Below are 144179 nucleotides of genomic sequence, written 5' to 3' on the forward strand. Positions count from 1 at the left end.
ATGAAAATGAAGTATGGAAATTGTACTTCAACGGAGCAAAATCGAAAGAGGGAAATGGAGCTGGAATATTGTTGGTATCTCTGGAGGGCAGCCTGATACCCCTCTCATGCAAGCTATAATTTGAGGCAACCAAAAACGTAGTGGAGTATGAAGCATTTATCCTTGGGTTAAAAATGACAACAAATATAAATATTGAATGCCTAATGGTCTATGGAGACTTTGAGATGGTCGTAAGGCAGATTAGAAATCAATGCCAAGCCAAACACCCTAGACTGAGGACGTACCAGAATGAAGTTTGGGATCTAATTGATAACTTATTCATGGCCTTTAATATCCAATTTATGCCCAAGGAAGGAAACAAGACGATTGAATCCCTTGCTGTAGCAGCAAGAAGTTTTAGCCCCCCTCAAAATCCGTTCCTCAGACATGAGGTAGAAGTCAGATACAAACCCTCAATACCTGATAATGTCAAGCACTGGTAGGTATTCGAGGATGATGAGAAAGTGAAAAGACTCATAGGAGTCATTGGGGAGTTCGCCGACTCTACCATTGATCAAGAAGAAGAAGAAGCAGATCAAAAAGCCACTTTATGGAAAGACACAGTGGTTGGGCACAAAATTTTGCAACTGAAAAAGAATACCATCCCTCGTGGATTGGTCCCATTGGAAAGGCTTTTTAATAAGGACAACGTAGTCTCCATACCAATGGCCCTGAAGATAGACGATCAAGTAGAAGACTGCAACATCGGCTTGGATGAGGCACCCTAGATGATTAGGCTATCAAACAGAATCCCCTTGCAATAAAGACAAAGGTATTTAAATCTATTCAAAATCTACAAGGATGTATTTTCTTGGTCTTATTAGAATTTGAAAGCATTTGATACTAACATCATTCAGCATAAGATTCATTTGAAGAGTGGAACAAAGCCATGTAAATAGAAACTCAGGCAGATAAATGCACTTTTACTCCCCTTCATAGAAAAAGAGGCGAGAAAGTTGCTACAAGAATAGATCATAGTGCCTTTAAGGTACTCTGTGTGGGTAGCCAACATAGTCCCTGTCCAAAAAAAGAGCGGAGAAATAAGGCTATGCATAGATTTTTGGAATCTAAACAGGGCGTCGTTGAAAGACAACTACCTATTGCCTAAGATGGATCATATAGTGAAGAAGGTGGTTGGCTCAGCCAGAATTTCCATGATGGATGGGTTCTTTGGTTACAACCAGGTGGCAGTCCACCCCGAGGATCAAAAGAAAACTGCTTTCACCACCTCGCGGGGAACATTCATGTACGATCGCTTGCCCTTCGGTCTCATTAATGATGGGGTCACATTTCAGAGAGCCATGGACCTAGTTTTCATAAGGGATCAAGAAAAATTTGTGATGGTTTACTTAGATGATATCACAGTCTTTTCTAAGACTGATGAAGAGCACCTCCTGCACTTAAAGCTCACCTTTGAGAAATACAGGAGGTATGGTCTTTCTCTAAACCCTAAGAAGTCTCAGTTTTCCCTGAGTGAGGGGAAGCTACTAGGACTTATAATAGCAAAGGAAGGTGTGAAGATTGATTTGAAATGATTTGAATCCATCAACCATATTCCTCTGCCCATGAATAAGAAATAGGTTCATCCTTTCTGGGGAGAATAAATTTCTTGAGGAGGTTCATACCCAACTACACAGAAATTGTCAAGGGTATTACAAACATGCTCAAGAAGGAAAATGAAGTCATATGGAGCCCTTCCCCCATAGATTATTTCATTAGAATTAAAGAAGCTTTGGCTGAAGCCCCGATACTAGTCAGCCCCAACTATTTAGTGCCTTTCTACATCTTTTCTTTCACCTCTCCACATACTATTGTTGCAGTGCTGCTACAGAAAAATAAATATGGTTATGAAAAACCCTTCGCTTTCTTCAGCCAAGTCTTGAGGGATGCTGAGCTGAAACATAACATCTTGGAGAAAGAAGCCTATGCACTAGTCAAGGCTTTGAAGGCATTTCATATGTATGTGCTACAATCGTAAATCACATCATTTGTCCCAACGACAGTAGTCAAGGAAATCCTGGTGCAAGGAAACAACGAATGAAAAAGGGGTAGGTGGATAGCTAAGATACAAGAATATGAGCTAGAAATAAATCCTAGCAAGCTCATAAAAAGCCAGGGGTTGGCTACGGTTTTATCTGAATCCAATTGCCAAGATTTAGGGATAAACCCGGTCACAAAGGAATGCAGACTAGAGGATCATCAAATTAGGATTAAAACATCTGAGTAGAAAATCTATGCCAAATATGAGTGATCACCCTGGTATAAGAACATCATTCATTATCTCTTATTCCTGAGGTGCCCGCTAGGGTTGGATAAATCCAAATACTGAGCTCTGAGATTGAAAGAACATAAGTATATCATATCCAATGGCCTACTCTACTGGAAGGACCCGGTGGGGGTATTGTTGTTATGTTTGGTGGAGGGTGAAACCCAGAAGGTGATTGAGGATTTTCATGGAGGAGTTTGTGGAGGTCACTACAGATGGAAGACCACAACACATAAAATCCTCAAGGCGGGATTCTATTGGCCTACACTGTTTGGGAATGTTGATTCCCAGGTCAAGTCGTGCCAGAACTGCCAAGTGTTTGCTGAGAGGCAAAAGCTTTCTCCTCTCCCCCTAATTCCAGTACATGTGGAAGAACCTTTCAGATAGTGGGGACTAGATTTCATAGGAGAAATAAACCCACCATCCAGTGGCCAACACAAATGGATATTGACAACCACATATTATTTCACCAAGTGGGTAGAGGCCATCCCAACCAGAAATGCTACAGACTCAGTGGTAATCAAATTCATGGAGGAGAACACACTATATCACTTGGTTTTTCCTTCAAAATTATCACTGATAATGCTTAGGTCTTCAAATCTGCCAAGTTCACCAGCTTCTGCCATAAATTCAACATCATCATCGGGCACTCCACTACCTACTATCCTCAAGGTAATGGCTTGGTTGAGTCCTCAAACAAAACTGTGGTGAGGGTGCTGAAGAAGACCATCGCTGAGAATCAGAGGAACTGGGACTCCCAACTGAAGTTTTCCCTATGGGCCAACTGGGTAACACCTAAACGATCCACAAGAAAATCACCTTTTGAGCTAATCTATGGTAAGGCTGTAGCCTTCTCGATCTAATTAGCAATGTCGGTGGCGAGGTTACTACAAGAAGCAGAGGAAGATCCAAGTGCCTTAACACGAAGGATAAATCAATTGGTCGAGCTTCATGAGAATAGAGAACAGGTGGGGACCAAATTGTCAAATTACCAACAAAAGATGCAATCCTTGTTTAACAAAAATGCTAAGGATCAACCACTTCAATCAAGAGATTTAGTTCTCCACTGGGACATCCAATGGGTAGACAAAGGAAAACATGGAAAATTCAACCCGCTATGGTTCAGCCCTTTCAAGATGGAAAAAGAAAGAGGAAATAATACATACATGCTTGTGAATCTTTGGAACTGTCGATAAATGGTTAGTTCCTTAAACTCTATTTTCAAAACTAAAGGTGCCTGTCTTACACCCATTGTAAATATTAGTGTGTGTATTGTAATTGTTATATGTAATTTTCAGTTTATGTTGAAAAGTCCATTGGCAAAGAATTATAGTTTGTTTAAAAATGATTCCATGCCCAATGGAAGGAGGCTACTGGTCTGCAAGTTCTTAGCACCTTGCCAATAAGGCATTATCCCCATTCGGAGCCAATGTTGTCACTCACTACATTAAGAGTCTCCAGTCGGTCAAAGTTGCTAAAGAGAAGTGACATTTGAAGCCATCTTATAGGCCACAAAATCACTCAAAGCCTAATTGGACCCCTTCTGTTGCATCGTTCAGAACGAGCTTTCCAATGGTATATGGAAGATTGAAAAGAAAATCCTGGATTAGAAGTTAGATAAGATTGAAGATACCCTTTCAAAGCTAGAAAACAAAGAAAAATGGCTAAGGGGCAGGCTCATCACAAATCGTAGATCAAGGCTTATCGAAGCAGCTACAAAGAGGAAGACACCTGAAGTTGTGATCGAACGACCGCCGATATCACAAATCGCATATTGGTGGGTCTGGTCTATCAGCGTATTGGGTATACTGTAGGCTCATCGCACATAGCGCATCAGCGAGTCACAATGTAGAGTACCAATATTGCATATCGGTGATCACAGGTGCAAAGGGGTGGCACACAAGCACTTGGCCATGGAAATCACTGATCACCGATATCGCAAATCGCAAGAGGACAAGACATCAAAAATCGCAAGACGATGAGCCATCACAAATAGCAAGATGGAAGGCCATCGCAAATCGTAGATCGGAAGGTCTAAGGCATGCGCATCAGTAAATCAGTGATTGGCGGGGCCCACACATATCGCAATTGACAGTCAACATCTACAATGGATCACCCTTAAGGGAATCTTGGGAAGAATACATCGATAGCACTAAACTATCATAAATTCAGGCCTGTAGTGTTAAATCACCGGGGAAGGCCAAAAGCATTTGACAAAGAAAATCAGTTGCAAAACCAGAGGCAGGGCCTTTTCTCTCTCATCCAGGGGGCCATGCGGGAGAACACCATTGGCCCAGATGAATCCACATGGCAGTTGACGTCTGCATGACATGGCAGTACGAAGGACATGTGGCAAACATATTTGCTAGTTTCAGGGGTCATAAGGGGGAATTTTCGGGTGACACATGTCACCACTCACGGGGTGACACGTGGTAGTGATGACATCACCCATCGCAAATCGACAATCAGTGATTGCACAAAGAAAAGGTTCCTTCGCAGAAGCCTCTCCCGGATGCTATATTTTATACAATTGATTTAACTGACTGTTGGGTCCGTCCTTTTTTCAAATGCCACATATCTATTAGATGTCCCCCATCTCTAGACAACCTAGATTGCCTCCACCGAGATCAACAGCTCCCAGGCCTTTTTAGTCCCCCCTGCCATTTTTCTGTTTATCAGCGAGGGGGGGTCCGAAAAGTGGTTTCCCCACCAGGCCCCCTCCACTACGGGTCCCTCTCATATAATTTTTCACCCCCCCTCACTTACCACTTACTGCTCATGTCCCCTCCGAAAATCACTCGTCCTTAACACTCCCTCCTGTAGTGTGATTGCGATATCTTGGGTGGGCCCAATCCCACAAATCAACGATCACAAGTATCAAGGGGAAATTCCAAAGGTAAAGTGTACAAATCACTGGTATGTGGGATTCCCAGTAACAAAGGAAAAATGCTGATGGACAAGAGTCTAAAGGCCCTAACACCCGAGGGGTAAGTGCTTGGTCATAGCCCCGATCACATGGAGAAAAAGGGGCTAAATCATAAGGGGAAAAAGGGGACTGGAACTCTCCTGTTTCATAATATTTTAGTGATAAGGGCCAGCGCTAGAAAGTCCTCCATATCACGACATAAGTGCATCACCAGGTATATCAGGATGTCGATAGTGCTTTGTAGGACTTTAAAGGCGTGATGGGTCGGCAGCTGTGGCTTTTAAGAAAACAGGCGGTGCATTCAAACCGAGCATGGGCTGATCTAGAAAGACCCATTATGACATAGAACTAGGGTCGACACTGACAGGAGTAAAAAAGGACTTAGTAGCTCAGGAAGATTTAATTATCCAACATGGTCTCCCATATAGTGGGGAAACAAGGTACCACCTAGGGGTATTTCACTTAAGTACCACAACACGAAACCAATAGTGCCCATTCCCATCTTTAAATATTGAATGGTTCAAGCATTAAAGGCATAAGCGTCGGGAGTAGGCTAAGCAACATAGGAGGCCATACCAAGAGCGAACTAAAACCTGAAGCAGAGGCTATCACAGGGATTGGAACGAAGATATTTCATTTACATTTCTGTCTGATTGTCTACTTATTTTTTGTCCTGTAATGTACCTCCCTTCAATGAGGCAATAATTTTGTAAGGTTTTTGGGCCACAAAACCATTTTTGGCCAAGACAGCTAGTCAACCTAACAGTTGAGACTTAGCCAAATCTATTTCGATGTAATGAATATTCAATGCTCCTTCTCTCCAGATAAATAGGAGGAAGAAACACTTAACAAAGGTTAAAAAATTCTAAAGAAAACACTACATGTTCTTTTCAGATAGTACAGGTCTTTCAGAATATCAAGGAAATGGTGGTGATTCCCCCTTCAAGTATTAAAATATGTTATTCCTTTGTTAAAACCCATTATGTTCTTGTTTCTTCTCTGAATTCATGTAATCATAATTGCTAGAAATATTTCAAACTCCCTTACAGATTCATTTTTATTGACATATTAATGCATATGCCTATAACTTCCTCATAGATTCATTTGTATTGACATTGTTAATGCATGTGCCTGTATGGATTATTGAAATTATATCTTTAAATCTGTGGTACATGAATCATAACATTCAGCCCCTCTTACACCCATCGTATCTACCTGTAACTCAAATAAGTATAGAAATTATTAATGCCTCAAGCTCTATGTGTTAAGTGTAGAATTCTTGAATCTTTATGCTCTATGTGATGAGGTTCTCTTTCTCCTTATCCTCCTTCATTCGCTCTACAAAAGCTTATTAAAATGTAAGTCCTTGAACTACTCGGCCTCCACTATTTGATGCATATTTCTGAGATTTGTACATGTGAATAAGTACCATAAATTTATGTCTCGCTCCTTTAGATGAATGAACCAACTCATTCTCTTTTATATATACCTATAAAATATATGTGAGGTATCCATTTTACTGAGAATCGTTTGAGACACTCAAAATCTAGATGTACCCAAGCACTGGCCTTGTAAGCAATCCAAGGTTGTCTTTGGGAGCTATAACACCTACACTCTCCTACAACAAGTTCATGACTAGATGGGATTCCTTGTGAAGAAGAACCAACTAGTATACCCCCTCCGCAGTTGGGTCAATCAAATCCTCAATGATGCTAGGAACACTAAAGGAAAATACTAATTGTAGACGATCATGCCAAAGATAGACACTCTCGACACCCAAATTTAGATTATAGAATATGAGTTGGCAAAGACAGAAGATACTCTAATACCTCCGTTCACTGACTCAAATGCACCTATAGACACTGCAACAACTAAGTGATGACATCGATGCATAGTGAACTTCTTTGTTGATGACACAACCAACCAACAGATGTTTGATTCTACATCTCAGTTCCTCAGACATGCAACTGAAATCATAGGAATATGGCAGGTTGTTAGGTCCCTATAATACCAGTGATTCCCCCATTACTATTTTCATTGTAACCCTTATTGTTATTGTTGTGCCCCTTTTATCCCCATATTCTTATTATTGTGCCCCATAGAAGAACACTATTGTTATTGTTGCACCCTTATATTATTATTGTTATATCAGCTTTGATTATATTGTGGCCCCTTAAACTCCTATAGATAGAAAGAAGGTTTTTTCATTTACATCATCCAAGAATTGTTCATTTGTGTAAAGTAAAGGAGGTTTCCCCCTCGAAGAGGCTGATTTTGAAGTCATTGATCTATCTTTTATTTTATTTTGTGAGTTAGTTGCATAACACAGGCAACGCTCAATGAGTACACCCAATTCTGCCAAGTATCCATTGCTTTTGTCCCTGAATTGGGGCCTTCGTTTAATGATACCAACCAAGAGGAAGCATCAACAAGAACACCAACAACAGAAGCATCATTAGCACCGACAACGCCAAAGGAAGATTGACTCAGGGAATATTGTGGTCGGGGCCTGTTGGGGCCTTCGTTTTTGGAAGAATTAAGAAGTTTTATAGAGGAGTCAAAATGCTGGCAACTAGTGGCAGAAATGGCTATTGGAGAGTTGCGGGAATAAAATTTGCTAAAAAGGAAGGAACTCATGAAAGACTAGCAGTTTCATAGGGATGGTGGAAAGGAGCAGATACAACCAAGCGGGAAAAGAGAAAGGAAAACTGAGCAAGGGATAAGGCAAAGAGCATGAGAAGGAACTGGTAGTCCAAGTTGGTGCACAAAGAGAAGGAAGAACAAGTCAAAAGGCAAAAAGGAGAACCAGAAATGGTTTTTGTTATTGTTGCGAATCTAGGAGAACCACTTTGTATCTCTTGTCCCACATGCTTATGTATTGTTCTGTCTAGAGTTTTGTATGTTGGAAAAGAGGCCTTGAGCTTGATGTAATGCATTCACTACTCGGATTAATAATGAAGACTACTATTGGGGACCATCATGTGTTAGTTGCATGTTAATCTGGTTCTTTAAATTTTTTATGTATGCGTATATTTAAGTAATATCTCTTTTACAACATGTATGGATTGTTGCAATCAGAATTCCTTATAGAATGATTCAGTTCTCTCTGCTTCTTAATTCTTTGATATGATTCTTCTTGATACTAGATTTCAACCCCCGTCTAACTAAAGTCGTGACTCCTTAACCATTATGGGTAAGGTGAAAATGATGGCGTTGTGCTAGAATAAAATGGAGCCTTGTTGGCCCCTGTGCCTGAACCCGGGTCTCAAACCTGTTGTTATTTTTGCACCAACATGATGTCTAATCTGTCGATATAAAAGTATGAAGTACATCACCACAACCAAAGCTGCTCTACCAATGCATCCTAACAATATAGGCACTAGTTTCAATGACCATTTCTTCGATGATAGTGTTAAATTAGGTAATGTTGCATTTAGAATTAAAACAAAGTGATCAACATACATGCTATATCAGAATCAAACAACAAATAGATGCAACAGATCTAGAAAAATCATATGGGAGGTGAGGTTGTCTGTGAAAAATGAGTATGTTGAGTAGCACATAGAGAAACCTGCCTTGAGATCTCGAGCTTCACAATTGGGAAGACAAGTGAGTAATTGGTACTAAGCTTCTACCATGCATCCTTGGAAACTACTATTCGTAAGGGTGGGTCAACACTGAGCGAGAGCATATAAGGAGCCATTCGCATAACTGTTATTTGCAAAAGCATTTTCTATGAGTTGCCTAGATAAGGTAGTGGCTCTCTAAGAGAACGTCTATGGATTGTTGTCATTTGTTGAGCCACAAACATGGGAAGCCCCACGGTCTACATCCTGACTGTAAACACTAGTATTCTCATAGCGGATGAAACAATTATCCAAATGAACTCGACCACCATTAGATTGGGGAAATATTCCTTTACTTGAGTCTCTGCTTCCATGACGAATTCTAAGCACTCATGGGCACTTAAGCACTTCCAACACATTACGAGACCATACATAAGATATGTTTTGCCAAATTTGTTTTCCATTGAAGTAGTGAATTGCATGTGTGTGGAAGAAAGTTTGCATTCCTTGGTCCACACACGCATTCCTTTGCACGTATTTTCTCCCACACATATGCCCTTTTTGCACATACTTTATTCGGCACACATCCTTGATTCCACACACTTGTTGTTCCGCATAATCGTAGAAATGGGAGGTGTCACCACATATAAAAAGTCATTTTCAAATAAGGACAAAACACAAATCTGCACTACATTAATCACACCAACATACATATAGCCACCAAAAGAGGTAGGGACTATGTTGCAATGCAATTATCCCTCTTGTTTATATAACTTTAAACGCTACTTTTCTTTCGTTGCATCACTATTTTTACGAAATTCTTAGTACCTTCACATTGTTGTCTCTTGTTCTCTCATTTCATCATTTTTAATTGAAGTAGTGATTTATTATTATTATTGTTATTATTATTATATATATTAAAAAATAAAAGTTGAATAATAAATTGCTTTTAGCTCTGGTCAAAACCCACACTTCTATCTCAAGGGAAACTGGAATAAGGATGACCAATCTTGGCTAAACCATTGGGGGTAAAGGAGGAGATCATATTGAAGAATAAAGATGATATTACAAATATTATTACTTTGAAATTGAAGGATAAGTTGCTTCAAAGTGAAACCATGCATTGGTTTATTCTATAGAAAATCTGATGTAGGTTAACCTGATAATGCAATATAAATGAAAGCAGAATACTATAACCTACTTCTCCTATCAATTTATGGAAGCTTAAAGATCGAGCTGAAAAATATAACTAGAAGAAGAAGAATCAATAGCACAATACACATTAAAATACTTTGGGGAAAGCCTCAACTAAAAACCACACTATCTGTATTATCATACAAGGTGGAAATACATAGGAATTATACAAAGCCTTAGCTCTCACAGCTAGCCAGCTCTCAGTACAATCCTCACAGATGCTCACAGGAAATCTTCGCTTCTCCTAATCCTTCCTCTCTGCCCTCCAAGCTCCTATTTCCTTGTGTTGTTCCTTTGGGATGATTCTCCTTCAACCAAGTGGAACACTATCTCACACACTGTCAGAACTGCGCAATCCTCAAGGACTGATTCCTTGACTGCATGCATGAGTTTTCTTTATAAGAAAACACATGCAATTGATAGTACAATGTCGTTGACTTTAATATCAATTGGGGCTTTCTCAGAATATACATGCATGAGTTTTTGATGAGGGAATCTTCAATTAACTGGAGTAGTACTAGTTGGATGCATGCATGCATCAACTGACTGTTAACTCTCTATTAGTTCCTCAAACAGTTGGAACTAATTTAACTGGAGTTAACACAGTAAATGAAGTTAACTAATTAAAACTCAAATATAACTCAATCTTATCTCCTTAATTTAATGGATAATTGTTGCATGACTTCAGAAAGACTTCTAACTTGAATTTCCCCAACTAATTAATTCAAAATGAATTAATTAATTATTTCCAAGTAGTTGTTAAGACTAAATTCGATTTTAACTCACAATTTAATTCAAGGACAAATTAAATTGGAATATTCTTGTTGCCACATTTCAAAACCCCCTTTCAACAAGAAAGGTATTATCTCCCACCCCGATCCCATCTCTATGGAATTCAAATTTACACTTTGACAATGCCCTTGTCAAAATGTCAGCATCATGCTCCTTTGTCGAAATATACTGCAGCAACTAATCCTCCTCGACCTGTGAAAAAGCACGGGCAACAAATCTTTCCTTATGCTTCTCCACACTACCATCAGCAGTTTGCTTTACCTTGTAAAGCCAATGGGAACTCATAACTGACTTGTTCTCCGGTCTCGGAACCACGTCCCAAACACTGTTACAAACTATGGAGTCATACTCCTCCACCATAGCATCAACCCAAATCAGCTACTGCACTACTTCCTCAAAGGAAGATGGCTTTATCTCAACACATTCCCCAGCAAGGGCCATGTATCCAATGTACCCCTCAAGTGACCTCCTCTATCTGCGCTGAGAAGATTGTGCTCCCACATTCTCTCTCACATCCTCCAACAATCTGTTAGCTTCTCTTTTGCGCTTCTGTCCATCTCTGGAATACTCTGCTTGAGTGGATGTCTCCACTCCTGGAACCTCTGCATGTGGCTGATCCGCGTCAGTCTAAGGTTCCTCCTCCATAGGAACCAACAATTCCTCCACAGCCTATAGTTGGAGCTCCCTCTCAAGGGAAACCCGCATGGCCTTCTACTCATCAACTTGAGATCTCTGTGAACCACTATCCTCCAACTAGTAGGCAAGTACACTCGATAGTTGTGAGGTGTATCAGTGTACCCCACAAATATCCCCAACTCTGTTGTCGGCTCAAGCTTCTTCCGTGCATCCTTTTTCACATGGTAATATACCAACGAGCCAATGATCCTGAAGTGACCCACATCTGGTCTCTTACTAGAGAAAGCTTCCTCTGGTGTCTTCATCCCAAGTATGTGATGCAAGCTTCTATTCTGCAAATATACTGTTGTGTTGCATGCCTCATCCCACAAGTGAAGTGGTAGGCCTTGGTCATGCAACATTACCTGTGCTACCCCTACAATAGTTTTGTTCTTCCTCTCGGCCGCCCCATTCTGTTGTGGGTTATGAGGTGCCATCAACTCTCGTTTAATTCCTTCCGTTGCATAGAAGTCCTTAAATTCATGAGAGACATATTATCCACTATTGTCACTTCTCAAGGCCTTGATCTTCTTCCCTGACTCTTTCTCGACCAAAGCTTTGAACTCACAAAACTTTGTGAAAGTTTGGTCCTTCTTCTGCATGAAATAAATCCAGTATTTACGAAAATAGTCATTAATGAAAATCACAAAATACCTTTGCTTCACTGTGGATGCCATCAAGAATGGTCCACACACATCAGTATCAGCTCACTCTAAAATAACGTTTGTTCAACTGTCTCGATGATGAAAGGAAGACTTGGTGTACTTTCCCAAGGTACAACCTTTGCATGTGTCAACTTGCTCAAGTTTACCTTTGGGAGGTCTTGTATATATCTGCTGCATTATCTTCAAAGCCCCATGATGCAAATGGCCCAACCACCTGTGCCAGAACTCACCAATGTCTTGGCTTTGCACCAATTTTGCTTTTGTACTCAATGCTACACAATCATCTACCTCTAATTTATAGAGATTCTTCACCTGAATCCCTATACTCTAGGTCTGACCCGTGGCTATGTGTCTTAGGAACGCCTTTCCTTTACTGAAGACAACATCGTAGCCTTTGTCCTCCAACAACATTATCGATACCAAGTTCTTCTTCAGTCTAGGCACATACTTCACATCTGTCAAGGTGATAGGAGCTCCATGCTCCCTCTGAAAAGTAACCGTGCCCACTCCTGAAACACTATACTTTCCATCGTCACCCATCTCTATGCGCATCTGAGGTCTTTCTCCTCCAAGGCACTGAATAAATTTTTATCACCGGTCATGTGGACTGAGCCTCCATTGTCAAGATACCAGACACAACCCATCATCGATGACACCATGCATGCAATGAGGGTAAAGTCCATTTCGAGCTGAGAGGCTAATGCCTCACCTTCGGATCCTTCCGAGGATCCCTTCTTGGACTTATTCGATGGGTAATTAGTCACATAATGTCCCATCTTCTGACAATTAAAGTAGCTTACTTTAGACATGTCACCCTTCTTCCCTCCATGAGAAGAATTTGATTTGAAATGGGAAGCCTTCCCCTTCCCTTTCCTTGCCTTACTTGTTAAGGCCAGATTTTCTTCATCATCATCCTTGGATGAAGAACCATCTCGTGTGCTCCTCCTAATCTCCTCCTGCATAAGATCCGACCACAGTCGTTCCCAATCTGGTAGTTTCTCCCTTCCATTCACAGAGTCCTGGTAGCTATTCCAACTCTTTGGAAGGCCAAGGAGAGCGAGGCTCACCATATCATCATTGATAGTAGTTATTCCCACACTGCCAAGCTCATCTATGCAGGTGGTAAGCTTGTTCAGATATGTGGAAATAGTATCGCCCTTCTCCATCTTGATTCTTGGAAGCTTATCCTTGAGTGCCAATTTCTTCTGGTCGCTACTATTCTAGTAGAGGTTCTTCAATATCTTCCACATTGAAAATGGAGTATTCTTCCCATGGAGACTTGAGACAATATGGTCTCGAACTTCCTCAAGGATGATCTGTCTCGCCTTCGCCACACACTTCTTCCATTCATCCAACTGTTGTGCATTAGTTGAATTTGGCTTTGGGATTTCTGGATCAATGAATTCCTTCAAGCCATTGTCTTCTAATACAACCTCCATTCTATCTTTCCATGCTATGTAATTCGAGCTACCTTCCAAGGCATACTCGAGTCTCAAGCCATAGAATGCCATTGGCTAACCTTGAAGTATGATATGAATTCGATTTGCACCTGCAACCCCGAACTTCAAACTTCGAATTCTCTTCCCAGTATACTATTCACAACTCTGATACCATGTAGAAAATTTCTACAAATCCAACTCTGATACCATGTACAAAATTTGATGTAGGTTAACCCGATAATGTAATATAAATCAAAGCAGAATACTATAACCTACTTCTACTATCAACTTCTAGAAGCTTTAAGATCGATCTGAATAATATAACTAGAAGAAGAATCAATCACACAATACACATGAAATTACTTTCGAGAAAGCCTAAGCTAAAAACCCCACTATCTGTATTATCATATAAGGTGGAAATACATAGGAATTATACAAAGCCTTAGCTCTCACAGCTAGCCAGCTCTTAGTACAATCCTCACAGATGCTCACAGGGAATCATGGCTTCTCTCAAGCCTTCCTATCTACTCTCCAAGATCTTATTTCCTTGCGCTATTCCTCTGGGATGATTCTCCTTCAACCAAGTGGAACACTATCTCACACACTGTCAGAACTATGCAATCCTCAAGGAATGATTCCTTGACTGCATGCATGAGTTTTCTTTATAGGAAAACACATGCAACTGATAGTACATTGTCCTTGACTTTAATCTCAACTTGGTCTTTCTCAGAATAGACATGCATGAGTTTTTGATGAGGGAATCTTTAGTTAACTGGAGTAGCACTAGTTAGATCCATGCATGCATCAACTGACTATTAACTCTCTATTAGTTCCTCAAATAGTTTGGAACTAATTTAATTGGAATTAACTCAGTAAATTGAGTTAACTAATTACAACTCAAATATAACTCAATCTTATCTCCTTAATTTAAGGGATAATTGTTGCATGACTTCAGAAAGACTTCTAACTTGAATTTCTCCAACTAATTAATTCAAAATGAATTAATTAATTATTTCCAAGTAGCTGGTAAGACTAAATTCAATTTTAATTCACAATTTAATTCAAAGACAAATTAAATTGTAATATTCTTGTTGCCTGATGCAGGAGCATCTGGTTGACAGGATAAAGATAAAATGAAGGCGGTATGGTCTCTGAAGGGGACGAAGGAGTTAATTCGCTTAATGGATACGTACTTGTGTTTTTCTTTTATTAAGTTGCCTAAGTTAATTTAGTGAATTATAGGAATTAGTTAATGTCATTGCTTCCAGACAGTTAATTTATTTTTGTAAAAACATAAAAAAAAAATATGCCAACAGACAATGAACAGTTCTATACGATAAATAACTGATGTAACCAATTGAACATAACTAACAGCAGTTAGTAACAGTTTCAGAACCCTGTTCTTAAAAGAGGGACAGAACACAATGTAAAGGGTTCGACTGTCAGAGAAATAAAAAAAAAAAGAGAAAAGGGTAGTAGTTTACTGTGCATATATTCACCTCTTCAGTGTCCCTAATACTGTGTATATGATTTGTTGAAATTACGTTTGTGGAGATTTTGGGTAAAACCCTTACAGGTCACAACGCCATTGGAGCGATAACAACAAGCAGAGGAGGAGCGTGACCGCGCAGATTGCAGGCGGAATTTAAACAAACAAACAGGCTTGAAATCAATTGTGTAAACAAAGTCACGAAAACTGGAGTTAACGAAACCAGCCAACCAATTAAATTCTACAGTCACCAGGTATGTGAATAAATAGCCACACAGTTTCATAACTGAATCAATATAAACGCAAGATAGCATTCTATTTCTTTATGCATATACATTATGTTCGAAGTGAAAAGAAGGAAACCACTCCATAAAAAATATGACTCATGCTTAAGACAAGCGGGAACCAGACCCAGTAACCCTCAGTCCATTACAGCAACCAAACAACAGTGACAACCTACAGAGGAACCGAGCACCGAAGGTGACTCGAAAACCAAAAATCCACTGACCCTACAGTCATAGTATGAAGCCGAATAGAAACAACTAACAAATAGAGAACGAAACTACTCGTGCTCAGTGGGAGGAGTCAAGTGTCCATGCGCCGAAACCCTCGGGCGACCATACCTGCAACGACAAACAAAAAGAACGGAATGAATATTGGTAATATCAAAGGAGGAGGACTTCAAAACTGAACAGAATAAATAAAAAAATACAGTTGGTTTGCTTACTTGACGAAGGCAAGCCGCGACTGCCATAACTCCACCAGGTTTGCCCTGCTCACAAGCAGCCGAAACGTTAGGTGACTGAATAAAAAGAAACAAACATTGCTAGCATAGAACAAGCGAACTTACCCTGAGAGAGTGGTGGAGGAACTGAAGGAGCTCGTCACCATAGTTCTGTCAAACCCTGTGGAGAAGTCGAACTTGGAACCAGAGAACCCTACCAGAATTGACATATCCAGCAAACGACTGTAACGACCAGGAAAAGAACAAGTACCGAAACTGTAGAACAAGTAAGAAGGAGCGCAAAGGCATAAAAATTGAGTACCAGCTCACAACAACAGTCGACGCTTGAAAAGGAACCAAGAAGGAGCTGAATCTTACCAGGCTTATGTAACCCTTGCCAGACCAGTGAAAGAGACTGCCAAGACGAAGCAAAGCAGGGGAATGCAACCACAAAACCCACATTGAAGCCGCAAAGAACCGTCGAGAGCACACATCATACAGGACCGAGAGAAATGATCGAATGAATAGTCTGGGCGCGAGATTGTGAACACCTATACCAAGGCGGGCTCTGGGAATCCCAAGGAGGGACAATTGTCAAGCAAACAAGGACCATCGTACTAATCACCAGACCCATCATTTAATTCAACACCATTTACAATCGTCTGTATAGGTAAAGGAAATCCCCATTTAATTATTACTTGCCTACACACCCGTTGTGGAATACATTGGCGGCGAATCACGTGGGCTGGCCCCATCAAGTGGTATCAGAGCAGGTTGAAGAAATCAGGGTATGGAGGTTCAAAGATGAGGACGTGGAAGAGGTGTGCGCAGGGCAGCAGATGAGGGCTTGAGGGGAGAATTAAGGGCCCTTACTACTCGCTTAGAAGCAGTGGAGGCAGGTAGGAGGAGAGATCCAGAACTTGGAGATGACAGTGACGAGGAGGCAGTAACTGCCACAGACGGATCAGATGAAGAAACCCCAGAATTAAAACTGTTAAGATCGGTATTGCTAGCCAGCAGCAAACCCAAACCTGAGATTCCTAACTATGATGGCAGTCTGTCCGCAGATGTTTTGCTGGATTGGGTAAGTGAGTTAGATAAGTATTTTGAAAACGAAGAGATCAGTGAGGACAAAAGAGTCAGATTTGCTGCAACCAAGTTAAAAGGGCACGCCGCTTTATGGTGGGATAGTGTCCAGGCGGACAGGAGGAGAATGAACAAGCTGCCGATAAGGAAGTGGCCAAGGATGGTGGAAAAACTGAAAGGCAGATTTCTGCCTAAAGATTATCAGGTTGAGCTTTACCGACGGGTGCAGAATTTAAGACAGAAGGGTATGACCGTAAAAGAATACACGAAGGAGTTTTATCGTGTAAACTTGCGGGCCGGTTATACTGATGATACTCCAGAGAAGACAGCGAGATACGTGAACGGTTTGAGGCTGGAAATACTGGATGAGATCAGTATTCTCTCTCCACGGAATATAGAAGAAGCCTTTCAGAGTGCTGTAAAGGCTGAGGAAAAAATTAATAGGAAACAGAATAACAGGAGGGGACGAGGAAATGGCAGAGGACGAGGACAGTCCTATGGTAGAGGGAGAACTGCCACTAACAGCGAGGAAAGCAGCAGCTCCAGAGCTTCAGGAACAACAGAGAAAGGGGATAGCACGAGAGGAGGACGACCATATCAGCGAGGAAGAGGAAATGGTCGAGGAAGGGGCGCTAATGTCCAGTGCTACAGGTGCCACAAGTGGGGGCACAGATCCTACGAATGCCCGGAAGCTGAGCATGCTGGCCAGAGGGGAACATTTGTTGCACAGCCTGAGGAAGCTGAAGCACCACCCCAGGAGGTTGAAAATGTGGCAGAAATAGGAGAGGCGTTAGTTTTAAATAAAGTATTGTTGAAGCCAGCCAAGGAGACGGCTGAGCAAACCCAACGAAAGGCACTGTTCCGAACAGTTTGCAAATCACATGGAAAATGCTGTAAACTGATCATAGACAGTGGGAGTACAGATAATTTAGTTGCCACTGAGATGGTGGAGAAGCTGGGTTTGAAGCGATTTAAGCATCCCACACCTTACAAGGTGTCGTGGCTGCAGAAAGGCCACCAGCTATTAGTAGATGAACAGTGCGAGGTTGAATTTCACATTGGCAAATACCAGGACAAGGTTGTCTGTGATATTATGCCAATGGATGTGTGTCATATACTGCTAGGGAGACCGTGGCAGTTTGATAGGAAAGTGATGCATGATGGGAAGACGAATTGTTACAAATTTGTGAAAGATGGAGTCAAGCATACGCTTGTACCCATCAAAGAGGAGGATACAGCAGAAGCCAGTGGAACAAAAGTATTACTGATAGGAGGAAAATAGTTTATTAAACAGATTGAGGAAAACGAGGTGAATTACGTGGTCGTGAGGAGAACTAAGACTATGTTGCTGAACACAGAAATGTCAGAATTGCCTACAGAGATTCAGGGGATGTTAGAAGAATTTAAGGACATTGTAGTTGATGACTTACCGAACAAGCTATCTCCCAAGAGGAGCATCAGCCATCATATCAATTTCAAACCCGGATTAAGTCTACCAAATAAAGCAGCATATCGAATGAGCCCGAAAGATAATGAAGAGATTAGTAAACAGGTGCAAGAGCTGCTGGATAAGGGGCTGATCAGAGAAAGATTGAGCCCTTGTGCGATACCAACAGTACTCGCGCCTAAGAAGGGCGGAGATGGCGAATGTATACGGATTCGCGAGCTATTAATAAAATCACTATTCGGTACAGATTTCCCTTACCCAGAATGGATGATATGATGGATTGTCTTAGCGGGGCAACTTATTTCATGAAGATTGATATGAAGAGTGGATATCATTAGATCAGGATCAAAGAAGGAGACGAGTGGAAGACAGCCTTCAAGACCAATGAAGGGTTGTACGAATGGCTAGTCATGCCGTTCGGTTTGAGCAACGCTCCTAGTACTTTTATGAGATTGATGAATGAGATGTTAAAAGAATTTATTGGCAAGTTTGTGATAGTCTATCTTGACGATATTTTGATTTTCAGCAGAACGAAGGGAGAACATCTTCAGCATGTTCGAAGAGTACTAGAGAAGTTACAACAGAACAAACTGCTGATAAACTTAAAAAAATGTACTTTCCTGCAGAAGGAACTGGTTTATTTGGGGTTTGTAATCGCGGAAAATGAATTGAAGATGGATCCAGAAAAGATCGCAGCAATCATCAATTGGCCGTCACCAAAGAGCTTGTTTGAGGTACGTAGCTTTCACGGATTGGCGAGTTTTTATCGAAAGTTTATTAGAAATTTCAGTGAAATCTGCGCACCAATGCTAGACACCATCAAAAAGGCTAGTCAACCTTTTTGTTGGACCAGAGCAGCGGAGGACAGCTTTCAGCTTTTGAAGCGGAAGATTACAGAGAGACCAATTTTAAGGTTGCCCGACTTTAACAAGCTTTTTCAGGTTCGATGTGATGCAAGTGGAACAGCTATTGGCGCAGTGCTCAGTCAGGAAGATAGACCGGTGGCGTTCTTTAGTGAAAAATTGAACGAAAGTAGGCAGAAATATTCCTCGTATGACAAGGAATTTTATGCCGTAGTCCAAGCTTTAAAGCATTGGAGACACTACCTATTGGGCAACGAGTTTGTATTATTTTCTGATAATTCAGCGCTGCAATATGTAATGCAACAGCACAAATTAAACCATAAGCACGCCAAATGGGTGGAATATCTGCAAAGTTTTACTTTCGTGCTAAAACACATCAGTGGGCAAGCCAATAAAGTGGTTGATGCTTTGAGTAGAAGAGCTTTGCTCTTGCAAGAAAGTACAATACAGGTGATGGGATTCGAACATCTAAAGGATTTGTACCAAACCGACACGGATTTCAAGGAAGCCTTTGAAGCCTGTCAAAATTTCGTGCTGAGAAATACAAGTCCATGGTTGGATTACAATTTGCAGGAAGGACTATTATTCAGAGGTGGACAGTTGTGTATCCTGGACTGTTCGATGAGGGAAAATATTATACGGGAGAAACATAGTGGAGGTCTAGCCGGTCATTTCGGCATAGACAAAACTTTGGAGCAACTCGGACATTTTTATTACTGGCCTAGAATGCGCAGGGATGTGCAACGATATGTGAACCGGTGTAAAGTCTGTCAACTGGTGAAAGGACATAGCCAGAATACTGGACTTTACACACCACTACCTATTCCGAGCAGGCCATGGGACTCCGTCAGCATTGACTTTGTCTTGGGACTGCCTAGAACGCAGCGGGGGTATGACTCAGTGATGGTGGTGGTAGACAGGTTTTCAAAAATGGCGCATTTTATCCCTTGTCAAAAAACTAGTCATGCCACGTATATAGCTCACCTGTTTTTGACGGAGATTGTTAGATTACACAGCCTACCCAGATCTATTGTTTCTGACAGGGACGTAAAATTCACAGGACATTTTTGGCACACCCTGTGGAAAAAGTTGGGCACACAATTGAATTTCAGCTCTGCATATCATCCGCAGACTGATGGACAAACGGAAGTAGTGAACAGGAGTTTGGGAAATTTGTTACGGAGTTTGACTGGGGAAAATTCACGGCTGTGGGATCGTGCTCTCGCTCAGGCGGAATTCGCTTATAACGATTCACCAAATCGTAGCACCGGACACAGCCCATTCCAAATCTTGTATGGCATGCATCCTCGGGGAATACATGAACTGCGAGATTTGGGAAAGTTGGAGCGGAGAAGCGCGGATGGCGAAGACTTTGCCGAAGCAATGAATGAACTACACGAACGGGTAAAGTTAAAGTTGCAGGACAACGTGCAGAAATATAAGCTGAAAGCAGATTCAAGACGGAGAGAAGTCCAATTTAATGTTGGAGATGAGGTCCTTGCACACTTACGCAAAGAACGATTTCCTAAGGGCACATATAATAAGTTAAAATTTAAAAAGATTGGTCCCTGCAAGATTTTGCGTAAGTTCTCAGCCAATGCCTATGAAATTCAGCTGCCACCTGATATAGGCATATCACCTATTTTCAATGTGGCAGACCTGTTCCCATATACTACCCACACAGAGGAAGACAGTGCGGTACGGCCAGAACGGGACACCCAAATTGAAGACAGTTCTTGGATGAGGCATATGCCTTCGGCTCAGACCCATGAAATTGAAGGAATCCTCGATACCCAGGTAGCCAAGAAGACACGCAGGAAGGAGTATCTACGATACCTCGTCAAATGGAAAAACCGTCCAATTGAGGACAGTTCGTGGCTCGACGCGGCGCAGATACAGAAGGCAGGTTATTCTGTGGAGGAGCTCATGGAACGGAGCCATGATTTTTTTTCTTTACCCCGGGAGCCTGATGCAGGAGCATCTGGCTGACAGGATAAAGATAAAATGAAGGCGGTATGGTCTCTGAAGGGGATGAAGGAGTTAATTCGCTGAATGGATACGTACTTGTGTTTTTCTTTTATTAAGTTGCCTAAGTTAATTTAGTGAATTGTAATTAGGAACAGTAGGAATTAGTTAATGTCATTGCTTCCAGACAGTTAATTTATTTTTGTAAAAACATAAAAAAAACATATATGCCAACAGACAATGAACAGTTCTATACGATAAATAACTGATGTAACCAATTGAACATAACTAACAGCAGTTAGTAACAGTTTCAGAACCCTGTTCTTAAAAGAGGGACAGAACACAATGTAAAGGGTTCGACTGTCAGAGAAATAAAAAAAAAAAGAGAAAAGGGTAGTAGTTTACTGTGCATATATTCACCTCTTCAGTGTCCCTAATACTGTGTATATGATTTGTTGAAATTACGTTTGTGGAGATTTTGGGTAAAACCTTACAGGTCACAACGCCATTGGAGCAATAACAACAAGCAGAGGAGGAGTGTGACTGCGTAGATTGCAGGTGGAATTTAAACAAACAAACAGGCTTGAAATCAATTATGTAAACAAAGGCACGAAAACTGGAGTTAACGAAACCAGCCAAGCAATTAAATTCTACAGTCACCAGATATGTGAATAAATAGCCACACAGTTTCATAATTGAATCAATATAAACGCAAGATAGCATTCTATTTCTTTATGCATATACATTCTGTTCGAAGCGAAAAGAAGGAAACCACTCCATAAAAAATATGACTCATGCTTAAGACAAGTGGGAACCAAACCCAGTAACCCTCGGTCCATTACAATGACCAAACAGTAGTGACAACCTACAGAGGAACCGAGCATCGAAGGTGGCTCGAAAACCAAAAATCCACTGACCCTACAGTCATAGTATGAAGCCGAACAGAAACAACTAACAAACAGAGAACGACACTACCCATGCTTAGTGGGAGGATTCAAGTGTCCATGCGCCGAAACCCTCAGGCTACCATACCTGCAACGACAAACAAAAAGAACGGAATGAATATTGGTAATATCAAAGGAGGAGGACTTCAAAACTGAACAGAATAAATAAAAAAATACAGTTGGTTTGCTTACCTGACGAAGGCAAGCCGCGACCGCCATAAATCCACCAGGTTTGCCCTGCTCACAAGGAGCCGAAGCGTTAGGTGACTGAATAAAAAGAAACAGAAATTGCTATCATAGAATAAGCGAACTTACCCTGAGAGAGTGGCGGAGGAATTGAAGGAGCTCGTCACCATAGTTCTGTCAAACCCTGTGGAGAAGTCGAACTTGGAACCAGAGAACCCTACCAGAATTGACATATCCAGCAAACGACTGTAACGACCAGGAAAAGCACAAGTACCGGAACTGTAGAACAAGTAAGAAGGAGCGCAGAGGCATAACAATTGATTACCAGCTCACAACAACAATCGACGCTTGAAAAGGAACCAAGAAGGAGCTGAATCTTACCAGGCTTATGTAACCCTTGCCAGACCAGTGAAAGAGACTGCCAAGACGAAGCGAAGCAGGGGAATGCAACCACAAAACCCACATTGAAGCCGCAAAGAACCGCCGAGAGCACACAGCATACAGGACCGGGAGAAATGACCGAATGAATAGTCTGGGCGCGAGATTGTGAACACCTATACCAAGGCGGGCTCGGGGAATCCCAAGGAGGGACAGTTGTCAAGCAAACAGAGACCATCGTACTAATCACCAGACCCATCATTTAATTCAACACCGTTTACAATCGTCTGTATAGGTAAAGGAAATCCCCATTTAATTATTACTTGCCTACACACCCGTTGTGGAATACATTGGCGGCGAATCACGTTGGCTGGCCCCATCATTGCCACATTCAACATATTCCTAAAACACCTTGGAATGAAAGAATTTATCACCTTTGTGATACTAAGAGGGTTGAAGATGAAAAATAATCTCTCTTGGATTGCCGAACCCTTACTCACATTTCAGTTTTAATTTTCATAATTTTTGGGACACTACCAACCTTCTTGAATTGTTAAGTTAGCAAACTATGGGGATCTAGGAAGAGTTCTCTCACTTCTTTTCAATAATAGAAATAAAATGTTAAAGAATCTAAGTTAATATCTTACTTTCTTAAGGCCTAATAAACCATATTGGTCTTAGTAGACATTAATCATCATCATCATCATCATATATTAAATATTATGAAAAATAATTATATTATTTTTATAATTAATGAAATGGAAATAAATAACATAATTATAGAAAATAAAATTTATTATGATGATGATGATGAAGATGGTGGTTAGCGTCCACTGAGACCAAACTTTGGTCTATCCGACCTAAAGAAATGAATTATTTAGTTTGATTTAAGATTTTATCCCTATGCTCAAAAAGCTTCCAGAGAAGCCTCCCGAGCTCAGTGTAATTTTGACAACGTAAAAGGCTACGAAGGTCAATATTGCAACACAGATTTTGAAACTGAGATCTAATGTGGTTGTACGCGGGGCACTGTAAGAGGAAGTGATTTTCATCCTCGATGTTCGTATTGTCACAGAGATGGTAGAACCTTTCCATTCATGGTGTTTTAGGAACTGCCCAACGACCCGTTTCACTATGGAGCTCATGAGAGTTTGTTGGCTACTAGAGAAAGCTTCCTCTGGTGTCTTCATCCCGAGTATGTGATGCAAGCTTCGATTTTGAAAATAGACCGTTGTGTTGGATGCCTCAGCCCACAAGTGAAGTGGTAGGCCTTGGTCATGCAGCATTGCCCCTGCTGCCAAACCCTTACTCACATTTCAGTTTTAATTTTCATAATTTTTGGGACACTACCAACCTTCTTGATATGTTAAGTTAGGAAAACTATGGGGATCTAGGAAGAGTTCTCTCACTTTTTTTCAATAATAGAAATAAAATGTTAAAGAATTTAAGTTAATCTGTTACTTTCTTAAGCCCTAATAAACCATATTGGTCTTAGTAGACATTAATCATCATCATCATCATATATTAAATATTATGAAAAATAATTATACTATTTTTATAATTAATGAAATGGAAATAAATAATATAATTATAGAAAATACAATTTATTATGATGATGATGATGGTGGTGGTGGTGGTTAACGTCCACTGAGACCAAACTTTGGTCTATCAGAACTAAAGAAATGAATTATTGAGTTTGATTTAAGATTTTATTCCTATGCTCAAAAAGCTTCCAGGGAAGCCTCCCGAGCTCAGTGTAATTTTGACAACGTAAAAGGCTACAAGGTCAATATTGCAACACAGATTTTGAAACTGAGATCTAATGTGGTTGTACGTGGGGCACTGTAAGAGGAAGTGATTTTCATCCTCGATGTTCATATTGTCACAGAGATGGTAGAACCTTTCCATTCATGGTGTTTTAGGAACTGCCCAACGACCTGTTTCACTATGGAGCTCATGAGAGTTCGTTGGCTATATCAATTTTCTTCTTGGAGCTAGTTAAAACAGAGAGATACTTCTGATCTTCTAGGGTGGGGTTGATGACCTCCTTATAATATCTTAATTTTATTTTGGCTGCTAAATCTTTCTCACAGCACATTTTTTCTTTGAACTTAGAAGTAACAATATTTTTAATGTTATTAATGTTTTGTGGATCTCCGAATGGCTTAACGAGGCCCTAGTATCTTTGTACCAACCTCGTTTGAGCCTTGGGTGGTTTTCGCTGGTTTCCTAGGCTAGCTTTAAATTCCAACGAAAACCACCCAAGGCTCAAACGAGGTTGGTATATATATATATATATTAAGCTCATAGAAGCATTTTTTTAAACCACCATTAATCATTTTATTTAGTTAATTTAAATGATTAGAGTTGATATGTGAAAAATTTAAAGTGATGATGTGGTGAAAATTTAGTTGGATAAAATATTTAAAAATTGAGAAAGTAAGTAAAGAAAGAATAATTAAATATTTTTTTGAAATATCAAGATTTGAAAATGAGTAGTTTTTAAGTGAGATTTTTTTGGAAAGATAATATTTAAAAAAATAAAAATTTAACTTTTAAAATAAAATTAAAAATAAAGTAACAAAATTATTTTTATTTTTAATATAAAAAGACAAAAAATTTAAATATAAAAATAAATAAAAATAAAAAATTTCTCATAGCACATTGTGGCACCCAATTTCCCAAAAAAATAAATAGAGTTTAATAATAATAAATAAACAAAATCTATAATATTAAAATCAGTAGATATATTAATAGTAAAATAAACAAACAAAATTTAATATGTAATGATGATGATTAATGTGAGGTCTATTGGACTTAAGAAAAAGAATTAGTTGATACTTTCCAAAGTTTATTTCTAGAACATAAGCTAGAGGAGAGTTTTCAGATCACTATAGTTATCTTAATTGAACAAGTTAAAAAGTTGGAAGTCTGGTAGATGTTTTAGAGATTAGAATTAATGCGAGTGAGGGCCGGACAATCCAAGAGAAAGTGTAAAGTGTTTTTGATCTTCATTTCTCTTAGTGTCACACAACTGACATACTCTTATTTCCGAGGGTGTGTGTTTTCGGGATAGACCAAAACTTCCGAGAGCGTGTGTTTTCGGGATAGACCAAAACCCTGTTTCACTCCCGTGAGAATTATTTTTACCTTCACAATATTCATTTTCTTCTTACCACTAATAAAGATAATAAAGATAAAGAATTAAAGATAAAAACATAATTCTGGTTAGGTAAGAAAAAGTTAATCAACCCTTTATATATATATAGAGTTGATTAACTTTATATATTCTTAATATATAACCGGTGCTTCACCTGCTGTCGATGTCGATGGCAGTGGAAGGCCCACCCAGCACTAGGATTGAGTGATCGAGAGAAACTCATAAAGTCGCTTCACAGAGACCGGCGTTACACGGAGACATTTGCGAAGGGGGTAGGAATCTTCGTTATTTTGTACTACCTCCGCTACAACCATCAATGCATTTTACACATAAGACAAGGGGAAAAACTCTTCCTCTCACAGTAGAAAAAGCTCTTCCTCTCACAATAATTCCGAGGAACCGCATAGCAGTGTCTAGCTGAAACGAAGGCGAACATTAATGGGGAAATTAGGAGTAAGGGGTGGTTTAGTGGAGAATAGATGGACAGTTCTGGTGGCCAGTATTTGGATCGAATGCTGTGCAGGTGCGGCATACAGTTTCAGCATCTATTCTGAAACCATTAAAACTCGTTTTGGATATAATCAGCAGCAGCTGGGCACCATCTCGGTGTCCAAAGACATAGGAGAATGTGTGGGTATTCTTTCTGGAGTTCTGTATGATAGATTTCCTCCATGGCTGGTTCTGCTGGTCGGATGTCTGCAGAATGTGATCGGATACATGCTTCTATGGCTCTTCCTCACTCAGAAATTGCCAACGCCTGCCCTGTGGGAAATTTGTTTAGTCATCTGCTTTGCAGTAAACAGTCAAACATACTACAATACAGCATCTATTGTGACTTGCGTCAGCAATTTCCCTGCCGACAGAGGAATTGTGTTGGGATTATTGAAAGGCTGTTTGGGGTTAAGCAGTGCCATACTTTCAAGATTCTGGCATGTCATCCCATCAGCCCAACGCACAGATAGTTCTTCGTTTCTTTTAATGGTGGCGTGGCTTCCTTCTGTCGTTACATTTCTTCTTATGCCTTTTGTTCGCAAGTATTCTTTTGATACAGGGCTTGAATATGATGAGAGCCAATTATATAGTGCACTCCCAGATTCCAAGGAAGAAGAAGAAGTAGAGAATTTGGGTCATGAAGAGGTTGCTGAACAGAAAGATTGTGATAAGAATTCAAAGAAATGGACTACAGTGAAGCTCCTTTCCACTTCAGCACCAGTTGTTGTGTTAGCAATATTTTTGATGGGGTGTGCGTTTTGGAGACAGGATGACTCGCTGGTGAATCGAGTCCAATGCACTGCACAAATTTTGATTCTGGTATCGCCATTGTGGATTGCTTGGAAATTAACAGCGAGAAAGATGTTAATGAGGTCTTCAGTAGATGAGGCGCTTATCATCGATGGGTCTCAGGGAGAATGCAAAGGCGAAAGTGACATAGGCCAGCCCGGGCAGCCGGTTGATCTTAACGGTGCGTAGTCTTTATAAGCTAATGGTTAATTGGGCTTAGTTTAATTTGGATTCAATTACTTTACATGTTGAGTATTCTGGCAGAGTTCAATTTTTCATGTGTTCTGTTTTTAAGTGAACTTATGGTTTTTTGGATTTTTTTTTGACTGCTTAAATAAATTTAGCGCAGATTTCATAATTAAAATTTATAATTCTAATAAATTTCAATTTTATTTAAAAAAATAAAATTATATATATCTATATATATGAAAATTTGGATTAAGGTTTTTTGAAATTTTTTTAATATAGTTATAATTTTTATTATATATAAATAGCTCTATTTGCAACTTTTTCTTATTAAATTTAAACCAATATCTTAATAAAAACTTAACAATACAAATAAATTAATTTAAATTATGAATTTATGATATATTGTTTTTATTTAATTATTATGTATTATCTTATAAATTTAAAAAAATTATAATAATAATATACGGAATATAAACTAGAAATTATATATTGTATAATTTCTTTCTCAATCAATTCTCATTTTAAATATATGCTTTTTTTTGTTTTGTTTATTTGTTTTTCTCAATATGTTAGGAGGTTGAGTAAGGGGACCACCAATAGGGATTTGAAAATTTCTTTAACCATACATCTATTCACAAGGAATCCAAAACCATGTAAAGCTTTTATATATATATATATATATATTATTTTTAACTTTTTTTTTTTATAAAATTTAAATTAATAGTTTAATTAAAACTAAACTTTCTGCAAATTAATTAATCTACCAGGTATAATATTACGATATTTATATATTATATATTATAAAAAATATAAAATCACATCTCATTAACCTATACTTAATTAATTTATAACATATGGCTTTATTTAATTATTATATATTATTTTTCAAACTTAAAAAAATAATATGATAAATCATAGTTGACGTGTATGATAAATCATAGTTACATCTTCAACATATCCAATATATCACCGAATCTAAGCATAAAATTGAACATATGACTTAACATCACAAAGTACATTAACAAAGCACTTGATTATTATCTATATTAAACTAGAAAAACATATACTTAATATTTTTAAATAAATATATTTTCTTTGAAAAATATTTATAATTATTTACTTTAAAAATAACAATATTTTGAAATAAAATAATTTCATATTTCAAATTTTCCATATACTAATTAACATATAGATTTACACTTAATTGATTCACTATCTATGTTGAAAATATATACAAGGTTGTTCGTTAAAAATCAATTGTGAATTTCTTTTATATGTAACATATTTTATTTTTAGTGACGGCATGCCCATTTTAAGGTTTTATGTTAAAATTAGTTTTTTTATGTAAGATATTTTATTTATTAATAACCTTATTTCATAAGGTTATAAACTAGTATTTTTCTTTTCAGGTTTTTAATTTGACTATGAAAATTCGACTGGACTTTTTTGTTTTGTCTTATAGGTTATGTGAGTTTAGATTGATATTTTTAATATGCGGCCTGAATAGTTTTTATTTAGAGATATTTAATTTAATTTTATTTTTGGTTTAAGTCCGGAACATGTAAGTCTACATTTATCATGTGGTTTGAGTAACTATAATCCAGAGAAGTTTAAATCTCAAAATTATGATATAAATCACATTAACTCTTAACATAATTAAATTTTTACCTACCTAATTTAGAATTTAATTTAGAATTAAAAAAAAAAAACCTTAAAAACACAATCTGTTACTAATATTCTCTCCAACTCCTAAACTTAAAAATTACTTCAATATTATTACTATGTACGAATAATAAAAAAATACTTTATAGTTTTCATAAATTTAAAATTAAAGACCTCTCCCTTGATCCCGAAATTAAGATAGATATACATCATTAAGATATCCCGGTTAGGCCATATTTGTTCCCAAAAAAAAATTAGGCTCGCTTAAGAATTCGATGATTTCAATTGAGTATTAAATTTTTGTTAACATAATATTTAATATTAAATTTTTGTTAACATAATATTTAATATTAAAAATATAAACAGTAAATTTTATTTTAAAAAATATTATAAAAACAATAAATTGGTAGTTGTAAAAAACAGTAAATTCAATTTTTAAATGGGGTAGAAAGTAGTAAATTTGTAATTGTAAAAACAATAAATTTATGATAGAGGATGGTAAGTTTTATTGATAATATATATAAATTCATGACAAAGGATTGATAAGTTTTAGTGAACTATTCAAAAATTATGAGAAATTAGTCATTTATGATTACCTCTGATGGAAATGATCATACGTGAATGACTTACTTAATGGAGTTGAATCCCAAAATGATATCTAAGATATATAATTTTGAAAATAATTAAAATATGACAGAGGATGGTATGTTGGATAGTATGTTTTAGATATATAATCTTGAATTTTTTTCGTATTGAATTTTACAAAATCTAAATTATATTGAACTCCATTTGAATGGTTCATGAGGCACAATATTTGCTAAGGTTTTGCAAATGGGGTAGCAAGCTAAGTGGGCTTGATTGTGGGGAAAACTCCACAGTTAAGAGCGCTTGAGCCAAGGACGAGCTGGGATGGGTGACCTCCCGGAAAGTCTTGTTTAGCTGGTGCAACCCCGGGAAAAGTGATGATTGACGCTCTGTGATTCATTTCACTAGTTTCAATCCCACTTCTTCACCCTTGCCAGCAAAATCATGAGAAAATGATATCTAACTATATGATAATCATGCACTATTAGTATACCTATTAAAATACAAATTTCAATCCCACTTCTTTTGTGTGTGATTCATTTCACTAGTTTCAATTAGTATACCTATTAAAATACAAATTTCAATCCCACTTCTTTTGTGTGTGATTCATTTCACTAGTTTCAATCCCACTTCTTCACCTCTGTGAGCAAAATCATTCACTAGTTTCAATCCCATTTCTTCTTCTGTGTGTGATTCATTTCACTAGTTTCAATCCCACTTCTTCACCTTTGTGAGCAAAATCATGAGACTAGTTTCAATCCCACTTCTTCACCCTTGTGAGAAAATCATGAAACTAGTTTCAATCCCACTTTTTCACCCCTGTGTGCAAAATCATGAGACTAGTTTCAATCCCACTTCTTCACCCCTGTGAGCAAAAGCATGAGAAATTAGTCACTTACAACTACCTTTCATGAAAATGGTCATAGATGAATGACTTACTTAATCCCAAAAATGATATCTAACTATCATGAGAAATTAGTCAGTGATCACTACCTCTCATAAAAAAATGATATCTAACCATATGATAATCATGCACTATTAATATACCTATTAAAATACAAACAATACAAAATCATGTCTTAATTTCAGTATTATATGTCTTTTTTATATAATTAATAAAAGTGTTTTTTCTGATTTGGAGATGTCTGACCACATTGTCTGTACAATCCACATTCTCTAGTAGAAAATGTTACATGCCAAGTCAGGCTAAAAATAAAATTTCTGAATTTTCTGGTTGAATTTAGCGAACCTGACATATTGTTATTAATCTCTTATGTCTACAGATGCAAATGATAAATCGCTTTCAGGTGCGTTGTGCAGTCTTAATTTCATGTTGGTGTTATTTACTTCTGCTATAGCTTTAGGGTCTGGATTTGTGGCATTGAACAATATGAACCAGGTAGCAACTGCCCTTGGTTATCTGGAAGGCGACGTAAGCATATTCGTCAGCCTCATATCGATATGGCAATTCATAGGGCGCTTCGGCGGGGGTGTGTTTTCTGATTATTTACTCCACCGATTTAGAATAGCAAGGCCATTGGTGACAGCGATAGCTGCATTGGTTCTATCGTGTGGATATGTAGTAGTAGCCTTTCCTTTCTCTGGGAGTCTGTACGTGGCATCCATTGTTATAGGGCTTTCAGTTGGAGCAAACTGGTGTTTGAATCCCACTACAGTTTCCGAGCTCTTTGATCTTCGCCATTTTGGGACTCTCTACAACGTTGTGCTAGTGGGGAATCCTCTTGTATCGTATGTGCTTTCTGTGTGGGTGGCTGGATATTTATATGACGCAGAGGCCGAGAGGCAAGATCTGCAGGGGAAATGTAAGGGCAACAAATGCTTCAATCTCACCTTCCTCATCTTGTCAGCGGCCTGTATGTCAGCAGCAATGGCGTCCTTCTTCCTGTGGATCAGAACCAGGAATTTTTATAAAATGATTCACACTTGATCACAAGCATATTTGTAACTAACTGTAGACACAAATTTATGTATTTAGTGTTTATGTTGACACAAGGGATAGTGGTGTATATTGCGACCTATATCGCATTTAATATATTGATATGATGTGTATCTTATTTGTGTACCAATAATTCCCTGAAGCGGCTAAAGCAACAAACTCAACTATATATAAAACATGCAAAATTTGGATTTGCCAGTAAAGTAATGATCCAAATTATATAGCCCTGCGATGTGCATATTATTTTGTCTGCCAGTGATGCCCTGCAGCCGTGCACAAATACTGTGTGAATTGGGGTCGCTCATACGAATCTGCCCTGATGCCATGTGCAAATTGTGTACAAATTCTGTGTGAGTTCGAGTTCGTCATACGAAACTGCCGGAAGGACACAGCTCTAGCGCGAATGCATAGTACACACTATGTGGGGTGTTGGGGGGCAGGACAAGACATGTCCACCATGGAGACACTAGCTCCAAAATACTCAAGGTCTCGTCTTTGTGATTGATAGCAATGGCAGAGAGGCCCTCATGCTACCTCTCCCACGACAGTCGACTAGAACTTATGGTGTGAAGAGCAAGATGTGAGGCGCTTTCGGAGTCATCGAAAACCTAGAGGAGCTTGCACACAACGCCAACAATGGTCTACATATTGCCATCAGGCTGCTGGAACCTATCAAGGAACAGTTCCTACCATTTCATATGCTGATTTCTATATCTCTCTCGTCTTGTGGCCATTGAAATTAGAAGAGGGCCATTTGCCTCATGCCACTAAGGGGTTGATCATTTTAGGGATGTGTTTGGTCACATGGGTCTCACTAACAAGGCTATTGTGGCTCTCTGTGTGGGACGTTACAAGGAGTGATCTAGATTTGAGGGTGGGTCAAAACAAGAACCAAAACAAGAACATTTTTACATGCACATCTTATACACATATATTTAGATCTGATTCATTAATCAAACACACAATACTATCTTAATATGTAATGGGATAGGCACAAGAGATAACCATAACAACCTAATGCAGAACTAAGTGAGTTTAAACTTCACACATTTTGGAAATATAACTCTCTAGATGAATGCATTGGAACACTAATACATTGGAACAATATGTTTTTCTTTTTAACTCTAACACCCCCCTTAATGGAGAGATGTATTCTCTTGAATGTCTAAATTGTCTTAATTCCATCATTTAAGGTCTCCATCAATATGTTCTTCTTTGCAACATATGATCATTTGTGAATTGAAAAACCTCCCCATCAACAATGTCTATGTTTGATCCAACCTCGGATTTTGAGCATACCCCTATCATACAAACATTACCAAAATGTTGATGTCCATATAAACAAAAAAATCATTCACCACACTGCATGGGTAACCAATTGTCATGGCCTCGAGTCGGCACCAAGACCTGTTGGAAATTTTTTAATGGGGAAAATACCAAAAACCAAATAAACAAACACACAGAGACAATGCTCTGTTTCTTTTGCTCCAAGATCTTTTGTGCACACAGAAGACTTAAAAGAAATTTCACTGAGAGACAGAGTATTTCACCACAAAAAAAACTTTCTATTCATTAAAACCTGATACAAAGATTTACCACTGTAAAATCATTTTCATATTCACTGCTGTGAAAAACAACTTACTGCTGTAACAAAAGTTTACATGAGCTTACTGCTGTAAAACAAAATTTACATTCACTGGTGTAAAAACAACTTAGGCTTCACCATTTTCTTTATGCACTGCTTGTGCAAAACCACACATGGTTTTTGCTATTCCAGAAATTACATCACCTGGTTCTATCTTTTTACACACTGCTGTGTGTTTCACCTTTTACTGCGCCATCATCAATCTTTCGTTGCTGTGAACACCTATGTATTTTACCTCCCGTGTGCAATGCATAATAAAAGTCAACACACTCAAAAACATAAAAACTTATTACATATGTTTTCACATTTAATACATGCCGTATATAAGAAATATATATAAAAGACATATATTATACGTGCCCATACCCATAATAAAAAGGCCCACCTAAATCTACGTAGCACCATTAAATTCAATGACTCTCTCTCACCTACCGCGGTCAACCATAAACCTTTTACTCCACGCAATGCATTGAATTTAATATTTGCCGTATGCAGGTTTGGAGCAGCTTCGGGCAATCAACGGTTGAAGAAGGTGGAGCACATCCGACGGTGGAGGGCAATATCGGAAGACCAACAAGTGCTGAACTTTATCCTCCGAGAAAATGACGTTGCGTTACGTCAGGGCTGAACCACGTGTCAGCTCCACATTTTCTCGGGCCCTTGTGTACGAAAACCATTCTCTGCAGGTAGGCGGTCCGAGAAATCTTTAAACCGGTTTGTGGTTTTTGCTGGCGGTTTTGGGGAGCGTACGACTGCGTTGAAATTAGATTTCAACACTCCCCTTTAATTTCAACAGCTGGGCATTCGGTCATACCGAGACACTTTCTCAAAAATTCAAAGCTCTTCTGATCAAGTGGCTTTGTCAAGATGTCTGCTACCTGCTCTTGAGTCCTGCAATGTTCTAGGACAATTTCTCCATTGTTCACTAATTCTCTGATGTAGTGAAACCTTGTATCAATGTGTTTCGTTCTCTTATGAAACACTGAATTCTTTGACAGTGCAATAGCTGAGCTATTGTCACAAAAGATCACTGTCGCTTTTGCCTGCTCTTGGCCTAAGCTTCTCAACATTCTTCTCATCCACACTGCTTGACATGCTGCTGCTGTAGCTGCCACATATTCAGCGTCTGCTGTAGACAATGCTACAATGGACTGCTTCTTAGAAGCCCATGAAATGGCTCCTGAACCCATATTAAAAACATAACCGGAAGTGCTCTTCCGATCATCTACACTTCCAGCCCAATCGCTATCTGTGTACCCAACCAAATCTGAATGTTCTGAGGCATGATATAAAATTCCAAACATTTTGGTGCCTTTGACATACCTCAAAATTCTCTTTGCTGCCTGCCAATGTGCCTCCTTTGGCCTCTCCATGAACCTGGAAATTAAACTAACAGCATACATTAAATCAGGCCTAGTAGCTGTTAAGTACATGAGGCTGCCTACAATACTCTTGTACAAACTAGGATCAAAATCCTTGCTGCTGTCCTCTCTGCTGAGCTTTAATCCCATTACTGTGGGAGTGATGGCTGCCTTGCATTCTTCCATCTTAAATCTGCTCAAAATTTGATTTACATATCTTGCTTGAGATATAAAAATTCCTTTTTCATTTTGATCTACTTCTATGCCTAAGAAGTATCTCAAGAAACCCATGTCAGTCATTTCAAATTCATCCTTCATGACTGATTTAAAATTCTTAATGAGCTGATCATCATTACCTGTGAAAATAACATCATCAACATATAAGACAACAATTAAAATCTTACCATCCTTTTCTTTGATGTAGACTGTGGGTTCTCCTTCACATTTGTCAAATTCATTATCCAATAGATATGAATCTATCCTGCTGTACCATGCTCTTGGCGCTTGCTTCAGCCCATAAAGAGCTTTCTTCAATTTGCACACTTTGTGCTCTTCACCTTTCTTCTCATAGCCGAGAGGCTGTTCAACATAAACCTCTTCTTTTAACACTCCATTTAGGAATGCTGATTTCACGTCCATTTGGTAGACTTTCCATTTATTTTGAGCTGCTATGGACAGCACTGCTCTCACTGTTTCCATTCTTGCAACCGGGGCGAAAGTCTCCTCATAATCTCTTCCATACTGCTGCTTGTAGCCTTTAACAACCAGCCTTGCTTTATGCCTTTCAATCTTGCCTTCAGCATTGCTTTTGGTCTTGTAGACCCATTTCACTCCAATGACTTCTTTGCCTTTTGGTAACTCAACCAAATCCCATGTTTTGTTTCTCTCTATGGCGTTCATCTCCTCATCCATAGCTTCTATCCATTTCCTATCTTTGATTGCTTCTTCGAAATGAATAGGATCATCAACATGACAATACAAGGCAAATAAGGAATTCATTCCTTCTTCATAAATTTCACTTAGATTTCTAAACTTCTTACCTCGTTCACTTGGTGTGCAAGTGCTTGAAGATGCACTTGAATTTCCTCCTTGTGGTGTGCTTGGAGAAGCACTCTCATTGATCCTCAATGGTGTTCCTTGCTGTCCTTGTGTTGGTGCTGCTGTTTGGGGATTCATTTCAGCCACCTCCTCTTCATCTTCATCATGAGACAAACAGTGTTTAACATTAACTGTCTTCTCTATGCTTCCATCCCAAGCTTCCTCTTCTATGAATTGAACATCTCTGCTTACAAAGAACTTCTTGGTAGATGGAATGTATAGCCTGTAGGCTTTGGATTCCTCACTGTATCCAATGAAGATGCATTTCTCCCCTTTGCTGTCCAACTTCCTCCTTAGCTGATCTGGTATGTGTGCATAGGCCACACACCCAAAAACTCTCATGTGGGTGACTCCTTGCTTTCTCCCACTCCATGCCTCTTCCGGCACTTTGTTCATCACTGCTTTTGTAGGACACCTGTTCAAAATATACACTGCACAATTTACAGCTTCAGCCCAATAATCATTTGGCAAATGCTTTGCCTTCAACATGCTCCTCGCCATATCCATGATGGTCTTGTTCTTCCTTTCAGCAACTCCATTTTGCTGTGGGGTGTACCTAGTTGTAAACTGTTTATGTATTCCATTTTCTCTACAAAACTTTAGGAATTCATTTGAGATATACTCACCTCCTCTATCAGTTCTCAATACTTTTATGTGCAGCCCGCTTTGGTTCTCCACAAGTGCTTTGAAATTTTGGAATTTCTCAAAGACTTCACTTTTGTTCTTGAGGAAATATATCCAAGTCTTTCTTGTAAAATCATCAATGAATGTCAAGAAATATAGGCTGCCAGCTAATGATGGAGCTTGCATTGGTCCACACAAATCTGAGTGGATAATCTCTAAGGGTGTCTTTGCCCTTATGCTTTTCCCTGATGGAAAACTTTCTCTGTGTTGTTTGCCCAATATACAACCTTCACAAAGGCTGTCCGGCTTCTCTATCAATGGTAATCCCTTTACCATTCCTTTTCTGCTCAATAAGTTTAGACCTCCAAAATTTAGATGCCCGAATCTCAAGTGCCATAACCAGTTCTCATCCTTTGGCACGCTTTGGAAGGCCTCTTGGGTGACTGCTGCAATTTCACCTTTGTTTTTCATGTCTGCCCGGATCCTGAGAGGGAACATCCTATTCCTTGTCATCTTCACTTCAGCAATGCATCTTTTGCTGGGTGGTATATCCATGATGGTGCACACATCATTTTTAAAGAAAACATTGTAGCCCTTATGGACAAGCTGTCCAATACTCAAGAGATTACATCTCATTCCGGGGACATAGTATACATCTGCTATGGTTTTCCTTTCTCCTTGCTTTGAAAGTATTTTTATTTCTCCTCTTCCCATAACAGACACCTTACTATCAGTTCCTAGTGTGACTTCTGATTTCACATTTTTATCTAGGGCAGAAAAGAAGGCTATGTTTCCGGTCATATGGTTGCTGCAACCTGAGTCTAAAAACCATATGTCCTCACTATGTGTTTCAGCCATGTTACAAGCTAACAGGACATTTTCTTGACTGCTGTTTTCTCTTGTAACATTTGCATTTTGTCTGCTGTTCATATCATGCTGTTTCTTTCTACAATCACTAGCATAATGTCCATACTTTTTGCAATAATAGCATTGAACATTAGATTTATCATACCTTTGTCCTTGAGCATGATGTTGTCCTCCTTGTTGGCTGCTGCCTTGGCCTTGGTTCTGATTTGGATTGTTGCCTCTTCCTTGTGCATTTGATGAGTTGTTCCTTCCACCTCTATTCTGGCTTCTGCCTCTTCCTCTTTTGTTTCCTCTGCCTTGACCTCTGCCTCTTCCAAAGGACATCTGGGTCTTAAAGGCTTGCTCAAGAGATGAGTTTTCATTCCTACTCAACATCTGCTCATGTGTTATCAGTGATGCATGTAGATCATCAACTGAATAGCTTGAGAGATCCTTTGTCTCTTCAATGGTGGTGACTATGGCATCAAACCTTGAGGGTAAGACCCTCAGTATTTTCTCCACAATTCTTCTGTCTTCAATGGTTTCTCCATGAGTTCTCATTTGTGTGATTACTCCAATCACATGAGTGAAGAATGATTCAATGTTGTCTGACTCCTTCATGCACAGATTCTCAAAGTCCTTTCTCAGCAATTGTAGTTTTGCTGTCTTCACTCTCTCCATGCCTTGATAGGCTGTCTTGAGGGTTTCCCATGCATTGTGTGATGTTTTAGCTGCTGCTATCCTTGGAAATATACTCTGGTCTACTGCTAGATGCAACAATAAAATGGCCTTTGCATCCTTCTTCCTATTGCTCTTCAGGAGATCTCTCTCTCCCTGAGTTAATGCATTGAACTCAGTTTCATTTGCTGGTTCTTCAAAACCATCTTCAACTATTTCCCATAAATCTTGAGAAGCAAACAAGGCTCTCATAGTTATAGACCAGTAGTCATAATTCTTCCCATTAAACTGTGGGAGCTGGGTATTAAACATACCCATACCAGTGCTTGTGCTGGCCATTCCTTGACTGTGTATTTAAAAAAAACTGACTGTCTCTTTCAGCAGCAACACAAAGAAAAATCTTTGAGAAATACCTGAACCCTTTGTTGTATGAGTCTTCTGTCTGCCTGAGAAGTTTTGCTGCAGCAACAACCTTCTCCCTTCAGCTTCTTTAACTTCTTTAAAGAGCCTAAGCCAGCTCTGATACCACTGTTGGAAATTTTTTAATGGGGAAAATACCAAAAACCAAATAAACAAACACACAGAGACAATGCTCTGTTTCTTTTGCTCCAAGATCTTTTGTGCACACAGAAGACTTAAAAGAAATTTCACTGAGAGACAGAGTATTTCACCACAAAAAAAACTTTCTATTCATTAAAACCTGATACAAAGATTTACCACTGTAAAATCATTTTCATATTCACTGCTGTGAAAAACAACTTACTGCTGTAACAAAAGTTTACATGAGCTTACTGCTGTAAAACAAAATTTACATTCACTGGTGTAAAAACAACTTAGGCTTCACCATTTTCTTTATGCACTGCTTGTGCAAAACCACACATGGTTTTTGCTATTCCAGAAATTACATCACCTGGTTCTATCTTTTTACACACTGCTGTGTGTTTCACCTTTTACTGCGCCATCATCAATCTTTCGTTGCTGTGAACACCTATGTATTTTACCAGACCAACGAGTGTCTCTGACCACCCACGAACACTTGGAGAGTCGAAACACCAAAGTTGGATCGAGTGGACAAGAGCGCACGATGAGCGTGCCCGCACGAAGGCAGGGCACCCACCTACACGACGAGGGCCACTTGATGGTGACTTGGCAAGGAGCGTGCATTGTAGGGCGAGTTGAGAGGCGCGAACATGCTAGAGCGGAGGGCACCCACACAACTTAGGCAAGGAGCGCACACATCGCAAACTTATAGCGGAAAAATAATTTTGTGGACCAGTGTCCATGGGCACACCCGCACCAAGGTGGGGCACCCAGGCATCATGACATAACAGATAAGAAATGTGAGTGACAGTGATGGGCAAGGCGAGCGAATGATAGCAACGGACGAAGAGTGCGACAGGTGAATGAGGGGCAGTGTGTGACATGACATAGCGGAGAAGACAATGACCAATAGGGCATAGCATGGGTAGCACGACAAGGTAGAGCACCAAGGTAGGGGGCCTGCTCAGCAAGGGGTGCCCACCCACACATGGGCAAGTCGACCCAGGGGCACACCCAACCATGAAGGGGCGTCCACAAAACTTGAAAGGTTGGCTCCATGGAGGAAGAGGTGCTGACCCACATAATTAACTTTGGTTGAACGTGTATAAGTAAGAGTGGAAGGCATGCGGGCAGAGAAGTTTGACCAATAACATTGCAGAACAAAGCAAACCACAATATCACAAAACACCAAGAAGACACACTAAGTGTAGGAGGACAGAGTAGAGTGGCCGCAAGAAATGTGGGGCTCACCCAGCAAGCCAACACGACTGGGCAGGATTGCAGAAATCTGATTTGTGTGAAAATATTGAGGTTTCTTGGTAGGTCAACCTGCAGGCAGAGTTGCGTAGAACGTAGGCAAGGGCTGCACGCATTGACAGACTTGGGTAGAGCATGTAGGCAGACTTGGGAAGAATGCAGGAAACAGTTGCATGACTTGACAGACTTGGGAAAAGTGTGCAGGCAGAATTGGGCAGAACGTAGGCAAGGGCCACATGGCTTGACAGACTTGGGTGGACGAGTTGTTGGCCTAGGGCAAGAAATTGCCACACCTTTAAACACTGTAAATTTACTGTTGTATTCTATTTGTAACAGTTAATAAAACGTTGTGGAGAACTACTTGGGGACTTTCCCCCTCCCACCATAAGTAGTTTTCATTGTTCAAAGTTTGCAATATTGCAATATTGTGTTGTTGTTATGTTTATATTAGAATAAATGTTATCGCATAATTTAATAATTGAAGTAAGTTAGATTGAAAGAAATAATTTCCGTTGCATAAATAAAGAAGTGAACACTTAACAGAAAAATTGATTAAGTGTTGGAAGTAGGTGTAGTTCGGGTAAGAGTAGTTTTGAAAAGGTGAAATTGTGTCTATGTTGTACAATGCCCACAGTGGACTTGAGTTGCCACAACGTGGGGCCATGATAGATGGTATCAGAGATTGGTTTGGGGAGGAGCAAGCTTATTTGAAGTGTTGAAGTTTAGCAACGGTAGAGGCACATCAGGATTAGGGCCGAGATGAACGAATTAGGTACTTGGAGGCACAACTAGCATGAGAAGCTGGGTGAAAAGGTTGATTGTGGTCGCAGTGCATCGTGTTTTATGACAGTTTGACAGCGGCATAGACTTCGGTCGAGGGCCGATTTAAACGATAAATGATGGAAAGTTGGCTAGAGTTCCATCGAAGACTTGTTAGGTCCCTATACTACTAGTGTAACCCCTTATTGTTATTAATGCAACCCCCTTATTATATTTTTGTTCCCATGTAGTCCCCATATTGTTATTATTGTGCCCCGTAGAAGCCCACTAATATTATTATTGTTCCCTTACATTATTATTGTTATGCGAGCTCTGATTATATTATGACCCCTTAGACTCCGATATATAGAAAAGAGGTCTTGTCATTTGTATCATCCAAGAATTGTTCATTTGTGTAATGTAAAGGAGGTTGCCCCCTTGAAGAGATTGATCTCTAAGTCATTAATCTATCTTTTCTATCTTTTTGTGAGCTAGTTTCATAACATTTGGTATCAGAGCTTTGGATTCTAGGGTTTTGCTGCTCCAAACAAGGCATCGTGGAATGTTCGCTATAACTATTTTTCTGCGACGTTTCAGAAGACAAACAAAAAACCCATTTGAGAAGAAATCCTTCTGAACCTCCGGTACGAAGTTCAAATATTGTCTCGCTATATTTTCAGAGATTTGATCTGAGGAAGTTAGGGTTTTTGCAAGCTCCAAAATTCAATCTAAAACAAGTCATCGTGGAAGTTTCTCTATAATTTTTTTTCTACGAAGGTTAAGACTCTGAAATTAAAACCCATTTGAGCAGAAATTGTGGGGCAGCTTGGGCCCGAATTTTAGATCTTGTTTTGCTATATTTTTGGAGATACAGTCCAAGACATTTAGGGTTTCTGCAGGCTCCCAAATTACATCCCAAACATGTGACCTGGGGAAAATCATCATAACTGTCTCTCTGAGCATCAAATTGAAATTTCGTAAGAAGTTACAGAAAGAGGACGGACTTTAGTTTTCTATGTATCGTTTTCAGATCCGAAGGTCGAAACAGTGACACGTGGCACTTCGTACAAGTTCACTCTTCTGAAAAGGTATATAATCAGGTCATCTTGGGAGATTGTGCATAACTCTCTCTTGGAGAATCCAATTTCAATAAGACTGGTGGCATTGGAAAGAGGACGCAGAGGGCTATTGTAGGTCGCAATTTGAGAACTGGGAGATCTGAAATTACATAGTTATAGTAGTTTCAAGATAGAGCTCCTAAAATCAAGAAAAGACGATATGAGGAAGTTTGATGGCAAGGATCTGGTAAATTGGATACTACAGATGGAGAAATATTTTGATCTACATGAGGTGAAACTGTTACAAAAGGTACATATTGCATCTTTATATTTAGAACCGAATCAATTTTTATGGTATGAAGGGCTTTGTTCTCATAAACCACTTGTCACGTGATCAATTTTCACGGAGGAAATGATAGCACATTATGAGGATACAAAGAGAAACACCTTCTTTAGCCAATTGATAAATCTCAAACAAAAGGGTTCATTGGCAGAGAACATTGAGGACTTTCAAAAATTGAATATAAGGGTAAATGATATTCCAGAGAAACAAAGGATTGATGTCTTGATAGGGACTTTAAAGGATAACATTCAACATGACGTTCGTCTTTGGGAACTTGATTCATTGGAGAAGGAATTCATGTTGGAAAGAAAAATTGAAAGCGGAATTATGGAAACAAGGAATCCCACCACTCAGAACTATAAATATGGAAGTGTTTTTGCTCCTAGCCTTCTACAACCTACAAGGTTTACACCACAACAATTGGAAGGAAAAAGAGAAAAAAGGCTTTGTTACATTTGTGATAGCAAATACACTAAAGGTCATAAGTGTGCTGAGAAGAAATTATTTTACATAGATTGTGAAGAGGAGGAAGAAAAGGATAAAGAAACATCAAAAGAAGAGGATATACACCAGGAACCAACCCTAGAGAAACAAGAAATGAATTCGACCATATCTTGTAAAGAATTGGCAAGAGTTACCACTCCTCAAACTCTCAAGATAGAAGGAAATATCAAGAAGGAAAAGGTTCAAGAAGTGAAAGATCACATCGAGAAAGAAGAAATGAATCCGACCATATCTTTTAATGCATTGGCCGGAATTACCACTCCTCAAACTATCAATCTAGAAGGACATATCAAGAAGAAAAAGGTAACAGTGTTGATTGATTCGGGCAGTACCCATAATTTTGTTCATTGTAAGATAGCCAAGGAATTGAATTTCTTCCTATATCCAACACCAGAGTGTCAAGTGATGGTTGCAAGTGGAGGAACCATAAATTGCTCTGGAAAGTTCCATAATATCAAGCTATCCATGGGAGAATATGTATTGAATGACCCAATGCTTTCCATTCCAATGGGTGGTGTTCATGTTGTACTAGGAGTCCAATGGCTACAATCCTTAGGTACAATAGCTTTTAATTTTCAAGAACTTTTCATGAAATTTTCTTTGGACGGAAAGGAAGTTGAATTAATGGGTATCACAAGGAAATAGGGAAAGATAATCAACTCTAACTGAATGACAAAGTTTCTAAAGAAATAAAAATGAGGCGTAATTGCATAACTATGTTCACTAGAGGTTCTGACATCGAAATCATTTATTTCTCCAGATCTCCAAAATGTCTTGGACAATCATTCCAAGGTATTTGAGACTCCCAAAGGCCTCCCACCTATTCATGATCATGATCATTCTATTCATTTGATTCCAGGAAGTGTTCCTCCAAACATCGGGCTTTACAGATATCCCTATGCCCAAAAGAATGAAATTGAACGTATGGTTGTAGAAATGCTAGAGGCTGGTATAGTTCAACCTGGTCAAAGTTCTTTCTCTGCTCTAGTATTATTGATGCACAAGAAGGATGGGTCACGACACATGTGTCCGTATTATAGAGAGCTCAACAAACTCACTATTGAAGATAAATTTCCCATTCCTGTCATTGATGAATTATTAGATGAATTGCATGGATTAATTTAATTCACCAAGTTGGATCTTTGTTCAAGATATCATCAAATAAGAATTAAGACCGAAGAAATTCCAAAAACAACATTATTGACGAAAGATGCATTTTCATGGACTCCACAAGAAATGAAGGCCTTTGAACATCTTAAAGAGGCCATGTGCCAAGCACTGGTCTTAGCTACACCAGAGTTCACAAAAACCTTTATTGTGGAATATGATGCATCAAGAAATGGAATTGGTGATGTTTTAACGCAAGAAGAAAGACCCATTGCTTTCGAAAGTCATCCAATCGAAGGAAAGTATTTACACAAATCTATTTATGAGAAGGAAATGTTGGCAAGACTACATGCACTTAAGAAATGACAACCTTACATAATGAGAAGATCCCAGTTCAAACAATATTTCCAGAACTTAATGAGGAAGGAAAAATCATATTGGAACTTGGAGAATTCATAGAAACAAGAACCTGACAGCTACAAAATTGATCAATTTCAGAGTATCTCATCAAGTGGAAGAACTTACCTGTTGAAGATTCCACATGGGAGGAAAATAATTTTATATAGAAGCATCCAAAACTACTCAAACGTTGAGGACAACACTTTTTGAAGGAGAGGGGCATGTTAGGTCCCTATACTACTAGTGTAACCCCTTATTGTTATTAGTGCAACCCCCTTATTATATTGTTGTTCCCATGTAGTCTCCATATTGTTATTATTATGCACCATAGAAGCCCACTATTGTTATTATTATGCCATTACATTATTATTGTTATGTCGGCTCTGATTATCTTATGACCCCTTAGAATCCTATATATAGAAAGGAGGTCTTGTCATTTGTATCATCCAAGAATTGTTCATTTGTGTAATGTAAAGGAGGTTTCCCCCTCGAAGAGGCTGATTTCTAAGTCGTTAATCTATATTTTCTATATTTTTCTGAGCTGGTTTCATAACAAGACTTTTGCAGACTTTGTATAGGTTGAAATCATGAAGGAAGATAGGCCGAGAATTGGGGTTGATCTTGAAGTTTTGGAGGATGAAGTTAAAGGAGAGCTTCTTCGACTTGGTTTGCAGTTGGACAGGTTGATACTGCCGATTACAATGAGGAAGGAGAAACTATGATATGTGAAGGAGAAAGTGTTGTAGATGTGACAACGAAAGAGGAGGAACTTGGTGTAATGGAGCTTGCCCAGGTTGAACTAGATTTGTGCCCAATGAAACCATTGAAGGAAGGAGGCACTCACTTGGAGAGACGTCAAACTATCATGACCCCACACTGTGGTGATGTTGTAGCTCTGATACCAATTGTTGTAGATCTGATACCAATTGTTGTAGCTCTGATACCAATTGTTGTAGATATGACCCAAAAATACTATAGATCTGATATGAAAATGCAAATAAACCCAGAAATAATATGAAATGATACTTTATTGATTATGAAATGGGAGGTGGAATGTTATATACCTAGGGGGGATAATATGGGGTACCAAGGGAGGTACCCAAGGTAATAATGTAATAATGGGATGGGCCATGGTAATAAATAAGGTGGTTAACCCATGTCATGTAAGGGACCACAAGTAGTTAATAATAATGTAATGGGCCCATGGTATTAGTTGATGGTATGAGAAAACCATGGTAATGATGCATGGTATTGTATGTATGAGGCCTATATAAAGGCTAGAGACTCCACATAGGAAGATGAAGAGAAGTATTCTTGTATGAACAGGCATATGGCTGGTGGAGTGTTCTCCTTCCTTAAGGAGTGAATGTATGGTGTTGCCCTACCATAAGGGTTTTCAAAATAAAGAGAATCATTTCTATCTATTTTGATCTTGTTATTTCTTGGGTTATGTTCTATTCTCATATATCTTTTGGATCAGATCTACAAAAATTGGTATCAGAGCTACAACAAGTGGTATCAGAGCTACAACAGGTGATTTCATCCACCATGGGCACTATGCGACACTGACCCAATTTCACTTTAAAAATTACTCTTGCCCAGACTACGCATACTCTCAACACTTAGTTAATTTTCTATTCAAGTGTCCTTTCTTCAATTATTCAATGTGCAATGAAAATTCAATTACTTATTAACATTCAACTCTTATATAAATGTGTGATGAATAATACAACAATACAAATGTAGAATAATGTGATATAGTACATAACACAAATTTACGATGGGAGGGGGAACTCCCCTAAAATATTTCACCCCCATTTGCTATAATAAATATAATACAATTATATTTTAAAAGTTACAAGGCATGACAATTGCCTGGTTGCACCAGCAACTTGTCCACCCAATTTTGTCCAAGTCATGTAGCTCGCCCTAGAAATTCAACCTAAGTCATACAACCCTACCCACACTTCTGCCTGAAACATGGAGTCTTTCCTACACAGTGTTACCTACGCACCAAGTCGCCCTTCGCTATACTCTGCAGGCTCTCTCTTGGCACGCACCTCATCAACTCGTTTGTGTTGCCCGCCATGTTGAGATGGCTGGCTCCCCTCCGTGTAGGCATGCTCATCGCACTTGGGCGTTCGTCACACTCCAAGTCAGTTTTCACCTCTCTAAGTGGTCCCAGGTGATCATAGGCACACTCTAAAAAGTTGTCACCCTCAAAAACACCATGTCGACAAACTCCTTTTCCTTGTCTATTATCCTCATCACGACAACTAGATAGCTTTGCTTATTACCTACTCCATTCCCATATCCTATCACAATTCTGCAAGAACATCATGTGCTAGTATCTGTTGTGTTGGTGGCTAGTCAGTAGCTAATCCGAGTGTAACGTCTCCTCTAAATGAATGCATGCATCATGGAATCATCACATATTTCATCTTATCCTGCTATCATGTGGTTCTCCTATTTGTCTCGCCTCCATGGTCTACTCATCACTTCAAGGGGTCTCATTTCCCTGAGTATATGACAATGATCCCATCTCCATTCTAAGTTCAAAAAGATGGTGGGGATGGGAAGGTTGGTGGCTATTGGGCATGGGATCCCCGCAACAGGTTTTGGGGCTCAAAGCCCAAGTTTTGGTCATAGATGGTGCAGAACTCCGCGAAGTGCGGGCGTAGAGCGTGAAGTGTACAATCGAGTTATAGGGCTGTCTGCCCTAAAATATTGTAATTTAATGTAAAGTTGCGTCGGCCTACCCATGGTCCGCGGACCATGGGATTGTATAAATAGAGCAAGGCTCTAAGTGTAGATCTAAGCTTAGTGAATGATAGATAGAATAGCGAAGGCATGGTTAGAGCACATAGTGGAATCTGAAGTGTGTTGGGTCATAGTGGTAGGCAGAGGCTATGTAGCTGAGTGCACAAAGGCCTAGTAGAGTCCGCAGCTGAGTGCACGGACCCTTGTAGCTAAGTACGCAGGGCGGATTCGGGTCTGTACTTAGGATTGAAAGATAATAAAGAGAAGTTTATTCTATGCATCTGTTCTGGAATCTTTATGTTGATGTTCTTTTACTCTATTTATTTACTGTGTGCATTTGATGAATACTCATATGAATGCTTATATGTGAATTTAATCTAAGTAAACAACTAACAGAGACTAATTAAGGAAGACTTGGGTAAATAACACAGGTCGCACTGTGGCTAGAACTGTGCAAAGACAGTATCACAGGGCGCGGGGTACCCGTAGGTGTGCGTAGCGCAGTAAGTGTGAAGGTTGGAATATGTACCAATCACCTCATCTCAGACATCCCCAGGGTGCAGAAACTTGGTTCTAGCACCCTTCCATACTACTTCAAGTGAGACCTCAGTCTGCGCTTCGCAGACTGTCACTGAAAGGGCCAGTAGTACTAGGATTTGCTTGGCTAAATCACTTCTGAACCTGGGTTAGGCCCCACTAAGCCAAAAAATGGTTCCGTTTCCAGGAATGGGATCTGCATAAGGGATGTATGATGTCGTGCCACTGGAACCCAACAAAGAAGGAAATTGAAGAGTGGTTGGATAAGAATATTCACGAGTTTGTGGCACAAGAAAATAGAAATCCGTGGGTATCTAAGGAACAATGGTTAGATCACTATTTGTGCACTGAAATCCATGAGATTTTCTTTGCATCCTTTCCGTCGGAGCTGTATGAGTGGATTGCAAAGTTAGCAAACAGCCAAGGAAGGTGTAGGATCGACAAACCAATAATGTGGACTCTGGAACTAGTGCGCAGACTAGAAGCCTCAGAAGATAAGATAGCGCAAGCTGTGGACCACTGGCTCGACTGAATAATAGGAGGATTTATCACTGAGTTCACGGTGGACACAACCATTAGTTACAGCGAGGCAGAGCGACGTTTTCTCAAGGGACTGCGAGGTTAGCATATTAAATCTTTGAACACTTGGATTAAGATTTTGTTATGTGAAAAGCGGGTTATGCGAATAAATTAATGTTTGGGACTACGCGGAGCGGAAAGATCTAGAGAAATGGAAGTGGTGAAGAATTAGAAAATATTCCCTTAATTTCACCCTCGTGGGAGAGCGAGCACGAGGTCGCAAAGGTTTCTCTGAGGAGCACGGTTAGTTTGATAAGGCAGTGGATTCCGCGTTACCACCTCCACCCACACCACCTCCTGCCTCACCTCCCTCACCTCCATCTCCACCTACTCCACCTCCACCGCCTCCACAGTTCAGTATGGCGAGTGCGATCAAACTACCAGTATTCAGAGGAGTAGGGAATGAGGATCTGGACCAATTCTGGTTTGTGGTAAGAGCAGTATGGGAAGCACAGGGCGTCACGAATGACAATATTAAGACAGCTACATTGGTGAGCGCGCTGCAGGATCACGCATTAACATGGTATATCAAGCATTCTCACGACCACCTAAACGTAGGAATAACAGAGATCCAGAATGCGCTGAACAGAGAATTTAGCAGACCAAAGTCATAAACACAATCAATCATTGGGTTTAAAGAGATCGTGATGCTCCCGTGCGAGACTCCATGGGATTTGGATCAATGGTTGAAGAGTGCGATCTGTGAAGTCAATATGACATTGATAAATGGACAACATCACACATGGTTTGTAGCATCTCTGGCATCGCACTTGAGGACGGTGCTGTCACAGCAGAAACTTTCCACCCAGACTGAAGCGTTGGAAATGGCAATGAGATTGCATGAGACCCTGATACAAGATCCTGGATTGGGAGTTCAACAAATCCACGCGCAACTACAGAATTTGTGTTTGGAAATGCAAAGCTTGAAGCAAGATAGCACACCACGTCTAGTGGTGTGCAAGGAAGTATGGTGCATAAAGTGCAAAGGACAGAGCCATGACAAGGATCACTGCCCAATATTCGCGAACTACTTGGTAGGAGGAGAGCTAATGCCACTAAGACTGGAGGTGCAGGCAGGGCTGAGTGTGGCACCCGCTTTGTGGTGTGTGATCTGTCAGATAGGAGGAAAACACATGACAAAAAATTGTCATTTGCTGCAGAAATATACACAGACACCCCAACAATTGTTTTGTAATTTCTGTAGGTTGGTAGGCCACGATGAGCGCACTTGCCGCAGTTATGAGCTAATGATAGATCGAACCCCAGCATATAGGATGCAGACCGAAACGCGAGCCCTCGACCCAGATGCGGGGATGGAGCGTGCTAGATTTCAGGGGTGAGGTCGGGGACAAGGTGGAATGGGACTAGGAAGGGGCCGCAGACAGTTAATTTGTTACAATTGCGGAGGACCAGGGCACTATGCCCACGATTGTACCAACCCGACGAGGATATCCTATTCATATTGTGCTTAGTTTGATCATGAAACAATAGACTATCCTATGTTGATCACAAAGATGCGCGAAAAAGGGGTATTCTAGCCTCCCCCGACTCAGAATATACAAATGATGAGGTCTGAGCCGCACAAAGAGGACCTGAATGTAAATATGATGCTCATAAGTGGTACGACCACAGGAGAAGATATGGGGAAACAGCCAGAGGAAAGTACATGGGTTCGCAAGGCTCCTGCGAAGGAACCCAAGTTTGACTTAGAACGCGCAAAGGAGACATTCATGGAAGCTAAGAAGAGCTTCGCGGAGGCCTCCACTTCAGGTAGTAAGGATCAACCAGATCTAGGAATGGATCCTTCGATTCTCACTACCTTTCTGGAGACATGCATGAAATTGTTGTGTGACAACAAGGTAGTTAAAGGACTACATGAGTTGATCACCAGGTGTGCGGGGTCAAGGGAACCACACGTCCTCCGGAAATTGGGGAAGCATGCATTGCGCACTCGAAGAGAAATGAGGATGACTGCATAGATTGGGGAATATGAAATGGATCAGGTGATCCTAGATCTAGGTTCAGACGTGAATGTATTACCGAAGAAAACATGGGAACGCATGGTCAAGCCCATGTTGCAATGGTCCCCTATTCATTTACGAATGGCGAACCAATAGAAGATTTTTCCCATGGGGAGGTTGCAAGGGGTAACAGTTGATATTGAAGGCACAAGCGTGCAGGCATATTTTGAAGTAATAGAGATTGTCGATGACAAAAATCCCTATCTCGCATTGTTAGGAATAGACTGGGCCATCGATATGAACGGAGTCATCAATCTGAAGAAGCACAAAATGATCTTCGAGAAAAAGTCACTACGCGTAGTAGTCCCACTGGACCCAGTCGAAGGAGCACGCTACACTGAACCAGTGCGCGACGATGATATCGATTGTATTTACAAGATAACTGCATGAGACCAGGATTGGGTGAATCTGACTATAGATGGGAGGATCTCGTGGGAGCGCGAAAGCTCCTACACTTCGAATTCAGACGAAGAAGTAGAGTGATGGCAGAATCGGTTGCACGAAGTAACGACGCTAAATTGCAACATGATGGTTAGATCACTGTGTTGCGTGACAACGGAGGCAAGAGAGCTGCTGACATATGATGGATTAATAGAGGTGGATGAATTCCTGAGAAAATTTGAAAGCGCAGTACCGGAACAACAGCGGTTCGATGTGTTGAGATGGGCACTGTGTACAACACCCGCACGATGGTGGGGTACACATCAAGAAAACTTTGAGGACTAGCGCAAATGTAGAAGGATGATGTGCCTACGTTTTGGAAGCCCCCAGCTTCGAATGAGAGTTGGGTAGCAAAGACAGAGCAACTTGCACACCCACCTGTTTCGATGGGTACAGACGTGTGCTGTGCAGCCCACTCAAGCACACCCCAAACTAAGTATTGAAAATTGGAATAGGATACAGCAGCAGGAAAAGCGATGCGTACCACAAACGTACCACGTAGAAGCATTCAAGAAGGTATGTGGAATCCTGAACAGAGTTCACCAGGCGAGATGAACTGATTGGGACTTGCGCGTACCAACGGTCCGATGGGCCTATAGGGCCATGTGAAAAAACCTAAGCATGGAGATGATTCTAAAGCTGAGGAGTAGGGTTGAGACCATAATTTTGGAGAAAAGGAATCCTCATGCAATAGCTCCCACAGTTGGGACAGTACGCGAGGACCAGAACAAAGGAATTATGCAGCTACGCGAGGGTGAACATATGCAGATTCAAGAAGCCATTCGGCAAGGGAACCTTAAACTTCGCGAACTTGAAGAAGATTGGGTACAACTGTAGAAGAAAAGCATGTTAAGGGACGCGAAGATAAAAAAATTGGAAAACAAAATCGCACAAGCATGTCGTGCCGATAAACTAATAATGACAACACAAGATATGGGAAGCCATACTACTGCATTAAAAGATTGTCACCGAGCATTTGTGACTTTGCTACCATGGCTGCGACTGCACCTTACTGTTAGCTCTGTTACAGTTTGCAACATTTGATGGATCAAAATAGGTGTTGATCAGTACTGGTTTGGTTCTATAAGGCTGGCAGCAGTTTTTTCATGCTTTTTCCTTTGTTTTCCCTTTTCTCCTATAACCCCGCTACCTCCATTTCTTTCTTTCCTTTCATTCTCCTTATTCTCTTGACTCCATTATTTCTTTTTGTTTTAATAAACCCTATAAAACCCCCAATAACCTTTAAGACCCCATATTAACCTATTTTCATTTTTAACTCGGCGCTAAAGCCCTAACCTTTTATAAGTGCACATATAATAAAAAATTATAACCTGGCAGGCCTATACCTGTCACATCAACCCCGGAGCAAATGTTTATTACCTCGACCGTCCGATCGCACCCGCCTTATCATCTGACGGTGTACGCTTCCTCTGCTACGCGAACTTGCTCGTTTGTTAACCCTCGGGGAAGTGGTTTCCTGCCTGCCACATGTCACATTTTCGTTGGATCGCTCACCCTCATATGGATACCGCCAAGCGCCAAGAGCGGTGCGGGGAAACCGCTTATCGCCCTTCTGGTATGGTCCCCCGCTCGTTAACTTGTACGCAGCTCCCGCTCCCAATAGCTGTCCGATCTTTCCCGTTGCGATCTGATGGCCCAGATCTGTCTCCGCCTATCTTCCCCGATAGCACCCTCTGATCCAATCTCCATTGTCTATTTGTCAGATCCAACGGTCAGTATTCATTTGCAGGCCATCGTCTATTTTCATGCATTTTCCATGTTTTGAGCCTGTTTTATGCGCACGACGAAGGAAGAGATGATCCGGCAATCTGCACATGAATTCTTCAGCTACCACATTTAAAGAACAACACGGTCAAGGACGAGAAGGATGATCCTCGAGAAGCTCAATGACTGCAGTAGTTATGGAAATTTATTCAGTTAATATTTCACCTGTTCAGGAAGGAAATCAAAGTACAGAAAGAGCCATTTTGTTCATTAAAAACAATCAAACTGTTATCAGAGACCCATATCTGATTGTAAATGCAATTGGTGGTTAGTTATGACCCCTCCACGCATGGGTTTGCAGAGCAATTTTGTAGTCAACCTCCATATATACCCAAAAGAAAAATGTAATCCGATTGATGAATGTTATTTTGGTGTAAACTTCAATTTCTGGAGACTGTAACTATTGTGACACCTGCAGCTTCTGGTCTTCATTTCCAGCTAATACAAGCTTCTTTTTCTGTTGATTTATCACTTTCCACTTCTTCTTCTTTGTTCCAGGTTGTGCCTGTTATGCATTATTTCATTTGTTGTTGATGTTTAGCATTAGAGGGGCTGTCATCCCACCTCTGTGTTAGAATTTAGCACGTATTATTGAATATGTATGCAGGTTTTTGTTGTTTTAGTGCCAGAGAGCTGTCATCCTATCTGTGCATTAAGAGATAGATTTACAGACCTTTTAACTGGTTGCAGCCGGCTAGCACAGGGTCCTGTGCATCTGCTGCGTGGTCAGTCTTCTCCATCATCACATTTTCCTTAATCTGTGAGTAATTGGTGGTCTAAGGCCTTGTAATTTGGGGGTGTTCACCCATGTCGGGGGTTAAGCATAGTAGAAGTGGTTATCTGGCTTGAATATGTAGCATTTATTTCATTCATCCATCATTTATCCAACATTTTGTTGAGTTTATAATGTTCCTGAGCATCTCTGAGATACAACCTAAGAGAGTTTTTTGGGGTGATAACATTAATTGGCGCCATTGCCGAGGAGAGGAGAATTGAAGCTCAAATTCCCAGGGAGAACGACACAACTTCAAGCTTTGATGATAGACAAGGTTTGAACACAATTTATAGTTGTAATCATCTATCTAGCGACTCCACTAGGGTAAGACCATCATTTGGCGACTCCACATTGAAGTTCTGGCTCAGTTTGTGAGACATACTCGAAGAAATCCTCAGAAATTACTAGCTGAACTAGTGCCTGAACCTGAGAGGACTGTTAAATCGAAGAAAGCTTCACAGAAAGGGGCATCAAGATCAGGTAAGCCTAAGAAATCTTATTCATCTCTGAAAGATAAAGTTATTGCTGAAGATTTACAGTTTGAAGATTTAGAGCACAACACTGTTAATAAGGAAAAACCTTCAGAGATTAGTTCAACCCCTTGTGCAGTTAGTTCCCCTTTGAATCTCAGTCCAAAGAAAGCTTCCCATTCAGTCCAAAACATCCCTTTATCTCTGCCATCCATCACATTACTCCCTACCATTCAATCTGCTAGTATTCTTCCAAATATTCCAATCATGGCAAGACAACAAGCACCTACGAGGATAGAAAGAATTGTAGCTGCCAGATATGGACCATTGGTATTGCCTGTGCCTTTAAATCCTATGCCTGTAGGAGAATATTAGAAATATATGCCTAAATTCACTGGCACAAAGGGAGTAACAACAGAAGAACACCTTGAAGCTTTTTACAGTTATGCTGATAATTTAGATATAAGTGAAAATGATGTGTGGATGAGAGTTTTTGTCTAGAGCCTTGATGGAGAGGCTAGGAAGTGGTTTAGATAATTACCTCAAAGATCAAAAACAGATATTGAAGCATTAGATGATGCATTTTTGAAGCAATGGGGAGATAAAAAAGACTTGCTTTATTACCATACTGAGTTTGGTAATTTGAAGAGGGAAAATGGTGAATCTTTTCTTGATTTTAAAGAATGTATAGTAAGATACCAGCTGAGGTAAAGCCTACTCCTACCTCTGCCAAACTCATTTATTCCAATGCTTTTGACTCTGATTTCTGCTTGTTGTTGAGAGAAAGGAGATGTGCTACTCTAGCAGACATGCAGGATGCAACACTAGAAGTAGAGTCTAATATCATGGCTGCAGAAAAGCTCAAAAGTCAAGCTGACAGGAGGAGGCAGGGAGGTCAGGCTTCTACTTCTTCTGCATCATCTTCAGAGCCTAAATTAGAAAAAATGACTAAGATGATAGAGTCATTGGTTGCTGAAATTTCTAAACTAAAGGTTGAGCAGAATTCAGGGAAAACAAGGCAGCAAAACACATTTTCTCCAAGAAATCCAATTCCTTTCAAAAGAGCAAATGAATAGTTACAAATTATGCAGAGGGGTGAAGAATCAAAAGAAGATCAAAAAATTAAAGCTCCTTTCCAAAATGTAGTCATGGAGGAGGAACAATTTGAAGAGAATGAGGATGAAATTCACTGCATGGAAGATAAAGGCAGTGCTGCATTGTTGACATTGGTTGAGTATGAATAATCATTGCTGCATGAACTAGACAACCAAGAATGGGACAGAGAAGCTGTTCTACAAACTAAACAACAACAGAGATACAACCTGAGGTCGAATGCAAAGAATGTCAAAGAAAATTCTACCCAAAGAGCTGCTGTCCAAACAGAGTCACAGAATAGCAGGTAGAGAAGACCAGCAACTGATCCAGTCATCCTCAAAGCTCCAGTTCAAGAGGTAAAAGGTTCTAATAAGTTATCATCTTCTTTCAGCTTTGAGTCAGAAGTTTAGAAATTGAAAATATCTGTGCCTCTGGTAGAGTTGGTGAAGAGTGAAGTATTTAGAAAGCCTATCCTTGAAGCCCTTGAGCTAGAAACCACACAAACCTCCACTGACTCTGTCAATTTGCAAGATGACAAGCCTGCCATTGTGCTCAGCCCTATGATTGAACTTGCTGATAATAATTCTCCATCTTTTTATGTCTCATTGACCATTCATGACAAAATCCTCCACAATTGCCTGCTAGACACAGGGGCCAACCACAATTTAATGCCTAAAGCTGTCATGGAAGAGTTAGGCCTTGATATCACTAGACCCTATCATGATTTATTTTATTTTGATTCAAGGAAGGTGAAATGTCTTGGATTGATTAAAGATGTAGCCATTACCTTAAATTAGCTGCCCATGAAGAGTATGATGATGGATATTGTGGTAGCAGATGTGCCTCCCAAGTTTGGCATGCTGCTGTCTAGAGGGTGGATTAAGAGACTAGGCGGGATATTACAGAATGACCTATCTTATGCCACTATCCCAGTTTTTGGAGGAGAAAGCAGGAGATTGTATAGAGAAGCAAAATTAGCATACATCATTAGTGATGAGAAGAATCCTACAAATCATCCCATATATGTATTGGAGAATGATTTTGGAGCATGTATTCTCCAAATAGAAGAATCTCAAAAAGCCGTAATGCAGATCAAGAAACCAACAGTTCAGGCTGAGAAAGAGCAAGGAAGTCAGATTTGGGAGTTGTTCTTTGATGGAGCATGTTCCAGGGAGACTGCAGGAGCAGTGGTGGTGGTAGTATCTCCACAGCAAGAAAGCATTCAACTGTCCTTTAAGCTGGTTTTTCAAGTGAAAAACAATATAGCAGAATATGAAGCACCGTTGTTGGGCCTTAATGCAGCAAAAGACAGAGGAATCAAGAATTGGAAAGTGTTTGGAGATGCCGATCTGATTATTCAGCAAGTAAATAAATCATTTCAAGCAAAGCACCCAAGGCTTAAAGCATACAGAGATGAGGTATGGAGAATCAGAGACTCTTTTGATTATTTAAGTATTTCATACATTCCTAGAGCCCAAAATCCGCTTGCTGATTCCCTTGTTGTTTCTGCTAGTCTATTTATACCTCCCATGCCTCCCAGACTAGTTTATGAAGTGCAAATGAAGTATAGACCTTCCTTGCCTGATAATGTTCACCATTGGAGAGTTTTTGAAGATGATGATGAGATAAATAGGCTCCTTCAAGTCATTGATGAGTTTTCTGAATTGCAAATTGACCAGGAAAATTATGTCTTGTTAGAAAAACCCCAGTCCTAGCTTAGAAATAAAATTGGCAAAAATAACATTGTCTAGCTTCCCAGTAGCAACAATATTCCTAAAGGTCTAATTCCTCTTGAAAGACTGTTTGATCAAAATAAAGCTGCCCAAAAAGAAGATCAATCTACAGTCTGTAAGCATGATATAGGAAGTCTAGGTCAGCCTAGACATGTAAATTTGTCCACTCATATGTCTGCTGATCAAAGTGCTGAATACTGCAATTTAATGAGGCAATTTGTTGATGTGTTTGCCTGGGAGTATAGTGACCTGAAAACATATGATAAGAACATAATTCAACATAAAATCCCTCTGGAGAAAGACATTGTTCCTTTCAAACAGAAGCTGAGACCAATAAATCCCATGCTTCTTCCTCTAATTGAAAAAGAAATTAAAAAATTGTTGGCTGCCAAGATCATAGTCCCTCTCAGGTATTCAAAATGGGTAGCAAATTTGGTTGTGGTGAGGAAGAAGAGTGGAGAAATCAGACTGTGTGTTGATTTCAGAAATTTAAACAAATGTTCCAAGAAAGACAACTATCCTTTACCAAAGATGGAGCACTTGTTGCAAAAGGTCTCAGGAGCCAAAGTAATGTCTTTCTTGGATGGTTTTTCAGGCTTTAATCAGATTGCTATGCACCCAGATGATCAAGAAAAGACTGCATTTACCACTCCTTGGGGCACTTTTATGTATGCTAAGATGCCTTTTGGATTGATGAATGTTGGAGCAACCTTTCAGAGAGCTATGGATATAGCATTTGTGGGGGAGAAGGATAAATTTGTCCTCATCTACCTTGATGATATAACAGTTTACTCCAGCAGCCATCAAAATCATTTACAACATTTGAAAAAAGTATTCTTGAAGTGCAGGAAGTTTGGAATCTCAATCAATCCCAAAAAATCAAATTTTTTTTGGAAGAAGGCAAGCCGTTAGGACATGTTGTGTTTGCTGCAGGTGTCCGGATTGACCCAGAAAGAGTAAAAGCAATCAAACTTTGTCTGTCCCTAGATCAAAGAAGGATATTCAGTCCTTTCTGGGCAAAATTAATTTTGTAAGGAGGTTTATACCAAATTTTGCTGAATTAGTGAAGCATATTACCTCAATGTTGAGGATCAGAGGTAAGATGGACTGATGCAACAAGAAAATCATTTGAGTCTATTAAAAAGGCTATTATGGAGGCTACCACATTAATAAGTCCAAACTACAGCAAGGAGTTTCACATATTTTCTTTTGCCTCTGAAGACACCATTGCAGCAGTTTTATTGTAGGCAAATGAAGAAGGTTCAGAACATCCAGTGGCATTTTTCAGTAAGAACTTGAGGGATGCTAAACTGAGGTATGATGTTATTGAAAAACAAGCATATGCTCTTATCAAATCCTTGAAATCTTTTAGATTTTATATCCTTCATTCCAAAATAGTTGCATATGTATCCTCTGCTACAATTAAAGATGTCTTGACACAAACTGATGTTGATGGAAGAAGGGCGAAATGGATTACAAAAATGATAGAATTTAATATTGAGCTGAAGCCCACCAAGCTGGTCAGAGGTCTGGATCTTGCCAAATTATTAGCTAAGGAAAATTGTAGGTCTTTAGATATTGATTTCTTGTGCACTATTGCAGAAATGGTCAGACAGATAAAGAAGAGGAAGCAACCGAAACAACGAGAAAGCAGTTAGTGGTTGAGAACCTAGATTCTTGTAACTGGTATGTTGAAATAATTAATTTCTTGCTGAAGCTAGAAATCCCTTCAGGATTTACTCAAAGTCAAGCTAGAACTTTAAAACTCAGGGTAGAAAAATATTGCATCAATAAAAATCTACTCTACTGGAGGGATCCATCTGGAATATTTTTAAGGTGTCTGGACAAAGAACAGTCAAAAGAAGTTATGCAACAGTTTCATAATAGCATGTGTGGAGGGCACCATTATTGGAAAACTACAGCCCATAAAATTCTCAGAGCTGGGTACTATTGGCCCACTTTATTTTTTGATGTGTTTTCTTTTGTTAAATCTTGTGACAGGTGCCAAAGATTTGAAGGAAAACAACAATTGAAGGGATTGAGGCAGTCCCTACCAGGAAGGATGATCATAATGTGGTCATGAATTTTTTGAGAGAAAATATCTTTAGCAGATTTGGTTGTCCACATAAATTAATAACAGATAATGCAGTAGCCTTCAGGGCAAAAGAGTTGGTGGAAATGTGTGATTCTATGGGTATTAAACTTGTTCATTCCACCTCATATTATCCACAAGGAAATGGTCTGGCAGAATCCTGTAATAAAAGTCTGATCAGGATAATTAAAAAACTATTAGAGAACAATAAAAAGAATTGGGATTCAAAGCTCAAGTATGCACTATGGGCTGATAGAGTGACCATTAAAAAATCCACAGGAAATTCTCCTTTCAAGCTGGTATATGGCACTGAGGTTGTATTCCCAATTCAATTAACTCTCCCTGCGGCTAAATTCCTTCAAATAGAGTAGAATGAGGAAGAAGAAATGGCAAAAAGGATCACTGATTTGGTAGAGTTGCATCAGATTAGAGAACAACTGGTTGAAAAGGCTGCAGCACATCAGAAAAAGATCAAGGAAGCCTTTGACAAGAAGGCAAAAGCAGATAATTTTCAAGGTGGTAACTTGGTTTTTAAATGGGATGCACTAAAGGAAAAGAAAGGAAATTATGGGAAATTTGATGCTTTTTGGACAGGGCCTTTCATCATTTCATAGGTTCAAGGGAACAACACCTTCATACTGAAAAATGGAAGGAGAGACAGTTTTTGATGGCCTAGTTAATGGGCGGTTTTTGAAAGTTTATGTGATTTAAGGTCTTTGGCCTTAAAAGTTGTAAATATTTTGTTTTTTATCAGTTTTGTATAGGCAAAGTAGACTCCATGCCTAATGGAACACTAGGAATTTTGATTAATTTGCTTTCAGCTAGAAAGGCATTGATCTTCAGGTTCTTAAGACCTCACACGGATGATCTCATCCCCAGAAGGAGCCAGTGTTAGCTCTGCTACAATTTGCAACATTTAATGGATCAAAATAGGTGTTGAGCAGTGCTGGTTTGGTTCTATAAGGCTGGCAGTAGTTTTTTCATGCTTTCTCCTTCATTTTCCCTTTTCTCCTATAACCCCGCTACCTCCATTTCTTTCTTTCCTTTCATTCTCCTTATTCTCTTGACTCCATTATTTCTTTTTTTCGTTAATAAACCCTATAAAACCCTCGATAACCTTTAAGACCCCATATTAACCTATTTTCATTTTTAACCACGGTGCTAAAGCCCCAACCTTTTATAAGCGCGCATATAATAAAAAATTATAACCTAGCGGGCCCGTACCTATCACATCAACCCCATAGCACATGTTTATTACCTCGACCATCCGATCGCGCCCGCCTTATCATCCGATGGTGTACGCTTGCTCCGCTCCGCGAACTTGCTTGTCTGTTAACCCGAGGGGAAATAGTTTCCCACCTGCCACATGTCGTATTTTCGTTGGATCGCTCACCCTCATATGGATACCGCTGAGCGCCAAGAGCGGTACGGGAAATCGCTTACTGCCCTTCCGGAACGGTCCCTCGCTCGTTAACTTGTGCGCAACTCCCGCTCCCGATATCTGTCTGATCTTTCTCGCTGTGATCTGACGGCCCAGATCTGTCTCCGCCCATCTTCCCCTATAGCGCCCTCCGATCCAATCTCCACCGTCTATTTGTCAGATCCAATGGTCAGTATTCATTTGCAGGCCATCATATATTTTCATGCATTTTCCATGTTTTGAGCCTGTTTTATGTGCGCGAAGAAGGAAGAGATGATCCGGAAATCTGCACATGAATTCTTCAGCTACCACATTTAAAGAACAACATGGTCAAGGACGAGAAGGATAATCCTCGAGCAGCTCAATGACTGCAGTAGTTATGGAAATTTATTCAGTTAATATTTCACCTGTTCAGGAAGGACATCAAAGTACAGAAAGAGCCATTTTGTTCATTAAAAACAATCAAACTGTTATCAGAGACCCATATCTAATTGTAAATGCAGTTGGTGGTCAGTTATGACCCCTCCATGCATGGGTTTGTAGAGCAATTTTGTAGTCAACCTCCATATATACCCAAAAGAAAAATGTAATCAGATTGATGAATGTTATTTTGGTGTAAACTTCAACTTCTGGAGACTGCAACTATTGTGACACCTGCAGCTTCTGGTCTTCATTTCCAGCTAATACAAGCTTCTTTTGCTGTTGATTTCTCACTTTCCACTTCTTCTTCTTTGTTACAGGTTGTGCCTGTTATGAATTATTTCATTTGTTGTTGATGTTTAGCATTAGAGGGGCTGTCATCCCACCTCTATGTTAGAATTTAGCATGTATTATTGAATATGTATGCAGGTTTCTGTTGTTTTAATGCCAGAGGTCTGTCATCCTGTCTGTGCATTAAGAGATAGATTTAGAGACCTTTTAACTGGTTGCAGCTGGCTAGCATAGGGTCTTGTGCATCTGCTGGTGTGGTCAGCCTTCTCCATCATCACATTTCCTTAATTTGTGAGTAATTGGTGGTCTAAAGCCTTGTAATCTGGGGGTGTTCACCCATGTCGGGGGTTAAGCATAGTAGAAGTGGTTATCTAGCTTGAATATGCAACATTTATTTCATTCATCCACCATTTATCCAACATTTTGTTGAGTTTGTAATGTTCCCAAGCATCTCTGAGATACAACCTAGGAGAGTTTCTTGGGGTGATAACACTTACCAGACAAAGTAACCAGGGGAGCGCACCACATAAGGAAGAATGCGCGACGCTAATTGTCACAAGGGTAATTGAGGAGTGCCCATGGACTATGCTGGAAGGTGAGTTGAAGCCTCGCATAGGTGGTGTGACCACCTCACTATCCGTAGGGAGCACAGTCTCAGCGCTCCAAGCAGTTGAAAGAGAGCGCGGGACCCTAAAAGAGTCTGTGAGGGAGCTATGCGATAAGAAGGTTGCGTGCACGATCGACATGTCACAAGGGTTGCGCCCGCATAGAGGGGGCTGTGCTGCCACGCGGGTAGGCTGGGAAGTGACCGTTGGTGTCCGCGTTCATGACAAGATGTCCAATTTAAGACAAAGAGGAGTGGGCGGCGGGCAATTAAGACACAAAGTCAGAACTAGATTTGGGACGATCTACCGCCAATCTAGCATTAATGGGCTGAATGTGGGGGGAACAGTCGAATTTGAATTCAAAAAGGCCTATAAATCATAGGTGGCTATCCAGCGAACAACCCTTGGTGTTTTGAGAATTCAGTTGTTGCGCTATCAAGTGGGTATGGACCTTACGAATTTGGAAGCTTTGAGAGCAAGTTCAGTGTTTGAGACATTGCCGAAGGAGACGTAGGACCTCCTGAATAGAATGATGTTGATAATCAAGGAAGCTGCACAGAGCCCTACGCTGCAGGTGGGGGATGCATCAGAAATTCTAAAATTTCCCCAGACGCCGAGGCTCAAAACGGATCCATAGGCAGGAGGACCAGTTCGCATGTCTCCGCGAAATCCATGGGTTGGTAAACTTTCTATGGAAGACAAGGGAAAGACTGTTAATCTTGAGACATATGATGAGGAGGAGGACCTCCAGGATTTCATAGAAGAGATCAAGGCGGATGAAGAAATGGAGGAATACATTCAACCGGTGCACACTGCAGCAAAACTACCCAAGTATGTCCCTCCACGGAAAGAGAAAGAAAAAGTACCCAAGGATTTGGATGTCGTTAAGAGCTCACTCTAAACCCCGCTCCTCCCAGATGGAATTTTGTTTGAAGGTTCGGTTCTGGGCTACATGCCCACGACGAAATTTGAAGATTGGGACCTCGTGGACATCGAAAAATTACCACATTTGGTGACCTGCAAACTCATGAAACAGAGCAAGGAGGTGTCTGTTACAACGCTAGAACCACAAAAATGGCTGCGCGGTGTGGAGAAGGCCAGGCTACTCCTCCTACTATGGATTCTGCATTTTCATTGCGCACCAATTACGACCTTTATCATCAAGCAGCTTCTTTTCCTGGTACAGGATGGGTACCTGTGGCTGGAGGAGCCCATTCCCATCACAACATAGCTTATTCATAGGATTTCTCGGCTTCCCTGTGAGGGAAGGGACCCCGCGAAAATAGCTGGCAAAAGCGGAGATTTGGCGCTCGTAGAGGCCATGAAGAAGAAATACAAGTTGGAAAAGAAGCAGAGAGGCTACGTAATTAGTAGCATTCTAGAAAAAGGGGTGCGCATAGCCACCCAGCTACTGGCCAGGAAGGTGATGAGAAAATGCCACGGCAATGAGGTACTAGCGATGGTCATCGCACTAGCTGAACAATGTGTGGAGGGAGTCCAATTCAACTGGGCCGCCTTCCTCTGTGAAGAATTCCTCACCAACTGCAAGGAAGTCCAGGAGCAGGGCAAGACCTTCCACTATGCGTGGTTACTCTTGTCCATCGTATTGGTGTCAGGGGAACTGCTTAAGGACAATCAGTTCCCTCCTCTTGAACAGGACTTGCCAGAGGCTGCAAAATATGTGTCGCTCTAGGCTACGAAGGACGCCATGCGGATCGACAAGACCAAGATCTTCTGGGTGCTCATGGAGGCGGGAGTCCGGATGTGGATTAACAGAAGGCTGCGCCTATCCCCCACAGTGTATGACAGTCTATAGAGCTTTTCAGACTTCAAGGTAGATATGCACAATGTGTATATTAAGGCGCACAAAGACCTAGCATAGAACTGGACCAAACTGCTGTTCATCACGATTGATGATACCATTTTTGCTGTGCTCGACTCATGGCTACCCAAGTGCCGCGCCCCAGATCTAGCGACACGCGGTTAGGCCCCACTAAGCCAATAGTGGCCTTCCATATCCATCTTCATATTACTCCAACATCTCAATCCATGTATCAACATCCTCCTCTTCTAACCTTTGCATGTATGCTTCTCGGTCCTCCTTTTGTTGGTTTTCCAATTTCACATTCTTGCATTCTTCCATTGCCTCTAGCCTTCTTGTCAAGTCCCAAACGATACTAGACAACTCTCTTATGACTTATTTCTACTCCATGAGTTTTGTTTCCATTCGGTTCAACCTCTCACAAACTTCTTTGTTACTTTATCTCCCTCTACACTCATCGTTGTTATATTACACTTGCCCTTCAAGGTTTTCACGGTCGGAACGGCTATTTGTACGTCCTCCCTTCCATTGTATATATACAACTTCTTCAAATGTGGCACAATCATCGCATCAAACCGTTTCGTGAATTCTATCCCCAAAACTGCTTCATAATCATCCATCCAAACGATCGTGAACTAAACTTTTCCTAGCCATTTACCAATCTTCACTTCTATGTCTCTACCACTCCAATCATTTGGTTTGTTGGAGAGTTCACTGCTTTGAGACGAGCTTGAGTTGGAACGAACTTCAGTCCAACCTTTCTCACTGCCTCCTCTCTCATGAAGTTATGGGTTGCTCCACTGTCCACCATGGTGATCAACGTGTCTTGCCCAACCTTCATCTCAACATACTCCAATTTGTTCCTCTCAAGATCACGTTTTGGGTAACTTCCATTGTTGTTGCAACACCCAAAATCTGCATCATCCCAACTACTGATTCCTCTTTCTTCTTTCCATCTGACTATGTAACAGCTACAACCCCTAACCATGAAGGACAATTCTTCATCGTATGGTCACCCTCACATAGCCAACACTTCAAAGGTTTCTTTCCCTTTGGTTTGCCACATGCTTTCACCTCATCTTCCTTTGAAGCTTTCTCTCTCGGTTTATCAGTCTTCTTCTTCTTGTATTCTATTCTTTCCTCATGATGGTCTACCAACCTATCAACCACAAAAAATTCCTCCTCAAGTGTTTTGATCTTTTGCCATTTCACCTCATTGCATGCCTAAGGTTTCAATCCAATGATGAAGTTGAAAACCTTGTCTTTCTTCGCCAAGTCAGGTAACTCCAAGATCACACTCGTAAATTTCTGTTGATAAACTTGCAGAATCCCACTTTGCTTGATGTATTTAATCTTCATATTTGCGTCCCATGTATCATCTTATGGGACGAAATGGGCCAACAATGCCTCCTTCATTTCTTCCCAAGTAGAGATGTCCTCAACATCGTCATGGGAAATATGATCCACTCTCCGCCTCCACCGCATATTGGTATATCTCTTAAGGAATTGTGTAAAAACCTTTACCTTGGCATCTTTGGATGCAAGCTCCAACCATTCAAGGTACTACTCCATATCCCACAAAAAGTTTCCAAGTGTTTTCATGCTTCTCATTCCATCATATGAATATGGTTCCTTAATATTGATGTGCGAAGCTCCACCAATTGAATCGTGCCCAAACAATTTCTTCAAAATCACAATCTCGTTCAAAGCTTGGGAGAGACTCTTTTGTAGTTTTTCAATCTCATCCATGCCTTGGTCCTTCGCAACTTCAAGTTCCTTGACTTCATTCACGATTTGATCGTATCTCCATTCAAGATACTCATATCTCACCTTGAGTTTATGATGACTCTCCTTCTGCTCGGTAAAATTCTCCCTAAGTTTCACATTCTCTTCCTTAACTGCTTCTATCTCTGCCTTAAGTTAATCCATTCAGTCGAACACCTTGTCCATGAAAACTTCTTTGGTGCTCATGTTGGATTCACCAGTTACTTTCAGTTCCTCACCATTGTTTTCCATCAGTTTACATTGAGAACGTGCTACGACCATAATTTGTTTCCTTTCCCCTACCAAACTTCACCTATGTCTCACTATGACCAATAACTCAACTTCTTTATGGCAGGTGTGCCCAATCCATTTTGTTCAATCCTGACCCTGATGTGCCTTTATCGCTTCCAAAATTCCCTTCAAATCAACTCGGTCTTGCTTGAACCAAGATTCGATACCAACTATCGCGACCCCACACTATGGTGACTTTGTCCACTGTGGGAATTGTGTGGCACCAGTGCAATTTCACTAGTTACTCTTACCTGGACTACACCAACTCTCAAAACTTAGTCAATTTTCTGTTCAAGTGTTCTTTCTTCAATTATTCAATGTGCAACAGAAATTCGATTACTTCTTAAAATTCAACTTTTATATAAATGTGCAATGAACAATACAACAATACAATTATAGAACAATGTGATATCATACATAACAAAAATTTACGATGGTAGAGGGAAACTCCCCAAAACAAGTTTCCCCAACTGTTATAATAAATATAATACAAGTATATTTTACAATTTACAAGGCGTGGCAGTTGCTTGGTTGTACCAACAAATCGTCCACCAAATTATGCCCAAGTCGCGTAGTTCACCCTGCACGTTCAACCTGAGTCGTGCAACCCTACCCTCACTTATGCCTGAAATGTGCAGCTGTGCCCACAGAGTGCGACCTGCCAAAGAAACCTCAAAATTCTTGCCTAGAACAAAGACATTGTTCAGATTGGTCATGTATGCTCATTGGGCAAGCCTCACTCTGCCTGTCTCTCTATTACTATGTATCTTTCTTCCTTGTGTGAATTTAAACTTCTTGTGATATCACAAACTATCCCAAGTGCTACCTCTACGATTTTATTCTTTTTGGTCGACTTGCCTTGATGCATTTTGAACAAATCCTTTCTTGTATTTATATGTTCCTTAGAAAAATCATTAAAGTGGACCAAAATCCCTCTAAGCTCTTGAGCCTACTCATCATGCTCATTGAATGCCCTTGGTCGACTAGTCACTGGGTAGGTGGGTGCCCCTCTACAGGTGGGCGTGCCACTAGGCCGACCTGCCAAGGGGAAGGCGAGTGCCTCTACTCGGTAGGCGCGCCTTTGTCTAGGTGTTTTATTTACCTTAACATTCATGCTATCCATCTGACGTCGCTTGCTTGAACTGCACGCCATGTCCCGTCACTTCCTTTTGCCCTGCTTGTTCTTCCTCTACCCATCATGTGCCTTAGCCGCCACAGTATTGAATCACTTGGGCACTCCATGGGCGGGCACACGCGTGGGAACAAGCTGCAATTCCTTGCACGTTCCCATGCATGTCTCCACTATGACTGGAGCTCTCCACCAAGTCATCTTTCGCTATACTCCGCCCAATGCGACGCCCCACTTTTGTGCGGGTGCGGTCTTGGCACGTGCCTCACCAACTTTCCCATGCTACCTGTCATGTTAACTTGGGTGGCTCCCTCCGTGTAGGTGCACTCGTCACACTCCAAGTCAGGGTCGATTTGAACATATAGAGCCAATAAAGTTTGGTTTGGGTAGAGGCACACCAAGGGGCCGAGCCGAGATGAACTAAGTGCGAAGACATATTGTAAAACATGTTGGGCATAATCATGGCAGATGTAAGGGCTATTCAAAAACTTGTAGAAATGGAATATTTTTGGAAGGTTAAAGGGAAAAAATGATATGAAGAACTTGTGCAATAGTGGGAGCACTTGAACTTCATCAAGGAGGAGATAGTGGATCTATGAATGGCCTTGAACACTTTCCATGTGAAGTCTGCCACAGTTGAATAACTTGACAAAGAACTGTGACAAGGAAATCATAGACTCCAAGAACTCATGGCTGAACACATTTTCATAAGGGAGGAACAAGCCAAGTTACAGGAAAAAGTCGAGGAACTTGAGGGAGATATCAAAAGGGACTTTATTGATCACAAAGAAGATCACATAGTCATAGAGGAGCATGAAATTGAGTGCATTGATAGGATTGGAGTTTGGTTTCATTTGAGGAAGAGTGATGGGAAAGCGATTGCAACACTCCAATTTTAAGGAGACGATGATTTCTGAGTAGGTACGATTGGGCAGCAAGCGAAGGAGGAAGAGCTTGGTGGAACGAAGTCCACTCAAGCTAAACCAGGTTCGAGTGGCCAATGTGCGCCAAAAGGGGAAGTTGCATATCTCAAGAGGATGGTTAGATAAAAACATGGGGTGAGAAATAGCTCAAATGAGGAAACAATGAAGAAGGTTGCAAAGGTAAGACACAAGACAAAACCCGTAAGAAATGAAGGTGTCTTGGGATTGAGTTTTGTGTAGGTAACCATGTATGGAAGGAAGTGTGCTGCATTGGTTGACATGGGAGCTATGAATAGTTTCCTTAGAAAGAATGAAACAAAATATTTGAAGTTGAAAGCTGGAATGGAAAAGGAGTTAAGTGCTTTCAAAGATATTAACTCGAGCATGAAAGTTGTGACTGGTATTCTAAGGGATACACAGGTGAAAGTTGGCTCATGGTTTGGAAAGTTGGATGTAATGGTGATTAAGATGGATGATCATGCTATGGTATTGGGGTAGGACTTCTTGGTAGCAGCACAATTCATACCAATGATGAACCATGCCATACCCTTGATTACAGTTGATGCGAAGACGGTGACAGTATTGATAACAAGGAAGAGTCGCTTGGGGTATTGTCCAATTATTGATTTGATGATATTATATGAGAGAGATACAAATGCAAAGCATGAGCATGTGGAATGAAAAGACATTGGATGTTTGACTCAAGCAACAAAGGAGAAGAGGATGATATAATTTTTTGCACGAGCCATGAAAGAGAAGAAGGATGGAGGTGGGGGAATGTATCCTCCCATCAGAAAGACATGACTTATACCATATAACTTCACCAAGGGATTGATGAAAAGGGATAAGGCCCAAGTTCTTCTTCTAAGACAACCAAAGAAGGCTATGATGCTGGTAGAGATCCAACAACCATAGTGGATTATCGCAGATATGTTATGGGAATCTATGACTTTTAGTTGACAAAGGAGAGACTTGAGAATTGGATGTACGAATGGAGAAGTTGTTATTGTGTATAATTACTTGAGGACGCAACATCAATCTAATACATGGGTGACCGAGAGTCAGGGAGGCAACTTCCTATCCTTTCCATGCACTGGACCTTTGGAGGTGGTTGAGTGAAATTCCTTGATAAGGAGGAGGTATTGCACCACCACAATAAAAAGGCCTTGGATAAGAACCCTCGCAGTAGAAATCAGTGATACTTGGATGGATGTGGTTATTGGTCAATGACCAAAGGAAATACATGGATGATATCATTGATGGGAAACATATCAAAGATGAGATGAAGATTTCTTCATGGACCTCAGTGTGGCATAATGAGCATTGGTTGGAGGACTTATGCATGGATATGGGAAGAGTTCTTGATCGAAGTTGAAAAATGTGATGAAGTGATGGAGAAATGACTAATGAAGGAATGAGGAGGTACATTCTCATGGATTGGATGTGATGGTTGGATTAGCTACCCAACTAGTTTGAGTCATGGGGGTTGATAGCGTACTGAGTTGTGTCTGAGTTTTGACTGAGATGTGTCTGACTTGAGTTTGAGTAAAGAAGCAATAGTTCGCAAGATGATGATGACATACGATGGATTGGAACGACATGAGTTGCAGCAATGCATTGCAACCAAGTGGAGGGAATAACCTTCCATGAGTTGGGGGAGTGTGGAGTATTGTGACGAGTTGTGGTTGATTGCCCTGAGATTGAGGAGTCTTACCCACATAGAGTCATGAGCCTTGATAGAGGTTCATGTGATGAAAGCAAGGAGTTCAAGCAGTAGGGACAATTGACGTTGGATCTGTTGACACTTTGCGACATTTGGTATTGGTTATGGATTTTTCCAAGATGGCGTTGTCGAGGGTGACAACTTTTTTAAAGTGGGGGAGGATGGCAGGGCCTCGAGCTGGCACTGTGAACGACGGGCACCCATGACAGGTTGTTCTCACTTGGAGAGTTGAAAAATTGAAGTTGGACCAAGTTGGGTGAGAGCACATGATGAGCATGACCGTATGAAGGCAGGGCGCCCACCAATGTGATGAGGGTGACTTGGTGGTGACTTGGCAAAAAATGCATGTTGGTGGGTGAGTTGAGAGGTGTAGATGTGTTATGGTGGAGGGAACCCACACAACTCGGGTAGGGAGCATGCATTGCAAACTTATAGCGATTGACTTGTGGACCCCTACCCATAGGTGCACAAACACCAAGGGTTGTCTAGGTGCTAAGGCAGTGCGGCGCAACGTCAAGGCATAGCAGGCAGGCAACACGACACAACGAGCAGGTTTAATGGGTGTAACCATCAACAACAACGTGGAGTGGATGATAAGAAAGAAATGAACAAAGAGGTAGTGTGGATGTGAAGGAAAAGGGAAGTGCCCAGGTAGCGGCACGCCCTCCTAGCAAGGGTGCTTCCTACCCATCGATAGGTTGGCCTAGGGGCGGGCCCGCCCACGAAGGGGCACCCGTTTACCCACAGGAAGGTTAGCCTAGGGGCATTCAAAAAATGTATAGGGCGACTCAAATAATGAAGAGATGTTTTGACAAGTTAATTGGAGTTGGTTGAATGACTATATATTGGAGAGATTCATTCGACTAAGAGGCAACCAAGGGAGCTTGCATAACTTAGAGAAAAAGTATGAAGTTGTGAAATGGTCAGTTTTGAGGCAGTGCGTGCAGAACAGTGTGACCCACAGGCAGGAAGTAGCAACCGAATTCAACAAGTAGTTGAATCTGCCTATACGCCTTCCTAGGGTGGGAAAGGAAGGGCAATTTTTTTTAGTGATTTCTACAGTTACAGAACATAGGTTTTATTCACAGTACGAGCAGAGGTTGCACGACTTGGTGGGTAGTGTGGGAAGAGGCTACATGACTTGACAATGTGGGCAGAGTTCGACGACTTGTCAGGCAGTGCGGGCAGAGCTGCACAACTTTGGAAAAAGTTGGGTGGACAAGTTGTTGGTCTAACCAAGCAGCTTCCACAATATTTATTATATTGTATTTGTTGTTTTACTGTATTTACAGAAGTTAACATATGATTGGGGTGAACTACTTGGGGAGTTTCCCCCTCCCTTCATAACCTTGAGTTTATTGTTGTATATTGTTGGATCACATGCTTATGAAGTAAATGATAAAGAAGTTAAGTGAAATAAAAGAATCATAATTCCACTGTATAATTGAAGTAAAGGAACATTTGATAAAAAATTCGGCTAAGTGTTGGATTGTAGGCGTAGTGCTGGTGACATTAACTTAGGAAGAAGTGAACTCTCGCTCGTGCTACACAACACCCACAGTGGATTTATTTAGACAATAAAACGGGGTTGTAACAGTCAAATCTCACAACCCCATGCTATGAAAACTTCATCCACCATGGGCACTGTGCAGAACTAGCGTAATTTCACTTTAAAATTACTCTTACCTAGACTACACCTAGTTCTAACACTTAGTTAATTTTCTTTTCAAGTGTTCTTTATTTAATTATTCAATGTGCAGCGGAAATTCAATTACTTCTTTTAACATTCAACACTTATATAAAATGTGATAACAATGTTCCATAACCAAACAAAAACACAAATGTAGAACAATGTGATATCATACATAACACATATTTATGATGCGACGGGGAAACTCCCTAAAACAAGTTCTCCCCAACTATTATAATACTTCAACAAATATAATACAAGTATATTTTACAGGTTACAAGGTGTGGCAGTTTCTTGGTTGCACCAACAACTTGCCCACCAAATTTTGCCCAAGTCATACAGCTCGCTTTGCATGTTTAGCTTGAGTCGTGCAACCCTACCCACACTTCTTCTTGAAACTTGTAGCCTTGCCCACACAGTGTGTCCTGTCTAAGAAACCTCAAAATTACTACCTAGAACAAAGACTTCATTCAACCAGTCATGTAGGCTCACTAGGCGAGCCTCACTACTACGTCTCTTTCTGCCTTGTGTGAATTTCAACTTCGTACGATATCATAGACTTGCCTAAGTGATTCCTTTGATTTTTTCTTCTTTTTGGTCAAGTCGCCTTGATGCCTTTTGAATGAACTCCTTTCTTGTATTTATATGCTCCTTAGCCAAATCATTAAAGTGGATTGACACTCCTCTAAGTTCTTGAGCCAACCCATTATGTTCACTGAATGCCCCTGGCTTACCTACTTCTTGGTAGGTGGCTTCCCCTCCATGGGCAAGTGTGCCCTTGGGCTGACTTTCGGATAGGAAGCTGGGTGCCCTTGCTGGGTAGGGATGCCTCTGTTTGGGCGTTTCCTTTTCCTTAACATTCACGCTATCCATCTGACATTATTTGCTTGAACCGCACAACATTTCCCATCATTTCCCTGTGCCTCATTCGCTTTGCCTCTACCCATCGCATGCCTTAGCCACTACGTCATCGCATCGCCTAGATGCCCCATGGGCGGGTACGCCCATGGGAAAAGGTCGCTATACCTTGCATATTCCCACATGCCTCTGCTATAACGAGCATTCTCCACCAAGTTTCTCTCTGTTATATTATGTCTAGTGTAGCGCCTGGCACCCCGCCTCTGTGTGAGCACGCTCTTGGCACATGCCCAACCAACTTGCTCGTGTTGACTGCCATCTTAACCTAGATACCTCCCCTTTGTGTAGGCATGATCTTTGCACTCCAATTCGGTTTTACGCCTCTCTAAGTGTTTGTGTGTGACCATGAGTGCTTGTTAGTTCTAGTTACAGCTTGAGTCCCTGACATCCTCCCCCACTCTAAAAAGGTTGTTGGCCTTGACAAGACCATCCCTACAAACTCCTTTTCCAATTATATCATCGTCATCATGGAAACCAGATAATTCTTCCTATGACCTACTCCATGCCCATACCATCGCAACTCTGTAAGAACATCATGTGTTGGTACCCCTCATGTTGGTGACCAGTCGGCTAGCTAATCTAACCTTAATGTCTCCTCCACACCAAGGCATTCATCTCGACATCATCACAACTGTCATTGCATCCTGTCTTCATATGGTCCTCCTATCTGTCTCACCTCATGGCCTGCTCATCGCTTCAAGGGGTCTCATTTCCCTAAGCATATTACAATGAGCCCATCTGCATTCTAAGTTCATAAAGATGGTGGGGATGGGAAGGTTGATGGCCTTCCATCTCCATATTCATCTTGCTCCAACATCTCAATTCATGTATCAACATCCTCCTCTTCTAACCTCTACATTTATTCTTCTCAGTCATCCTTTTGTTGGTTTTTTGATTTTGTATCCTAGCACTCTTCCATTGCCTCTGGCCTACCTTTCAAGTGCAAAACACTATCCGACAATGCTCTTATGGCTTATTCCTACTCAATGAGATTTTCTTCCATTTGGTTCAACCTCTTACAAAATTCCTTGTTTCGTTGATCTGCCTCTACACTCATCATTGATATCTTACACTCGGCCTTCATGGCTATCAGGGCCAGAACGCTTAATGGTACATCCTCTCTTTCATCATATATATACCTCTTCAAATGTGGCACGATCATCACTTCAAACTGTTTCATGAATTATATCCCCAAAACTACTTCATAATCATCCATCCGAATGATCGTCAAGTCAACTTTACCTAGCCATTCACCAATCTTCACTTCTACATCCTTTGTTACTCCAATCACTTGGTCTAGTGGAGAGTTCACTACTTTGAGACGAGCTCGAGTTGGAATGAACTTCAATCCAAACTTTCTCGTTGCCTCCTCTCTCATGAAGTTATGGGTTGCACAGTGTGCACCATGGAGAGCAATGTGCCCTACCCAGAATTTATCTCAACATACTCCAATTTGTTCCTCTCAAGATCATGTTTTGGGACAACTTCCATTTTTGCTATAGCACCCAAAATCTACATCATCCCAATTGTTGGTTCCTCTTTCTCATTTCCATATGAGTACATAATAGTTGTGGCCCCCAACCTTGAAGGAGAATTCTTCACCGTATGGTCACCCTAGCACCACCAACACTTCAAAGGTTTCTTTTCCTTCAGTTTACCACCTACCTTCACCTCACCTTCCTTTGAATTTTTCTCTCTCGGTTTATCAGACTTCTTCTTCTTGTCTTCTACCCTTTCTTCATGATGGTCTACCAACCTATTAATTGCAGAAAATTCCTCCGTAGGTTCTTAGATCTTCTTCCATTTTACCTCATTGCATGCCCAAGGCTTCAATCTAATGATGAAGTTGAAAACCTTGTCTTTTTCTTCCATGTCAGGCAACTCCAAGATCATACTTTCAAATTCTCGTTGATAAGATTGAAAACTCTCGATATTATAGTAACTTAGGTTTCTTTGGAACCTTTAAAGGATAATTTGATGGGAAAAGGAAGTATGTGGTTGTGGATGCAATGGGAAGACTTCCGACGGAAGATTAGAAAGATACCTTATGAACTTGGGCAGAAAGGAGCATTGGTTGTTGCAAGATTTGTTGAGGTTGTTTGCGACCTTGGAGCAGAAGGTGCGAACGCCGGTGACAAGGGTGGAGCTTAATGAAATTTGCAATGGGTGAGTCATTCTTAGCTGAACGAAGAATTGGCTAAGTTTCTGACATGATTCATGGACAGAATGAAGGAAGGGCACATTAAATTGAAGTGGAGACAACATGATACATACATACTTGGTTGGAATTCTTCATTGTCGTTTTGTTGGATCCAAGAGTCAGTCTTGGTGAACCTTTAGTGGGGGAGAAAACGATGAAGGAAGGGACCTTTCATAAAAATATTAAGTCAGCATGATTGAGGGTGCTAGATTGACCAAAGGCAAGGATGTGATTGTTGAATTTGTGATAGTCCTACCAACTAGACGAATTGGGAAGCTGAAGTCGTGGGCATCAAATTGAAGAAAATAAGGGCATGGAAGAATTCGTGTAGGAGCATCAAATGAGAGAACTTGAAGAGGATGTCACACATGGACATGAAGCAGAAGTTCCAAGTGAGGATGTTGCGTGAGATGAACTAGTCGATGCCACATGACGGACCGATGGATGTTGGGTGTATTCGAACAACAAGGCCATGGTCATTTTAGGGAAAGACATGGGCAACCTATGGAGGCATTCATGTGACGAAGTGAGTAGAGGAAACTTGTGATGAGTCTTGCGACCAAGTGAAGTGTTCCTGCCAAAGTATTGGATGAAGATGGTTTGTAGGAGATTATGATGACTTGAGAGAGTTGCATCCAATAGAGACTTCATATGATGGTGGTCTTGGAGAATTTGATTCATTGAGGAGCTGAGGTCAATTTTCACTTAACTTTGATGCAGTATGGGAAGCATACCTTGGACACAATATGGATGTGTTCATGAAGATTGAGGTGATGGATGCGATAGAGGCGAGACACCTTGTTGTTGGATGGTGGTTGCAGTGACAAAGGTGCCTTGGTGGAAGCACTTGGGCATAGGTTGGGTTGATGAGAATTATCCATTTTTGTTGGACATGGGGGTTATTGGTCTATGACCATGGGAAACACATGGATGAGCCAATGAGGAAAGTGAAGAATTTCCCCTTCGACAAAATTGATGGGAAACATATCACATATGAGATGGAGTTTTCTTCACGGACCTGGATATGGCACATTGAGCATTCGATTAATGGGAAGATTTCTTGATCGAGTTGAAGATGTGACATAATCCTGGACAAAAGACTGATGGAGGCATGAGGAGGTACATTCTCATGGATTTGGATGATGTTTTTGGCCATCCAACTAGTTCAAGTCATGGGGGATGTAAATGTAATGAGATATGTTTGAGTTGAGCTGGAGTATGGTAGCAAGAATTCACATGATGACGACATGCGGTGGATTGGCATGATATGAGTTGCGACCAAAGCATGTAGCAAACCTAAAAGGAGAAACCTTCCAAGAGTTGAGACAGTATGTAGGATTGTGATGAGATTTGTCTTATGACTGTATATTGAGGATTCTTATCTACATAGAATCATAAGACTTGATGGAGATTTGCGACGAAGGCAAGGAGTTATGTAGTGGCGAAGATTGATGTTGGAGCTGGTGGCACTTTGTGACATTTGGTCTTGGTGATGGAGTTTTATGAGATGATGTTATTGAGGGCAACAACCTTTTTAGAGTGGGGGAGGATCTCAGGGCCCTGAGTTGGCACCAAGAGCAACGGGTGTGCGTGACCGCCCATGAACACTGGGAGAGTAAAAAACCCAAAGTTGGATTGAGTGAGAAAGAGCGTATGTTGAGCGTGCCCACATGAAGGTAGGGCACCCACCTATGTGATAAGGGAAACTTGGTTGCGACTTGGAAATGAGCGTGTGTTGGAGGGTGAGTTGAGAGGCGAGAACGTGCTAGAGCTAAGGGTTCCCACATAACTCAGGCAAGGAGTGCACACATCACAAAATTATATCAGCAAGACAACATAGTGGACCCGTGCCCACGGGCACGCTCGCACCAAGGTAGGGTGCCTAGGCATTGTGACGTAACGGGCAAGGCAAGAAAGTGACAACAATGGGTAAGGAAAGTGAGCAGAAGTGATGGGTGAAGGGAACGACAGTTGAGTGAGGGGCAACACGTGATATGATGTAGCAAAGAAGGCAACGATTGGAAAGGCATAGTGTGGGAAGCACGATAAGGTAGAGCGTCCAAGCAGGGGTGCGCCTGCCTAGTAAGGGGCACCCACCCACACATAGGTAGGTCGACCCAAGGGCGCACTGAACCATGAAGGGGCATCCACAAGACTTGAAAGTTTTTCTCCAAGGAGGAAGGGGTGTCGACCCACATAATTAACTTTAGTTGAACACGTATAAGTAAGAGTGGAAGTAATTTTACCAAGGGAAGAGAAGTTCGAAAAATAACATCGCAGAACAAAGTGAACTTCGATATTGCAGAGAAAAAAGAAGTCACACTAAGTGTAGGAGGAAACAGTAGAGTGGCCATAGGCAAGGTGGGGCTTACCGAGTGAGCCATCACAACTAGACAGGAATACGAAAATGGGCTTACCGAGTGAGACATCACAACTAGACGGGAATGCGAAAATCTGATTTGGGTGAAAATATTTGGGTTTCTGGTTAGGTCGACGTGCACGAAGACTTACGCAGAACATACGCAAAGGCCACATGAATTGACAAAATTGGGCAGAGCGTGCAGGTAGACTTGGTCTAAACGCAGGCAAGGGTCACACGACTTGACAAAATTGGGTAGAGTGTGTAGGTAGACTTGGGCATAATGCATGCAAGGGACACACGACTTGACAAAATTGGGTGGACGAGTTGCTAACCCAAGCCAGGAAATTGCCACACTTTTAAACACTATAAAATTATTGTTTTATTGTATTTGTAATAGTTAATAAAACATTGGGGCGAACTACTTTGGGAGTTTTCCCCTACCATCATAAGTTGTGTTCATTGTTTAAAGTTTGCGATATCGCACTATTGTGTTGTTATGTTTATATTGGAATATATGTTATTGTAGAGTTGAATAATTGAAGTAAGATAGATTGAAATAAATAGTTCCACTACATAAATAAATAAGTGAACACTTAACCAAAAATATTGACTAAGTGTTGGAAGTAGGCATAGTCTCGGTAAGAGTTGATTTGAAAAGGTGAAATTGTGTCAGTGCCACACAATGCCCACAGTGGACTTGAGTCTCCATAGCATGGGGCCATGACACCAATGACTATAATAACCAATCTAGAAGGATGTGCTTCATGTACATAGTTCATTTAATCATTCTTCCATCATATGTCTTCATAAATATACCTTTAACTCCTCTTGTATCATCATTATCCTAGGTTTTCCTTGGCTTACCCATAACCACAGTGGCATTGAACCTATGGGATTTTGTGATTGACCGTCAACCATCACACCTCAATTGGTTTCTTACATACCGTGAACACTGCATCAAGTGGTTTTGAATGACCACAAACTATACACATCAAATGGTTTATGGCTTAACACAAACCTTGCTCTACAAAGTGGTTTTTATAACACCATATTGGAGGTACACATCCTCATTGATTGAGATACATACAATTACAAACTCCACTCATGGAGATACCACATACATAATTAAAAATTCTTTAGGACCATTACATTAAGTCAAACATGACACCATAGACTTGCTTACAAATACAGTGTGTAACTCACATTACAATATGGTCTTGAGTTTGTTATTATTCCACACAACTCACAATATTTACCTTCTTTTCCTTCATCATTACTTCACTTTTGTTGCTGCCATAATATTTCCATGTGTGCCATCACCATATTTTCTTTTTTGCTCCATCGATGATCACATCCATGTCCTTCCTATCCCTATTGCAATCTCCTCATTCCTACTTGCTCGTATTTTGTTTTTCCATTTGGATGTATTATCTTCACTTATGCTCCATCATTGAACTTTTTGTTTCTTTTCTATGTACCTACATAAAATAGATTATCAATGTCTATATAAAAATTAATCTATCTTATATTCCCCCCTTCACTAAAGACTCCATTTCTTAGATTCCACATCAAGCTAGTATATGAGTACACTTGACACCTTGATACATATTCAATTGATCTATTCCACAACTTGGTATCACATCCTTTCTATAGATAAGAGGATAAATAGTACATTATTACATGTGTTATAACAATAATGCACATAGCCATAACTCAATAGGGTTTACAAAACACTTAAGGAAAACAAAACTTTTACAAATTGGATCAAAACATTAGGGTGTCAAGCACAACAAACCATGCACCCACTACTCAATTACAACATTTCAAGTTATGTACAACTAGTATTCAAAATGATTTACAAATGTTACCATCACTCCCTTGTAGAAATTCATATGCCCAAACATATAAGCTCATCTTATCTCCACGCATCACTTCTCACTTCTCCTTTATCTTTTTACCCAGAGTTGTCTCACTTGTCATTACCTTTACATAATGGTTTTTGGTTTACCATGAACCATTACAAGAAAAAAACTCATGACTTTAAAAAACAACTCAATGAAATGGCGTCTCTTTTATAAACATGTTTAAATTATCCTTAATGAAAACTGACTTTTGGAGGGCCAACTAACTCATGAACTTTGTATAGGAGATATTGTTGTACATTGGAAGACTTGACTTCGTAAAATCCTTTCAACTTAAATATTCTATTCATGCACTTTTATCTAACCACAATATACCGATACGGGAGGTTTTGATATTTCTTTGTTCAAACACTTAGCTTGAATATGTCCTTTTCTTCTATAGTGATTGAAATATTGTTCCTGCTTCTGCAATTGATTTCTTGCACTGCCACTTGTAGATGACACAATTGTTATCAATTTTTTTTCTTTCATGAACTTGATCTAGTGATACCAAAATTTGCTCAAATATGTCAATGTGTTTTGTATTGATACCAACAAATTCATGAAATGGTTTATTATTTTATGATTTAGGTTTTGCAACTTTACCCATTATGGGATTTTTTTTTTGTAACTTGTCTATTTCTTGCAAAATGTCATCAAGATATTGTTGTACCAGTTCAATTTCATGATTAGACTTTTGAAAACGTTTTCTGCCTTTTTCCCATTAAAAAAATTCTCATTTGTCAAGAATGAACACAACAAATAGGACGTTAGGATCAGGTAGAGTGCTCTTACCTTCCAGTTCAAAACTCCACAACTATTTATCTCACTAGTGGATTGATTGAAGCCCTCGACACTGTGTCTTCCTTGAGGAATATTCATGAGAAATTAACACCATGGATCCTCATGTTCCTTGGCTATATCATCCTTTAAACCATTACTATATCATTTCAACAAAATTCAAATTAAATTAATGAACAAATTTACTCCCAAAAATCATTAAAGTACGTTAAGTAACTTCACCTTAATGGCCAATCTTAAAAAAAAATTACCATTAAATTATAATGGCCAAAATTGCATCATCCATCCATATGAAAACACTCTTAAAATAAATAAATTCATTTAGAACTAATTCAAAATCCCATAATACTATTTATTTATATAGAACAACCCAAAAACACATATATAACATTTATTCCTACATAACACTTCTCTTACTCAATAAGTAAAATGGAAATCTTTCTTCTGTCTCTTTCTCTTTCTTGATGTTTGAAAGCCTATATAAAAATAGAAAATGAATAGGGGCTCTTTGGATTGATCGTTCATTTCAATTTCTCACTTTCAGTGTGTGGTTGCATCCTCTCCATGTTACGAGCACTGGGTATTACCAACAATAATTCATCTTTGGGATGAGGTTGAAATGAAGCTATGCCAATAACTTTGGCTTCCTCTTTGGTGACAACATGAGACTTGGTCGACTTCCCTATTGCATGGAATACAAAATAAAATTTCTTAGAGATGTAATCATAGCTCTTCTTGACATAATCAATGACCAAATCTACCTCAAGGATTTTGACAAAGTCAAGATTCTTAGTGCTAGCTATGGCATAATCCTCAAATCTCCTTAAATATTTATTCATAGCCTATATTCTTATCCATAAACTCCTTAGTTATGGTTTTTATTCTATAACAAGTTTCTTCCCTCCTTGGCCAATCACAGATCTAGATCACAAATCTTCTACCTTAAAGAATTTCTCCTTCACATATCTCATTTTACACACTCAGATTCTGTGGCCTTCCTTAGAATGGTAGTTACTTCATGATTATCTTCTTCACTTTCTACAAATTTGTACAAATCGTGTCAATCATATGTAATGGGTGGTGTGCCTATCTAGCATAATTTTTCTAGGCCTCATTCCCTCTCTCATGAGCTCACTTTCACACATTTCTTCTAGCATCGACTTTAGCTCCTTTAATGCAATGACTATGCATCCAAAATATGTGTAGGAAATGATGCTTTGACTCAATTAACTCACATATCAACTCACTTTAGCTACTTTCAGGTTGGAATTCGTGTATGCGATGATACTTTGACTCGATTAACCCACAAATCAATCTGATTCAACTACTTTTAGGTTGGACTGGTGTGGTTCCCATCACCCATATGCATTCCAACTCTCACACAATTTATATAACACGTGGGCTTGATCCCTCTTTCGGTTGTTATTACACACTATTTGCAGTAACTCTCTACAATCCATGTTCCCCTATTTCATGATGATGTTATGCATCCTCATGCTAGGATTTCTCATAGGAAGATCGAGCACATGGACTACCCCAACGCTGACTAAATAAATTCATCATAGCGATAGATTTGAGTCCATACACTGATGAACAATCCAACACATTGTTCTTTACAAACCCTGTCCTAGATCTATGTAATTAAAGAATGGTATCTATAGATATGCTCCTCTAGGATGAGGTCAAGGAAAAGCAAATCTCATGTATATTAGATCTCACTCACTCTTCAACGTTTCATGCACTATTCACTATTATCATGTCATTCTTTGTTCAAACCTAGTATATCTCAAAGATTTTACATCTTCCCTCTCATATATTCTAGCTCCTTCAAATCTAATGCCCTCATATCTCAAGCCTTATGATCCAATAACAAAATAAAAACCAAAACAAGAACATATTTGATTAGATTTGATCTTTTCATCAAACACACAAAAGTATCCTATATTTATAGTAATGTGATAGGTAGAAGAGATAACCATAACAACCTACTACAACTTGATGAAAAAAACAACTGCGTGACTTTACAACTCACACTTACTAGAAATATGACTCTCTAGAAGAATGCATTGGAATAATATATTTCTCTCATTAACTCTAACATGATATATGTTTAATCCTTTAACATTTGACAACTTCTAGTTCAAGGAACTTCTTGGTAGAGGTAGTGAAGGTTGCTTCAACTTTCTTATGATAAGGCATTATTAGAGGAGCCAATATTTTGATGTAATCTTGAGAAATACACAATGGATGGACATGACTTTTTTGCTGATTGTGTAGAAGCTCACTTGGGCCCCTCTCCACTTGTGATTTTGTTACACATTTTTCTGCCAAGACTATACTCATTGTCAAGAAAGTCATAAAATTCATTGAAGACTATCACATCCTACCCTTAATGGACAATCTATGTATGGAATAAGTGCAAAGAAGGTTGAATAAAATTTGACTAAGTTGATCATGGTTACGTAAATGAACCTATTATTTTTTAATGATATTATGGGAAATTTAAGGTCTAAAATGGGCCTCCTAAGGAAAATCATAAAATAATAGTAAAAATAAGAAACAAAAGTTGTGAATTTTCAAAGGAAAAGAAAGAAAACTATTTTTTATTGTATTTTCAATTCATCTCCTTATAGGTTTACTTCAATTATAAGTGTGGGCAATCATTGGATGAATAATTATATTTCACATCCAATGAGTGCCCACTCTACAAACTTTTGAGTAGACCCACATTGATAAAAAAAAATGAAAATACATGAAAAAATGTGTTGCTTTCAATAACACATTTTTCATGTATTTCCATTTTTTCTCAATGTTGATCTACTCAATAGTATATGAAGTGGATACTCATTGGAAGTAGAATATAATTCCACATCCAACAAGTGCTCACATTTTAAATTCCAAAAAAATTACCCCTAAGGATGACATCATCATATTGAATTCTATTGCTTCTTTTTTAGTTGATTTTGTTAGTACATATTTTATTTTGAGGCTCATTTTTTACCTCAAAATTCCCCCGATATGATGATGCTTTCATTAGAATTAGTTGCTATAATAAACCATAAGTGAGTATGGAAAACCAAGATAAAGATTGGATCAAGAGGTCAAAAATGCAGATGAAAATTTTAAATAAGTAAACAATTATAAAGGATAAAAAAGTATATGAAATTGGTCATATGTGTCATTATCTCTCATTTTTTTTTTATCCTTATCCGGTAATACTTTATGATATAAATGTCATTTCTAATAGTTTCTTAGTAAAGTGTGTTGGAGTTGAAAGGGAAAATTATGTTATATGTTTCTTCTTCTATTGTTCCTTGATGAAAAGTTGTTTTTTGAATGTTGCGTTGTAAGTCCTCATTGGTAGGTGAATAAAGAACGTAAGATTTAACAAGGCCACATAGCTAGCGTTCCCTGCTGCTTAGTTTAATTATTGAACTTTGAAAGGTATGAACCAAGTATTTATGACATATATTTGAATGGTTGAGCTCCAATTTAAAATGTTTGTTTCCCTTGTTGATTGTGTAAAAATAATAAAGACTTTCTTTTATGCATATTATTTAATACTTGATGGAAATCATCGAAGCTAGCACATATTATTTCATTTTCTTTATCATTCATGGAAATTTATATATGCTTAGCATGTTCTCCCATGTGCAAATTTATTATTTATTTACAAATATATTTGGAAATTTGAATTTGATGATTTTTTGTCAAAAATAAGCACATGGAACTAATGGAATCTTTGTTATAAGATTAAATACATGACAATTAATATTTTTTAATATAATATTAATAATCATGGCATTCAAATCAATGTTAAATTCAAATTTGGTGTATTATTTGATAAAGATACTTTAAATGTTTATATATATATATATATATATATAGAGAGAGAGAGAGAGAGAGAGAGAGAGAGAGAGAGAGAGCATGTTCACCCATTTTAATAATACACAATTGGATATTTGTATTTTCTCAGCGTGTTCTCCCAATGTGCAACTTTACAAAGGTAAGACATTACAACATTTCTTCTATACGAGATTAAGACAACTAAAAATAGTTAAAAATGTAAAACAATTTTACAATATATATATAATTTTAATTTTAATAGGGATGATGGCTGGAAGATTAGCAGTTGTTGGGTCCCAGCCTTATCTTCCTAGCCTCCTCATTCCCCTGTTTCTTGGTCTTAGGGCTTCTATCTTCCCCTTCCTTTTATTCTCGTTTAGCAGATATGTCTGATTATTTTGGAGTGTTTGAGCCTTTAATTAGTTAGGAGTTAGTCTCGGGCTTATTAGTGTAACCGAATTATGATACTATTGGGCATTTAATTTATTTTTCATACCTTGATAATTATTTCTATGATTAATTGAGTTTCCCTTTAACTAATAAGACCCCCGTTTTTTAATCCTTATAAATAATAATAATATTTACCTTTTAACATAGTTGATTTTAATATTTTTGAATAAATAAATTTTGAATAAACATCGATTATTAATAGAAACTTATCCTTAGGTTTAAAGGATAAATTATGATTGACCATAATTTTAGTTAGATTTTTAGTAATAATCTTTCAACCCTATAAGTAATAATTTATTTACCTAAGGACTTAGTTACCTCTAATATTTTTGAATAAAAAATATTGAACTAATATTGATTATTTGACCATTAAAGGATAAACTTTGATTTACCAAGATTATTGGTTATTCTATTATGAATTAACTTGGACTTTACCCTTAATTTTGGCATTTACCTAGGATAACAAAACTCTAGGAAGAATAGTGTTTTAACAATTTGTTTGGGATTAATAATTAGTTAGTAGTTATAGAGTATTAATAAACATTTATTATTTTAATAACCATTAGAGTTAAAATAATGAAGAATTAACTTACCAATGGACCATGAAGTAATCATTACATAATTACCTAATGTAACTTAAAAAAAAAAAAAAAAAAAAAAAATAGTAGTGATTTATTACCATGCACATGTAATTAAATAGTAATTGAATAATAGTAAATCATTTAATATATATTATATAATGACCCTAGAATTAAAATATTAATATAATATATCTATTTTTAAACTAACAAATAAAAAATTTAATTATTTAATGATATATCTATTATTAAATAAATATATTATTATTTAATAATATAATTAAATAATAATAAATCATTTAAAATATATATTATATAATGACCATTATAATTAAAATATTAATATTATACTCTTAATATTGGAAATAATATTAATAATATATCTACTTTTAAATTAATTTATTATTATTCTTTTATTTATATAATAATTGAATAATATTAAATCATTGAATATATAATGACCATTATGATTAAAATAGTAATATTATACTTAAATTAGCAAATGAATTCTTTTATTTACCTATTTTAACTATTTCTAGAAATATTAATTAACTATTTTAGTAGTTTGACTAGGTCATTAGGTCAAATTAGCCGTTAGCATTATAGCTGTTGGAGTCTCTGCACACTCTATTTAATCTAGCTAAGCCAGATTGGTTCTTCAACTTGTCCTGACGATGAACCACACTGGTTGGTTCGAAACGCGTCGACAAAAGATTGGTTATGTGATTTTGCCGAAGACTATCTTAACAATGAAAAATAATAATATTTTTAGAACACTATATTTTAAATTGAATTCTAATTATAATACATATTTAAAACAAATTCAAATACAATATAAAATTATGCATCATTACAATATCCTATTCCTAATATATATATATATATAGATAAGACAAATTCAAATACATTAAGACAACTATACCTTATCACTATATATTGTTTCATTAAAATATAAAATAGACTTATAGTTTATTTATTAATTAAATTATTAAAAAACCTAATATTTTATTTAAAGAAAACAATGTATAATAATAATTAGATAAATAAATACTGATAATAATAATTGGGTAAATAAATAATGATAATAATTTAATGTGAAAGTTCTATAACATATCACTAATAATTGGATAAATAAACAAAGATAACAATTTAATGTGAAATACCATTTTCTTTGTACCAATCCATGATATGACCAAGTAATGGATACCTTATGAGTGAGAGAGGAAGCTACCAACGACATTAATATTTTAATGCTACTTACAGAAAATCACTAATAATTGGATAAATAAATAAAAATAGCAGTTTAATGTGAAAGACCATTTTCTTTGTACCAATCCATGATATGACCAAGTAATGGATATCTTATGAGCAAGAGAGGAAGCTACCAATGACATTAATATTTTAATGCCACTTAAAGAAAATCCACGAGACAAAAACCACCCACAACATAAGTACAAAAGTAGTTTAAAAAGGATTCTCCACACCTGCAACATCAAGACAAAGATTTTGGAAACAACTGGAACCATTGGAAACAACACCAACCTCATGAACAATAGGTGGTTGAGAATCCATTACAGACAATGTGACTTTAAAATTCACTAAGAATCCATCGGTAAGTAACTTACTATGGATCATTGAAAAGTAGTTGACAATAGTCTATTTTACTTGAATAATGCAACATTCATGGTGATTTGCACCCCAGGGTTGATAAATATAAAATAATATAATTTTAATAAATATAAAATAGTATAATTTTAATATTTTATAAATATAAAATAATATAATTTTAATATTTAAAATAACATATTGTTGATCCTTCCACACGTACATACATAATAAAACCTATCATTATCTAATTCCATTCATAGTCGTTGAAAGAATTGTATCTATAATGAGAAAATATTGTTACGCCTTTCAAAAGGAACTAAAGCAATATCCATGATACGCCTTTCGTCGTTCAAAGTCCTTTTGCTTTATTCTCCTTTATCTTTGCCTTTGTATTATGCAAATTCTCGCCATTACTTCATTATTTTTTCTCTTTTCATTATCATGGACAAGACTTGCAATAATAACTACCAATGTATAAACTTTGAGTTATAGGAAAGAAAAAGATCTTTGGAAACTTATAACAATCAAGAACCAAGATTACAGTCCTCCCTTGTACACATAAATATGGAATCGAATACGCAGACGTCCATACATGTGCTGAGAAGGTTGCTGAGCAGGTGAAAGTACAATATTTTTCTCTAATTCGAAGGCATTATACATCATATCAATTACTTCCCAAAATACTTATGCTTTGAGAGAGTACCAAATACCATTGACATTAATGACTTTGTTTTCAAGCCCAGAAAAAAACAAGGGAGCCGAATATTAAATAGTGATAAGACCATAGAATAATGTGAGGGACCTTGTAAATTAGGATGAGAAGGACAACTAGATGTTTGAAATGAAATTTGCTAGTACGATTAATTGTGAATTGTTTCAAAGTACATAAATATAGTGATGGAAAAATAAGAGCCTGGGCCAAAAAACCAATCAAAATCAAGATTTTTTTTTTAAATTTTCTCAAATGTTTACATTAGAAAACATAGTTTAATTTTTGGTCAATTTAGATTTAATTTGAAAGTCAACGCATTCTCTAATGTGTTATACTCTGGTGCGACAGGGAATAATAAGATATACCCTATATCCAAACTATCTTCTTATAGAACTAGTAAGCACAATGGTTGGATACATAAGTGTCTCGTTATATGGAAGAATGAACAATAACTTATTTTTTATAGTCAAATTGATGTTAGATGCTAGAGTATAATGGGTTCCCTCTCAATATAGATGGTACCAGTGTTTGAACCACATGTAGAATTGTCTCCTATCTATTATGTTATTCAAGATAACATTACTACTAGGGTGATGCATGAAGATGGGTTACACTTTTGGGCCAAATGTGACGATGAAATTTCAAAATTTTACTCTTTTATCAAATTGAAGCCCTCAAAATTCATATAAGAATTGTGAATTTTGATTTAGAGTAAAAAGGAAACCATGGAGAATTATTTTTTTGTCCTAATGATAGTTTTTGCAAAAAAAAATATTGTCATATAATCTGTCAATTTTTTATTAAATGAAATGCTCGTGTTGAGTCTCAAAATTGTCTTCCATATTCATCCATATTTCCATCCTTTCATAAACCATTTAGCCCTCATTTCATAACTATCTAGCCTAAAACCCTACATCAAGTAACCATCTTCATGATTATATGGGTTAGGATCCTTGTTTTCCAAAGTTATTTATTTTTGTACTTAAAGTGAATTCATGATTAAAACCTAGGAAATTAACATGGTTTCATATATATATATGTGTGTGTGTGTTATGAGTTTTGTGACATGTGTAGATCATTTGGAAGCTTCCAAGGCACCCTTATGTGGCATCCCAAGATCAAATTCGAATTTCAATTCAAGAGGTGGACCATATTCCAAGGAGAAATATCATGGAGATCTTTATGAGTCATGGGATTTGTATCTAGTATTTAGGGATAAGTTGAGAAAAGTATGGATCTAGTAGATATTTAAGGGATCTACATTTATTGAGTAGATATCCCTAATTCATGTATAAATTGGAGGAGCATCCTTCAAAGGAAGCAAATAGTTGTCATTTTATTCATTAGCATCTGATTTATGATTGTTCATTCACCATGAATGATATCATTTTCTCAAAATCATGAGTTATGAGTGTTGTTTGATTCTTAAGATGTGATAGCTATTCTTGTGTGCTCATTGAGGAATGAAGGATCCCCATCAAGCACAATCTGCATACAACTGTAACATAGTTTGATTTATGTTATTTTCTTTCATGCAATTGTGCTTTACTTTTTATAAGTGTGATTTTCTTTCTGCAAGTTTAATTTACTTTCTTACATTTGATTTGATTGTCATTAAATAGCTTGCTTACTCGCTATCTTAGTTTGCTTGCTTGACAACTAAATCACTAGTTTTTATTTACTTCTTTCTGGATTAATTTCCTATTTTCTAGATTATCATAGTTTTCTTCTTATAGTTGTTCATAGATTAGTTTTCCTTTTAATAGTTTAGAAAGGCCATGGCGTTAATTCATTCATTCCAGCTTTAGAATTTAATTTAATTTTCTTGCATGAGATTTCTTTTGCAGTTTTCTTTAGTTATATTTGTAATATGCATTTCCTTTCTCTCTTTACATTCTAAACAAACTTTCTACAATAATTTCATCTAAGGTCCCATATATTTTGGTTTGCTTCTAAGTTTATGAAACCCCCGGGTTGACATATTAAAATGACAAGGGATTTAGCATACCATTAAATCGCCATACATTTTTGGCATTGTTGCCAGGGAAGCATACTTAGATGTAACTAGTTAGGAAGATTGTTTAGAAAAAAATTTCATTAGGGTTATTTGAATTTAGATAGAAATTAGAAAAAGTAAAACATTCATAAAAGAAAACCCCCATTTTGATGCAGGAGCAATCAACTCAACAATATCATTGTATTTTAGTAAGACATAGGGGTCTTGTGTTTCCAAGGAAGTTGGTTTCCTAAGTGTGAATTAATGTAATTATTTAGGCTTTTGAGTGATTTTAATGAGAATAGGAATTAATTGAATATTGTGAGACATATTTGTAAATATTCTTGAATGTAGGAGAATATGAGAGATTTAGGATAGTTGAGAGATTGAGGGATTTGAGAATTAATTGTAAAACTCAGATTAGGAGTTAGTTCATGATTTTGAGGATTAGAGAGGATCCTTAGGGATGAGGAAGAGATTTTAGGATTTTGTTGAGAGGTTTATGGATCTAAAACAAGAATTGGTTTTAGAATCCTTTTGTATAAATGTAAGCCTTAAAGGCATAATCAGAGGCGAGATAGGTTAGAGAGGTTGGATAGGTTAGCTAGTTAGAGTGTGACTGTAAGCCTACGGGCATATTGTAAAACAATGGCCACTGCCATTAGAAGATTAGGCCTAAGAGAGAAATTGTGTAAATGTGTATTTATATATATATAGATATTAATTCAAAATTGTATAAGTGTGTGATTCGAATATGGAATGATATATTCTGTGTGTATTAGAGATTTTGTATAACATATGTATGCAGGTAGAGTTCGGCGAACACAGAGAGGAGAACGAGACAACGGATTGTAATGGACCTTTGAAACCGTTCGAAGAACCAAAGTAATGTTCTTGGGGGGCTGTGTTAAATAACATGCAAAATTAAGCTCAGGAGGGAGTCGCGCAACAGAAAAGTGGAAGGACGAAGAACCATTGAAATAACCGAAACCACAAAGAACATTGAAGAAATGGCGTAAAACCAAAGTAAAGAGAAGGATGAGAAGTGAAGTGTTGGTGCACAGGAGCCGTTGGATCTTTACGATCAACGGACAGGATTAAGTACCAGAGAACGGGATAATTGAAATCGCATCGCAACATATCTCAAGAGTGAGTGAAGCGGCCTTAAGCGATTGCGATACGTGAGATCATCGCTGACCATTGGATTGAGTGATTAGATCAACGGCGGAGGAGCTTTAATAAATCTCGCATTGCAATGTTTTGTTGATGAGTGAACTAACCTCAGCGACAAGCGATTGTGATGTCCGATGCAATCGGAGATTTGATCGCATCGCAAATATCCATGGGAGATAGACCTTAGCCCTTAACCACTGCGACATGCGATATGCAATGGAGCGAGCCGATAAGTATTGCAATATGCGATATAGGAGCAGACCCGATAAAGTATAGGTGTGGTTAATTGTATTTGGAATCCGGTTATGTTAATCGCATATCGGATGTGAAGGAGGAATGTGTTAGTGTGACCCGCGGAGAATTGCTATTGCGATAGCAATAAGGCATGCATTGATAAATGTGTAAAGACTGTGGAAAAGCGAAAAAGGTATGTTTTATATGAACTTCTGTTATAAAGGGTTTATAATAGAAATAACGCCGATAGATGATTTGTGGGTTAAGCCTGTGAATAACCAAATCATAAAGGTTTTGTGGGGTTTGGTTATATATATGTGCGATACATTAAAGTTTAATGAAGTTGGATATATGTGCGGGCATAAGGTTAAGAAGGTTTATGAGGGTGAGTTATAAAGTTCCGATATATAGGATTAATGAAGGGCAGACTGTGTTTAGTTAATAAATCATTCTACAAAGATTTATTAAAGGGGCCTTAACCATTAAGGATTGAAGATTTGACTCGGCAGAGAGTTAAAATTCCTAGGGCAAAATAGATATGTGCATTTTACATGCATACTGTGGGTATATGCGGGTTTTCCTGTGTCAAAGTGGTATCAGAGTAGAATTATGATTGAAACGTTTGGTATTAAGGCAACACAAAGAAATTCTGTGTGAACATTTCTTTGAAAAGAGTTTAGAACAGAGTTATATTCTAAAGGTGTATATACAGGTTAATAATGATGAAAGAAGGCGAGAAGGGATTAGATTCTAATCTGACAAACAATAAGCACACAGAGGTAAGGTATAGCAGAATATTGGGACTTGCAAATGCAAGAGACAGTCTACAATCCGTTTGAAGTACAGAATATGGTGGAACAAGATCACACAGAGATCTTGAAGGTCAAATGACATGTTTTCTTTTAAGTTGATTTGAAGATTGGAGAATGTGTGGTTTTTATAATGATGCACAAGTAGCAACATAAGAAGGTGAGGAGGTTGCAACAATCTAGAGCCGAGGAGTGCTCGAATTGGTTCCAAAGGAAAGAACCAGAGAAATGCTAATAGACTGAGCTCAGAGGAGAGAATCTTAGTGAGGCATATGTAGCAAGAAGGAGACTTGTTACTGTAGAGGTATTGTTGCAGATCACAAAGGAAATTCCACAAAAGGATGTGGGTAGAATTGCTGAGTAATGAAGGAAGCTGGTAAGACTTTCTAAGTGAAAGAAGAGGTGGTCAGAACCAAGTATTTCATGGTGATTGAAATACAAGAGGATAGTTGTGTTCTTGAGAGATGCAAATGAGTTGAAGCCTAGAAGGAGAAAAGAAGAGTGCTCAAAGGAGGTTCCAAAGATAGAGAACCAAGTGCTTTCCAAAAGACCAAGTACAAAGGAAAGCTTGGTGAGGTAAGTGGTAGCAGGGAAGACATGCTGTTGTAGAGGCTTTAGTGCAGCTCATAGTGAATGAGTGAGGAACTCATGAGATAGAGATGGAGAAGAAGATGGCTACTGATAGTCATAGTGGAGGTTTTGAGGAAGACCACAACAGAAGAAAAGTGAAGAAGGAAGATGCCAAGGCAAATGGCAAGAGGACGAGTCAAGAGGAAATTGACAAAGAGATTGCTAAGTTAAAAGAACACCTCAATGTATTGATGATGATACTAGAGGAAAGCCAGAGACAAGGTTGGATCTTAAAGAAGAAGCCAGTGAAGTGGTATAAGTTGTAGAGAGGCAAGTCAAGTGGTTGATGGAAAAGATTAGAGAAGCTAAGTTGGAAATGGAAGTGCCTATTTGTGAACCAGAGCAGGGTGAATTTCTGGGTGAAGATGAAGACTTGAAGACTAAAACTTTGAGCGAGACCAAAGAGTCACATGATTTTAAATCTGGAAATTTATATATGTTTGCAAGTGAAACATGTGAAGGACGAAAATTTGCTGATATTGACATAAAGAAGGAAGAAGATAGGTAGAATCTAAATTCTGTTCTAAAAGAAGAAGTACAGAAGGATATCAAGCAATCAAGTAAAGGATTTGATGAGATTGAGGAGAAGACCATCAAAGTATTTCTAAGTTATGTAAAGGACTTGGAACAATAGGAGGAATTGGTGATTGAATCATCAAAAGAGGTTATGAGGTCTTGTGGTTTTACAATTGACAAGGTGTGCGTGAATGCAGGTATTGCAGAAGATAAACAATTTATGGAACTGTCTTGAATGAAGCTGAAAGTTTCCAAGCAAAGTATGATGATGACTGTCTTTCGAATGAGGATCAAGTTGAGTTATTACAGCAGAAGGATTTCATAAATTCCATGCTTAGTGGAGAAAATATCTTCAGTAGAGACGAGACAGTTATGTCCTATGATAAGAAATTTGCTATTGAAAAGAATAATGAGGAATTGATTTTCTTAAATGATCAAAGGGATAGTGATGAGCAGACATCTAAAACTATCATAGAAATGGAGGATCAAGATTTTATTCTAATCAAGAAGGAAGACTTAATGTCAACAAGAAGTTGTACTTGTGACAAAGAAGAAGATAGTGAGGATTGTACAGAGCTTTTAGGAGAAATTTCAGGTGAGATGGAAAATTTATGGCAAGAGTTAAGGCTTTGGAGAAAAGGCTAGAAAACCAAAAAGTAAGTGTTTAGATTGTAAAGTCAGAACTGGATGAGAATGAAGAAGTTCACTACAGTGGATAAGGATAAAAAGAAATCATTGAAACATATGGCGTGGAGGAGAGACTAGCTGACAGTCTTGTGAATTTTGTTGAGAACTCAAAACAACATACTGATGTGCTGACAGAGGAGGAAGAATTAGAGCAACAAACTGAATTTTTGCCAAACGAAGAAAAGGTGCAAAATCCTTATGATTTTTGTTTTAACAATTTTTTTATGAGTGCAGGTTTAGTTGCAGATGTTGGAGGAAATTTGGAACAGATGAGTAGCCAAATAAAAATGAAAGAAGGGGATTCTGTGGAAGTATTAAATCCATGGAACAGAGATGTTCAATTGCTGAAGAGAATGTTGGACAGTCAGGATTTCATGCAGAAAGGAATAACCGTGAAAGAGGGTAAGGATGAAAGGGAGGCAATCAGGATAAGCAAAGAAAAAGTAAGCGTAGGAGAAAGATTAAGTGATAGCATTTGACAACTTCAAAGAGTAGAACAGTAGATTGAAGAGTTAGTGGACAACAACAACAACGACCTGAAACAAAGAGAAAGAGGAAAAAGTAAGTGGCAGAGTATGGACCAGTCCAAAGATGTGCTGGAAACAGAGATTGAAGAATTATGGCAGTTGATGATGAAACAGTTCGTATGGAGGAGATTGATAGTAGCTAGAAGGATGATCAATCAGAATATGAACCTGATTGACAAGGAGAGGAAGATGAAATAGAAGATAACATACATACAGTAGCAACAAAGGTGCAAGGAATTTGGGCAGTTACAAACTAAAGTTTGGGACCCTGGAGGTTTTCTATCAACTTATGAACACACATGATCTAGAGATCATGAATATTTTCTACTTTGGGAGTCTGATGCAGGAGCAATCAGCTCAACAATATCATTGTATTTTAGTAAGACATAGGGGTCTTGTGTTTCCAAGGAAGTTGGTTTCCTAAGTGTGAATTAATGTAATTATTTAGGCTTTTGAGTGATTTTAAGGAGAATAGGAATTAATTGAATATTGTGAGACGTATTTGTAAATATTCTCGAATGTAGGAGAATGTGAGAGATTTAGGATAGTTGAGAGATTGAGGGATTTGAGAATTAATTGTAAAACTCAGATTAGGAGTTAGTTCATGATTTTGAGGATTAGAGAGGATCCTTAGGGATGAGGAAGAGATTTTAGGATTTTGTTGAGAGGTTTATGGATCTAAATCAGGAATTGGTTTTAGAATCCTTTTGTATAAATGTAAGCCTTAAAGGCATAATCAGAGGTGAGATAGGTTAGAGAGGTTGGATAGGTTAGCTAGTTAGAGTGTGACTATAAGCCTACGGGCAGATTGTAAAACAATGGTCACTGCCATTAGAAGATTAGGCCTGAGAGAGAAATTGTGTATTTATACATATAGAGATTAATTCAAAACTGTATAAGTGTGTGATTCGAATATGGAATGATAAATTTTGTGTGTATTAGAGATTCTGTATAACATATGTATGTAGGCGGAGTTCGGTGAACACAGAGAGGAGAACGAGACAACAAATTGTAATGGACCTTTGAAACTGTTTGAAGAACCAAAGTAATGTTCTGGAGGGGTTGTGTTAAATAACATGAGAAATTAATCTCAGGAGGGAGTCGCGCAACAGAATAGTGGAAGGATGAAGAACCATTGAAATAACAAAAACCATAAAGAACATTGAAGAAATGACGTAAAACCAAAGTAAAGAGAAGGATGCGAAGTGAAGTGATGGTGCACAGGAGCTGTTGGATCTTTACGATCAACGGACAATATTAAGTAACAAAGAACGGGATAAGTGAAATTGCATCGCAACATCTCAAGAGTGAGTGAAGTGGCCTTAAGCGATTGCGATACGCGAGATCATCAACTAAACATTGGATCGAGTGATTGGATCAACGGTGGAGGAGCTTTAATAAATCTCGCATCGCAATGTTTCGTTGATGAGTGAACTAACCTCGGCCACAAGCAATTGTGATGTCTGATGCGATCAAAGATTTGATCGCATCACAAATATCCATGGGAGATATAACTTAGCCCTTAACCAATGCGACATGCGATATGCGATGGAGCGAGCCGATAAGTATTGCAATATGCGATATAGGAGCGGACCCGATAAAGTATAGGCATGGTTAATTGTATTTGGAATCCAATTGTGTTAATCACATATTGGATGTGAAGGAGGAATGTGTTAGTGTGACCCGTGGAGAATTGCGATTGCGATAGCGATAAGGCATGCATTGATAAATGTGTAAAGATTGTGGAAAACCAAAAAAGGTATGTTTTATATGAATTTCTGTTATAAAGGGTTTATAATAGAAATAGCGCCGATAGATGATTTGTGGGTTAAGCCTATGAATAACCAAAGCATAAAGGTTTTGTGGGGTTTGGTTATATATATGAGTGGTACATTAAAGTTTAATGAAGTTGGATATATGTGCGGCATAAGGTTAAGAAGGTTTATGAGGGTGAGTTATAAAATTCCAATATATAGGATTAATGAAGGGGAGACTATGTTTAGTTAATAAATCATTCTAGAAATATTTATTAAAGGGGCCTTAACCATTAAGGATTGAAGATTTGACTTGGCAGAGAGTTAAAAATTCCTGGGGAAAAATAGATATGTGCATTTTACATGCATATCTAGAAGGCCACAATAGAGGCAAGTCAAGTGGTTGATGGATAATCTAGTAAGAGCAACCAATTTATTAATCCTTGGTAGGAAAATTGTAATAAAACAAACGATTGTGAACGAGGAGCACAAGCGAAGGTGGAAGAATGATAGTTTTAGGTAAGAGATCGATTCTTTTCAGTTTATGTTTTGCATCCAAATTTTTAAAAGAGAGGAATCAACTAATAAAGACTTGAGTATGCTCTCCTCTTGCGCTTTGTGTGACCTGAAGGATCAGAAAAAGAATTTTCATGTTAATATATCTTTTGTTGAAAAAAACAAAAAATTTCTCTTTCATTATTTGTTTATTTTAAATTTTAAAATGGAACATAAATTTTTTTAAATGTTTCATTAAATTTTAAATGGAACATAAACAAATTTTAATGTTTCTTTATATATATATATATATATATATATATATTAAAAGTGAATGGAACACATGTAAAAAAAAAATTAACAAAACCCAATTAAAATAAAACAAAACAATTAATAATAAAAAAAAAAATGAATTTCGCGTCGCAGTTACCTGAGTAGGTTAAAATCGTCATTTTTAAGACGCATTTTGTGACTAAATGAAAATGAATCTAAAAAATATAAAACATGGGGTTTTCTTAGAACGAGGTCCATTATGTTAAACGTGAGAGATTTCCTCAAAATTTGTAACTGTTTGATAGATTTTTAGGGTTCTTTGGATCCTTATTTGTTAGGTTGTGTAAAAAAAATGATTTTCAATTAAATGCAGCGAGCAGCCAAGGCCACGACCATCCAACAGCCTAGCCACAGAGCCATGGCCAGCCACCCAGTAGCGTTGCCAAGTTGCAGAGAAAAAAAAATCAATCAATAATTTAAAAAAAAAATTGATAATTTTTTTTAATAATTAAATAACAAAAAAATATTAATTATTAAAAAAAACATAATTTCTTATTTTCTCCATGCTTACAACCTGAAACAGAAAAAAAATATAAAGAAATCATAAATATTTCCCAAGCTTTTATAGAATAAAAATTGGTTAAAAAAATCCACTTTCTGGCAAGAAGGATGAGTTCAAAAATGATTTGGCAAATATTTTGGAATCCCATTTTCATAAAATTTTGGAAAGGATGAATTCAAAAGATATGAAAAATGATTTGGAAAAATATTTTGGAATAATATTTTCCTAAAATGCTTGGATTTAGATTGGCCACTTGTCAAGTTGTTGTTTCAATTTTCATTTTTAGAATAATTAAAATCTCCAAAATTCCATTAAATTCATAAATGTGACTTGTGATCTATTGGTATGTCATTCAAATTGCATACTAGAGGTCATGAGTTCAAATATTATGGGGATTGGAATTTGTTAGTTATTCTACAATTTTGACACAACATTGATTAAACAACAATTTTGCCACAACATTGTAGCACAACATTGGCCAATATTGCACATTCATTGCCACATCATCAGTGAACATGTCACATCATCCATTTGCCATGTCACCCCTGTCACATCACTATTACACAGTCACCCTCCATCTGCCAACTCATTTTTCAACACTAAAAATGGATCAAGAAGAAGAATGATAAAGGTGCCTCATCTACAGGATTATTGTTTTGCAAAATTCCTTGAAGAGAATCTTGTAGATGGAAGATTGAATCCTATAGACACGCGTTTTCATTTCATAAATTATTTTTATATGATCATATTTATTTGAGTCTTGTAGGTACAAAAGCCAATGACATCACAAACTGGAAAATTTTATGTCATGACTCAGCTGAAGAAGATTGACAGGATTTTTAGATGCAAGAAGGGCGCAATCCTGCAACTGAGAAACCTCATGACAATCTTCATTGTTTCACCCAAATTTCAAATCAACCTAACTTTCTCATACAACATCGGATTTCGACGATTAAAGAATCGTTGGAAAGATCTCAACGCAATATACATAATGAGAAAGCTATCATCAAAGTTTGAAACATAAAAAGAATATATAAATTGCTGACAAGACACAACAGGTAACCTAAGGCACTAGTTTCGATACAGGTAAAAAATCATTTGGTTTTCTTTTGTGAATTTTTTTTATTAGTACCAATTCTCATTTTTTTATGTAAATGTCATTAATAGAGAGATTTTTCACCTCTCTCCTTTGATAATCTTACATTCCATTGTAGAAGAAGTACTAGTTTTTTTTACAGGTTCCATGAGGAAGAAATGATGACCATAACCGAACAATGTCTCTCTCAAAGACCACATTTATTTCACAAGAACATGATCAAAGCAACATCCAAGATGAAACATCAAAGCATAAGCATATGATGTCAGATCAGATACAAGACTTGAGAGCTTTCAGATGCTAGTCTCATCATTGCATTCCTCCTTCTTCAGTAAATCAAACCTTCATCTCATTTTCCTTCACATTTCTACTTAGCTAGTCAATAAAATCCTTGTCTCATTTTCCTTCACTGCTCATTTTCTTTCATAGTCATTTTCCTGCCTTGCTTTCACTAACTTGTAACCCACCAATAAAACATTACGCTCCTCTACAAAGTTGATTCATTACAGTTTCTTTCCATTTTTCAAATAAACCTTGATCCACTGCAAAATGTTTTCATTCATAGTCCTTCAAAATCATTGTTTCATGCTCGCGTTAGATGATGGAGGCTTCCTTAAGGCCTCCCTTCTAACAAGTCTTGGCCTATCGACATCAGCACATTATCTAGGTTCAAGGCTAGATCTGTTAGTAGTACCTTGAGGCTTGTATGCCTTAATGATAGGCTCTCTCACCAACAATCATGGGCATACACCAATATTGTTGGATCTTGCAAGTGGCTCAACATCAACTCATCTATTCGCCTTTCGCAAGATGTACTTAGGTACCTTGGCACTCATTGATATTAAAGGTGATTTTTCCTTGCATTGGTTAACGACATTCATCAATGGTCGGTAATCCAATGACTTCTCTTCATGCTTGACATCAACACATTTATTTGCATGACTAGAATTGTACTATCGGTTTTGTAACGATTGAAGATTAAATCATTTCAACAGTTTTCAGTTGATCAATTTGTTATAACAACAATAATGATTCAAACCTTTTCATCAACAAAGAGAACACAAAAGCAGATCCAAATTCCTTTGTTTACATACTCCATGATCTGACAGCATCAACAAACACACTCTTTAGCATCCACAACTCATGTACATTGAGGGTAAGTGAAGGTATGTGGTTTTGTAATTTTTAGTCATGCAATTCCTTAAAATGATAAAATTTTAATTTTGGAAAATTCCTCATTTACACTCCCTTTCTCATATTGTCATAAACTGAAAAACACCTTTAGTTGGGGGAAGGGACATCAATTCATATTCACATTTCACACACCACCACACATTTTCATTTCATTCCAATTCGCATATTCTTTGCAATCAACTATTGTTGCAGTATGATTCCAAAAAATTATATGCTTTGAAAATTATCAATTCATTAATAGTTATTATAGGACTTGAAAATAAAATTATCAATGTTTTCATGAACTTTGATGCAATGCTCAAAATTTCGGTTATCACACAAGAACCGACCATCAAAAATATATGTTGCAATCAAATGTATTACACTTTGCAAAAGAAAAAATGATGATGCAAAGTTTGTAGAGAATCCATACAAGAAAAAGTTCATAAAGAAGCAAAGCATTTCAAAAAATCAACTTTTGGATAAATGGATTAATGCAATAGTTGCAAGAGGACATGCAACAACTTCAGTTGGGGGGTATGTTGAGTCTCAAAATTGTCTTCCATATTCATCCATATTTCCATCCTTTCATAAACCATTTAGCCCTCATTTCATAACTATCTAGCCTAAAACCCTACATCAAGTAACCATCTTCATGATTATATGGGTTAGGATCCTTGTTTTCCAAAGTTATTTATTTTATGTATTTAAAGTGAATTCATGATTAAAAACTAGGAAATTAACATGGTTTCATTTATATGTGTGTGTGTGTGTGTGTTATGAGTTTTGTGACATGTGTAGATCATTTGGAAGCTTCCAAGGCACCCTTATGTGGCCTCCCAAGATCAAATTCGAATTTCAACTCAAGAGGTGGACCATATTCCAAGGAGAAATATCATGGAGATCTTTATGAGTCATGGGATTTGTATCTAGTATTTAGGGATAAGTTGAGACAAGTAAGGATCTAGTAGATATTTAAGGGATCTACATTTATTGATTAGATATCCCTAATTCATGTATAAATAAGAGTAGCATCCTTCAAAGGAAGCAAATAGTTTTCATTTTATTCATCAGCATCAGATTTATGATTGTTCATTTACCATGAATAATATCATTTTTTCCAAAGCATGAGTTATGAGTGTTGTTTGATTCTTAAGATGTGATAGCTATTCTTGTGTGCTCATTGAGGAATGGAATGATCCCCATCAACCACAATATGCATATAGTTGTAACATAGTTTGATTTATGTTATTTTCTTTCATGCAAGTGTGCTTTACTTTCTATAAGTGTGATTTGCTTTCTGCAAGTTTGATTTACTTTCTTACATTTGATTTGATTGTCATTAAACAACTTGCTTACTAGCTATCTTAGTTTTCTTGCTTGACAACTAAATCACTAGTTGCTATTTACTGCTTTTTGGATTAATTTACTACTTTCTAGATTATCATAGTTTTCTTCTTATAGTTGTTCATATATTAGTTTTCTTTTGAATAGTTTAGAAAGGCCATGGCGTTAATTCATTCATTCCCACTTTATAATTTAATTTAATTTTCTTGCATGAGATTTCTTTAGTTATATTTGTAATATGCATTTCCTTTCTCTCTTTCCATTCTAAACAAACTTTCTACAACAATTTCATCTGTGGTCCCATATATTTTGGTTTTCTTCTAAGTTTACGAAACCTCCAGGTTGACATATTAAAATGACAAGGGATTTAACATACCATTAAATCACCCTACAACTTGTCCTTGCAAATTTTGGCACATCTTAAGAGGTATGTGTGTGTTCACGTAGCATAACTTAGTTTAAAATGTGTAATTTAAAAAAACAATATATATATATATGTGTGTGTGTGTGTGTGTGTGTGTGTGTGTGTGTGAGCATGATCTACACAGAGAGAACTAACTTTTTCGTATTTTTTATTTATTTATTTATTTTTATTTTTTTTAATGAAAAAATATATTTTTAATTATTTTTTGAAGTTGGCCAAGTTATATTTCAATTGTATTTTGCTTACACCTGTTCACATAATATTTTTTCTAATTTTTAAATAAATTCAAAAACAAAGAGTACCCTTTTGAAGAGGACTTGTAAACGAAGATATTTGTATTTTTTTAAATTTTGTATATTTTATGTTATTAATTTTTTATTGAGCCCTTTGAAACCGTCCAAACAAATTTCAACCATTATGTTTAAAAGAAATTAGATAAAAAATATCATATGAATTCGAAAATTTCAAACTCTTATGCCATTAGATAGAGGATTCCTTTATGAATCCAACATGATTATCTCTGCCACATAAGGAAAAATTCTACCTGAAGCCCGCTAGGGTACAAAAGTCTGTTACAGAGAAATTTGTAGAAAGGGAGCTAAAAATCCATGTTTTAGGCCCTTAACAACTCAATCGAGCACTCATTAGAGACATTTTGAGGTCTAAAATGGGTCTCCTAAGGAATATTATAAAATAATAGTGGAAATAATAAAATAATATTAGATTACATCATTAAATTTTAGAAGGAAAAAATAAAAAACTATTTTTTCAACTCATATTTTCAACTTATCTCCGTATAGTTTTACTCAAATTTCGAGCTAAAACATTCATGGGATGTATAATTTAATTCCTCATCCAAGGAGTACCCATCTTGCATACTTTCAATAGACCCTGCTACACGAAAAATGAGAAATACATGAAAAAACATGATTACAATCACACTTTTTCATGTATATCTCATTTTTCGTATAGCAGGGTTCATCAAAAGTATGCAGCATGGGTTCTCCTTGGATGAGGAATTAAATTATGCATCCAATGAGTGGTCCAACCCAAAATTTGTGTAAAACTGTAGGGAGATAAATTGAAAATACGAGTTCAAAAAGTAGTTTTTTATAATCTTTTTAACTTTTTACTCCAAAAATTGTGAATCATCCCCCATGGCTGACATCATCAGCTTGAATCCAATTGGTTCTTATAAAACTTATTTTGGTTGTACATTTTTGTTTTGAGGTCCATTTTAGGCCTCAAAATTTCACTATAGTAAATGTTGGTATTTGTAGCTTGGGAGATACTCCAAGCCCTAATATTTAAGGGTTTGGAGGAGGGAGCTCCATAAATGACCTTGTGGGCTTCGAAACCAAGCCTGTTGGAATTGCATCCGAGCATATGGGTGTGATTCCATGAGGATATTTCTACATGTGATGATTTGAGTTGATAAAAGAATCTAAGAGTAACTAGACTCAACAAAAATCACTCAAATCCAAGTTGTAGAAGTGGAGATATTAATTTTTGAAGTTTATGTATGGGCTTGTGCTTATGTTTAAGGTCAGCTAGACTTTAGGAAAGCCCTAGAACAGGGCTAGATGTTGCCACAAGAGAGTTATAAATAAGGATGAGGAAAAGCCTCATTAGGTTCCTATAACATTAGTGTATCACCCTTATTGTTATTGTTGTGCCCTTGCATTATTATTGTTATGTAGGCTCTTATTATAGTGTGACCCCTTAGACTCCTACATATACAAAGAAGGTCTTGTCATTTGTATCATCCAAGAATTGTTCATTTATGTAATGTAAAGGAGGTTTCCCCCTCGAAGAGGATAATTTTTAAGTCATTGATCTATATTTTTGTGAGTTGGTTGCATAACATTTGGTATCAAAGCTTTGCATTATAGGGTTTTGCTTCTTCAAACAAGTCACATTGGAATTTTCGCTATAAATTATTTCTACGAGGCTTCAGAAGTTGAAATTTTTACCACATGGATCCGAAATCTTGGTGAACTTCGTGTAAATATTTTAGAGCTTGGTTCGCTATATGTTCGAAGATATGATCTGAGGAAGTTAGGGTTTTTGCAGGCTACAGAATTTTGTCTCAAATAGGTAACCTAGGGAAAAGCATCATAACTTTCATTTCAGGCATTGTATTTGGATTCTATAAAAATTAGATGAAATTGCATGGAATTTAGTTTTTTGTGTAGCAATTTTAGGGAAAAATATTGAAACAATGAATCGTGGCATCCTGTACAATATCTCTCTACTGAACCAGTCCATAATCAGGCCATCATGGGATGTTTCACGTAAATCTTTCTTGAAGAATACAATCACAACCAAACTTGTGGGGTTGGAAAGAAGACTTAGAGAGCTACCACAGAAAGACATTTCAGAACTTGGAGATCCAAAATTACAGAGTTACAACCTTTTCAAGATTGAGATCCTAAAAGTAAGAAAAATGTAAGTATTTTTTTTTAAATTGCATAAATTTTGTTTGAAGTTATTCTAAGGGAATATTGAAGCATAGATATTAGTATTGAGTTCTAAAACTCCTCCTAGTAAAAATATTTCTACACCCATTAAGCCCTTAGGAAGATTTACTATGATGCATGAAGAGGAGGAATTGCAACATGATATATCAAAATTACGGGACCAAGTGCAACAAATTTCGCTTTCACAAAGAGCAACCAGAGATAAACTAAAAGGTGACATGGATGGTTTAAAAGGCAACATGGATGGTTGAAAATGAGACATGGATGGTTTAAAAGCAGACATGGAAGGTTTGAAGGAAGGTTTGACAAAGTTGTTGCAAAAAAAGCTTCCCGGTGGTGACAAGGTAATCCATGAAAATGATGATGAGGACAAAAAGAATATGAATTATGATTTTAGAGACTCCAATGTGGGGTTTAAGAACCACCGCATTCCAAAGATAGATCTGAGGAAGTTTGATGGCAAGGATCTGGTAACATGGATACTATATATGGAGCAATATTTTGATCTATAGGATGTGCAACCCTCACAAAAGGTACATATTACATCTTTATATCTAGAACCTAATCAGTTTGTATGGTATAGATGAATTTTTTCTCGTGAACCACTTGTCACCTGGTCAATTTTTACAAAGGAAATGATAACACATTATGAAGATACAAAGAGAAACACCTTCATTAGCCAATTGATAAATCTAAAAAAAAAAGGGTTCAATGGTGGAGCACATTCAAGACTTCCAAAAATTGAATATTAGAATAACCGATATTCAAGAGGAGAATAGGATTGATGCCTTCATAGGGAATTTAAAAGATAACATCCAACACGAGGTTTTCCTTTGGGAACTTGATTCATTGGAGAAGGCATTCAGGGTGGCAAGAAAAGTTGAAAGCAAAATTATGGAAATATGGAAGTCTGCCACTCACAACTATAAAGATGGACGTGTTCATCTTCCACAACCTACAAGGTTGGCACAACAAAAATTGGAGGAAAAAAGAGGAAAAGGGGTTTGTTATAGTACTGATAGAAAATACACTAAATTTCATAAGTGTGTGGAGAAGAAATTATTCCACATATATTGTGAAGAGGAGGAAGAAAAGGAAAAAGAAACATCAAAAGAGGAGGATATACACTAGGAACCATCCAAGAGTAAGAAGAAATGAATCTGACCATATCTTGTAATGCATTGGCTGGAATTACCACTCCTCAAACTCTCAAGATAGAATGATATATCAAGAAGAAAAAGGTAATAGTGCTGATTGATTCGGGTAGTACCCATAATTTTATGCATTGTAAGATAGCTAAGGAACTGAATTGATTCCTATATCCAACATCAGACTGTCAAGTGATGGTTGCAAATGGAGGAACTATAAATTTCTTTGGAAAGTGCCATAATATCAAGCTAAACATGGGGGAATATGCATTGAATAGTCCAATGCTTTCCATTCCAATGTGTGGTGCTTATGTTGTACTAGGAGTCCAATGGTTACAATCTTTGGGGACGATAGCTTTCAAATTTCAAGATTTTTTCTTGAATTTTTTTTTTTTTTTTTACAAAGTCGGTTACTCATATATTAAAAAAACTTTCTGAATAGAGATCTAGTACAAGGTGAGGGAGAGTATGAGAGCTGAGGCACAAAATCGGGTACGCAGACCCATAATCCTCGTAGCTTCTCTTAGTTGAACGCAAAGCAAAAAACAAACGGCTATACTGCCTTACATAGGATCCTCCTAACCAAGCAAATTTGCAATGCATGAAATCAAGGAAAGTGTTGAGTGACCGAGTCTTCCTTCCGGGCGCTGGCTCTGGTCGAAGTTTCTGCCTGTTGGCTTTCAGTGAGGGTGCGCAGATGATCGATTACCGCCTCCATGTGGATACAGCGGTCCTTTAAGTCTTCAATCTCCTTTTTTCTTTTTTCCAGCTTCTTTCGTTTGGAATTTCTATCAGCATGGTAGTCCTCTGTTAACTCCTTCAGCTGTTTTTTCAGACTGTTAATCATAATAGTATGTGCCATGCACATATTACATTCTTTGTTGTTAAAGATGTTCCCCAAAGGGTCTCTGTTCTGGGCCTGGTTGGATGGCTGGCCTTGCTGATCCGCCATCGAAATGGCCTGAGGACTGATAACGGAGAGCGCGCTGGTGGTGAGAATGCCGGAGACAGCTTTGGAGGGAGCGGAATCACTGAGGTGCTGGAGCTTTAGGAGAAGGAGAGAAGGTCTCGAAGGCTTCGGGAGGGCACTACTGAGAATACAAAAGACACTGATGATTAGGAACAGAATCACATGAAGCAGGAAATGGCTTACCCCGGGATCAGGACGGAAGACCAGAACACTTGGAGAAGAGAGAGCTTCCGGACTGCGCCAAGACTTTGAGAGGGCTCTTATAGCTCGATCCCTGACTGTAGAGAAGTTGTGAAGCTGTCCACAATTTATAGATGGAGGGAGGTCCCTAACTCGGGTGGAGCGGGACTGAGTAAGCCCGAAGTTAGAGAGAACACGGTCAAAACCCATGATTACCCTGTTGTCCATTCGCGTACCTGAGGTATGGGCTTTGCTGGGATTGCAGAGAAAGCCTGCTTTGGAGGGGCGAGGGATCACGCATACTCTGGGGGCGATGATTGAATTTGTGGCCCGAAATCGAGAAGATCTCTCTTTGTACCCATTTATGCAGCTTGGGGATTTGGAAGAAGATTCGAAAAGATGGCCTGAGTGCCTGAGGTGACTTCTCCCTTGAGAAGTGATGGCGGGGGGCTTTTGCTTACGGGATGTCCCTGACATAAGTTGTATCATTCTCTCTAACCTGACCGAGATTCCTTCTGGCCACTTGGTTTGCTTGCTGGTCTGCCTCCTTATTATTATTCCTGAGGATGTGCTTGAAAGTCACTTCTCCTAGCGCTCTGATATTCTCCATGATTCGGTTCTTGATATTGTTGAGGGCCAATTGCTTGAAATCTCTCCCTGTGATCATGGCTGCGATTATTATAGCTGAATCTCCTAGGATAAGAAGGTTCTGAAGGCCGAGATTCTTTGAGATAAGAGAGCCCAGAAGGAGGCCATAGGCCTCTGCTTTGTTGTTGGACATTTGGCCTAACCCCCATTCAAAGGATACCATGGTTTTCCCCTGCGAGTCCTTTATGATCCCGCCAGCCCCAGCTTGACCCGGGTTCTTTTTTGAGGCCCCATCGAAATACAAGATAGGCCTATTTTGGCTTCTTAACCAGTTGCTAATTTCCTCCTCGGTGCCACGAAGCTTCCAGTCCTGACTGCCATTCTTTTCTCTGATACAGGTGCTTGGATTTGATTTAAGATTGAATTTTCCCAGCCATTCCTTGAGCCTCTCATCCTCGACCTCCATGTCTTTCTGAGAAACCCCTTTTGCTTCGAAGGACTCAGCAATGAGGGCAATAGATTTAGCCACAATGCCTGTAATGCTTGGCTTTTCATTATTGAAAATGCACTTATTTCGTGCAATCCAGATCTGCCAACTCAAATTGGAAGGGATACTGTTCCAAAGCCTGTTCACTATGGATTTGCCTTTTTTGAGTTGAAAGAGTCTTTTGTCCCAGTTTTTATGGAGGGTCGAAATCTGAGGGGGAAGGGCTTCTGAAGAGATTGTACCAGAGAGAAGATGCCAACAAGCTTTGGCAATCGGGCACTCAATGAAGAGATGAGTGATGGTTTCTTCTGCTAACCTGCACATGCAACAGATAGAAGGCCCCTGTATACCTCTCTTTCTGAGGTTCTCAGCAGTTAGGATTTTGCCATGAAGTAGAGTCCAATTGAACAGTTTGACCTTGGGGAGGCATTCAGGACGCCAAGCAGCTTTGTACAGGGGCCAATTGTTTACCACTGAGATGTCCTGAAGGGCTTTGTAACCTTCTTTAACCGAGTAGCTGCCTCCATTAGGGTCCCAAACGAACTTATCTTCTTTCCCTCTGTTGATGGGGGCTGAGCCACTGAGGGAGCTCTTGAGCTCGTCCCAAAGCTTGGCTAAATCTGTGGGAAGATTGAGAGGAGTCCAGCCTGCCCAGCAGTCGTGGTCCCATAGAGAAATGTCGAAGAGAGAATTAAGATTAGATTCAGCCATCCACCGTTGGAGGGGATAAAGATGAAGAATTGAATCTCTGGCCTTTGACCCCATAATTCTATCTTTCCAGATACTTACCTCCCTGCCATTCCCAGGAGCTCTAGAGATAAAAGGTTTGCAAAGGGGGAGCGATTTCTTGATGAGATTCCAGGTTGGAGTACCTTGTCTTTCTATGATATTTTCTGATAGGATATTGCTATTTGGACCGTTCAGGTATTTCTTCTTTATAACATTAGTCCACCATGCTTCTTTTTCGTTTAGAATCCGCCAGATAAGTTTGAAACCCATTGCTAAATTTGCTAGTCTAGGAACCCTGATTCCTAGCCCACCTTTTTCCACTGGGAGGATCACTTTTTCCCACTTGACCAAACTGAACTTCTTAGTATTCTGCTTACCTCCTTGCCACAGAAAGCTTCGGATTATTAGCTCCATGTGCTTGTGGATGCTGGCCGGAGCTAGAGAAATAGCGAACTGATAGATGGGGAGAGAGGCGAGAATGGACTTGATTAGAATCGATCTGCCTGCTAAGTTTAACCAGTGCACTCCCCAACTTTGCAGTTTGCCTCTGAGTTTTTCGATGATCTTGACCCAAATCCCTGATTTGATTGTCTCTTTAGCCAGAGGAAGCCCCAGATACATGAAATGGGACCAATTTAACTGAGCTGGTATTTCCATGATGAGGGATATACGCTGTATGATATGGTTAGGGACGTTCCAGGTGTAGATCATACATTTATTATTGTTGAGTTTGCCACCAGAGGCTTGAAGGAAGAGGTCCAAGGCTTTTTTGAATCTCTTCGCCATTATGCAAGAGGCGCCACCTATGAGAAGGGTGTCATCTGCAAACAGAGAGTGATTAATGCCTTTCGACCCTCTGACAATTTCTATCCCTATTATTTCTTTTTTCCTCCTCATGTTTTCCAGCTTCGAACTTAGTGCTTCCGCCATGAGAATATAAAGGAAGGGAGAGAGCGGGCACCCTTGTCTCAGGCCCCTTGAGCTTTTGAAAGCTTTGCTGGGTCTTCCATTGATGAGGGGGGCTGTCCAGTTGCCTGAGATGCACTCCCGCACCCTGCTAATGAAGAGCTCGGATATACCAAGCTTTTTTAGAACGGCCTGAAGAAAGGAATGGTTAACCCGATCGAAAGCATTTGCCATGTCCAGCTTCATTATCATACCCTTTTCTTTCCTGTTGATACTGCTTTGAATAGCCTCTTGAATGAGAATTACATTGTCGGCTATTTGCCTCCTCGGGACAAAACCACCTTGGTTCTCAGAGATGAGAGAGGGGAGAATAGATTTGAGCCTGTTGGCAAGGATCTTAGTTATGATTTTGTAGGACACATTACAGAGGGAGATAGGACGGAATCGGTTAAAGGAGTGAGGGTTGGGTTCTTTGGGGATTAGGGCTAAGAAGGAGGATTTCATTCCGCTGCCCATCTTGCCTTTTTGGAAGAAGTTTCTTACAGCTCTAATATAGTCCTTTTTAATGATGTCCCAATGTGTCTTATAGAAATCCACCGTGAATCCATCAGGTCCCGGGGCCTTGTCTGAAGCCATGTTGCGGATTGTTTGCTCTATCTCTTCTACTGTGATCTCTTTGTCCAGCTCAGTGTTTTGGGCATCAGAGATTTTGCTCTCCATTGTATCAAGGATTTCCATGCCATCTCTGCCTTGCGGGTCCGCAGTGAGGAGGTCTTGGAAGTGAGCGGACGCAGCCTCCATAATTTCCTTTTGCTCTTTTAATTCTGATCCATCCACTGTAATTTTTTCAATATTGTTTCCAGCTCTCCTCATTTTCAAACTATTGTGGAAAAAGGAAGTGTTCCTGTCTCCCGACTTGAGCCATAGACACCTTGACTTTTGCCTTTGTTCCTCTTCTTCTTTTCTGTTCAACTTGTACAGTTCCTTTTGAAGTTCCATCTCTTTGATCTGCTCCTCTTCCGTGTCTTGTCTGGAGTCTTTCTCTTGGTTCCACTGTATAAGCTTTCCTTGGAGTTCTGATTTAGTTCTATTCTCTTCTATTGCCTTGATTTTTGCCCAATGTTTTATGGCCAATCGAAGGATCTTTAGTTTGGATTCCCAAACGAAGTGCGGGGATCCTATGATCTCTGTTGACCACTGTTCTTTTATCAGAGATCTGAAATCCTCCTGGTTATCCCATGCTCTGTTGTACCTGAATGGGAGCGGGCCCATATTTGTTCCTTTGTCCAATTTTAGAGCCACAGGCTTGTGGTCTGAGAAATATCCTTGAATGATGAGGCTTTTGATACAAGCAAATTTAGCAACTATTCTCTCTTGAACCAAGATGCGGTCCAATCTTTCTTTGATATTGTTTCGACCTGCTCTCTTGTTGGACCAGGTAAAGCGCCCGTTCTGAGGATGGAAGTCCACCAGATTATGGTTTAGAATGATTTCTTCAAGGGCTTCCCTTGAGGAATCTGCCAAGAAGTTTCCCCCAATCTTTTCTTCAGCGTTTCTTATTAGGTTCAGGTCCCCCCCTAGGAAAATGCTTCGGCCTTGCGTCTCCAGGAGGTCTGCCGCAATTGAATTCCAGCAGGCATCTTTGTCACGGAAGTGAGGAGGGGCATAAACGTTGTAGATAGTATATTCTTCTGTCTTTGCTGTATTTTGAATGTCTGAACGGATCCACCAGCTGCTTTGCCTTTGATTTAAAAGATTCCATTTTCGCTTATCCCAGATGGTCCCTATACCACCTGAGGCGCCAGATGCGCTTACTGCTATTCCTTCATAGGTTTTGCTATTTTTTAGGTAGTTCTTGAAATCCTGCTCATTGATTTTGGTCTCCTGGAGAAGGAGGATGTCTGGGTGTTCTGATTTAAGAAGATCGCGGACTGCATTAACCTTAAGGGAGGAGCCCATCCCCCTACAGTTCCAAGAGACCAGATTCATCACTTATTTGTCTTAGTGTGAGAACCTCCTTTCTCTTTCCCTTTCTCTCCATTTCCTTTCGTCTTGTCCAGATAGGTGTCCATTGGTTGCTGAATCCCTGTGGTCATTTCTTTTGCTGCAGTCTCGTCCCTAATCTCCTTATTGGATTTCCTTCCGACTTTTCTTGGGGGTTCTACAGATGAGTTACTTTCCTTAGACTTGTTCCTGGTTAAGATTCTCTCTACCGTGGGGGGAGGGGAGGAAGGCGGAGGGGAGGCGGGGATTACAGGAGGGGCTCTCGGGGATGGGGGAGGGGAAGGAGGATCTACCTCGGATAGGGTTTCGAATTGGTTGGAAGATGAAGGAATGGTCGGGCCAGAATGAGAAGGGGGAGGGGGGGAGACTATAGGGTTTTTGGAGTTTCCGTGAGGGGGGTTGGGCTTCTTCTTTTTTACTGTTTCCCAGACTTCCTCTGGTGCTTCAGGGTTAGAATCGGAAACATTTGCATTTACTTTGCTACATCTATTGGCGAAATGGCCATACTCATGACATACCTTGCATTTGAAGGGTAGCTGTTCATAATCAACTTGTTGAATGTGCGTCCATTGGTCGACTCTGAGCTTGATGGCTTCTGGCAGTCCCTTTCCCAGATCGACTTCTACACAAATTCTTGCGCATGCATGCATATTCTCCTTAGGCTCCGATCTGTCTATATACTTCCCTACTGCGTTTCCAATTGCTTTCACTGACTCATCTCCCCAACAGTGAAGGGGCAGATGCGGGAGCCGGACCCAAACGGGAACTGCATTGGGGACGTCCATCTCCGGGTCGAAGTCGGGGGTCCATCTATTCAGATAGAGGCCTCTTGTGTCCATAAAGTATGGACCATTCCTGAAGATTAGGTTTCGGTCTTCCACTGTTTCGAAGAGAAAGGTGAAGAACCCTCTTCCGCAGAAACGAATCGCGATCTTGCCTTGAACCATCGAGTTCCAGTTTCTTTCCACCCAACGCTGGACAGTGCGAGGGGAGGGCCATAAGCCCGTGAACTGACCGACTAGACCTCTGTCGGCTAATACCACAGCCGCTCTCCTAGGAAGGGCAGGAGGGAGCGGGACTTCCGGGATCTCGTCCAGCTTTTTGATGAAGCGAGAAGTAGCGGGCCTGATCCTTTCCGAAGAGTTCTCCTGGGTGAGGGAAGCAAAAGATTTCATCAACTCATCCGGATCCAGACCTGAAGGGCCCGAGGCCGCCATGATCGGGGCTTCTCAAGGAGCCAAGAGAGGGGAGCGACCTAGCAGCAGCGCTGCTAGGCGCAGAAGCGCAGCGGGAGCAGGACCCGGGGGCGGGGTCAGGAGATGCTGAAGGGAAGAAAGGGAAGGGCAGGGGGCCCGGGGAGAGGGGAAAAGCGCAGAGCGAGGGATCACGGGGGGCAGGAGGCCCGGCAGCAGGGAGCGCAGAGCCTCGCAGCGAGGCTGCCAGGCGCGGGGCAGCGGATCGGTCAGGAGGCAGCCATGACCAGAGGGGTGCGCGCAGAGCTCTAAATTAATTCTTCTTGAAATTTTTTTGGGAAGGAAAGGAAGTTGAATTAAGGGGTATCGCAGGGAAACCAGGAAAGATAATTAGCTCTAATGGTATGAAAAAGTTTCTAAAGAAAGAACAATGAGGCGTGATTGCACAATTATGCTCACTAGGGGTTCAAACGTCGAATTCATCTATTTCTCAAGATCTCCAAAAAGTCTTGGACAATCATTCCAAGGAGTTTGAGACTCCCAACGTCATCCCACCTATTCATGATCATGATTATGTGATTCACTTGATTCTAGGAAATTTTCCTCCAAACATCAAGCCTTAAAAATATCCTTATGCCCCAAAGAGTGAAATTGAACGGATGGTTGCAGAAATGCTAGAGGCTGGTATAATTCAACCTAGTCAAATTTCTTTCTCTGCTCTAGTAGAATTGGTGCAAAAGAAGTATGGATCATGGTGTATGTGTCCAGATTATAGTAAGATAAAAAATCTCACTATTAAATATAAAATTCCCATTCCTGTCATTGATGAATTGTTGGATATATTACATGGAGCAATTCACTTCACTAAGCTGGATCTTCATTCAGGATATCATCAAATTAGAATCAAGACTGAAGACATTCTGAAAACAACATTCAGAACTCATGAGGGTGATTATGAATTTTTGGTCATGCATTTTTGCCTTACTAATGCACCTTCCACATTTCAAGGTTTGATGAATTCCATTTTAAAACCCTTCCTTAGAATTTTTTTTGATGATATACTAATATACAAGAAGTCTTGGAAGGATCATGTTCAACATCTTGACAGGGTGCTCAAACTATTGGAGGAGAAACTATTATATGAAAAAACTCCAAATGTTCTTTGGAGTACAGGAGGTGGAACATTTGGGTCATATGTATCTCTTGAGAGTGTTGAGGTAGACCCTAACAAAATTAAAGGCATTAAGGAATGGAAAATCCCCACAACCATAAAGCATCTTCGAGGATTTCTCGGGTTTATAGGGTATTAGCGCAAGTTTGTTAAGCATTATGGGAGAATAGCAACACCTCTAACATCATCACTGAAGAAATATGCATTTTCATGGACTCCAGAAGAAACAAAGGCCTTTTAACATCTTCGAGAGGCAATGTTCCAAGCACCGGTCTTAGCTACGTCGGACTTCAAAAAAACTTTCATGGTGGAATGTGGTACTTCAAGAAATTGAATTGTTTTTGTTTTAATGCAAGATGAAAGACCAATTGATTTTGAAAGTTGTCCATTCAAAGGAAAGTATTTACACAAACCTATTTATGAGAAGGAAATGTTGGCAATACTACATGCTCTAAAGCAATGGCAACCTTACCTAATGGGAAGACACTTCAAGGTAAAAACATATCATGATAGTCTTAAATACTTTTTGGAACAAATATTATCTTGAGAAGAGCAACAAAAATGGGTGGCAAAGATGTTGGGTTATGAATTTGAAATCTTCTACAGAAAAGGGAAGAAAAATGTTGTTGCAGATGCACTCTCAAGAAAGGATGAGAATGTGGAAGTATCTCTTTGTGCCATTTCTATTATCCAACCTGAGTGGATAACCGAAGTAAGGGATGAATGGAAGAATGATGAAGAGGTGTGGTCACTCATTCAAAAGTTGTAGCAAGATCCCAATACATCTGATACATTTAGCTGTAAAAATGATTCATTATGGTACTGTTAAGGTGAAACTTAACATTCCCATTTTTGTCTTATTTATTTCAAATAATGGGGACCCTTTCCGTAAATTTTGGCTAAATCACCTTTTAATATTTTTTTTCGGTAAGTGTCCCCTAATTTTGGTAGATTTTTATTTTCTTCGGATTTTTCTTTTGATTACTTCATTGTGTTTAACTTTTGGATAGTTTTCCATCGGTTCTCATTTCTGTTCAGTGTGGAGCCTGATTATCTTATTTATTTAGAGGTATCGCAACAATGGACCCTAGTTCGTAATGTGGTAGCAACACTGCTTGTAAAATGTACACCACTAGGGGGGTCCAAGGGGGGGGGGGGGGGGGGGGCAACAACGATTATTTGGAGCCCCCCTTAGCAGGGGATCGAGGGCAACGCCTTTGAAGCTAAAAATAGATGTAAAATTGCCTTGCAAAATGTTGTAATTTCGTAGTCAATGTGGGTCGTTCATTAGGAGGAGATCTGATGGTAGAAGTTATGTTTAATTTAGGGTTTTTTGTCCTAGAAGGAAACCCTCGCTATATATGAGGGTATTGTATTGCGTCTATGTAGATTTGTATTCTGAGTGAGAAAGAGAGAGGAGATTGTGTGAGAGTGAAGAGGGAATTACGGTGGATCCGCTGTAGGTTGTATCTCTTCATTTTGCTGGATAAAATAAAAGGAAGGACTGGCTTTTTCTTCGTGGACATAACCCAAATTGGGTGAACCACATATATCTATGTCTCTCTTGGTTTATGTTGGGTTGTGTTATATTATTTCCATGACTAGCCCACGTAGTTAACCAGGGGGTTAGAGGGGGGGCGGAGCCCCCACTTCGTTGCACCGATTGCGTAGCGGGGGTGTCACAGGGGGTTTGAGGGGTGCAGGTAACCCCACTTTATGGGGTCTGGGGTAGCGCCCCGGAAAATTTTGGTTTTGGAACCTATGTTAGGTTGAGCGGACCCACCTATGGTTTTGTGCATGATTTTCGCACATGTTTTTTGGACGCGATGGTTTTTGGTCCATGGTATTGGACACGATGGTTTTCAGTACATGGTATTGGATGCTTCGACATGTATAAATATGTATTATAACATTGAAAGGAATATAATGAAAAATCAAGCTGGTAGTCCCGGTTTTGGGATCCAGGGGAAAATCTCTGTGTATATGTGTTTTATGTGTTATGTTCTTGCATTGTTTATTTTCTGTGTTTTAGAATTCGTATGTAGGTAATTTTTGTACAGGGTTAAAACCTACATTTGGTATCAGAGTTGTTTTGGCTTCAAGGGGATGCCTTTGTTGCTGAGGGGTTTTGCTCGGGCCTGTGGTAGACCCTGTTCAGTGGGAGATCTGCGAGATTGATTCTGGTGGTGAAAGAAGATGGTGAGCAGTGGAAAGATAGAGATCAAGAAATTTAATGGTCAGAGTTTTGAGTTGTGGAAACTCAAGATGGAGGATCTGTTGGTGGATAAAGATCAGTGGATCGTGGTAGATCTGGGTACTAAACCAACGAGAGTGTCCTATGAAGAATGGAAGAAGTTGGATCGGAAGGAAAATAGCACAATACGATTGTGTCTCAGATTCAATATTGCTGGATGTGTCAGGGGAAGCTACGGTGAAGGCTTTGTGGGACAAGTTAGGGACTTTGTACCAATCTAAGTCTCTGGTGAATAAAATGTTCCTGCGGAAAAATCTATATAGCCTGAGGATGAAAGATGGAGACTCGGTGACAGAGCATTTAAATGCATTTAATATTGTGGTAAGTCAGTTAGAATCTATTGATTTTAAAATTTCAGATGAAGATAAGTGCATTAGTTTGTTGTGTTCTCTACCAGATTTGTGGGATAGTCTAGTTATTGCAATAGGTAGCATACAACTACCTTGCAGTTTGATGAAATAGTCTCATCCTTGCTGACGGAGGAGATGAGACGGAAAAATATGGAGAGCTAGAATGGTGATGCCTTGTCTATACGAGGATGGTTCCAGAATAGAAACAAAAATAAGTCATCAAGTAGGAGATCTAAATCTAGAGGGAGATATAAATCTCAAGGAAAACCTGTAAAGGTGGTGTGCTGGAAATGTGGAAAGGAAGGCCACTACAAAAGGGATTGTAAATCTAAAGCTCCTGATAAAGGAAAGGGATCTGATGATGCTCCTTCTGCAGAGGCGAAAACCACTTCAGATGAAGGTGGGGATGTGTACTTGGCTTCTTCAAGTACACATGTAGATCATGAGGCATGCTTGATTGACTCAGGTGGTTCTGCGAGTATGAGAAATACGATGGTGGTGATGCCTTCTTAGGAGATGGTAGGAAGGCTAAAATCGTTGGACATGGAAAATTAAAGTTGAAGTTGCAAGCTGGAAGGGTTAGAACACTTCTGGGTGTTCTGCATATTCCTGCATTGGCCAGAAATCTAATTTTTGTAAACAAATTGGATGATGCAGGTGTAAAAACAGTGTTCGAGAAGGATACCTGCAAGATGGTTCGGGGAGCACTGGTATTGATGCGGGGAGTTCGGCTTGGAACTCTATACAAGCTACAAGGTAGCACGGTTGTTGATGGGTGCAACAGTTATGTGGTTCCCGAAAGTCGAGCAGAAAATCTAGTGGTCTCTGGAGAGAAGACCATTCTATGGCATCAAAGGCTTGGACATATTGGAGAGAAAGGCCTTCGAATACTTCATGGTAAATGTATGGTAGAAGGTATGAGTAATAGCTCTCTGGATTTTTATTTCTGTGAAATTTGTGTATATGGAAAGCAGAATCTTGAGTTTCCCCTCTGGTGGTAAGAGGGCGAAACATATATTAGAGATTGTGCATAGTGATGTGTTTGGACCTGTGAAGGTTCCATCACTGGGTAAGTCTGTGTACTATGTATCATTTATAGATGACTTCTCAAAGAATACATGGATATATTTCCTTAAGAAGAAATCTGAAGTCTTTGACAGGTTTAAAGAATTCAAGGCTCTGGTGGAAAACTAAACAGAGAAGAAGATAAAGGTGCTGAGGATAGATAATAGTGGAGAGTTTTGCAGTAAGGAATTTGAAGAATTCTGTAAGAAGTGTGGTATAGCACGGTAGAAGACTACTCCATATACACCTCAACAAAATGGATTTACAGAAAGAATGAACAAGATGTTGATGGAAAGGGTAAGAAGAATGCTAAGTGGAGCCGAGTTAGGACAGGAATTCTGGGTAGAGGCGGTAGAAACAGCATGTTACCTGGTCAACAGATCACCTTCATCAGCGTTGGAAGATAAACTCCACAAGAGTTATGTTATGAAACCAGCTCACAAAAAGATAGAAAAGAGAGATCCACGCCTTAGAATTCAGCCTCTTCGAGGGGGCAACCTCCTTTACATTACATAAATGAATAATTCTTGGATGATACAAATGAAAATACCTCCTTTCTATATATAGGATTCTAAGGGGTGATAACATAATCAGAACCGACATAACAATAATAATGTAAGGGCATAATAATAACAATAATGGGCTTCTATGGGGTACAATAGTAACAATATGGACACTACATGGGTACAACAATATAATAAGTGGGTTATACTAATAATAATAAAGGGTTACACTAGTAGTATAGGGGCCTAACATGCCCCTCTCCTTCAAAAAGCATTGTCCTCAACGCTTGAGTAGTTCTTGATGCTCCTGTATAAAATTCTTGTCCTCCCCTGTGGAATCTTCAGCGGGTAAGTTCTTCCACTTGATGAGATACTCTGAAATTGATTGATTTCGTAGCTGTCGGGTTCTTGTTTCTGTGATTGCTCCATGCTCCAATATGATTTTTCCTTCCTCTTCAATTTCTGGCAATATTGTTTGAATTGGGATCTTTTGCAACTTTTGAATAAGTGGCCATACTTCTTCGTCCTTCTTCCATTCATCCCTTGCTTTGTTTATCCAATCTGGTTGGATAATATAAATAGCAAAAAATAATGCTTCCACATCCTCATCCTTGAAGAGTCTTCCCATTCGGTAAGGTCGCCATTTTTTAAATGCATGTAGTATTGCCAACATTTCCTTCTCATAAATAGCTTGCTTGAGATGTAGTAGTAAAAATACCCAATCACCTACATCAAAACATTTTTCACTACAATGTTTATCTACCTGTTGTTTCATTTGATTTTGCACCGAAGTGGCGTTATCCTTTAAAAGTTGGAGAACTTGTTGTTGATGCTCGATGTGATCTTTCACTGCTTGAACCTTTTTCTTCTTGATATGTCCTTCTATCTCTAGAGTTTGAGGAGTGGTAATTTCTTCCAATCCTTTACAAGATATGGTCGGATTCATTTCTTGATGCTCGATGTGATCTTTCACTTCTTGAACATTTTTCTTCTTGATATGTCCTTCTACCTTGATAGTTTGAGGAGTGGTAATTTCGAACAATGAATTACAAGATATGGTTGGATTCATTTCTTCTTTCTCGATGTGATCTTTCACTTCTTGCACATTTTTCTTCTTGATATGTCCTTCTATCTTGAGAGTTTGAGGAGTGGTAATTCTTGCCAATGATTTACAAGATATGGTCTGATTCATTTCTTCTTTCTCTGGGGTGGGGTCCTGGCATATATCTTCTTCTTTTGATGTTTCTTGATCCTTTTCTTCCTCCTCTTCATATTCTATGTAAAATAATTTCTTCTCAGCACACTTATGACCTTTAGTGCATTTGTTATCACAATTGTAACAAAGCCCTTTTTCTCTTTTTTCTTCCAATTGTTGTGGTGTAACCCTTGTAGGTTGTGGAAGGCTAGGAGAAACAACACTTCCATCTTTATAGTTGTGAGGGGTACGCTTCCTAGTTTCCATAATGTTTCTTTCCACTATGTCACACAACCCTTTTAGTCTTTCCAATTGTTGTGGTGTTGCTCTAAAGAAGGTGTTGCTCTTTGTATCCTCATAATGTGCTATCATTTCCTCCGTGAAAATTGACCACGTAACAAGTTGTTTACGAGAACAAAGCCCTTTGTACCATAAAAATTGATCTGGTTCTAAATATGAAGATGCAATACATACATTTTGTAATAGTTGTACACCATGTAGATCAAAATATTGCTCCATCTGAAGTATCCAATTTACCGGATCCTTGCCATCAAACTTCCTCATCTTGCTTTTTATTGATTTTAGGAGCTCGAATTTTAAACGACTATAAATCTGTACTTTCAGATCTTTAAGTTCTGAAATTGCAACCTATAGTAGCCCTCTGTGTCCTCTTTCCAATGCCACTAGTCTGATCCAAGTTGGATTCTCCAAGAAAGAGTTATGCACAATCTCCCAAGATGGTTTGATTATAGACTTTTCCAGAAGAGCGAACTTGTATGAAGTTCCACGTGTCACTGTTTCAACCTCTGGCTCTAAAAAATATATACAAGAAAACTACAGTCCGTTCTCTTTCTGTACCTTCTTACGAAATTTCAATCCGATGCTCAGAAAGAAAGTTATGACGATTTTCCTCAGGTCACCTGTTTTGAGTGTAATTTAGGAGTCTGCCAAAAGACCAAATTCCTCAGATCATATCTCTGAATATATCACGTGAAAAGCTCTGAAATTCGGAGCCAAGGTTCAGCTCGATGTCTTCCCAAATGGGTTTTTTTTGCGACTTCTGAAACGTCACAGAAAAAAAGTTATAGCGAAACTGCCACGATGACCTGTTTGGAGCAGCGAAACCCTAGAATCCAAGGCTCTGATACCAAATGTTATGAAACCAGCTCACAAAAAGATAGAAAAGAGAGATCCACGCCTTAGAATTCAGCCTCTTCGAGGGGGCAACCTCCTTTACATTACATAAATGAATAATTCTTGGATGATACAAATGAAAAGACCTCCTTTCTATATATAGGATTCTAAGGGGTGATAACATAATCAGAACCGACATAACAATAATAATGTAAGGGCACAATAATAACAATAGTGGGCTTCTATGGGGTACAATAGTAACAATATGGGCACTACATGGGTACAACAATATAATAAGTGGGTTATACTAATAATAATAAGGGGTTACACTAGTAGTATAGGGGCCTAACAAGTTATGGATTGGTAAGAAACCCTCTCTTTCACATCTAAGAGTATTTGGATGTGATGCATATGTACATGTTCCAAAGGAGAAACGAACCAAGTTGGATAGTAAATCTGAAAAGTGCATCTTTATTGGGTATAAGAATGGTTTAAAGGGTTATAAGATTTGGAACCCAGTAACAAGGAAGGTTGTGTACAGCCGAGATGTGGTGTTCAGAGAGGTGAAAGATGTTATTAAACATGAAATTCAACCAAAGGAACCTGAGAAGATAGAGTTTGAGCTAAAGGAGGAAGAATCAAACTCTATAGCAGAGGAGGAATCAGAAGATGAAGAGCCACAAACTCCGGGTGTGAGAAGCTCAGTTCGAGAAAGAAGGCAACCAGAAAGGTATAGTCCATCTGCTTTCTGTTCAAATTTTTCTTTATCAATTACTGATGATGATCCCAGAATTATGAAGGAAGCAGTAGATTCAGAGGATGGAAAACTCTGGAAAGAGGCCATGGTTGATGAAATGGCATCTTTGCACAAAAATGAGTCTTGGGATTTGGTGGAGTTGCCGGCTGGAAGGAAACCCATTTGCAGCAAATGGGTGTTCAAGAAGAAGATAAATGCAGAAGGAAAGGTGGAGAAATATAAAGTTCGGTTGGTAGCAAAAGGTTATTTCCAGGTGTCGGGAATTGATTTTGGTGATATTTTTTCTCTTGTTGCCAAGGTAACCTCTATTAGATTACTTTTATCTGTTGTTGCTGCTTTTCATTTTGAGGTATAATAGATGAATGTGAAGACAACATTTCTTCATGGGGATCTGGAAGAGGAAATCTACATGAAGCAACCTGAAGTCTTTGCAGTGAAGGGTAAGAAAGAACTGGTATGCAAGTTAAAGAAGTCTCTGTATGGGTTAAAACATTCACCAAGGATGTGGTATCAGAAATTTGATACATTTATACGGGGACTTGGCTTCACCAGAAGCAAAGCAAATCACTGTGTGTATTTTAAATTAATTGGTGACTGTGTTATTTATTTGGTCTTGTATGTGGATGATATGTTACTGGTTGGAAATGACAAAGAAATTATCCAGGATTTGAAGACCCAATTGTCCTCCAAATTCGACATGAAAGATCTTGGTGCTGCAAACTATATTTTGGGCATGGAAATTAAAAGAGATCGGGAAAAGAGGAAGCTCTGGTTAAACCAGAGGAAGTATGTCGAGACAATATTGTAGAGATTTAATATGCAGGATAGTAAACCGGTGAAGGTTCCTATTCCTATAGGTGTAAAGTTATTTGCTGAACAATGTCCCAAGACACAAGAAGAGGAAGAGTACATGTCCTGTGTTCCATATGCAAGTGCAGTCAATAGCTTGATGTATGCAATGGTCTGTACTAGACCAGACATTGCACATGCAGTAGGAGTATTGAGCAGGTTTATGTCAAAACCAGGAAAGGAGCATTGGACAACAGTGAAGTAGGTTTTTAGGTATTTTCATGGCACTAGTGATTATGGTTTGTGCTACCAAGGAAGACCAGGATTGGACAGAGTTTTGGATATTCGTGGCTTTGTTGATTCAGACTGGGCTGGAGATCTGGATCAGATAAGATCTACAAGTGGGTATGTGTTTAACCTATTTGGAGGTGCAGTCAGTTGGATGAGTAAGAAACAATCTGTAGTGGCACTATCAACTATAGAGGCAGAATACATGGTAGACACTCCTGCAAGCAAGGAAGCAGTTTGGTTTGCAGAGATTGTGTTCAAGTATGGGGTTAGTATAGGGAGCTATAAGGATAGACTGTAACAGCCAAAGTGCAATTTTCTTGGCAAAGAACCCTACATATCATTCAAAGACAAAGCACATTGATGTTCAGTATCACTTTGTGAGGGATATGATATAAGAAAAAAATGTGTTGCTGGTAAAGGTGGACACTTTGAAGAATATTGCAGATGCATTGACAAAATCTGTGAGGTCTGAGAAGTTCTCTTGGTGTAGAGAAATAATGGGCATTTCAGGGCTAAATGACTAAGCTCTCTTATGGCCCCCTGTGGAAAGAAAACAACAAGTGGGAGAATGTTGGGTTGTGTTATATTCTTTCCATGACTAGCCCACCTAGTTAACCGTGGGGTTAGAGGGGGTGCGGAGCGCCCCCTTCGTTGCACCGATTGCGTAGCGGGGGGGTCACAAGGGGTTTGAGGGGTGTAGGTAACCCTACTTTATGGGGTCTGGGGCAGTGCCCCAGAAAATTTTGGTTTTGGAACCTATGTTAGGTTGGGTGGACCCACCTATGGTTTTGTGCATGATTTTCGCACATGTTTTTTGGACACGATGGTTTTCGGTCCATGGTATTGGATGCTTCGGCATGTATAAATATGTATTATAACATTGAAAAGAATATAATGAAAAATCAAGCTGGTAGTCCCGGTTTTGAGATCCAGGGGAAAATCTCTGTGTATATGTGTTTTATGTGTTATGCTCTCGCATTGGTTATTTTCTGTGTTTTAGAATTTGTATGCAGGTAATTTCTGTACGGGGTTAAAACCTATAGTTTATGCATTTTCTCTGTTTATATTTCTAAAATATATTTTATGTGTTCCATTGCTCTGTAATATATAATTTTCTAACAACTAGTATTAGAGTCGAAGGTCTATTTGGCTGATAAACTCATAAGAGAGAAGGGTTCCTAGTTCGAGTGGGAGCAATGACGAAAGATGGTAGGTTTAGGGTCGAAAAATTTAATGGCCAAAACTACTAGTTGTGGAAGATGCAGATGGAAGATTATCTATATCAGAAAGATCTGTACCTACCATTAAGCGGAAAGACGAAGAAGTCGAAGAGTATGACACACATAGAATGGGATATTCTCGACAGAAAGGAACTTGGAACAATATGGCTATGCCTAGCGACATCGGTAGCGTTTAATATTTCAAAGGAAACAATAACATAGGGTTTAATGTCGGCATTGGCCAAACTATATGAAAAACCCTTTGCCTCAAATAAAGTATTTCTTATGAAGCATTTATTTAATATGAAGATGTTAGAAGGTAGATCTGTTGCTGATCATTTAAATTAATTTAATACAGTTACTAGTCAATTAAGTTCTGTAGGAGTAACTTTTATGATGAAGTTAGGGCTCTGTTATTTCTATGTTCATTGCCAAAAAGTTGGAATGGTTTAGTTATGGCCATTAGTAACTCTGTCTCTCGATCTAGTACTTTAAAGTTTGATGATGTTGTTGGTGCAATCCTTAGTGAGGAAACGCGATGGAAAAGCTCTGGTGAGACATCAGGTAATGTTTTGACTGCAGAGACTAGGGGAAGAAAAATGGAAAGAGGAAAGAGCCCATGATATCAAAGTAGGTCAAGGAAATACAGGTCCAAGTCTAGATTGGGGATAGTGTGCTGGAAATGTGGGAAAAAAGGACACCTGAAGAAAGACTGAAAGTCTTGGAAGGGAAAAGAAGGAGACGCGCAACAAAAAAACAATCATGAAGTGAATGTGACAGGTGATGTGTTGCAAGATGATTTGATTCTTTCATTAGAAAATATTATTGATGCCTAGGTGGTAGATTCAGGGGCCTCATTCCATGCCACATCTGATAGGAAACATTTTCGTGATTATGTTCAGGGAGATTTGGGACAGGTTCGATTGGGTGATGATAAACCCTGTAAAACCATTGGAATGGGTACAGTTTTAATAAAACACTAGAATGGAAATCAATGGATATTGAAGGAGGTAAGGCATGTTCTAGATTTTAAGAAAAATATTATTTCTATAGGCAGTTGGGAGGTGAAGGCTGTGTAACTACTTTTATAGATAAAACTTGGAAGGTCACTAAAGGAACCCTGGTAATAGCAAAAGGAGAAAATGTTGGTACACTATATTTATGCAATGGTATTTCTAATTCTGTTAATGCTTTAACCTCTACAGGAGAAGATACGACATTGTGGCATCATAGACTTGGGAACATGATTGAGAAGGGGATGCAGATTCTTCACTCAAGAAATTTGTTGCCAGGTTTGAAGCATGTTGATTTAAAATTCTGTGAGAATTGTGTTTATGGAAAACAAAAGAGAGTCAGATTCCTCAGAGTTGGGAAAGAAAAGAAGAGAAAAAAATTAGAGCTTGTGCATACAGATGTATGGGGACCTGCTCAGGTATCATCTCTTAGTGGCTATCATTATTATGTTATTTTTATTGATGATGCAACCAGAAAAACCTGGATTTATTGTATTCGAAATAAATCTGATGTATTTGATACTTTCAAGAAATGGAAAGATTTTGTTGAAAATGAGACATGAAAAATGTTGAAGTGTCTTAGATCAGACAATGGAGGTGAATATTGTAGCAAAGAGTTTGATAGGTACTGTTCATAGAATGGAATTCGTAGAGAGAAGATAGTTCTAGGAACACCACAAGAAAATGGTGTGTCAGAAAGGATGAACAAGACAATCATGAAGTGTGCAAGGTGCATGAGATTGAGTTCCTTGGATGGTGGTATTCCAGAGGAGGCATGGACAGGTAAAAAGGTAAACTACTCATTTTTAAAGACTTTTGGCTGTGAAGCCTTTTTCCGCATTAATAAAGAAAATAGAACAAAGCTTGAGGAAAAATCAAAGAAATGTACCTTTATTGGATATGGTGTTAATGATTTTGGTTATCGCTTTTATGATTATGAAAAACACAAAATTTTTAGGAGAAGAGATGTCATATTCAATTAAAAGGTTTTGTATAAGGATTAGATGCAGTAAAAGAAATGGGAAAAAGAAAATAGAGAATACACTGTGCTTGATGATATTACAAAAAAAGTGAAGGTGCTTGAAAATCATAATGATCAACAACCAGGACAACAACAACACCCACAACAGCAACAAGCACCTCAAACAGGTGAAAATGGTGTTAGAAGATCTACCAGGATAAGTAGACCCCTTGAACGATACTCTCCTTCATTATATTATGTATTGTTGACTGATTCTGGTGAACCAGAGTGTTATGAAGAAGCAGTGCAGGTAGAAACTAGGAAGTAGTGGGAGCAAGCCATGAAAGAAGAGGTGGACTCCTTAGCACATAACCAGACTTGGGACTTAGTCAGGTTTCCTGCAGGTAAAATAGCATTGCAGAATAAATGGGTTTACAGGTTGAAGGAAGAATATGGAGGTAGAAAAAGGTATAAAGCTAGACTTGTGGTGAAGGGGTTTGCACAGAAAAAGGGTATAGACTTTGATGATATATTTTCTCCTATTGTTAAAATGACTTCAATTAGAACTATTTTAAGTCTAGTAGCAGCTGAAGATTTGCATATTGAGCAGTTAGATGTAAAGACAAACTTTCTCCATGGGGATTTGGAGGAAGGGATATATATGCAGTAGCCACAAGGATATGAGGTAAAAGGGAAGGAGAAACTAGTGTGTAGGTTGAAGAAGAGCTTGTATGGCTTAAAAAAGGCTCCAAGGTAGTGGTATCTAAAATTTGATAGGTTTATATCTGAACAAGGTTATATCAGATGTCACTCTGATCATTATGTTTATCTCAAAAGGAAAAATGATGACAACTATATTATGTTGTTATTGTATGTAGATGACATGCTTGTTGCAGGTTCTAACATGAAGGAAATAAATGTGCTCAAAATAAAATTGACGAACTCATTTGCAATGAAGGATTTGGGTGCTGCAAAACAAATCCTTGGTTGTTTTTATATTTATGCAATATATTTTATGTGTTCCATTGCTCTGTAATATATAATTTTATAACAATTTCATCTCATTTGGTTGCACGGTTTGAAAATGGTACTCACCCGAAGATCGATAATTTTTACCACCACAGCTAAAAACGTACAAAATGTTTATTATTTTAAATTTTATAAATAAATCATAAATACTAATTTTTAGTTAATGTTTTAGTTCATTTTTAACCTTCAGTATTTCTCTCTCCTCATATCGGACCTCAGAAGCTTTTCTCACCTCGGGACTTCGTTTTAATGAATTCTCCGATGACCGATGTTTCATTCCTTTCGATGTCATGTAGTATCACCTCCTCATTCCACCATACCTCGGCATATTGTTTGATATCGAAACTTTCATTTTTTTATAAAACCTTCCATGCCATCACTCCTCACCTCTCCTCCCTCTTATGTCACCTTATTTCATATTGAAACGTTTCAACGTTTCAACATATCGGAACGGGGCTATTTTAATTAAACTCCCAATATTAAAATAGAACTCTTCGAGACCTTTTTGAACTCATAACACCAATTTAAAAACCTCCCAAAGATATTTAAAATATATGATATTACAAAGCCTCCCAATCCTCCAATGTCCAATGGCATATCTTCATACTTTCGATGGGACTTGTATTAAACATCGGATATATTTGGAATAATTAAAAGGCTTGGATTATATAACATTGGGTCAAAATATTAATAAATGTTCCAATATCCATTCTTCCTAAGGTTATTCCCTCAATCTTCATCCCTTATGACTCCCATGTGATATATAAAGCCCCTTCCCTCTTCATAATGTTTCAGGACTCTTAAGAGTTCTCAAAAGCCACTTTTGTAACTAATTTCTTAATATATTTTAATAAATTTTATTTAATATTTTTGAAATGAATTTTTAATTTTGTAAATAAGTTTGTATATTAATTAATGTTTGTTTTATAACTATAACTAATTTGTATATTAATTAATGTAGTAATTGTATTTAATTAATTAGTTAATTAATAACTTTTAGATTAATCTAGCATTAGAATTATTAATTTATTTTAGATTATAATTTTTAATTAAAATTTCTTAATTTTAATCGAGGCAGCGAATTTTGATATTTTTGACACTTCATCTTTAGAGAGGCATATCTGGAGCTTTACTCAACCAAATGAGGCTTGCAATAACACGTCGGAAGCTAAGATAGGAGAATACTTTGGGATGGTTAATTTTAAAAAACTCATCATTTAGTGACCCATAAACCTAATGGAAGGCAAAGTGACGAATTTGCATTAAAAAAATAAATAAGCCCTTGAGCGACAGAGGAACGCAATGATGGACAACTTTTCCCAGATCCTTCAGCAAATACCCAAGGGTGACACATCTACTTCCAAAAGCTACTCTGCAAGCACCACACCCTTTAATGTAGAAGTTAACTTTGACATTCCCATATTTGAGGGTCAGATAGATGCGGACACCATAGATAAATGGTAAAATTTGCTAGAAGGATATTTTTCTGTTCATTATTTTTCCAGTCGAGAAAAGATTATTTTTTCCCTTCTCAAAGTTGCCCCCCACGTTAAGTTCTGGTGGGAAACTTATTGTGAGCAGAAGGATGAAAGTACGCCTTTACTATTTTTGGCCACACCCACTTGGGATTCATTCGAGGACACCATCAAGGAGTAGTACTACCCTGCCGGGAGCTATGAGGATTAATACATAAAGTGGACCACACTGCGATACGGAAGGGATCAAGACATGACAGAGCATACCAATGTTTTTCATACCCTTCACATGAAGTTGGGTATCAAGGATTCTGAGAAACATTTGGTACTCAAGTACCGCAATTGCCTACATAGGTACATCCAGTATGAGATGGAATTCCTGAACATCTCCTCACTCGGCATGGCATACCAATACACTGTCAAGATCGAGTATAAGCTCAAAACAAAAAAAGCGAGACTTTGGATATGCGAATCCGAAGCAAGGGAAAGGTGCCCCCAAACCGCAAAGCAAAGGGCAAGGCCAAGGCAGGGCAACCCGGGATAACCTGTCAAAGTTGCAAGCAAAGAACAACACCATGAAGACAAACAAGGACATGGTAAAGTGGTGTGGGTTCCATATGAGCTCCACTCACAACAAAAGTGAGTGTGAGGCCAAGCAGTCACCGGTGGCCGAGCTAAAGGCTTCTAAGTCTGACGCATGTTCTGACTCTGAGTTAGAACCCGACAAGGGGAATGACAAAGGGAAGAAGATCATTGACGTAGAGCCCCGTGCCACTATGGACACCACCAAATTCTAGAATATTGAGCCTGAAGATCTAGAAGAGGGGGAGTGCCTATTCCACTCATAGATGTGAGTGAAGGGTTCTCCGCTATAGTTCATTATCGATAGTGGGAGCCAAAAGAACCTCATCTCAGCATGGGTCATGAAGCGATTGGGCCTACCAACTACAATGCATATGAAACTGTATACCATAGGGTGGATTCACCAAGGACGATATTTTCATGTCAGCCAACAGATGTGGCATCTGCGGATAAAAACTAGGAAATAAATAGAGACATGGATAGATAAGAAGTTGCACGAGTTTGCAAGTCAAGCAAATTGAAATCCGCGTTGGTCCAAAGAAAGGTGGTTACACATATATCTGTACATAGAAGAGCACGAAATTTTGTTTTCATCGTTCCCTTGCAAATTACATGAGTGGTTGTCTAAGCTAGCAGACATGGAACCTACTTGGAAACATGATGATCCTCAACAAAACCCTACACTACCATCCCTTTTGGCAACAGTCCACTTAGTGCAGACTACAGTCTGACCCAAGGCAGCATTGGGGGATGTTAGAACCAGGTTTCTACATCGAGAAGGCTATGTGATGTAGCAACGAGAGGTTTCCTTAAATTAGGGCCCTATCTGGCCTTCGCTAACCCTTATCCTCTGAATCACATGCTTAAAGTGTTTTATAGTTAATTAGATCTATGAGCTTCGCTTAAGTGTTCTAACATGCATAAGTTACTAAACCAAAGTAGATTTGAACCTTCGTGATGCAACGGAAGCAATATAACAGAGAACTGAATCATAACTGAGTATAAATACACAAAACATATAAATAAACATAGAATGCACATATCTGCTTCAAATTTTATTTATTACTTCTGATCTTCAATACATACACATCTTCTGACCTTGCGCACACAGCCATAGCGGCCCACGTACTCAGTTGCAGAGTTACCAAGGTCTCCATGCACTCAGTTGTAGGAGCCTTCCCCTTCACCAGAATACAGACTTACATACACAATAGATTCAAAATCTCATCCATGAACTTAAACACGAAAAATATTAAGAACCCCCCTAAATTTATAAATATAATAAATGGGCGAATCTCCATGGTATATAGGAAAAATGGAAGACGATTTTATCAATAATATAATATGTATATATAATTTTTTGGCGAATCTCTCACTAGGCATGGCGAATATTTTACTCAATTATAAAATCTTTTAAGATCTTGGCGAGTCTTTCACTAAATAATAAAACTTTGTAAAGTCCTAGTGAATCTTAGCATAGGCTACATGCTGGTTTAATTCCCCCATTTAAATAGGCTACATTCCAGGTGAATACCATGGGTCAATACCATGTGCCATTTTGGTGAATACCATGGGTCAATACCATGTGCCATTTTTATTTTTATTAGAATATTTTACTCAATTATAAAATCTTGTAAGATCTTGGCGAGTCTTTCACTAAATAATAAAACTTTGTAAAGTCCTACTGAATCTTAGCATAGGCTACATGCTGGTTTAATTCCCCATTTAAATAGGCTACATTCCAGGTGAATACCATGGGTCAATACCATGTGCCATTTCTATTTTTATTAATTCTAATATTAGGGTTAACAATGGTTTTTTGCATGGTATTAATAAGTTTCACCTAAATATAACCCATTTTTTGAGTGTTCGTAAATATAACGTGACTTATGGAGTAAATATAAAAAAATGTTTTATTTGTTTACCATACCTCTCGTTTATTTATATTTTTTATTAATTTACCATACCTCTTTTACAAATATGGTATTTGGCCCATAGGATTCACTTAAATAAAACCTCTTTCTTGAGTCTAGGGTTATGAACTAAATATAAAAAGAGGTTTTATTTATTTACGATACGTCTAGTTTATTTATATTTTTATTTATTTACCATACCTTTTGAGTAAGTATAAAAAGACGTTTTATTTATTTACCATACCTCCACTTTACTTATATTTTTATTTGTTTACACCCTTACATGTATATAAGGTGACTTATGGAGTAAATATAAAAAATGTTTTATTTATTTACCATACCTCTCATTTATTTATATTTTTATTAATTTACCATACCTCTTTTATAAATATGGTATTTGGCCCATAGGATTCACTTATATAAAACCTATTCTTGAAAATGGGCGAATGGATTCACTTAAATAAAACCTATTCTTGAAAATGGGCGAATGGAAGGTTGTAAGTCCTAATTTCAAGGGCTAAATTTACCTTTTTTACCCTCTCCCTTAAAATAAGGTGGGCTATTTGAGGTGATTTGTAAAAATGTACTATGATACAAAATATTCGCCCACTAAAAATTTAAAACCCCTTAATTTCGCCAAAGGGCGAACATTCGCCCCTAAAATTATCCTTGAACTTAAGACTTTTTTCTAGATGACTCCCTTTTATATCTTATACATTACATTACCATGGTGAGAGAACCATGGACAGAGTTCATTGTATCATCAAAACAAACCATCCATTTACAAAATAAGGGTCTTTGAAATTCCTAAAAGCCCCTTTTGACTCTTAGTGTTCTGCATGCTTCGCTCCTCAAATTGCAAAGACTTTTACAATAATACAAAATCCAAAATTTACACAAAATTGGACCTGGAGGTCCCCATCCCAACAGGCCCCCAACACAAAGATGTGACTCGTCCCAAGTCACTTTTCTAGTATGTCCTCAACACGTGTTTTGAGGCCACTAAATTCTACCTTCAATGCTTGAAGCTCTGTTGTGCATTGCGCGGTGGCCTGCCGAACCTCTTCAACCAACTTCTTAGTAGTTAGCCCCTTGACTTCCAATCCAATGGTCCATTGCCTCTGCTGCATTCCTTTTAGTTTAATCTCAACAAAATGAGAGATTTGACTAGCTTCGTTGGCCCAAGGTTGCATTCTTGCTGGGATGATTGAGGCTTTTCATCGCTTCTCATCTATCTGAATCTGAAGGGCCTTCCCTTCCTCGAGTCTAGCGAGCCATTGCATAGGTGCCAAGGTCTATGTTGTTGCTCTGATATCATCAAACTGCAGTTGTTTGTCTCGAATGTCTACTTCAATTTTTTTGTACATGTAGGTCCTCCTGCAGCGCGGCCCACATATCCATGGTGTTTTCAAAAATCTGGCTGCATTCTTTAACTACAACTTCTAGGATTTCAATTCCTACCCCAATCTCTTCCTCCTCTAAGTCAACCGGTTCCATTGGTTGCTTCTTTTTCTCTTTGTCTAGCTTCCTCTTTCTCCTCTACTCAATAGTCATCTTCCTAGGCAACTATCTCATGGGTGGATTTTGTGGTTTCTTCTTCTTCTTCACTACTGCTGCTTCTACCACTATTGTTGCCACTCCTGTAGTTGTGGGCTTTAGCCTCAGTTATCTGGGAGTTGTGATGGGTGTAGGAGGAGTAGCAGTCATGATGCCTATTAATCCTTGTGCCAAAAATGCCAAATAGATGTCTTTCCAATCCTCACTATACATGCACCATTGCTCTCGAGTCAGACTTAGGCGCAAAAGATTAGAATAATTCTGCAATAGGAAAAGTGTCTGAATGGAGAGCGGGGGGTCATATTTATAGCCAAATTCAAACTTGAATTTCGTCAATGCCTCTAGATCTTCCTCATAAATGAGAATTTGGTGGCATATTTCCATAGATATGCTACATAAATTCACTTTCCCCGCTCCCTTTAACGACAAAATCACGGTCAAATCAATTGTAGCTTCTCAAATGGTCATATTTTGGGCAAACTATGCAGGATCCTCCCTTATGGAGAAACTACATTGTCCCAGCTTTCTCCAACTGCACCATCTCCCTAAGCATCGTGCAACCCTCCTTCTTTGACGAAACCATTACTCGATAGAGTGGTTTATAGTCTTGTGCTTTCTTTCAGCTGCCTGAAGCACTACGACTTTCCTATTGTCATAAAGTCATCGCAACCTTGCAGGAACACGATCATCCTTGTATACCTTCAATCTGCTTCCATTAATCCTTCCAGGAAACAACTCCCCATTCAGCTTTGTGAGCTAAACTGTGCCACCCTCCAAAATATCCTTGATTACATAGGGTCCCAGCTAATGCATCTGAAACTTCCATGGAAACTTTGTGAACTTACTGTCATACATTAGGACCAAATCTCCATTCTTAAAAGTGCACTTCTTAATGTGGTGATCATGCCACATCGTTTCCCTGGCTTTCTGCACATGTTGATGAAAACCAGCCAGAAAGAGATCCTCCTCCAATGCAAGTAGCTGTGCTAAATGTTCCTTGATGCAGTCACGATCAACTATCTCAGTTACTGCTACAATCCTTAAGCTGGTTCTATATACTCCATTAGCATTACTTCTTCTTATCCATATACCGGTCTAAACTATGGTTTCCCTATCAAATTATTACAAGTCAACCTATATGCCCAGAGAATCACTGGTATGTACACATCTCAATTGTTCCTAATAACATTGCAGATCTCTGTTAAGGCATTCTCCAGTATTTTATTAAAAGCTTCGACAGTACCATTCGCCTGGGGATGATACGATGTACTCTTCTAATGGTGCATCTGGAACTCTTTTGTTAACACCTTAATTGTTTCATTCAAGAAGTGCGAACCTCGGTCACTCATCAGGATCTTCGGGCATCCAAACCATGATAGAGTGTGCTTGAATATAAACTTCGCAGTAGTTTACACACTACAATCCTTCATAAGTTGTGGCTCAAACCATCTGGTTAAGTAGTTTGTCACAGTGATAATATAATGTGCCCCCGTCTTCTTCCTTGATGGATTAATTGGTCCAATGAAGTCAATTTCCTATTTATCGAATGCTTACAGCGTAACATGTGGGTTTAAAGGCAATTAATCTTGTCCGATGGTCTTCTAGTTCTTTGACACACATCACATGCACTGCAGTACTCCTTAGAATATTTATGTATCATAGGCCACCATAATCCTACTCGCAATTTTTTTTTGTGCAGTTTCCTTGCCTACATAGTGTTCTCCTGTGACACCACCATGCGTTCATACTTAGGTACATATCAACGCAAAACTTCATCCGGTCCCATCTTATATAAGTGTCCTGTAATGACTGAAAAATCTACAGCCATTGCCACTATATCCTTCTTTTGATACGTTGTTTATCCTTCAGGAGCTACGCCAGTAGAAAAAAATAAATAAGTCCCCAAAATGTTCATCAGTAACTCTGATAGTGAAGAGTTGTGCATCAAGTAACCCCTCATTAATATTAGTGGGTTCTTCGCTGTTATTGATCCTAGAGAGGTTATCGGGTCTAGCATTTAACCTTCCTGGCTTAACCATCACTTCAAAATCATACTCTTGGAAGAGAAGAAACCATATACAGATCTTCCCCCCAACATAGGCTTACTAACTAGATATTTCAATGCATAATTATTTGTATACATTTTTAAGTGTGCACCTAGTAGATAATGCCTGAATTTTTGTAGCACATATACCATGACTAACCCTTCTCGTTCTGTGGTTGAATAATTTTTCTCTACCCTATATATTTTCCTATTTGAAAAGGAAATCAAATGATCAATATCTCCTTCACCTGGTTGAGTTAAAACACCTCCCAATGCTATACACGATGCATCCACATGCACATGAAACTCTTTCTTCCAATCTGGGAATACTAGAATTGGCACAGTAACCATATTCTTCTTAAGAACATCCAAGCTCTTCTAGCAGGCATCATCCTAGCAAAATGTAGCGTCCTTCTTCAATAACTTCTCCATTGGCGTAGTGATCTGCACGTACATCTTTATAAACTTCTTGTAATACAATGTATGGCCCAAAGTTGCGCTTAACTATTTTACATTCTTGGGTGGATCCAAATTTATAATTACAACAATTTTGGCAGGGTCTACCATCAATCCTTGGTTACATACGACATGTCCCAATAGTATTCCATAAGGTACATAGAAAATACATTTTTTCAAATTCAAGGAAATCTGATACTTCCTGTAGGTATCCAACATAGGTGTAGACTAGGAACATGTTTCTTAACCAGACCAAAGATTTTCCAATCATCGAAGAAGATCTCCATAAACTTGTGAATAAATTCCTTTGAATGTTGTGACTACCACCCTTAAAAATATTGCAGGGAAATTTTTAAGTCCAAAAGGCATAACTGTATATTGGAATGACCCCCACTCTGTAGCAAAGGTATTCTTGCTTCTATCCTCCGTCACAATCTTAATTTGGTGATATCCTGAAAATTCATCTGTCAACGAATAGGCTTCCTATCCACCAATTTTTTCTAGAAACTCATCTGTAAAAAGGCATAGGAAAGGGGTTATGCATGCATGCATCATTTAACTTCCACAGATCTATGCAAATACTGATATCACCCTTTGTTTTCTTTTCCTGGACTACCATCAGACTGACCCATTTTGACTCTTCCACTGGCTCAATTGTACCTGCCACGAGCATCTTATCCAACTCTTCTCATACCTTTTTCGTGTACTTGGGGTTCAGTCAATATAGGTGATGCTTAGTCAGCTTCATGTCTAGTTTTAAATTGATCTTCATCACACCTAAATCACCTACTATGCCCTTTAATTCAGATAATTTTGTTGGAAATAAGTCCTCATATTCATGTAATAATTCAACGACCTTGCTGACCGTGTCTTCATCCCAATAATCACCAATGTGCATGAACTTTGGTTCTGTTTCTGAGCCAATATTTACTTGTTTTGTCTTTACTGGTTGTGATATATCAAGGATCTTTGCATCAAGTGATCTAAAATGAAATCTTATATAAAGACTAAGGTATTACAGACTTATGTGCAGGAAATGCCTATATTACTTAGTGCAAAGGATCGCTAAGATTGCGAATAATATAGACAATCAACAGTTAAAAGACATAATAAAACACATATCAACATAGCCAAATGATAAAGGAGTTCACCAGAATTCCTCAGTACGTCTCTTGGTCCATGCTTTTAGTACGACCTCTATATTATGTCTTCAAAACAAAGGTTACAAGTGTGAGCTCAAACACTAAGTCTCAACACAAAAGTCAGTGGAAATACACAGAGTTTACACTTTAAGACAAAGTGTCACAACCTCCAAACCCCCTGGATGGCTTCACAACCTCCCTGGCTCTGCTCTGCTCGACTTTCTCCACTTCTGTATGGTCAAATCCCTCTGGCTCTTTGTCTCTTAGGCTCTGTCAACCTCTCTGTCTTCTTCTTTTTCCAACTTTTCTACATTCATCATGTTTTTATAACACGTTTTTGTTACAAAAACACTTAAAGCGTGGAAACTGATTTGTTTATATTAGAAACAGTTTGAATGAAAGGACCAGTGGGCGCGGGTGGTCCCAACCGTTCAACCTTTCCCCGATGCTAATCCCGAAATAGATGAATCGTACGACTGTCATGCCTCATCCGCTAACACCCCCTTTAACCGTTGATCTACGCTTTGTTAATCCAACGGCTGACGGCCATTTTAGGCGGCCCACTTGCATGGGGATTACCCACCCGAAAAGGTGGTTTCCTCTCTCCTGCGTCATGCTATGTGTTAGCCAATTTATGGAATCGGGCGGAGCCCATCTAATATTGCTTACTGCTTGAAGCCCGTCTGAAATACCATTTACCATGGAATTCAAATTTCTGCTATTTTGGTTCATAATTCCTTTGGGTCCATTGAAATCCTTTGCACCTTTGTAAAGTCCTCCTATTTGATTATTTGTGATGCGATAAAGCCAAAATTGCATATCGCATAGACTTTGGGCCTGCGGGTAAGTTTTGCCTTTGGTAACATTTGTGATGCAATTATGTGATCTCCATCGTTGGATCTGCGCGCTCAATCCGACGACTCTTGTTAAATCGCTGGATCGCTGATTGCACTTCCCAATGGGCTACCTCTGATACATTCTGCTGGCTACCTTGTTATAGCTCCAAATCTCACTCTTATGGTTTGTGATGCTGCACTCATGGCCTAGGGCAACCCCTTCTTCCAGACCTGGCCCCAAAATTTAAAAAACAATGTTTTATTCCCTATACGCGACATTGCCCTGATTTAAACGTGTGTACACGCGGGTCTGTGTATACCCAACCTGCGTGTATGTATTAAAACACTTAAAAAATAAATAATTCCTCATTTTCGGGCGGAGATCGCGGGTTTTACTTGCTGATCACCTGTTAGTGCCCGTGGCCCAACTGTTCCCAACCAACTCCTAACTAAAAAACTACTTTGGAGATGGTATAAAAAGACATCAAAGGGAAGGCCTAAGGGAGAGAGAAAAGAAGAGCAAGATTATTATGTTGAGATTTTCCCCATAGTCTGAAGTCCTTGGTGCTTTCTGCACTTCCCCCATTTTGCATAGGAAACCCTTATTTCCATGTGTATTGGTGATCATTCATCCTTTATGTCATCATTGAGTAAGACTTGGAAGGAGCTCTTGTTGGAGGCTTGAGGCTGGAACGAATCCAAGAGGAAGCTTTGCTTGGAGCCTGCTGAAGGTCTTTCAGGTGATATCTTTCCATTATATGTACTTTATTTGCCTTTATATAAAAGAAACACGTCTTGGTTCCCGAAACAATCTTTCTTTATGCTTATGAGATTCTTGTCTTGAATTCTTATGCAAGTAGTTACTTCAAGATTTTTATAACTAACTTTATAGCATGAAGATGGTTTTCATATAAGTATTTGTCCATGTACTGTTGTGTTCTTTGATTTGTTTGTTTTACAGGTCAAAGAAGAAGAAGGGAACTCCAAGAAGGGTTTGGACCCTAAAGGCCTTCTCGAACGTAGGACCTTAGGTACGTACCCTAAACATTAGAATTTTCTTAAAGTGAAGATAATGGCCGTGTGTGTGTTTTTTTGAATAAGCAATTTTCAGTCTGGTAGAGTCTTAACCCAAAGGACCCTAGGGGTATTTTCCCTTCAACCAGAATTGGCGACTCCGCTGGGGAACAACATTCTTGTTGTTCCTAGTTTGGGTAGCCTTCAAGCCAATCAAGGCTCAGCCTCTCTGTTCGCTGGTCCTGACTGTATGATCTGTTCTTGAACTCTAACCTTTTCCAGTTTTTTTTTTTTTTTTTTTTTTTTTTTTTTTTTTTTTTTTTTCAGTCTGTGTTTTTTTATTTTTCTTGAAAGTCTTTATATACGCTGTTTTGCTGGATTACAGAAGCATATATACGCAATTTGTACTAAGTGAACCCACGTATACACAGGTTTCCTCAGTTACAGTAGCGTGTACACGCACTCTGCACATCACTGCAGGCGCGTATACTATATAATTTTCAGGATTTATAAATTTTCTTTTTGCTGAATGTTTGTCTGGTGGTTTGGGTCAGTTTCAAGCAGTCATTTTCCAGTAACATTCCTCTGTTTAACAGGGGGCATCTTGTTCTGAACTCTCTCTAGTTATAAGGAGTATTAGTCTTGTTTTCGTTGATTGCAAGCGTCATTGATTTTTGACACACAAGATTTTTGGTTAAGAATCTTGACTGCTTTGTTTTGGCAGAGTAGGAAGATTGGATTTCAATCTTTGTGTTCATTTTTTGTTTTGATGACCCTTTTGTTTGCTTAACGAAACCATTTTTGTGACCATTTTCTCCTTCGTTTCGAGAAAGTTGTTTGATACCATTTTCTTGAAACTTGTCTTTTGATCTTTTGGACTTTCATTGCTGCTTTTGATTGTCAAAAGTGATTTCAAACACATTTTATTTTTGTTGAGTTTTCATCATTTGAAAGGTGTCAATTCACAAAAGTGTTTGGTTGCCTATTTATCAATCATTGGTGTCAGTATTTTTGAGAGCTTTCCTTTGAAAAAGACTTTTTGGTTTGATTGGAAGAAAACCTTTTGAAAGTTTTGAGTTTCGCTTTCTTAAACTTGCTTTTCATTTGATTTCCTTTTTTGCGAAGTGAAAGTGCTTTGTTTTTATCTTAGAACTTGTTTTTATTGTTTGGACGAAATGATTGGTAACACATCATCTTCTATCTAAGCATTTTAGTGGCAAGACAAAATTGGGTAAAGCAGCAACTTTCCTTCTTTGTTTTTAGAGTAGTCTTTAAATCTTGCATCCACATATAGTTCTTGCATTAGGATAAATTTGCATCTCTTTTTAGGCATATATAGTTTTGTTAGTTTTTGTGAGTGTGGAGTCTGAAAAGAAAAGAAAAATTTGTTTATATTAGAAGTACCTCTGAACCTCATAGAAATTGCTCTTCATCGAAAACAAAAAGTGCATGTGCATGTAGCTAAGTTTTATTAATTTCTTTTGCGTCCATAAAAACACCACAAGTTTCATCTCCATTACCCGGTGACTTAAAGAATAGCCTAATAAAATCAAGCGCTAAATTAAAATCCACTAGAACTTTTTTGTTTTAGTCAGTTACACCAACAAGTTTAGGATTTTAGGGCCTTGGATTAGGCGAGTGGAGATTTAACTCTCCAAGGCCACATAAAACGTCAAACATAAGAGTCTGATTAATGAGAGAAAATCCAATAGCGTTAGGAAGACCAGGAAAGCTCCGTATCTGGGAGTTAAGCACGAGGGTCTGTGAAGACAGGGAAGAGAGATACCCCCTCTCCTACTTGTCCGAACTTACCTCACGACTGTTCCGCCTGGCTTCTGCGACGAGTTGGTATCCATAGTTGCCTCTCCTAGGGATCTGCATAGGTGGTTGCGGAGGGGAATCCCGTGGCACCTGAGGTCGACGTTGCATCACTCTCGACAGTACTACTGGAGGGCACCCTTGCGAAGCTTGGGGGCTTGCACCGGCGCAGGCTGTTGTTAGGAGGTCAGCGTAACTTCCTCTGATACCTTCGCTGATAGGACTGGGCCCTCATCATCCCAGACTATCTTCGAAAGGCCCTTTGATTCACTTTCTCATATTTTGGTGTCCGGTCCTAATCACCCGGAGCGGAAATACGTGGAAGTTGTTTGACTGGCTGTATCTTTAGGGATTTTATAGTGCGTGCTCTGTGCTCCTAGTTGGCCTAGCTTTTATTTTTTTGAGTCTTTAGTTAGATCATCACAAAAAATGCAAAGTGGCTGACCGATCTCCAAGACGGTCTCGAAGACTTCGTGGTCTCTCGCCACCTAGTTTAGAGCCTTCTCCTAGAAGGCGCAGAGGCAATACTACCGGTGGGGTCCGTCCCACGCCGGTTGACGCATCGGGGATTGATCCTCCTCTCGGGGACATTAGCGGCCAAGCAAGACCTGGCACTTCTGAGCAAGAGAGGGATACTCCAGTCCTTTCTCGAGTTCGCTTTCAAGTGGAGAATAACGTAGAGGTAGAAGAACTTTCAGAATCATTAGTGGTTCCAAATTCTCCTCTACCATTTAGTCATCCAGACGTATTGCAATACGTTGGGACTCCGTCACATAGACCAGCAAGTCCAGGTTACGCTACGCGCTTACCATTCATGACCACTACTGGAAGCATGGCTTCTACGAGTGCTGCGACTATGCAAACCCCTACATCGGTGCAAGGGGGAGGAACCATTTCCATCCCCTCCACTTCCTTGTTTGGATCTTTTGCGAGCACATCTCTACTTGGGTCTACCTCCATTCCGTCCACGAGTGGAAATGCCCAAACCAATGCTTTTAGTACTGGACTCTTATCTTTTGGCACCCAATCACAGGGTATTCCATCGGTTTCGTTTAGTGTCGCTACGTCCATGATGGGCGGATCGGCTTCATTCCAGGGTTTTCCTTTCAAAAGTGGTCATATACCACATTCCAACCCGACGGTAGGATCCATGCCTTTTTCTTCTATAGGACAAAGCAGCAATCCTTTCCAAGGTTGGAATAACCCTGGGGTTAGTAGTGTAGGAACTGGGAATCCATTTATCGGCCAACAAGGGAATAGGCCGTACACCACGATTAGTTCGTTTCAAAGTATTCCTCCCCTTGCTTCGGCTTGGAACCCATATAAGGGGTTATCAACTCCTTACCATTCTTTAGGAGGAAACTTTGCGGGCTATGGAGGTTATACGGCAGGAGTTGGTCAAACTCCGAATTTTGCTAGACCACAAGGCTTGCCTTTTGGTTCAGCTGGTTCTACTGGTCACTTCGGGCAGCCTGGTGCCTCCCAAATCCCAAGATAATCTTTTCAGAACTTTGGGAGTTCTGCCCAGTCTGGGTGGAATCCCCTAGGTCCTCCTAGGCTTTCGTTTCTGGCAACGTTAAACTTGCCAGATCTCACAAAGTTAACAAACGACCCAATCAGGTATAATCCGGCCTGGCCTCCGGTCCCAACCAAACTCCCTTCGGACATTCCAAAATTCGAAGGGAAGAGTGGTGAGGACCCGGGCGACCACGTGACCACATTCCATCTGTGGTGCTCATCCAACTCCCTCATCGAGGATTCGATTAGGTTGAGACTCTTTCAGCGCACCTTGACTGGTAATGCGGCCAAGTGGTATATAGAGTTGCCAGGGGGCAGATTTACATCGTTTGCCGACTTAGCCAATATTTTCTTAAATCACTTCCAGTTGCCTGTCCGCTATGACGCCGGAACCGAACTTCTGGCCACCTTTCGTCAGGATAAGGCAACCCACATTTCTGATCACATTCAGGAATGGAGATGGAGAAAGAGGCTCATTAAAGCCGAAATCCCTCCGGAGTACCGTCTAGAGTGGTTTTTGAAGTCTTTGCAACCCGAGATCTCCAAGGATGTCTCCATGTCTGGGGTCTATTCTGAGGAGCAAGCCATTTTCAGGGCCCAGCAGTTAGAACTGATTTACTCTCAGTCTGGGATCCTCCAAAAGTAGTTGCCAGATGCTCCTGGATCTAAGGTTGATTTAGCTAAGCCGAAGCCAGGTCCGCACGCAGACGGTATCGTTGGGTCAGTAGACACATCTACAGTGAACTTGTTGAATCAATTGCAGCAGTTGTCTTTGCAAACTGCTTCTAACAACCAAGTCACATTGTCTAATCCTCCCGCTTCCCAAACTTCTTCAATTAACGCCGTCCAATACGATAACCCCAAAGGAAATCAAAATTCCAATTGGAAAAAGAAAGGACGTGGTAAGAAAAAGAACTCGGATGGGAATCCCGATGCAAATACATCCGGCAACAACGCTGGTGGTGGTGGAAATGAGTCGAGAAAGAAAGTTAAGTTTCCTTGCAAATTATGCAGTCGAGACCATCTAACTCATCTCTGCCCTAGGATTGAAGACGCTTAGCGCTTGTTAGGACAGCAAGGGACTTCTAGTTCCCAAGCTGTGTTAACTAACCCTTTCCCCCAAGGGCAGCAACTTCTTGCTGGCGCGAGTTCAAACCCTGGTACCTCCGCAGGGGGCAACCAGGAAGGGGATAAGTCATCTAATGTTTTCATGATGGGTGCTCACGCTAATGTGGCCACATGGTCACGCGATTATGGTGAAGGTGAAAATTCTAAGGGTAAATCAGTTCCCGAAACTAACAACCCGCTTCATATTGAGCGACCTTCTGTCGAGACTATACCTCGGGTACCGAAAGGTTCCGCAAAACGCGCGACTATCAACCCTAATATTAGGGTAGCCCAGAATTACTCCATTGTTGAGGATCTGGCCCAGAGTCCATGTGCTATGTTCGTGTTAGAGGTTCTCCAGTCATGTCCTGCTCAACGAAGTGCCTTGCTATCGGCAATGGGGGCAGTGGATCCAAGTAACTCCTTAGCTCTCACTTTTGATATGAGTAATGTCAAAAAGAGACTTCCTCATCACATGGCTTTCCAGATAAAGTCTACCTACCAGAAAACGAATATTTTTCGGACGGTTGTAGATGAGGGAGCTTCCACGTGTGTCATGTCTATGTCATGCTGGAAGGCCATTGGATCACCGTCGGTTGTTCCTTCACCCACCCTATTGACAGCGTTTGATGGTCATTCTCATAGGCCATACGGGATTATCCCGGCTTTTCTTGTATGTGTTGGAGGAAAGGTCGTTAATATTGAAGTAGAGGTCATAGACGCTAACCTAGACTATAATCTCCTATTAGGAAGGAACTGGGTATACGAGATGGATGCCGTGGTTTCGACTCTGTTTCGTGTCATTTGCTTTCCTCATGAGGGGAAAATCGTTAAGGTTGACCAATTGGACTATTGTCCAGTTAATCCTCAAGAAAACTCTGACTCTACTATTCCTTTAGTGGGTAACCCCCGTCTGCCTACCGAGAGTCTAGGAGTCGGGATGTACTCTTCATTGATGGGTACGTTTAATCTTCCCCCTCCTACAGCTGGTATAGATACAATTTCATCCTCCAGGGATCCTTTACGGAGGGAGTTTGTCCAAACTCCTTATTCTTCGAATCCTGGAACCTTAGCTTCATCTGTGACCACATCAGGTGACGAAGACGCTAACCTAGACTATAATCTCCTATTAGGAAGGAACTGGGTATACGAGATGGATGCCGTGGTTTCGACTCTGTTTCGTGTCATTTGCTTTCCTCATGAGGGGAAAATCGTTAAGGTTGACCAATTGGACTATTGTCCAGTTGATCCTCAAGCAAACTCTGACTCTACTATTCCTTTAGTGGGTAACCCCCGTCCGCCTACCGAGAGTCTAGGAGTCGGGATGTACTCTTCATTGATGGGTACGTTTAATCTTCCCCCTCCTACAACTGGTATAGATACAATTTCATCCTCCAGGGATCCTTTACGGAGGGAGTTTGTCCAAACTCCTTATTCTTCGAATCCTGGAACCTTAGCTTCATCTGTGACCACATCAGGTGACGAAAAGGTGGGTGGAATAGAATCTCTTATATCTACGGTAGAACCTAGATGCGAATCTATCGATAACTCTGTAGATAACCATTCTACTATTTCCTTTGGGAAAGAAATAGATGGTGATGTGGCTCATTTTCGGACCCTTGATTCCACCTTTGCATCGGATTGCTCGGATATTGTTTTTCCATCGGATGAAGCGGTATTCAAAGCAATGACGGCCATAGATCGACCTTTGGAAGATTTACATCGTCGGTTACACTTCCAATACCCTGTGCATGAAGTCGAATCTCGATCCTCCAGTTCGACTAGTGATGTTTATACGGTCCCTTTGGCTCCAACACATTCATTTGCCGAAGAGAGTATATTGATTGGTTCGATCGTCGTACCTATAAACATCCCTAGGAGTAAGTTGGCGGAGCCCCCTGACGGGCTCTACCTCAAGAAGTACTTTGCTTAGTTTAGGCTGGGCAATGACTTCTTTGTACTTTATGTATATATTTATACATATATCGTCGAGCGTTTTCTGATATCAGCACTTTTGGTTTGCTTTGGCAGGTGTTGATGGATGATTTGGTTTATTTTGGGTTCGCCAATGGTGCTAGTCGGCACACTCGGAATCTTGCTTCCGCAGCTTGGGTACTTTATTACCCAACTGGTCAGTTGATGATATTGAGAGGCGTGTGTATCGGTCCTGCTTCAAACAATATGGCCGAGTATACAGCTGTTATCAATTTATTATCCGAGGCAATCTCTTATGGGATCGACTCGTTGGTAGTATATCTTGATTCTCAATTGATAGTGTCTCAGTTAAATAACATTTATCGGGTTAGAGATCCATTATTATATCACCAATATTTAAGGGTGAGGTTGTTGCAAAGATCATTTGTTTACATTAATTATTTGCACATTCCAAGATCTCAAAATTGGTTAGCTGATTCTATCGCTAATCAAGCATTAGACTGGCATATCAATCATTCATCATCATAAAATCATGCATCAAAAAGTCAAACTGTATATATATATATATATATATATATATATATATCATAAAACGCCTCGAGTGTACATATGTGTGTCCAAAAATATACAAAATTGGGACTCAAATGCCCATAATCAAATTGGGATCCAACGGCTCTGTTTCAACGATACCTCATTTCCCGCTTCTCTTGGATTTCCGCCATTCCTTGGTGTTTTTCTCTGCATTCTCTATTTTCGATATTTGAAGACTTAGAGGTTTAAGATCCGTTTTGGATCACGCCTCCCCACTGAAAAGCTTTTGGACCACCAAAAGTTGGTTTTAGGCATCGATCAAGTGAGGATATTGTTCCTTCACTTGTCCAATTTCTATCCATCGTGCCTTGCTTGGATTTGAACCCTTGAGTCCTACTCTCAAGTACTCAACATCCCCTCGACACGTAGTTCTCACCTTCCTATCTAGAACTGTGTCCTCCTGCAACTCATTGAGATACTCAGGCAACAGATCCTCAATAGAAGGCAACTGACCTTGCTCTTCAGGATCTTCAATCATTGAAGGTTCATACAATCTCAAGTTTTCAACATTAACGATTGAATAGATCTGCATATAAGCTGGTAAATCAAGGCGAAAAGCATTTTCACCAATTTTTTCAAGTATCTTGAAAGGTCCATACCTTATTGGTTTAAGCTTCTTAACTTCACCTTGCATTCTGTCTTTGCTAATATACAACCATACTTGATCACCAACTTGGAAACTATGCTCAACTCGATGCTTATCATGTCTTGCCTTGTACTTGGCTTGACTTCTTTCCAGCTATTCTTGTACTGCCTGGTGAATTTCCTAGATTTGTTCAATGAACTTAGTTTCTTCGTCCACCTCAATATGTCCATCAACTGCTATGTCTTTACCAAAGACAAAATCCAAGGGATACTTTGGTATAAAACCAAAACAAGTCTCAAAAGGAGATCTCTGAGTAGAAGAGTGTTTGGCACAGTTGTAAGCATGCTGTACATAACACAAATGCTCATCCCAAAGCTTGGGGTGTGTTATCTCTCAAAATTTTGTTTCCAAAAAATTGCTCAGATTAGCTTAAAGACAAAGTGTTTTCGCAGCGCATGAATCCTTTAGCAGTTTCGCAGCGCAACCTGTTTTAGTGATTTCGTAGCGTGCTACGAAATTGGGGATTTGTTCGAATCCATAGTAGCTGTCATGCAAAATAGTTCTGGGGTGGATACATTTTACAGGTGGCATGTTCTCAAGTTCCTGCATGTATGCTTGTCATCAGTTCTGAATCTGAAGGGAAATATTACGGGTGAAGGAGTGTTTTGAGTGGAATGGTGACTTTTATGCTTTGCATCCACCATTGTTGCCAAGCATAGACAAGGGAAAAGTCTGAAGTGTTGCAGCCGCAAAACAACCTAATCCCCAAAGGTGCAGATATAACAAGATACAGGGACTACTTGAAAGACCTTGGTAAGAATGAAAGGATTGAAGTGATTGCACTTCCGAGTTCCTTAGTGCAGCGTTCTGTTTTTCAAGATGCACTAGATTTGCTGGTTTCTTTAGATGCTCTGAAGGCACCATCTCATCATAGGGGAAAGTATGAACCAACATTATATGGAAATTTGCTTGGGAGTCTTCCCCTTTCTTTGAAGGCATCAATGCTTGTCATTAAGTTTGGTCAGTGTGAGTTTCTTAGAGAGGGTGCAATTATTGGTTCATTGATGGATGCATGACCAATGCCTATCATACAGCCATTTGGGCAGCAATCTTTGTTCAATAAATATGTGGACAGCTATTACAATGATGCTAATGGATCTGTTGGTTCTTCATATCATACAAAGACACTTAAACTCACCCCAGCATGCAGAGGCATAATTTTGTACCTATGGAACCATCATGGACAAAGAATATTAACCTCAATGCACGTATTTTCTGTGTCTTGGTTTATAACGATGCACATACATGATACAAATCATCTGTGTGAAGTTAAATAATGCTTCTCATTCTGGGGAGCAGTGAAGGAAGTACATTGTTATATGTTGAGAGATGAACTTGGCTCAGATGCAATCCGTATAGTTCTCTGTCGCAAGCATATGGCGACAGAAAACTAGTGAATCAAGTCCATGACCACATGCGCAGACATGGACTTAGCTAGAATATCAATCTCGATACCAAGTTTGTAAGCAAGTATGCCACTTGCAGTAGTATGGAGAACGCATGCCTACTGTTTGGTAAAATGTATAAACCAGATATGTTCTTATGGAATGTTAATGTCAAAGGCTACATCTCAAGTGGTCTGTACAAGGAAGCCCTCACATTCTATAGCCGAATCATTGTACATGCAGATAGCCGGATAATTCTATGTTTCTGTTTGTATTCAAGACATGTACTAAGCTCCCTATTCTTCTAGAGGGGAAAAAGATTCATACCCATCTGATCATGGTTAGCGTATTGCCAGTGTGTGCGCACTTAGGGGTTCTACGACATCATGAATGGATCCATGCCCACATGATGAAGATTGAACTTGATCAAAACATTATCCCCAATCTTGTGATTATGTATGCCATGTGCAGTAGCATGGAGAATGCACGTAAACTGTTTGACAACATTAGTATTAGAATTTTCTCTTACGGAATGCAACGATTAAATGCCATGTGGCAAGTGGTCTTTATGAGGACCCCCTTGCCATATTACCAAATGTATGGAATGA

The 144179-nt window shown here is 39.0% G+C and overlaps 1 protein-coding gene and 1 pseudogene across 2 annotated transcripts; both read left to right on the top strand.

Annotated features, from left to right (window-relative positions):
- Window positions 1-26067: 26067 nt before the first annotated feature.
- Window positions 26068-31596, top strand: LOC149174052 (protein NUCLEAR FUSION DEFECTIVE 4-like). 2 transcript variants are annotated; one of them, XM_089419157.1, is made up of 3 exons: window positions 26068-27266; window positions 30805-30828; window positions 30921-31164. In XM_089419157.1, the coding sequence occupies exons 1-3, from the start codon at window positions 26243-26245 to the stop codon at window positions 31022-31024; spliced, it is 1152 nt and encodes a 383-aa protein (XP_089275283.1). In that variant the 5' UTR covers window positions 26068-26242; the 3' UTR covers window positions 31025-31164. The 2 variants fall into 2 exon arrangements, with proteins under 2 accessions (XP_089275283.1, XP_089275282.1); XM_089419156.1 differs by having other exon boundaries at window positions 26071-27266; window positions 30805-31596.
- A 140-nt stretch (window positions 31597-31736) lies between these two features.
- Window positions 31737-80844, top strand: LOC149174053 (L-ascorbate peroxidase 2, cytosolic pseudogene; annotated as a pseudogene).
- Window positions 80845-144179: the final 63335 nt, after the last annotated feature.

This window comes from Pinus tabuliformis, chromosome 4_1 (genome assembly GCF_031772625.1).
Source record: "Pinus tabuliformis cultivar Carrire ecotype Pingquan chromosome 4_1, CPIR1, whole genome shotgun sequence".
Taxonomy (NCBI): Eukaryota; Viridiplantae; Streptophyta; class Pinopsida; order Pinales; family Pinaceae; genus Pinus; species Pinus tabuliformis.

Excerpts from the sequence above, each read along its gene's own strand:
- LOC149174052 (XM_089419156.1), top strand. The coding sequence starts at position 26,243 with ATGGGGAAATTAGGAGTAAGGGGTGGTTTAGTGGAGAATAGATGGACA. Across the intron at positions 27,267-30,804 it reads GCAGCCGGTTGATCTTAACG|ATGCAAATGATAAATCGCTT; the intron begins GTGCGTAGTCTT and ends TTATGTCTACAG.